General features: G+C 32.8%; 12 protein-coding genes, 1 long non-coding RNA gene and 1 other non-coding gene across 29 annotated transcripts in view; 10 read left to right on the forward strand and 4 right to left on the reverse strand.

The window, feature by feature from the left end:
* LOC8266472 (glutamate--cysteine ligase, chloroplastic) overlaps positions 1–1,455 on the forward strand; it is a 6,167-nt gene extending 4,712 nt beyond the window's left edge. For 3 of the 4 annotated variants that reach the window (XM_002509754.4, XM_048373893.1, XM_048373892.1), the window contains exons 13-16: positions 167–259; positions 442–522; positions 614–683; positions 1,110–1,455. In XM_002509754.4, the coding sequence (XP_002509800.1) occupies positions 167–259; positions 442–522; positions 614–683; positions 1,110–1,198 (333 nt within the window). In that variant the 3' untranslated portion in view covers positions 1,199–1,455. Of the gene's footprint in view, positions 1–166; positions 260–438; positions 523–613; positions 684–1,109 lie in introns of those variants that run through there. The other variant, XR_007215795.1, reaches the window with a different exon arrangement.
* Positions 1,456–3,556: 2,101 nt separating this feature from the next.
* LOC8266473 (tubulin beta chain) lies at positions 3,557–5,646 on the forward strand. The gene is made up of 4 exons (XM_025156136.2): positions 3,557–4,244; positions 4,335–4,604; positions 4,725–5,443; positions 5,478–5,646. The coding sequence occupies exons 1-3, from the start codon at positions 3,851–3,853 to the stop codon at positions 5,396–5,398; spliced, it is 1,338 nt and encodes a 445-aa protein (XP_025011904.1). The 5' UTR covers positions 3,557–3,850; the 3' UTR covers positions 5,399–5,443; positions 5,478–5,646.
* Positions 5,647–6,322: 676 nt separating this feature from the next.
* Positions 6,323–6,394, forward strand: TRNAC-GCA. The gene has a single exon. It is a non-coding gene; the product is annotated as a tRNA-Cys (tRNA).
* Positions 6,395–6,896: 502 nt separating this feature from the next.
* Positions 6,897–13,058, reverse strand: LOC8266475 (serine/threonine-protein kinase BSK7). 3 transcript variants are annotated; one of them, XM_048374196.1, is made up of 12 exons: positions 12,989–13,058; positions 12,458–12,528; positions 11,892–12,178; positions 11,583–11,803; positions 11,275–11,410; positions 10,793–10,926; positions 10,599–10,704; positions 10,263–10,348; positions 8,559–8,747; positions 8,243–8,395; positions 7,893–8,006; positions 6,897–7,667 (listed from the first exon to the last, which is right to left on the reverse strand). In XM_048374196.1, the coding sequence occupies exons 3-12, from the start codon at positions 11,971–11,973 to the stop codon at positions 7,422–7,424; spliced, it is 1,467 nt and encodes a 488-aa protein (XP_048230153.1). In that variant the 5' UTR covers positions 11,974–12,178; positions 12,458–12,528; positions 12,989–13,058; the 3' UTR covers positions 6,897–7,421. The 3 variants fall into 3 exon arrangements, with proteins under 3 accessions (XP_048230153.1, XP_048230152.1, XP_048230151.1); XM_048374195.1 differs by lacking the exon at positions 12,989–13,058 and adding an exon at positions 12,623–12,961; XM_048374194.1 differs by lacking the exon at positions 12,989–13,058 and having other exon boundaries at positions 12,458–12,961.
* Positions 13,059–20,782: 7,724 nt separating this feature from the next.
* Positions 20,783–38,552, forward strand: LOC8266476 (lysine-specific demethylase 5B). 7 transcript variants are annotated; one of them, XM_048374467.1, is made up of 34 exons: positions 20,783–20,888; positions 20,990–22,388; positions 23,600–23,657; positions 23,859–23,981; positions 24,333–24,390; positions 24,487–24,626; positions 25,205–25,366; positions 25,453–25,539; positions 25,719–25,901; positions 26,531–26,683; positions 26,785–26,976; positions 27,063–27,128; positions 27,271–27,378; positions 27,806–27,892; positions 27,980–28,096; positions 28,180–28,393; positions 28,509–28,573; positions 28,799–28,857; positions 28,966–29,097; positions 30,684–30,843; positions 30,929–31,264; positions 31,762–31,944; positions 32,020–32,081; positions 33,273–33,351; positions 33,801–33,950; positions 34,049–34,182; positions 34,567–34,687; positions 34,787–34,860; positions 35,836–35,980; positions 36,176–36,325; positions 37,203–37,298; positions 37,383–37,478; positions 37,579–37,775; positions 38,202–38,552. In XM_048374467.1, exons 2-34 carry the CDS (start codon positions 21,043–21,045, stop codon positions 38,446–38,448), a joined length of 5,580 nt encoding a protein of 1,859 aa, XP_048230424.1. In that variant the 5' UTR covers positions 20,783–20,888; positions 20,990–21,042; the 3' UTR covers positions 38,449–38,552. The 7 variants fall into 7 exon arrangements, with proteins under 7 accessions (XP_048230424.1, XP_048230426.1, XP_048230425.1 ...); XM_048374469.1 differs by having other exon boundaries at positions 20,783–22,388; positions 27,283–27,378; XM_048374468.1 differs by having other exon boundaries at positions 20,783–22,388; positions 25,208–25,366.
* Positions 38,553–40,040: 1,488 nt separating this feature from the next.
* Positions 40,041–45,232, forward strand: LOC8287380. Its single transcript, XM_015715989.2, has 3 exons — positions 40,041–40,964; positions 41,820–43,722; positions 44,336–45,232. The coding sequence occupies exons 2-3, from the start codon at positions 41,836–41,838 to the stop codon at positions 44,669–44,671; spliced, it is 2,223 nt and encodes a 740-aa protein (XP_015571475.1). The 5' UTR covers positions 40,041–40,964; positions 41,820–41,835; the 3' UTR covers positions 44,672–45,232.
* Positions 45,233–46,396: 1,164 nt separating this feature from the next.
* On the reverse strand, positions 46,397–51,395 carry LOC8287381. The gene is made up of 9 exons (XM_002509760.4): positions 50,947–51,395; positions 49,323–50,634; positions 49,101–49,219; positions 48,797–48,921; positions 48,447–48,546; positions 48,188–48,265; positions 47,929–48,012; positions 47,395–47,480; positions 46,397–47,131 (listed from the first exon to the last, which is right to left on the reverse strand). The coding sequence occupies exons 2-9, from the start codon at positions 50,563–50,565 to the stop codon at positions 46,975–46,977; spliced, it is 1,992 nt and encodes a 663-aa protein (XP_002509806.1). The 5' UTR covers positions 50,566–50,634; positions 50,947–51,395; the 3' UTR covers positions 46,397–46,974.
* A 2,824-nt stretch (positions 51,396–54,219) lies between these two features.
* Positions 54,220–63,436, forward strand: LOC8287382 (kinesin-like protein KIN-14J). Its single transcript, XM_015716026.3, has 22 exons — positions 54,220–54,584; positions 55,294–55,455; positions 55,557–55,711; positions 55,818–55,916; positions 56,182–56,506; positions 57,478–57,602; positions 57,752–57,835; positions 57,988–58,062; positions 58,209–58,301; positions 58,393–58,422; positions 59,055–59,396; positions 59,481–59,562; positions 59,663–59,758; positions 59,846–60,025; positions 60,177–60,283; positions 60,383–60,561; positions 60,770–60,934; positions 61,019–61,272; positions 61,398–61,561; positions 62,109–62,740; positions 62,836–62,939; positions 63,126–63,436. Exons 2-22 carry the CDS (start codon positions 55,344–55,346, stop codon positions 63,185–63,187), a joined length of 3,465 nt encoding a protein of 1,154 aa, XP_015571512.1. The 5' UTR covers positions 54,220–54,584; positions 55,294–55,343; the 3' UTR covers positions 63,188–63,436.
* Positions 63,437–64,306: 870 nt separating this feature from the next.
* Positions 64,307–67,228, forward strand: LOC8287383. 2 transcript variants are annotated; one of them, XM_015716019.3, is made up of 5 exons: positions 64,307–64,642; positions 64,724–64,790; positions 64,886–64,934; positions 65,736–65,780; positions 66,686–67,228. In XM_015716019.3, the coding sequence occupies exons 1-5, from the start codon at positions 64,442–64,444 to the stop codon at positions 66,687–66,689; spliced, it is 366 nt and encodes a 121-aa protein (XP_015571505.1). In that variant the 5' UTR covers positions 64,307–64,441; the 3' UTR covers positions 66,690–67,228. The 2 variants fall into 2 exon arrangements, with proteins under 2 accessions (XP_015571505.1, XP_002509808.2); XM_002509762.4 differs by lacking the exon at positions 66,686–67,228 and adding an exon at positions 66,103–66,498 and having other exon boundaries at positions 64,310–64,642.
* A 4,269-nt stretch (positions 67,229–71,497) lies between these two features.
* LOC125370164 lies at positions 71,498–73,161 on the forward strand. Its single transcript, XR_007216062.1, has 3 exons — positions 71,498–71,975; positions 72,746–72,834; positions 72,929–73,161. It is a non-coding gene; the product is annotated as an uncharacterized LOC125370164 (long non-coding RNA).
* Positions 73,162–81,575: 8,414 nt separating this feature from the next.
* On the forward strand, positions 81,576–86,146 carry LOC8287384 (transcription factor GLABRA 3-like). Its single transcript, XM_048374927.1, has 9 exons — positions 81,576–82,624; positions 82,707–82,850; positions 83,245–83,499; positions 83,601–83,697; positions 83,816–83,830; positions 83,983–84,039; positions 84,145–84,957; positions 85,037–85,480; positions 85,615–86,146. Exons 2-9 carry the CDS (start codon positions 82,741–82,743, stop codon positions 85,681–85,683), a joined length of 1,860 nt encoding a protein of 619 aa, XP_048230884.1. The 5' UTR covers positions 81,576–82,624; positions 82,707–82,740; the 3' UTR covers positions 85,684–86,146.
* Positions 86,147–88,987: 2,841 nt separating this feature from the next.
* Positions 88,988–93,671, reverse strand: LOC8287385 (gibberellin 20-oxidase-like protein). Of its 2 annotated transcripts, none has more exons than XM_002509764.4 (4): positions 92,643–93,671; positions 92,383–92,551; positions 90,187–91,543; positions 88,988–90,059 (listed from the first exon to the last, which is right to left on the reverse strand). In XM_002509764.4, exons 3-4 carry the CDS (start codon positions 90,531–90,533, stop codon positions 89,444–89,446), a joined length of 963 nt encoding a protein of 320 aa, XP_002509810.1. In that variant the 5' UTR covers positions 90,534–91,543; positions 92,383–92,551; positions 92,643–93,671; the 3' UTR covers positions 88,988–89,443. The 2 variants fall into 2 exon arrangements, with proteins under 2 accessions (XP_002509810.1, XP_015570627.1); XM_015715141.3 differs by having other exon boundaries at positions 91,375–91,543; positions 92,643–93,658.
* A 301-nt stretch (positions 93,672–93,972) lies between these two features.
* LOC8287386 lies at positions 93,973–99,238 on the reverse strand. Of its 2 annotated transcripts, none has more exons than XM_002509765.4 (7): positions 98,557–99,227; positions 97,668–98,017; positions 97,203–97,255; positions 95,439–97,032; positions 95,197–95,342; positions 94,877–95,066; positions 93,973–94,790 (listed from the first exon to the last, which is right to left on the reverse strand). In XM_002509765.4, the coding sequence occupies exons 2-7, from the start codon at positions 97,942–97,944 to the stop codon at positions 94,222–94,224; spliced, it is 2,829 nt and encodes a 942-aa protein (XP_002509811.1). In that variant the 5' UTR covers positions 97,945–98,017; positions 98,557–99,227; the 3' UTR covers positions 93,973–94,221. The 2 variants fall into 2 exon arrangements, with proteins under 2 accessions (XP_002509811.1, XP_015570606.1); XM_015715120.3 differs by having other exon boundaries at positions 94,593–94,790; positions 94,867–95,066; positions 98,557–99,238.
* Positions 99,239–102,249: 3,011 nt separating this feature from the next.
* LOC8287387 (UDP-N-acetylmuramoyl-L-alanyl-D-glutamate--2,6-diaminopimelate ligase MurE homolog, chloroplastic) lies at positions 102,250–106,810 on the forward strand. 2 transcript variants are annotated; one of them, XM_015715129.3, is made up of 6 exons: positions 102,253–104,238; positions 104,856–104,972; positions 105,057–105,232; positions 105,632–105,777; positions 106,197–106,383; positions 106,475–106,810. In XM_015715129.3, the coding sequence occupies exons 1-5, from the start codon at positions 102,363–102,365 to the stop codon at positions 106,213–106,215; spliced, it is 2,334 nt and encodes a 777-aa protein (XP_015570615.1). In that variant the 5' UTR covers positions 102,253–102,362; the 3' UTR covers positions 106,216–106,383; positions 106,475–106,810. The 2 variants fall into 2 exon arrangements, with proteins under 2 accessions (XP_048230530.1, XP_015570615.1); XM_048374573.1 differs by lacking the exons at positions 105,632–105,777; positions 106,197–106,383; positions 106,475–106,810 and having other exon boundaries at positions 102,250–104,282; positions 105,057–105,197.
* Positions 106,811–109,398: the final 2,588 nt, after the last annotated feature.

Here is a 109,398-nt window from a genome sequence, read left to right on the forward strand (position 1 = left end):
ATGAAACTAGATGAGAAATCTTGACTTTTGAGGGCATTAGAAGTTATCTGGTCAAATAGATATCTATCTCTATTATGGGAAATAATAATTTCGTTCTTTCTGAATCGAAGAGTGCATGACGTTACTGCTTTGTTTAAACAACATAAACTCATCTTTCAAATATCAGGTAGGTTTGCTGTATGATGAAATCTCGCTCCAAAATGTTCTGGATATGACGGCTGATTGGACTCCTGAAGAAAGAGAGATGTTGAGGAATAAGGTAATTAAACACATTGCACTGGCTCATCAAGTCTAAATCTTCAATGTGCACGCAGTAGCATTCAAAATTTATAGATTGTAGAAATGACTTAATTCCCCTACTTATGTTAATTTTTACAACAGAAATGAAGTCTTCCTCATCTTTGCAGACAGCAGAATCTCATTTGAAATTTTGTTTAGTAGGTTCCAAAGACTGGTCTAAAGACACCATTTCGGGATGGGTTACTGAAGCATGTTGCCGAAGATGTTCTAAAGTTGGCCAAGGTAACTTGGCTATTTTTATATTTTCAGCTTAGAAATGCTGTTCTTAAAGTATGTGCCTATTCTTGCTTATGACGTATCTACTTTTTTGCAGGATGGCTTGGAAAGGAGAGGCTATAAGGAGATTGGGTTCTTGAATGAGGTTACTGAGGTGGTTAGAACAGGTAACTGACTCTCCTTTGTGCATCTGTTTTTTCCTTCTCGTTGCTTTCCTCTCTGGATGTTCACGGCTGTGGTTTAGATAGAAAGTATAGGCTTCCGGTTATCAGTGGTTATCATGTTAGTATTCTACATTATGCCATATAAGCCAGTCACAAGAAGCATGAATAAGAATAATGAATTACCTGGCGCAATGTGCTTCTGAAGTGTGTGGGGTATTGGTGATTGTAATGACCTACTCACAAATTTCTTCCAACATTGTATCGTTGATGGACTGCAACCACATTAATGAAGTTCAAGCTTGAAATAGTAGGAGTTTTTAGCTTGAACGTTGCTTAAATATTTAAGTGTTGGTTTACTTCCTACCCTGATTGTTCATTTTCTTTTGACTACAAGCTTTAAGATCGTAATAGTTAATATTCATATGGCAGGTGTAACACCAGCTGAGAGGCTTTTGGAGCTGTACAACGGAAAGTGGGGGCAATCTGTAGATCCTGTTTTTGAGGAGCTACTCTACTGATGTGAATTTGATTCACATGGCCCTTTGGCAGTGGCCTTTTACTGTGATGAGGTTTTGGGTGTAAGCCTTGTTGTTTCTGTTATAAACTTCAGTATCCGTGGTTGGTGATAGATGATTTCAGAGAAATAAGTTTTTATGTAAATCCTTGGCATGGGGATTCTTCTGTAACTCGTGAAATATAATCTTTTCAAAACTTTGTCAGTTAGTGATTATTTTTGAAACATCCCAGCGTTAACAAGCTGGCGGCCTATTGATTCGCTGCTGTGTAACTAATTTTTGCTCTTCATACCATTTTTCTAATTAGTTGGACCACTATCGAACACTGGGAATAGATCATTGCAACGGTGAGTTTCATGGAGTATACAAATCAAAAGAACACCGGGTTTTAAGATGTCTTCCCCTGAAAATGGACTCTGTAAGTAAATATAGTCCTTGCAAGGTTTCCTGTTCTCTATTAGCTAAACTAAATGTAGTGATTTGTCACTTTTTCTTTTTCTTTTTTTCTTTTCTCTCGGGTCACCCATCCATCCCTTGGCCATGTGGCTGCCAAGGTGTGCCATGTGCTCAGCATTCCCAGTTTCCCACTACTGATACCCCACCATGTTATTACCATATGATGGGGTAGCTATCCATGCATTTTGGTTTGGTACGCATTTCTGTATTTTTTATGATCTAATCATCAAAAATACAGAAATGAATCTACGAGTATCTTTTATTGTTCCTTGTGTATATTACAAGAAAGGCGGAAAAGAAAAAAGAAAAGATGGGATTATATTGAAGAGAATTTATAGAGGAGATTATTTAAAATATCAATATGCATCTGGGTGGAGTAATAGGTATGTGATCCCTGTGGAGGGAACATCTTAACATCATATTAATTATTTGGATTAGTAGGTCTTGAATGACCTGAAAGCAATGTTCCAACTGCAAATTTGTGGAAGCATCTCTATCTTATTCTCTCTCTGTACATCTCATGTCATCTTTTTGTCTGTTAGGGAAGCAAAAAGAAAAAGAAATATCATCACTGTAGAAAACTTTTCAAGTCAAATAATAGTAGGCTATTGCTTTCGTTTTTAGTGATTGGCTTGATTTGAAGGTGAAATATCTCTTAAAAGTAAATATATAATGGTTGATGCATGCACATCTTTGTGTTCATATTTAACATGCATTTCAAGATTGATGGATTGCATTAGAACCAAAACCTGGGAGAACTCTTTACTTATCTAATCATATTAGATTGGCTTTCTTTTCTTTTTCTCTTTATATGTAATTTTAAATATGATTTCTATGTATTTTCTTTCTTTTTTCCAACAGCAGAGAAATGGCACAGTTTAGTATTTCTATATAAAAGAATCTTGGGGAGGGGTTCAACATAGGATTCTAGCATCAAGTGGCCATGAAGTCCTTGTGGAGAGGGCTAGAAAGAGGGACCAAAAGTAATACTTAATTAAAAAGAGACAGACTGAAGCAATAATTGAAAGTTTCCATCCTCCATTCTCTGTTTCAATCTTAGGCTTTATATCGCTAATTGGGTACCTAATTTGATCTTTTATATCATAAATCCAAAATATATATTGATTTATATATTAGAACCACCTTAATGCTTAAACATGACCAAATTACCCTCCTTTACATGTCCATCATATCTGTTCCTTGATACATAATCTCAAATTATAAACAATTATCTTATTAAATTGCATTTTGTTCTTAGTGGCAAAGTAGCTAGGACCTTACGGTCTAATCCCCCTTCGAAGAGTGATGGTTATTAGTTTATCATGTCAAAATGAGATACCCAATATCATGAAAGAAAATGCATGTTGCCTGAGAAAAGAATATATAGTTTGCTGAACATTGAGTTAAGTTGTAAGTTATCTTCTGAGTTTTCTCTGAAAAGCAGAGTAGTGTAGAATATTTAAGATCTGACCAAAACCTTACAATGTAATTATCCTGATGCCACATTTAGACATTGCTATTTCCTGTATGGAGATAGCTTAATCAAGAGGAGGCATGAAAAGGGCAAATAATTAGTGAAGTTTTGGTATCACTCAAAAGCCTGGTTTCATACATTAGGTATATATCTTGGTTTGTAGATAAAGAAATGGAAGGAATGTTCTGCCCTACAAGAGAAATACATGATCATTGTTATTATTATATATGACTTGTTAAACATGTAATTAAAGGAAGGTTAAGCCGTTCATTTTGGAAAATTGTATAATGACAAGAATTAATTCATAGTAAGAAAGAAATCCAACAAAAGAAAATAGGGCATTTATGGAATCTTAATTGACAGATGGGAAAATCATCCTAGAGGTTTGGTTGGTAATTTTGGATTGAATAAAGCCAGAGAAGCTAGAATGCAACTTGTTGTCTCCTTTCATATCCAGCTCACTAACTCTTGTTGGAGATTGACATTGCCTCCTACTAACAAGGACACATGATATTATTCATTAGAATTATCACTTCTCCACATAAGAAAAAATATAATATCAATGTCACAATCTTTAATTCATATCTCTCGTATTTCACCTACAAAAAGGCCTTGCACCATCCCATTCTTTCTCATCCCTCCCTCTCTAGTGCTTTGATTCATTTTGTAAGGCCAAGAAAAACCCATTAGCCATATTAAAAAAACTATAATCTTGTATAGAGAAAATGAGAGAAATTCTCCATATCCAAGCTGGTCAATGTGGTAACCAAATTGGAGGCAAGTTTTGGGAAGTTGTATGTGATGAACATGGTATTGATCCTACAGGAAATTATGTTGGCAACTCCCATGTTCAACTTGAGAGAGTTAATGTTTACTACAACGAAGCTAGTGGTGGCAGGTACGTGCCTAGAGCTGTGTTAATGGATCTTGAACCAGGTACCATGGACAGCTTAAGGACTGGTCCTTATGGTAAAATCTTTAGGCCTGACAATTTTGTTTTTGGCCAAAATGGAGCTGGTAATAACTGGGCTAAAGGGCATTATACCGAAGGAGCAGAATTGATCGACTCTGTTCTTGATGTAGTTCGTAAAGAAGCTGAGAATTGTGATTGCTTACAAGGTATTTTGACTGTTATCATTTTCTTTTCCTATTCTTTCCATTTTCAAATATGAAGCGATTGATGATGGATGATTGCTGATATGTGATTAGGCTTCCAAATCTGCCATTCTTTGGGAGGTGGAACTGGGTCAGGAATGGGAACTCTACTCATATCAAAGATCAGGGAAGAGTACCCAGATAGGATGATGTTAACTTTCTCTGTTTTTCCTTCTCCTAAGGTTTCTGATACAGTGGTTGAGCCCTACAATGCAACCTTGTCTGTGCACCAGTTAGTTGAAAATGCTGATGAGTGTATGGTACTTGACAATGAAGCACTCTATGATATCTGCTTCCGAACTCTCAAGCTCACCAATCCTAGCTGTAAGTTGTTGTCTCAGTATACTATCCTTGGAACTCTTTGCTACAATGTTGAGTTCTAATGTTAGTTCTTTGACATAATATTGTGTTTACTAACATAGTATATGCTTAAACATGTTACAGTTGGTGATCTGAACCATTTGATCTCTACAACCATGAGTGGAGTAACATGTTGTCTTCGCTTCCCGGGTCAGCTAAACTCTGATCTTCGAAAACTAGCTGTAAATTTAATCCCCTTCCCGCGTCTCCACTTCTTTATGGTAGGATTTGCACCCCTGACCTCTCGTGGCTCGCAACAGTACCGAGCCCTAACAATCCCTGAGCTCACACAGCAAATGTGGGATGCTAAGAACATGATGTGTGCAGCTGACCCGCGGCACGGGAGATACCTGACAGCCTCAGCCATGTTCCGTGGCAAGATGAGCACTAAAGAAGTTGATGAACAAATGATAAACGTACAAAATAAGAACTCATCTTACTTTGTTGAGTGGATTCCAAACAATGTCAAATCAAGTGTATGTGACATTCCACCAACAGGGTTATCCATGTCATCAACATTTATGGGAAATTCAACGTCTATTCAAGAAATGTTCAGGCGTGTATCAGAACAATTTACGGTCATGTTTAGGAGGAAGGCTTTTCTGCATTGGTACACTGGGGAAGGAATGGATGAAATGGAGTTTACTGAGGCAGAAAGCAATATGAATGATTTGGTATCAGAATATCAACAGTATCAAGATGCAGGGGCGGAGCATGATGAGGATGAGGATGAGGATGGAGAGGTTGAGGAGAACTGAAAATGGAGATTCTTGGTTTCGAATTGGCTATAAGACAAAAATGTATGTGTTATTCTTTTTGGGTTGGGTCGAGGGTGGGTGTGTTTTATGTTTGTTGTTTGATGATGGTAAATAAGGAGGTCATGTTTACAGTGTCCAGGGCTCCTGTAACCCTTTCTGTAAAAAGGAATTTTTTTTATGGCTTTGTGATTATTTATATGTAATTTGATTACATGTCTTATATATATTATATTAATTTTGGCTCGTCACTCACATTTTATGTGGTTTTCTATTATAAAATCCCTAATATAAATAATTTTAGTAGCTTGCTATAATTTTATTAAATACATTTTGAGCCCTTATTATTTTGATTTACTGAGATTTTAAATTTTTATTTTTGTTTTGATCAAGATTACAATAGTTCTTAATTAAAGTATAAATAAAAATAAAAATTTTACTTTGATTAAGGATTAATTAGATATAAAAATATAAATACCCAATAAAATAAAATAAAAATCTTTTAAAAAATCTTTAAATGTAATATAAAAATTTAATTATTTGACTTAATAGGATAAAATTAGAAACGTAATAAAATAAAACTGAAAATAATAATTGTCAGTATAGAAATTTTTTTCGTAGTTATATATATCTATATTCTTTCTGCCTCGTATCATTTTTCAAAAGGAAAAAAATATGCTTCATATAATTTATTTATATAAACATCATTTACATTAAAAAAAACTTGTATGAAGGTCGAAAGAATATTGAAAACGAGGCAATTATATTGGAGAAAATTGCATTATACCATTACTGAAATGATTGTTTTTATAGTAAAATTTTAAAAATAATTTTGATTTAAATGAGTACATTTAGAAATAAATGGACTAAAAGAAAAGTAGAGGAAATATTGTATAAATAAAAGAACAAGAAATGTTACAGCAATTCGGGTCCATAGCTCAGTGGTAGAGCATTTGACTGCAGATCAAGAGGTCACCGGTTCGAACCCGGTTGGGCCCTGTTGTTGTAATAATTTTTTTCCAGCGTTTGTCACAAGCACTTATATAATTCTTTTTACCCCATTATTTTATCTTTTCTATTTGTTTTTGGGTACTTTTTCGCTGGATTCCCACCTCCTAAATAATTGGAAATGCAAATCTCAGATTCACTAAGCAGTAGTGAGAAAACACAATGTGCTTAGAACCTGCATTTATACTCAACATGGGCGGTGACATTGTTACAACACTAATGAAATGAAACGGCATTACTTAGCTAAAGTTTTGAAGAGCTGAGACTGAAAGAAAAGGGATAAGAGAAGCACAATAAAGATAAATGCTATATGGCCTAAACATTTGCCTGTGGTTAGGGTATCAATCCAAGGCTTAGAAGAGATACCACCATAGAATTGAAGAAGACAGTGCTTCCCTCGCAGTAAAAATTCCATCAGAGATGGAAAAATTTAAGTGAACTCCATTAGAAAGCAATAATATCAGATTCAAAGAGTTTAGTGAAAGCATACAAAGAGAAAAAAGAAATACGATTGCACCTCAGCTTCAGCAACCACAACAAATAGCACTGTACATAAATTACAAGAATTTGCAAAGACATGTTTGTTCTATTCACCCTCAAGTGCAACTTTTAAACAACAGCTGAATCCCTCTACAAACATGTAATCTATTCCACGAGTGTCTTAATTATTTTCCCTAGATTGGTGTATTTGGAAAAGGTCAGCAAACAGAAACAGGGGTAGATTGTTCTTATGTGCATGTGAGTGTTCCAGTGCGGAAAATACCCAGAAAAATTTGACAAAAACCAACCCATCCAATAATGTTTCTGAAAGAATTCTTCAAGATGACAACCAATCACACATGCAGAAGAAGGGAACCATTTACATCCCATTCAAGTCCATGGTTTGTTGTGGGGCTTAAAACACTTCACCATCCTGCCTGACAAAGTAAGCTTGTATAATTGTAGTTGCCCTCGGTGGTCATCTCAGGGGGGAAGAGCAATGCAAGAAGAGCTTTATTCTGAGCATCATTTGCTATGATCAAGCATTTGTAGGCCTTTTATTTTCGAGGGTTGATCCCTCTTTGAGAGCTGCTTGTGCCTCGCTCTCCCTTCCCAGTGCAAATAGAGCTGCTGCTTGTAAGTAAGATGCAATATGCCAAACAGGGGATATTGCTTGGGCTTGCAATGCATCATTTAGCGCCTCTTGTGGCATATCATTCATAAGATAAGACAGGCTACGGCGTGCGTAAACAGTTGGAGAAACCATGGTTCCAACATCAATGAACTGCAAATTTAATAATTTGTCAGCTCAATTTTGAAACAGATTGATCTCATGAAGTATGTAAACATCTAAATATTTGGAAAGAAAAATTAATAACCAATTCCCCCCTCCTTTCTCTCTCTAAAAATAACTTCTCTTCCCCAGATAAATGCCAATGTTCCTTCGTTTCTTGACGTCATCCAATCCCCAAAAGAACAGATTCTAGAAACAAATGGCAAGTAACCTAACCTGAGAATAGCATTCAATGGAAGCTCTAAAATCTTTATGTCGGAAAGCAACATCACCCTTTTTCTTTGAATTTAATGTTTCCTGCATCTGATCAGTCCACATCTGGAAGGACAACTGTAAAGCAGAAAAGAGTAAGCAATATACATCATCCTGCTCAAACAGTGTAGCATCATAGCCAAAATCACTAATTCAATGAAGGAAGGGTATGAGTTACAAAGTCCAAGGCACTATAGCAGCCTGTTACGGAAATGAAAAGGGGATATCGGATAGTGAAACAAACAAGTAAAGCCTAGATGACAATTCAACTGCAATCAGTTACAATTTTCATTTGGTATATATCAGAAACAGACCTCAGTAGCTGCACCCTCATCATCTTTATATCCAAGCTTTTCTAAGATCTCATGTATGGCAGTCAAATCCATTCTTAAGGAAGCCTCACCAAATGGTGACAGAGGTAAAGCTGCAGCACCATCTTGTATACCCATCAATTCATGAGAAGGAACCTGCAAAACATATTACTTGATCTCATTTGCACAAACGATTACAGATACATATTCCTTAGATGTTTTAAATAGGCACCTATAAGTGGTAAGATTAGTTTGAGAAGTGCGAGAGCTTAAACGGAATAAATACATCCAATTACTTGTGAATAAATAGGTAACAAACCTCAGTATCCTTCTGAAGAGGAATCAAAGCAGCAACTAATGACTTAGGATTTGGCCGCTCACGGGGCTCATACTGTAAACATCGCGAAGCTAACCGCACCAACTCAGTCCCATCATCATTTGTAAATTGGCCTTCCAAGCACGAATCTGTCAGCATCTGAATATTCTTGTCCTTGATTAAGTCCATTGCCTAAATTAAATAGTAGAACTCAATATCAGACAACTGATGAAACCATAGACATTCAGATCAGACATAGCCGAGCAGAAAATAGCTCATCAACTGCCAAATATACGGGATCAGGCTCACATCCAAAATAACTGCCAATGCATGTATTTAAATTAGGTCATTAAATCAAAGAAAAAAAATAGTAGGAAAATTAGTTCTCATCATACAACCATCACCATCTAATCTAGGCAAGGATCCAGATAAATATGTACATATACAGGTTACTCCCTTTCTACAGTCAATGCCAGATATCATCCTCCTTTAGACATACTGGATGAGGTTACCTGTTCTTGTCTTTATATTGTTTTAATGACATTTCACCCTTTTTTCCATCTCATCACTATAGCACACCGAAAAGAAAGAGCTAAAGATATTCATAATCTAGAGTTTCTTTATAAATTAGAAAAACCCACTAGACCATCTATTATGCTATTCTTGTTATTCTACAAGATAAGAATTATACATCCAAATACCCAGAGGTGATTACGCACGAGGAAAATTTAATATGGCAACTCTCAGAATTAATTCCATCATGAACTATAATCTGTATCAAACTAAAAGCCAACAGTATAAAGCAACAAGCTGGCAGACAATAGTAATATGCCCACCAAACTTCATAAACATCAGCAACTAATAATCAGTACCGTAAAGCCAGATGCAATTAGGCATTATTTTTTTCTTATTAATTCATTTTCCTGGTAGACTTTCTTTGATCCTTTTGTTTGAATGTGATCCTTCTTCTACAACTCAATAAAACAGGCAGGAGCTTGAGGAAAGAGAAGAAAAATATCAAAGATATTGGCAGTGATTCATAGAGTTTAAAAAGTCCTAACTTATTTATAATTCCTCTTACAATAATGGATTTTTTCCTCCAATCACGAATTAAGATTGCATCATAACAACACAATGACCACCCCACCACCATGCATGACAGAACTACATTGAGGACAAACTCCTACACTATGTTTAATTTAACACGATACTACTACTCAAAGATGTTTTCGTGACCATTGGGTATTCCATTATTTTTTCACTTGCTTTTTTCTTTTGGTTTCTTCACCTATTTCCAAGAGGAGTTGGAAAGACTATTTTATTTTAGTGCAGAAAGAAAGACATAGTAGGTCACTCCTTCTCATACTTCAATTACAGAGTGCCTCATTATAGATGCCAAAGACCAGGCTCCAATGGCACACCTTACGTACTATCTAATATACCAAGTAGGAGAAAGAGTCAAATAAGAAAAGAGAGAGCTGGGTTAACATTTCTGCTTGGTATTTACAAATTAAAAATGACATTATGCTTAAATTTAATATTCACTCTTGTTGAAGTGTCAGGGTTTTGAAACAAAAAAAGGCTTTCCAAGTGCACAGTAGCTGCCTTTTGACAGCTACTAAAGAAATCTACAGCAAAACCAGCTCATAGATGCTTCAAAATTGTTTGTGTCAAACTGTGCCTATCAAGTATCAAGCAGATACTTACATGGCTGGGAGGAATATGTTTTCCACTGAGAAGGTCAAGTAAAAGGGTGCCAAAGCTATACATTACACTTTCTGGGGTTACCCTCCCTGCAGAATGAATTAAAATGGAACATTTAATTAAACTTTAAAAAATCACTAAGTAATAATAATGATGTGTAATCAATTCATGATTCAAAAAGCATAAATCATATTAGAAACTTGAATGGCAGCTATCATGCACTATAAACACTGAAACCAATTATTCAACTTCTTCCACAGTGATCCCATGCACCCAAAAGATAAAAGTGAACCACAACAGCCGTGAAGTCGGCATATGCAGAGATGTTGTTCTTGTTACCTGTCCTCAGATACTCAGGAGGAGTAAATGCCAGGTTTGTACTGTAACTTTTTCCATCTCTACTGTTCTTCATCAGACCAAAGCAAGAAAGTCGAGGGTTCCCCTCCTAAGAAACAAAAACGTCTTGATGGTGCTAAATAAATCCTAAATGTAAAAAATAAAGGATAATGAATTAATTGAAAATGCATACTTACATCATCAAAAATAACTCTATAAGCATTCAAATCATGATATAGAGCTCGTCCTTTGCCAGTACAATATTCTAGAGCTTGTGCAAGATATAAAGCCACCCTAAGTCGCATAGCCCACTTCATTGGTTGTGTTTCCCCTACAAAAGGCAAGACAAAAACATTTGCAAGAGAAAGTTAGAGAAAGAAAATACAAGATAGATGTACCAAAAGAATCTCGGTGCAAATAAAGTAATTGCCATGTACCAAACCCAACAATTTAAAGAATTGTGCAGCAAACGGAATTACAAAACACTTGTCTTTGATAGGGTACAAATTAGATGAAAGGGAAGCAAGTAATTACATATCAAATAGGAAGTAAAAAAACCACATGCCATCTGCAAATGCCAGAATTTCAGTTACTGCCCATTTATGATGAGTAATTGCTGAAGACAAATAGCATCCAACAAATGATAAAGCTAAGGAAAAGGCACTAAAAACAAACTTACAATGAAACAAGTGCTTTGCTAATGTATCATTGGGCATAAATTCTGCAACAAGTAGCCTCTCATCCCCTTCACAGCAACAGCCGAGTAAATTTGCAAGCCTATGGTTCCGCAGCAGACCAACAGCTCTTGCTTCTTCCTGAAGTTATAAAATGGAATGTCAAAGTCAAGGACCTAGCAAATTTTACAAAGCAATAACTTGAAGATTACCAAGTAGCATTCATATGCATACTTCACACAGTGCATTGATGAAAATAAAGTTTACAAAGCCATGGAGTTTGAGAGAAGAGGAAATTATATGCTTCACTTACCAAAAACTGCCTGGCATCGGGCCATGCAGATCTATTAAATCGTTTTACAGCAATCCTCCTCTGATTCTCAAGCTTACCCTTATACACCACATTGGGGGCCTTTTCCCCATGTTCAGAAACTATGTTCTCCACAGCAAACCCAGATGTTGCCATCTTAAGTGTCTCAATGGTGAATTCACGAAATGCGGGCAAATCATCAACTTCGTTCTTCTCCTCATTTCCTACCAAGAACAACCAAGTCAAAGATCAAAAACATGCCCTCAAAATAAATAAATAAATAAATAAAGGAAACCTACAAATCCCACTCACCCTCATTTTGGTCCTCGGGAACTGATCCATCAAACTCAGAACTCCAACAACAGGCAGAGAGCTTTGAACACTCACAGCCCATCCCAACACCAAATATTGAAATTAAACACCAATGGATCCTAAAGCCTCAAAATTTTTGTCAAGCTCAATCGCTTCCTCCAGGTTCACAAACTAGTCCGTCCCAATTATATGATAAACCTTTCAAATTTTCAGTTCTTGCAGGGATCAGTGCATAAAAATTGTGAAAACTTTGTCCTAATATGCTCTTTGAAACCCACCCAATTGACCTGTGAAAATAAAATAATTAAAAAAAAAAAAAACAAAAAATACAATTCGAATCAAACTTTCCGTATAGAACAACAAAAAAGCTACGAACCAAGCAACTGAAGCAATAAGAACCTAATAAGTCACATCACATCACTGCCCTCTTAATAAAAATAAATCCCCAAATCAGCTACAACTTAACACAGCTACCTCACTTGTTACTTATAAATCAATTATAGAAATTCCCATTTCCCCTGTGAATCTGAAGATCGAAACTTTACAAGAACCAAGAACGATTATACCTCCTTTTCAGCAGTTCCTCCTAGTCAACTCATAGCACCAGGCAAGTCAATCAAACTTCAGCTCTCCACAGCTTCAAGTGATAAACTTCAGATCAAATCGGAGCACCAAAAGCAATAAATAAAACAACATAAAGAAAGGGAAGGAGAGATAAAGAGTTAAGGAACCTGAATAGAAAGCAAAGTTAGCAGATTGATTCAGTGAAAAAAAAAAAAAAAAGGAAATGGGAAGCAAAAGAGGTAATTAATTAATTAAATTAAAGCTTGTTTATGTCAATTGAGTTTTTGTTTATGTTGGGTTTTGGAAGTAATGAAAGTGTGTTTCATTGAAAAGTTGGGGCTTTTTTTTTTCTGAACGTATGAATCTGAGATCAGTTTCTGAAAGAACCCAAAATGAGAAAGAGAGCTTTTTTATTTTTGATGAGATTTGGATTAGAATATGGATATTAAGAACTAAAGATAAAAAAAACAGAGGGACATGTAAAATATAAAAATAAATCCACATAAAAGAATTTAAATTTTGAGAGAGAGTACAAAGTTATGGCTTATGGGTGCAGCATACATCTTCTGCTATACAGATTGAAGCAAATGAGCATGTGTTTTGGTCTTTTTCTCTTAAAATCTTTTTCTTTTCCTTTCTTTGTAAATTTCCACCGACATGACCTTTCTTTTTAATTTTTCTTTTTTCTTTTTTTCTGTTTCTTTTCTTTTTACCATTTTCTACAGCTTGGCTAAGCCCTTCCCATAATCAATTGCCCACCAATTGTCTCCTTTTAAATTAATCAGTTCTGATCATTTTTATATTGTATCATTGAAAGTAGGTTTTAGAAAACAAATTAGTTATTGACTTAATAATAATAATATTTAATTCCACTTATTTGATAAGTGAATTTATTCTAATATTATTGAGTTGTATATATTTATTATAATTAAACTGTGAAACTAATTACAATCTTTTACGAAAAAAAAGATAGAAAAAGAAAAAAGAAATTCTTAATAACTTTCTTTCTTAGCAAAAAAAATGTATGAGTTAATTGTAATAAGAGTATGTATAAGTGAATATTCCATTCAAAATCCTCCGATTTAAAGGGAAAGAAAATCATCAATATGATTGCTCAACTTAGGTTAAAACAATTGGTATGCATGAGTTGTTGGAAGGGAAGAGGGTGATTCTTGCATTGTAGAACTAAATTTATTTGTAAGATTTTGCCTTTAATTATATTGGCAAAAGCTGCAGAAATAGAAAGATGGTACAAAATGGATGCCATTATTGAAGCAACATGAAATCTTTTCATTTTGGATTTACCCATTGATTGCTATTCCAAACAATATACACTTCCTATCTCATCATCTACATGAAAAGAAAAATAAATAAATAATAAGAGTACCACTTTTCATCGATGGTTTTGTCAATAATTATCACAAGAAACTAAATCAATGGTATATGTGTCACCATATGAACCTCTAAAGAAATTATTGGCCAAATGGCTGACAATAGAAATGAGAAGATATATAGAGGTACCACTTTGATATAATTGCCCATAAATAGAAGCAACAAGAATCTTTTTCCACACAGGAGTTTCGATTCACAATTTGATGGTTGTACCCATATAAAATTTGTATGATTTAAGTAGCATGTGGGTCTATGAATGGAACATTCTAAAGGAGCTAACCAAAATTAACCCTTTCGAAAGTCTATTAATGAGTGCCGTTCATCTTCTTTAAATCAAGCTTTACCCATCAATACATCAACTTAAAGATACGAGAATGAAGGAAGATCATTTACTTCCCACTCCCCCCTCCTTTATCTCTCCTTATATAATAAGAGTGGCACTTAAAAAAAAATCGGTAAAATAAAAACATAAAAATAAGACTCTGAAATTAAAAAATATAAGTTTAATATATGGAGCCGATATATTTAACACGTCTCTCAAGAATAAAAAAAATTAAAAATTAAAATAGTATAAAATTTATTAAAAATATGCGGGTTAATTTATTGTTTGACTATCCTTCTTAAAATAATGTTGATTTTTTTTATAATTAACACATACTTGGTACATATAAATAAAAATTATAAGCTGTTTCTATATAAATTTAACTGTTATTGATCTTGAAACAGAAAAGTTTTTTTCTTTTTCAGATTGCAGGAAATAAAAATTTGAAAAATGATTATTGCAAAAGTATAGATAAAAATAATGGGAAAATGAATATAAAAAGAATATTAGTAAAAATGGACAAGTGGCAAGGAATCAATAGTTACAGCCATAATAATAAATTCTAAAGTAGTTTTGATGTGGACATTAGTGGATTTTCAGTAGCTAAAGAAATCTCAAAAATTATTATTACACAAATAGTTTCGAATTTGCGAAAGAATTCAATGGTTATTGGGATTGAATAGGCCTTCTGTATTCTATAGTTGATAGATTCATAGGTTAGTACACTTGAAAATAATAAGATTAGATCAATTTTGGGTCCTAAAGAAAAAGAAAAGATTGGCATATTACTATTGTTTTTTCTTTTTTTTAGTTAACATAAATAACAATGGAAAAGAGCTGCCTTGCCCCCGTTGCAAATTGCAATCGCCTGTCACTTTCTAACTTTTATTTTTATTTATTTCAACTGTAATTATGCCTAACAAAGCATAATTATCAAACTAGGTTAGGCCATTGCCAACCAATAACCACACACTCTCTTTTCTTTTTAACAGCCCACACAGAATTTCAGTGCCTATTTTTCTTGTTAGTGCCATAGGTATTAAAATAAGGAGGATTAAGAAGAAAAAAAATCACACTTTTTAAGTAGAATCTTAGAAATAAAAGAATTTTTATTTCAAAAAATGTGTGGTGGCTGATGAAATTAGAAAAGCACATAAATTTTACTCTATTAATTTCATATTGATTTTTATATAAATACACAAATTTCTTAAAACGCATAGATTAAAGACAGCGATTGAGTTTATAAATTCTAAAAAAGTAAGAATTACTAAATTCTATTCTTCAATGTGACGAATTCTATCGTGAAATAAGAAAAAAATAAGAAATAACCGGTGAATTTTTTTAAAATCATTTTTTTAAAGCTTTTATCATTCATATTTTAATATAACAGACATTGTTAAAGTGTGAATTGAATAAACTTCAATTAGTTTATAAAATTCACATAATGGGCCATAGCTTGGTAGTAGGGCGAAGCAAAGGAGAGAAAAAGAAAACATTAATAAAGAAAGAAAAAGAAAAGGTGACTTGTGAAATGGCCTCCAAAGTTGAAAAATTGGGATTTAAAATATAAAATTGTCTTTTATTGTAACTCAAATTCCGCAAATTTCTGCAACAATTGGAATTGAAAAAAGGAAATGTCATGCGATGCGATTGCCAGGCAACGGTAATGCCAAAAGATATTGTTGTTGGCTCTATTATTCACTAAACGATTCTCACGTGAATAATATAAACCGATTTGCCCATCCATCCTCTTTTCTATTTATTTATTTTATTTTTCTATTATGAGAAATCCTACTTTTCAATTTTTTTTTTTATATATATATCATATTTTACACGTAAATTTTTATTTTAACGTATGTATTGTCTTTAACATATAAAATTCAAATTTATATATAATTTTATAAATTTTTTTATTAATTAACATAAAAGCAATATAATAATTAAACAGTATACTTTTTTCTTTTAATATGAATCAGTTAGACGCGCAACATAGAGAGAAAGAGATTATCTTCAAATCAATCTCTAATTCCTTAAAAATCTCTAATTCATCAAATTCCCTCTCGCCAAATGTCACTGGCTTATTCTTCTTTATTCTACACTTCCTATTAAGTCGTCTATTGCCATGATTCAAAGGACCGGAATGTGAATATGATGGAGAAGGGAAGACCCATCCTTAAAGAGCTCTAACACAGGTGTCATGGACAAATAATATAGCAGTCCTAAAAGAGGTTTTTAACAAGCCAGAAGATTAAGGTAAGTGATATATTTCTTGAAATTCGATTGTTTTTCCATCTTTTTTGGCTGATGTTTGTAGTGAGTTTCCTCATTGTTGTTTATTGAATTGGGCTTTTACAAAGATGCAAGTATTTTAAGTGGAAATATGTTGGGTCCACTCTCCTTCTGTTGAAATATTTAATGGTTTAGAGGGAGAAAATTAAAAAGTTGAAGTATGAGATTGATGTGTTTACGGGGGCATGGATGTAAAATATGCAAAGATCACTCTGGAGTACAAAATTAACAACCTTAAAAATGATTTTTATATGAAGTTATAAAGAACAGGGGGACAATTTGAGTATTGAAGACATTTGTGGGACTGTCTTGGATCGGCATAGGATTCTTGGCGGCTTGTTATAATTGTCTATAAAAATTTTTATTAGCGGGTTTTTTAGTATGTTAAATAATAATTAAAAATATTATTTATTTTTAATTATATTTTATTGTATTATATTATATTCAATGACACAAATTAATAAAATAATTTATAATAATTAAAAAATATTATAATTAATTTTTTTAGTTTAAAAGTTATTTTAACCGTAGGAATTTAAATTTAAATTCTACTAATAAATATTTCAAATTTTAAATACCATAATTATAAATATTATAATATTTAACTATTAAAGATCATTTCAAAATAATAATTAATAATTATATAATATCAAGTTAAAATAAATTATTATTATTATTAAGTTTTAATGAGAATAATAGTGTATAAATAAATAAAAATATCAAATCAGTTATCGGCTAATAAAAAAGAAAACTCTAAAATAAAAGTGATTCAATCAATAGCTTGTTGAGACTAAATCAACTATTATATGTTATTTTTTAAATTTTTATCAAATATTTTAATATAATTATTTAATAAGAAACATCTACTACCCGTATTCAAAACTATATTATTTTAATATTTAATAGTGCAATCTAATGTTGGAAATGCCTAATTAGCTTTTGGGCAACATATTTGGTATAAACACTAAATCTAATAACTAGAAATTCTCTCTGTTTTTTTTTTTTAAATTTCCGGTAAAATGTTAAATGAATTAGAGTAAATAGTATTACACATAAGGGCATCTATTTGATAAACATGTAAGAGAAGGGGTATAGAGATAAACAATATCTATGCCACAGTATAAAAAGTTTCTAATAAGTAATTTTCTTCCGGTAATCATTGCATTGTATTATTTAATTTTTATGGTAAAAGCAACTTTGGATATCATTGTAAAAATGAAATGGTGAGTGAAGGATACCAAAATACAAAGGCTTGTTATATGTGTTTTTGTTTGAAAATGCATGTAGTATATTGTAAGGTTAAATATGACAATACATGAAGCATATTTTATTTCCCATAAAATATTTTTCAATTAAAAACAAGATAAAAGGAAAAGAGTTTTCGGTCAACACACTATTTCTAAAAATGACTTCATAAGGTGGGTTTTGAGTTATGCTGAAGATAACTTTCTCTTTTATTCTTTTAATTTTTTTTTTTTAATATGATTTAAGTAGATTTTTAATCTTCGTAATAATATGATTTAAGTAAAATTTTTAATTTTTATAATAATATGATAAACTTTTAATTTTTATAATAATATTATTTAAGTAGATTTTTAATTTTCATAATTATCAGATAGATCTGTTTTTCTTAAAAAGAATTTTATCAAAATTGATAGGTTAATTATGAAATTTCTTTATGAGTATATCATTGAATGATTTCTTTTAAGTGTTGGGAATGTTTTGATGGCTAAAAGCATAGTGAAGGATGAAAAGAGAAGCTGGTGATAAAGTTTTTGAAAAATATTTGTTGGATTAATAACAAGCTTAGAAAAAAAAGTAAAAATAAAAATATGATGGGTAATTAAATCAGTTAACGAAGCTGTGTTGGATTACAAATTCTAATGTAGTTATATTAAGTGTTGAAAAAACAACGTGAAATGACAAAAATAGGTGAAATGTTTATTATTTTTATTTCGATTACATTATTAACAATGATTTTATGATATCAGAGAATTTAAATAAATTAATTGTTTATTTATACATTGCACGATGGTTATTACTATTTTGATTATAAATAAAATTGATATATATAATTTAATACATTTAATATTTAATATTAATTTATAATATTTTAAAAAATAATAGTACATTAACTATTTTTAATTTTTTTATTTTTAAAAGTTTAATTTTATTAGTGTAATAATATAGAAATTATTTTAAAAATATTTATTAATTATTTTTAATATTATATAAATTAATACTTTTAATATAATTAATATTATTATTTTAAAATTTAAAATTATTATATAATAAAAAAATAATAAATTAAAATATAATTTAAGATTTTATTTTTTAAAATTAGAATAATTATTTAATTAGAAAATTAATTTATTAGTTAATATAATATTAAATTATAATTAATATTCTATTTCTTAAGATAAAATTGATATTATTATCTGATTAGAAAATTATTTATTAGTTATTATAATATTAAAATATAAATAATATATTATCATTTTAGAATTAGAGTTAGTATTTAATTAGAAATATAATTCACTAATTGATAAATTAATAAAAAATTTGTTTGAATCATCTTTTATTAAATGACTTTTTATAATAAAAAATTAATTTATATAAAAATCTTTTATAAGTACTTATATATATATAAATTTCTTTTTGATTTGACATAAGGAAAAGTAAAAACTAAAATTAAATAGACTTACGAGCATATAACAAGCATAAGAAACTAATTTCCAATTAAATTTTCAGGTATTGCATTGGATAATTGTATAACGTGCTTAGTAGTAGTAGTAGTAGAGCAGCACGTCGTGCTTTGACCCTAAGCCAGAGTAAACTTAACCAACAAGCAAAGGAAAATTGATGACCGGACGAGTCAAGGGGTCCCTTTTATTACTACATTAAAACTTCTCTTTTTCTCTATAAATAAATTGAGATTCCTTTTTATAATCCAAAAAAATGTACAATATCATTTTTATTGTAACTATAATTAAGTTATATAAATCCAATCATAGCTATCTAATGTTTGGAATAATAAAATTTTATTTTATTTTATTTAGTAATATTTATTCAATAAATAAATTAAACCTAAATTATATAAATTTATAATTGATTCGTATTTTTTATTTTTTAGATATTTTTTAATATAAGAGCAGTACAGACAAAATTCTTATGGAAAACACTTTTTTAAAATTTATTTAAAATTTTAATTAAGTTAGAAGAGATAATTACTATCTTATTTAAACGCTGATATATATTTTTAAAAAATTGTTAATATCCAACTTGGATTGAAATTAATTTTTTTAGATTATTTTTTTTCGATTATCATCTCTATGTATAAGGTTAATTGTGAATAAATTTATTTTTACCGGGTTCAATTTTTATGAAAGCTCTAAGTGAAGAGAAGTTTGTTTAGGCCTAATTACTAATCAAATCTTTAATTTTATATTCTTTAATAATTTTATTTAATAATTTTAAAATTTTAAGATAAATATCTAAATTATTAATTTATTTCTAAAAATACTTTTTAGTAATAATTTTTAAAATATTACAAAAAAATAAAATATGGCAAGTCAATTTTACTTATTAACATAAAAAATAATGGGTTAATAAAAAATATTGCATTTAGATATGAAATGTGTAAAAAAATATAAATACATAAATTTTTTTAATAATTATATACTTAACTATAGAATAAACTATTTTTTTATTTATAATAATTATTTTTAAATAAAATAATCAACTTTCTATATTATTTTTTATTATAAAATATTAGAAATAATCATCAAAGAATATATCCTAAAATAAATTAAAAATATATATTTATTCAAAATTTTAAATAATTAAATAAAATTACTAAAAAAATATAAAATATAAAATTTAATTTATAATTATCCCGTCTATTCAATGCCTTTGTCTTGTAATAATGGTCAAACCCATGATCAGGCTTTTCAGATGATCTAATCAAAATCATCCTAGTCGTTCATCTAAATCGTACAATTCTATTTTTAATGCACTGGATCTTTTCCGATACATTTACACTAAATACATCCACACTCGCAACTGACGTTTTCTCACAACAATAATGATTCACAGCCATTTGATCTTAATCGAAGCAGAGCGCGTGATATTTAAATACATATCGCGAGTACAAACATCTCCGCATTCCTCTCCCCAAAACACACGGGAAGGAAGACTTGGAAGATATTATACACAGAAGTATTACCATTTTCGTAAATATTTTCATTATTAGACCTTAAAATCTAATACTCTCTAATCCTTTATTTTGTTTGTAATGTTTTAATATTTTTTAATGTTTTTTTAGAACGCCATAACCAAAAATCTGCACGAAACTCACTCTCGCCATCACATTCAAGACCCTCGAAAACAAGCTAAAAGACTTTATCTTTCTTTCCTTTTTCTCTACCAAGGTACAATCTCGAAACCCTAGAATATATTTTCATTTAATTGCATTTTCATTGCTTAAAGAGTTTTTCTTTCTGAACTTTGATGGACTGGTAATTTTTGTCAGTTACGTGTTTGATTTTATGGATTTAGTATTATGTGACTAGTGGGGTTGTTGAAATGGGAAAAGGTAAGCCAAGAGCCGTAGAGAAAGGGGTTATAGGGCAAAACTTGAGTGTATCATCATCTGGGTCATTGCATGTACCTCCAGCACCTGTTTATTATCCTAGTGAAGAAGAATTTAAAGACCCTCTAGAGTATATTTGCAAGATTAGAGTAGAAGCTGAGAAATATGGGATTTGTAAGATTGTACCACCAAAGAGTTGGTCGCCACCATTTGCATTAAATTTGGATACTTTTACTTTTCCTACAAAAACACAAGCTATTCATCAGTTGCAAGCTAGGCCTGCTTCGTGTGATTCAAAGACTTTTGAGTTGGAGTATAGGAGGTTTTTGGAGGAACATTGTGGTAAGAAATTGAAGAAAAGGCTTATTTTTGAAGGGGATGAATTGGATTTGTGTAAATTGTTTAATGCTGTTAAGAGGTTTGGTGGATATGATAAGGTTGTGAAGGAGAAGAAATGGGGTGAGGTTTCTAAGTTTGTTAGGTTAGGGAAGAAGATTTCGGAGTGTGCGAAGCATGTCTTGTGTCAATTGTATTTTGAGCATTTGTATGATTATGAGAAGTATTATATTCAGTTGAACAAGGAACTAAATAAGAGCTCCAAAAGGGGAATGCGACATGACAAGAAATGTGATGATGGGGGCCATAGGGCCGAGGTTTCGTGCTCAAAGAGAAGGCGGAGGAATGTCGAGGGTGAGAAAGTTGAGGTTTGTAATAAGGTTGAGAAGGTGGAAGAGCTTGATCAAATATGTGAGCAATGTAGGAGTGGTTTGCATGGGGAAGTGATGCTTTTGTGTGATAGATGTAATAAGGGATGGCATATTTATTGCCTATCACCGCCTTTGAAGCAAATTCCACCTGGGAATTGGTATTGCTTTGAGTGCTTGAACTCAGATAAGGATAGCTTTGGGTTTGTGCCTGGAAAATGCTTTACAATTGAAGCTTTTAGGCGTGTAGCTGATCGGGCCAAGAGAAAATGGTTTGGACCAGGATCTGCTTCACGAGTGCAAATGGAGAAAAAGTTTTGGGAAATTGTGGAGGGATCTGCTGGTGAAGTTGAAGTTATGTATGGCAGTGATTTGGATACTTCAATTTATGGGAGTGGATTTCCTCGTCTAAATGATCAGAGACCAGAATCTGTTGAAGCTAAGGTGTGGGATGAATACTGTGGTAGCCTATGGAATCTCAATAACTTGCCAAAGTTGAAAGGCTCAATGCTTCAAGCTGTTCACAATAATATAACTGGTGTTATGGTGCCCTGGCTGTATGTTGGCATGTTATTTTCTTCTTTTTGCTGGCATTTCGAAGATCACTGTTTTTACTCTATGAACTATCTGCACTGGTATGTGTGATCATTATTTCTCTACTCTTGCTCTTCACTTTTTGTTTAAAAATTTGTGAACAGTGTCTCTCTTCAGCATGAAATAAGAAATTATAAAATGAAGGCTTTGTTAGTTATGCTTGCTTTTGGTTTGTCCATTTCCCCCCAATAAGTATATTATACATTTGTGAGAACATGAACTTGGAAGCAAAAATGAAGTTAGAAGGAATGTAACTGACGATGCAAGAGAAGAATGCTGATTATATGAACTTGCAAATCAATGTCAGTGAGGGCAGTTCTTAGTTCTTTATTCAGATGAAAGATGTAGGAATGTTGGCAAATTGCGAATGTTAAGAATGTCCTGTTGATGTTGTATGGTCATGATTGATTGGAAGCACATGCTTTATAAAAATAAATGAAATATTTTATTAGTATTCGGGCTGACAAAAAAAAGTGAGGAAGCAAAATAAGGAAGATGCCATGTCTTTTACTGTTGTTGGGATGGAAAGTTTCTTTATATTTGTGGCCCATAGATCACATCCTGTCGTCTAGGTGAGTTATGCTGAGGGGAAACAATTAATCTCAAGAAGAAAATTTTGAACAATCAAGGAATTCCTAAAATTACATGCCATTTAAAAAGAAATTAAAAGAAGTTAGTATTTGAAACATAAAAATGTTTAAATCCGAGCTTCATTTTCACTTATTTCAAGTCAAAAAGCAATACTGTTTCATATTTTATGTATCCACAAAGAAATTCAGTGGGATCAATTTATTAGAATCCCTACAAGAATTATAAAGAGTTCCAATATTTCCCTAAGTTGAGTGTTTCAATTCAACTCAAGACAGCACTACGCTGGCCAGTAAATCCAAGAATTTGGCAACTTAACTTAGTGGGGATCAAGAAGAAACAGTTTTTGTTCAGGATATGGGGGGCTTGAAATTAGTGTTTGTTAAACCTTCTAATTGGATAATTCTTTCTGATATGTATTGTTTAGGCTAAGTTTGTTTCTTATTCAAACTGCCATTAAGATGTCAGCTCTGGCTACGGATAAGCTTGCTCATCTTTGATCAATAATAATTAATGAGCAATATGTAGAAAAAATATTTCTCAATTTTCTATTGTTATGTGGTTTAAATTGATGAGTTTCTCTTTGAAGATTTGTGGTGTATATATTGGATAAGTAACCATTGGTTGTGAGAGAGTTCATGCATAATTTGTCTTGTGTTTTCAGGGGAGAGCCAAAATGTTGGTATAGTGTCCCTGGTAATGAAGTCAAAGCTTTTGAGAAGGTAGTTATTTTGCATTTATGTGCTTGGTTTCTTTTCAGCCTTCTACTGCAGTATCTCCATTAGATGGTTTATTGCCAAAAGTTTTTGTTACACGAGAATATTGAATGATTTTGTTTTTTTGAATTACTTATGGGAAATTTCACTTGTTTAATCTGATGTTCATGATGATAATTTTAATTTTTTCTTTCCTTTTCTCTGTAGGTGATGCGAAGTAGTCTTCCTGATCTGTTTGATGCACAACCAGATTTACTCTTTCAGCTTGTGACCATGTTGAACCCATCCGTCTTGCAAGAAAATCATGTTCCAGTCTATAGTGTCCTGCAGGTTTGATACTCAAAGACGTGAATTTTATATTGCTTTCTTTAGTTGATATACAAGATTGCTTAAATAGAAAAGAAAGTGATGTGTTCTCTGAGTATATATGTGTATGGAAAAAGAAACTCAAACCTTATCTCAACTTGGGTTTTTATTTGCAGCAATGAGGTTATGTGGATAAAACTGAGTGGCTGGTGTATTTTGTAATTTTAAATTTAGTTGTTTTCACCTTTTCTATCATCTATAGTCCAGCTGTGAAATGCCTTTTTGGCAGCCTTTTCTTATAGTGGTTGTTAAAGCTTTGCTCTAAATTCCACTGGATACGTTCGTTAAATATTGTCTCTACTTGATCTTTGCTAGGAACCTGGAAATTTTGTCATCACCTTCCCCAGATCTTATCATGCAGGATTCAATTTTGGTATGCCATAGTAACTTTGGATTAATCAAAGTTAAGGAATGGTTTTATACAGTATATCCTAACCAGTGACCTATTTTTGTTGTTCTGTCCTTCTAGGTTTGAACTGTGCAGAAGCTGTTAATTTTGCTCCTGCTGATTGGCTACCTCATGGTGGGTTTGGAGCGGATTTGTATCAGATGTATCATAAAACTGCTGTGTTATCCCATGAGGAGCTTCTTTGTGTTGTAACTAAGTTTGTAAGTGATCTTACCAGCTGTACATTCTTTTTGTTTGTGACAAAATATGATGCAATTCAAGTTCTTGTGGTTTAACGGGTTTGGCCCACTATATCTAAGAATAGATTGATCTCTGTACAGTGGTCAAAGATCCCAATGGTTATTTCTGATAAACCAGCAGTATGAGTAATGATAAGTATTTGGGTCATTGCTCCTGCTATTACCTAATGGCTACTGCATGCAGAATATTTGGATTAGCAATTCATGCTAACAAGACAGCAATATTTCCAATCAAAATGATTGAATGTAAATATGTTTTGCTAAAGCTTGGCTCTGATTGCCATAAAAATGATTGAATGTAAATATGTTTCGCTAAAGTTTGGCACAGATGGAGCCATAAAAACCGTAACTTTAAATACTCCTAAACTGCCTAACTTGGTCCTCCCAAGCAACATTCAAATTGTGGATCTCACTATTAACCATTTTCCTTGAGTCAATATCCACATTTTTATTTATGGTGCACTTTGTCAGAGTGAATTCTTTCATTTATTTTGGATTTCAAGTGGAACTTCTCTCTAATGGTTGATTTTCTTTTCTAGCAGGGCAACTTTAGTACCAAAGTATCACCTTATTTGAAGAAAGAATTGCAGAGGATATATAATAAAGAGAAAAACAAGAGAGAGAGACTTTGGAGAAGCGGCATTATCAAATCTTCTCCCATGTGCCCTCGAAAATGTCCTGAATATGTTGGTACTGAAGAGGTGATGCATTAACTATTGCTCTCAATTTCTGGCTTCACTTTCTTCATTGCCAACATGCTTATCATGATTGATACTGGCTGTTTCAGGATCCAACATGTATTATATGCAAGCAGTACCTTTATCTCTCTGCTGTTGTTTGCCGTTGTAGGCCATCTGCATTTGTATGCCTGGAGGTATGAAAACTTGGTAATCACTTATTTTGGAAATTTTTATCTGATTGTCTAATATGGGAGATTATAATTCATTCTGCATCTGTCAAGTTTTTTCATCTTGCGTGTTGCAACTTCAGATGTTTCGTGTTTTTTTAATACTTTTTCTTTATAATGGCAAACTGTATTTGATCCTTATGCAGCACTGGGAGCACATTTGTGAATGCAAATCGAGTAGACTTCGCCTTCTTTATCGTTATACCCTGGCGGAATTGTATGATTTAGTGCTTATAGTAGATAAGTGTGATTCTGATGAGAGATTGCAGGGTAATAACTTACTAAGGCACAATTCCTGTTCGAATGAGATGAATGCTTTGGTGAAGAAGGTTTGCTCATGTCTCTTACTCTGAAATTCTTGGACTGTAAATCACTAGATTTTTCCAACCATTGCATTCATGCAACAAATGTTTCCTCCTATAGGTTATTTTTGTCTCAACGAAGGTGAGATTTTGGTTATCCACATTTGTAGGCATGAGTAATTTGCTGACAATTGTCCTCCTTTTGTTCAAATGAGAAAAGTATCAGCTATTAAACGGCAATGATTGCTTGTAATCTAGGTTGTAAATCAAGGGTTAAAAGTCATAGATTAACCTATTTGAAGATAGAAGCAAACTATATAATTTTAGTCTTCGTGCTATTTCACATATGGTTATTGCTTGTGGTGGTCAAACTGAAGATAGTGGTTGAACTGTTAAATAATCAAATTTCTAGGGTGGCTAGGTTCTGGTGCTGTTCGAGTTAAATGGTGTTCCTATGGTAATGGTAATGTTGTGTCTCATTAATAGTAGATATTTGCTCTTCTGAATGCATGATTCTTTGGCATCTAATGTAATATGCTTAGGCAATATATGTTGTTATTCACTTGTTTGGCTAGTGTAACATGTCATATGCTACTATATGCTTCAGTTGGCAGGAGTTAGTAATACAATTTATTTTGAGCACCATGATTGTGTAGGTCAAAGGTGGCCATGTCAGTTTGGTTCAACTTGCAGAACAATGGCTTTTGCGCTGTCATAAGATTTTTCAGTCTCCATACTCTGGTGATGCATTTTCTACCTTATTGAAGGAGGCTGAACAATTTCTTTGGGCTGGTTCTGAGATGGATCCCGTGAGTTTTGAGACATCAACTCTTTTCTGTTTGTTGCCCTCAGGTGTTTAGACTATGAAATTAATATTTCACAACATATACCATTTCAATTTGGATTTCAGGTGCGGAAAATGGCGAAGAATCTGATTACAGCTCAGAAGTGGGCAGAAGGGATAAGAGAGTGCCTTTCCAACGTTGAAAACTGGTCTTGTAACTGCAGTTGTGATTTCAAGAGAGTGCAAATGGAGTGTATCAATGAGTTGCTAAAGTTTGATCCTGTGCCCTGTAATGAGCCTGGGTATCTTAAATTGCAGGTTATTATGGTTTTGTGAGTAGTTTCTGCTTTTGCTTTTTTGTTTATCTGCAGATTGAAAAACACTTGTTTGATTATATTTTACAGGAGCATGCAGGAGAAGCCAGGCTGTTGAGTCAGGAAATTGTCTCTGCTTTGTCATCATGCTCAAAAGTATCTCTCGTACATGTTACTGTCCATAAATTTTTTATTCAACTTTTGTGAATACCTTGGAAATAAATTCTATGTTTAATAGTTCTAGTACGTTTTATTATTTAGTTCTCTCTGTTTTAGTAAGATCATTAATTCTTTACAGTTGTCACGACAGATCTCTGAGTTGGAGTTGCTGAACTCAAAAGCTTGTGGTTTTCCAATTTATATAAAAGACGGCGAGAAATTGTTGCAGAAAATCTCATCAGCAAAGGTAACTCTATTGACACGTTTAGATTTTGATCATTTTGTTATGGACTTGTTCCAACTTGCGATGACATTCTGATTCCTTCATTGTTTAGTTTCTCATGGAGGACTTGTAGCTAGGAACTTACCTTGAATGGTGGATCTAAGAATGTGGGTTAATGACAGTGAAAGACAATTCATTTAAGCATCTTTAGATCTATCATCATGTAATTCAATTCCATTATGCTGTGTGGTTGTTTCTGATAATTCCTTCTTTCCCAGTCTCACATTTTTTACTTTCATTGCCACTTATTGACGGCAATTAGAGTGTTCTTGTAGTTATACTGTTCTTGGCCAAGTCTTTTCGCCATGTGAGCAACTTGGAAATTTATTGCTACAGTAGTTGGTTACTGTCTTGTATATTTATTGTTTATCTGATTATGCTTGCCCTTTAGGCATGGATAGAATGTGCAAGGAAATGCATCTCAGAAAAACGTCCTGCTACAGTTGATATGAATATTCTCTACAAGTTGAAGTCAGAGGTGAAATGAATTTCTTTATTCTGTTAATGACATATGTTCTTGTCCATTTGCGGTCTTGTTTAACGTCTTCATTGTTTTGTGGAATAGATATCAGAGCTTCAAGTTGAGCTTCCAGAAGAAGAAATGCTTTTGGATCTAGTAAGACATGCTGAATTATGTCAGTCTCGTTGCAATGAAGTTTTGAGAGCTCCTGTTAGTCTAAAGGTAAGCATATAACACATGTTTGCCTTTGTCTTCCAATTCCAAGTTTCAAAGAGTTTGGAAGTATAAGTTTGGGGTTTTTGCAGATGCAGACTGTTGAGCTGCTACTCAGTGAGTGGGAGAAACTTACTGTTAATGTACCAGAGTTCATACTTCTAAAACAATACCACCTTGATGCTGTTTCCTGGATTACCCGCTGTAATGATATATTGGTGAATGTGCATGAACGGGAAGATCAAGATAATGTAGTTAATGAGTTACAAGCCCTTCTAAAAGATGGATCAACTTTGAGAATTCAAGGTTTTAAATGTTAAAATTCTTGGTTGTTATTTTCTATAATAATTGTGAATGTCGGTTGTCACCATTATGCTATTATTTTGCTCTGTTCTGACATTTGGTTTGTTTTCTCAAACAGTCGATAAATTGTCTATTGTTGAGGTTGAGTTGAAGAAGGCTTGTTGCAGGCAAAAAGCTCTGAAGGTAATGGTTTTTTTTAAAAGAAATTTTAATTTGGTGGTTAGTATGTGACTATACATGTCTTCTCTTCTGTTCTAAGTGCCCAATTTATTAATTCATTTGGATGGCTTTCATCTGCCACTGGATGATAATTGCTACGGTTGGATTCACAATGGATGTGCTCATGAAAGAAAATAAGTGTATTATTATGCATCCATTATTAATTTATTTTGGGCACTTCTCATGCAGGCACATCATTCCAAAATGCCCTTTAGCTTCATTCAGCAACTTATGAAGGACGCTTCTGTGTATGCTTCTTGCCTGGATAGCTGCTGGAAAACTGACAATTAATGATTTACTGTCTGTATCCTGCACTTAGATTTTCACTGTCTACATGACATTTTTGTTTTTCCCAGGCTGCAGATCGAGAGTGAGGAGTTATTTATTGATATGTCTGGAGTGCTTTCAGCTGCCTTGTCTTGGGAGGAAAGAGCAATGAAAGTTCTTGAGGATGAAGCTCCAATGTCTGACTTTGAGGATATCTTAAGGTTTTGGGCATGCTTTACTGCTCTTTGTGACTCTAGCATTATGCCATCCATTGCATGTGTATATGATTAAGTTTCTTAAATAAATAATATAAAAAATAAAGATAAGTCATTATATTTGTGTTTATTTAATAAAAGAATTTAAAAGAAATTCGTTAAATAGTTTTATGAATAATATAGATCCCAAAATTATATTAGAAACTAATTATATGTGAAAAAAAATATATATTAGTGACTATTGCAAATGTCGCTTAATTGTAAAGACTTTAATTAATTCCATATTTTATCACATTTTTTAGTATAAAGCTGAAAAGCAAAAAATAACAACAACAACAACAATAATAATAATAATAATAATAATTGGAATATTCGAAGTGAAATAATCATGCATACTTTTTAGGGAAAACTTTATTAAACTACTTGGTGGTTTAACATATTTTCAGTTTAAAGTCTGTAATTTGTTTTTTGTCACTTAAGTACTATGTGAATAAGACCATTAGCAAATAGCAATCAAATTGCACAACACCGTTAAAAGATTCTGACACGGCATAGAATAACCACTTCTCTTTCAACTGCCACGTCAGTATTTGTTAATAGTGTTGTGTAATTTGGTCGTTATTTGCTAACGCTCATATTTACAAGATACCAAAGTGACAAAAAGAAAACCACAGACCCTAAAGTGAAAGTATGTTAAACCATAGAATAGTTTACTGAAATTTTCCCTTTTTTTTATAATCCATTTAATTCTGAAAGTGTAAATCCTTTAAGCAGATAACTAAAATCTCTTCAATATTGTATGCAATAATAGTATGTATTGTCTCTTTTTTAAGGATAAAAATCTTAATAGTAAACATGTATAGAATTAAAATCTTAATGAAATAAAAAGCTATTTTAAAAGATGTGAGCTGTGAATATGTAGATTACATTATGTGTAGTTAAGAATAATTATTTTGGTGAAGTTAAAAAATTGTATTTCAAATAGTAGTTTGTATCAAATGAATTTGCATTAATTATCATTTATGTAGGTGAATTAACTAAAAAGACTACATGGTACATATATGCTACATGTGTCTATCTGGTGTTTTTAAATTTATGTTTAATTTTTTTTTTTGTTTAGCTTTCATATTCATTAATAATTTTGAAATTTAATAGTTATTAATTAAATAATCAAATAAAAAAAAGCATATTGTCATTTGGCAAATTAGTAACAGTATATAGTTGCTAATTTAATTTGGGTAGCCAATTTTTTTTATTATATTTAGCTATCATTTTATTTTAATAAGCACTCAGTATTTATCATTTTATTTTATTAGCATTTAATATCATAATGTGTTTAGTATAATCCTTTCATTTGATTAGTATTTAATATCATGATAAAATTCTTATATATTTCACATTAAAGCCACATGTTTTTTTTTTGGTGGAAGTCTATATGAAGTGGCTTTATATATTGTTGCCAAGTGGAGCCTTATAGGAAAACTTGGCCTAATATATATATATATATATATATACATACAGATATATTTTATAGATTATTGTTTTATCTTGCCTATTGTTTCGTTTTAAATCTTCAAGCTTTAATCTTGCAGAAGTGCAGCAAACATATCTGTGATTCTACCTACTTTAGATGATGTGAGAGATGCTGTAGCAACAGCCCAGTGCTGGTTAAAGAATTCTAAGGCATTTTTAGGATCTCCATCATCCCTGGAATCCGGCTCCTGTTCTCTGCTTCAACTTCAGGCTTTGGAGGTTTGCCATCTCCAAGATATACTATGTTTGCTAAAGATTAGATTGAATCTACTATTATCATTTAAAAGTTTGTAATCTTATGCAGGAGTTAGTTTTGCAGTCAAAGTCACTTAAAATAACTTTCGAAGAAAGAAGAATGCTTGAAATGGTTTTGAAGAATTGTGGGGAGTGGAAGCTGGTTGCCTGCTCTGCATTGCAGGACACAGGGTGCATACTGGATTCAAGTTATATTGGCAACGGGCAGAACAATGATCTTAGTGTGAGGATTGAACATCTAGTTACTAGAATAGAGTCCATTACAAAAACTGGTTTATCTCTTGGTTTCGACTTTCTTGAGATTCCAAAACTTCAAGATGCTTGTTTTGTGCTTCAATGGTGCAGTAGGGCCCTTTCTTTGTGTTATGCTGCTCCGTCTTTTGAGGTCAGGAATTTCACATTTTTTTATAACCTTTTATTATAACCTTGGTTTTCCTTTTACATTTTATGATCTGATTTGTACGATACATGTCCTTTTATTTCTATGGAACCAATTCTTTTTCAATGCAAGGTTATAAAATTTGGCAAGTTGCAATTAATTTGGTTTATTTATGATTTATTGCTGTTGCATGGAGCAATTTTGAATTTATTGCTTGTTGGCAAGGAAAATTTGTAGATTCTAACACATTAAATTGTGTATTATTGTTGATCTATGCCATGCCCATCTTGGTCCCTCACAAGATGCCTTGCTTTTGGTTTCTCTTACTCTGGTCCTTTTCTTATTTTACTTTTTTAACCCTGGAATTAATTGAGCTAACCATTTTTAGATTTATTTAAAGAAAAATTGCAATTCTTAACTTATTTTTTTCATCATGTTCTTAGGCACTTAGTTTCTTCCTGGTTGGCTCATGTGCTTTAGGTTTCTATCTCCTGTTACTGTAGGATGTTGAGAAGTTGATGGATGCTTCAGACAATCTTTCTGTTACACATGTATCTTATCCTCTGTGGAGCTCTTTGATGGATGGGGTCAAATGGCTCAGGAAAGCCTTGGGGGCAATTTCTGTGCAAAGTAATTTTGAAAGGTGGAAGTTGAGCGAGGCTGAGGAGCTTCTTGAGAAAGCTCAGGTACTTTTGTTTTAGCCCTTTGTTTCACCTTGTCGTGTCCTTTATAGCTTTTACTTATGTTCATTCTTATGCCAGGTTATAAATATCTCCTTTCCAGTAGTGGTGGACCAACTAGTAAATAGTATACATAAACACAAGTGAGTCTTCTCATACTTTAATTTTAGAGTGCTTTCTTCCGTGAAATGGAATGTGAATTCTGAGAATTTGTTATATAGAAAACACGTTCACGTCTTTTAGATGTGTTGAATTTCTACAAATGTAATTCAAGACACTGATGTGTCTTTAATACATCTGCTATGAATCACAAGGCTGCGAACAACTTGAATGGCAGCTACAATGGAATTTTTATACATGAGACTTTGCTTATAAATGAAGCGCCTTCTCATCTGAATGAAGGTGCTCTATAAAATCATGCTTATAGAGATCATTGTGGGTTTTCTACTCTTGGTTACATTTACGTTTGACGATAGATAAGCTATGTCTATATTCGTCTCATCCAGGCTTATTAGCCGTGGTCCTCTGCAAGAATCTGTCTTCCTTTAGTCATATCAGTTTTGGCAATGTGGCATCTTTTCTTAGTTTCAATGAGAAGCATCATGCATGTATGCTTCATTGTTGGTTGGGAAGTATACGTGCTTTCATTATGGTTCATAATTATATATTTGAAGCAGTCATGTACGTGTTGCAGAATAAAAAACGCATAAACATAGATATAGAAGGAGAGCCATTGTAATACTTCTTTTTATTTGGTTTTTATAGGAGGCATTGTGGTACATTTTTCTTTTTGGGTTACATGGGAGGCATTCTGCTTCTTTTAAATTGTATGAGTATTCTCTCTCCCCCTCTCCGTTTGTACCAAAAGTGACCAAACTCTAATACATTTTAATTTTTCCTTATTATTTCTCTTCCTTTTATTTCTATTTTGTATGGTTTTTATTATTGAATTGGAAATAAGTTAATTTTATGTGAATTTGCTTCATTCTGGTCTGTGGTTTAGAATTTCTAAAATCAGGGCGAATGGCATTGGATGGTATGTGGATTTGTAATACCTGCCAAACATGCTTCAGGTCTCTGTATGCAATGTGTTGCTTTTTCTCACCCATTGCCTTGATTAAAAACCTGGCAGCAGTAACCTTACCTATCAAAAGAAATAGACAAATTTAATGCTTATCTGCCATAGTTGAGGCAGCACAGTACTTATTAGTCTGCTGGTTCAAGTTTGCTTGGTAGTTGAATGTTTTCTATTTGCTCTATTCTTGCGTTTGTTTTGGTTGATTTGATGTGCTGATTCTGCTTAATTGTCTCACACATTATGGCTGTATATATAGGTTGTGGCAAGGACAAGTGGATCAATATTTTAGTCTCAAGTTTGAAGAGCGTTCTTGGTCTCAAATACTAGAACTTAAGGTATGGTCAATTTCCTTGCACTTGTATTTTTCACAACTTCAATAGAATTGTTTTTTTCAGTCAATTTCCTAATCTTATAGCTCCAACATCACTAATGTTGAGGCTTTCTTTAAACTGTGTTTAAAAGCTGCTTTACTTCTTGTTACATACAGATCTATGAGAATTTTAATTGGGATACTGCATTTTTTAAAATATATATCGACTGACACTTAGGCAACACAATATGTTAATATAGCACAGACTTGGCATTGAACTCAGCATTGTGTCTGTCATTGCTCTGCTTGAGATTCTCTTGTCAGATAAGCAGCCCAACATACTAGGTTTTTAACTTCTCTGTTTGTTTTGCATTGAGCTTTTAAAAATTATCTTGTTCTTGTTCTCTTCCTTCTTCCTTTCAGTTACCTAATATGTTATCTTCATGAAGCTAAAGTGATTTTTATCACTTTCAGGAACTTGGGAAGGATGTTGCATTTAGTTGTTCACAACTAGATATGGTTTTATATGAAGTTGAAAAAGTTGAAAAGTGGAAGCAACAAGGTGTTAAGGTTGCACAGATCTTTGTGGGTGATGGGAATCTTTTGCTGGATGCTTTAGAAAAGGTTTCAAACAAGTTTTCATGTTGATTTTTGTTGTTGATGTAGGATTATCGGGCCTATAATTAATGGGGATAATTTAAATCTCTTACCATTTTGTTCAGATTAAACATTCTCTCGATATATCTTTATACATTTATGGCAAGTCCCAGAGCTTCAGAGCAAGAACTATATTCATGTGCTGCACTGATTATAACAAAGATCAGGAGGTTTTGACTTGTTCAGTATGCAAAGACTGGTAAGGTATTTTTGGCTATGTTGAAGAGCTTTTGCCATTTCTTTCATATATTTTGAAGATCCAGATAATTCATATATATTCCCAGTTGTTTGGTTCACAGTTAATATTCCAAATCAACCTATGGCCTTGATTCAATATGGCTGGTTTGGAATAGTCTAAAGCAATAAAAAAAATTAAAAAAATCAGTATTTCTCTTAACATGCAACAGGCTTTTGATAATGCTTCTGTTGGGCTTTTCTCCTTGCATGGGGAATAATTGAAATTTCATTTTATTTGTATTGCATATAATTTGGTTACCTGCTTGTTATTTGCTTATTATCATGTTGCATGTCTGCGTTTACTTGTATATCTCCTCTCTAGTTACATGTGTTATCACCTGGGCAGCTACCATTTGCGGTGTCTAATGCCAGCATTACTACATGGTAAAAACGTGGAACTCTATGTTTGCGCTTACTGCCAGTTTCTGGAGGATCTATCAATAATTAACAATCAAGTTTCTCCTCTGGTATGCATTCAATTATTTATTTGTCCTTTTATTCTTGGGAGTGCCCTTACAAGAAGCTTTAATATGCATCAACATCTCAACTGTTTCTTCTTTTCTCAGAGATTTAGAGAGAAGCAATGCGAGTTAAGCATGCTGATCAAACTTCTATCTGATGCAGAAAATTTCTCTCTACGGTAGTAAGCTGAGATTCTATGCTTTTTTATTTGAATTTTTCTTGATGAGTAATATCTTCTGTCTCCATCTTCCTGCAAGTGAAAACTCTCTTGTGATTGAAACCATAATTCGGGAAGAGGAAGGAAGGGGAAGGATAGATACCATTTCTATATCTGCTTGAGCTGGAATTACTAAGCTGCTAATATATTGCAAAGTGGTTGCCGTAAAAAGTTTTTGGTCAACTTATAATTGTTCTTGTTACTTGTTAGTCCTGTCACCTGCTCGGTTACTGTTCTGAAACAAACAGTTCCAGTTCTGGAACTGGATAATCCCAGTTCGGGGTCAGTTTACTTTTAAGAAATTGTAAGATTTCTACAAGTAAATTTTTTGAAAATTGGGTTTAGGAAATTAATCTGAATCATGTAGGTGATTAAGTTAAGTGGTTAGTTTTAACAAATAAAACTTTATGGAAATATGTGTTAACAACTAAATATTTTAAATTATTAAAATGTTAACGATACTATGTATAGAAATACATTAAAGGGCTTTAAGGTGTAAAAAGAACTAAAGAAAATAAAGGGCTTGAACTACAAATATTACGCAGAAATTCAAGTTCTTAACAACTACAAATTCAAGTGATTATATTAATTTTAAGAATACTATGTATGGAATGGATTCAAAAAATTGTAAGGTGTAAAAAGAAATTAACTTAATAAAGGTCATTATTATTGTATGTATTTCTTAGTTTTTTTGGTTGCAACTAGAGCCAGATTGGCAGAAAGGGGGAATTGGGACTGGCCGGTTTTTCTACAGTTTGGAACCGGAATTGGATTTCCAGTTCCACACCAGTTTTTGACTGGGCCGGGTCATGGTCAAGCTACTTGTATTTCTTATGCTTCTAAAGATGTTATTTGTTCTTAACTGAAGATTTTGGTATATCCTGACTATTGTATTGTATTTAAATTAATGTATTTAAGTGCTGCTGGTTTTCACAGGATAGAAGAAAGAGAGATATTGCAACAAGTTGTGGATCAAGCTCTGGAATGCAAAACATGCTTGAGAGAAATATTGGATTTTGAATTATCTTATTTGGATAAAGATCTTAGCATGATCTCTAAGAAGTTAATAATTGCTTTGAAGGTTCTTATTTTCTAGTTCATCTTTTTCTTTTATTATTTCCTGAGGATGCATTTAATCGGTTGTTTTTCCCTCAATTGTTTCTACAAAGCATGCAACCCATAAATTAATCTCCTAGATATGTTGTTAGCAAGTTGAAAATGCAATAAGTCTACCTATTAGTAGTATCTTGCCAATTAAAAGTACTTTCTCGTGCAGGCAGTGCAAGTGGCTGGTACGTATGATCGTCAAGGTAACTTTGACCTTGAATTGGCGTTAGCAAAAAATTCATGGAGAGTGAAGGCTAAGAGACTAATAGATGGGGTGCAGAAACCCACGATGCAACAGATTCAGGGGCATATGAAGGAGGTACCTGTTGGCACTTTTAATCAAGTTCTAGGGTGGATTTCTTGTTTAAGATTATGATGCTAGTGGAATTCTCAAGCATTGTCTAAGGAGAAATTTTTGAATATTGGTGGTTTTTCTAAATGTTGACACATCTGCCCAAAACTGTCTACCATTTGCCTTTGGGGATTAAGACCTCCAAATATAGAGATTCACAGAGACTACAGAACTTTGATAGTATTTATATTCTCTATTCAAGGTAGAAGAATCATGAATAAAGTATCTTTTGGAGACTCTAGTACAGATCTTGATTTCTCTACCTCCTTTAAAGCTCTAGCCCTTCTGCTGGCTAGCACTCCATATTATGTAATGGAAGAGAACTCCAACTGTTTCTACTAATTTTTCCTTCTCCCTATGCTTCACCTAGTCATACTGTTTAGGTACAAGCATAAGCGAATGATACATATGATCAAACCTGCAAGCAATTAGTAATCTAGTTGCAACTGTACTGTCTCCTCATCACTCTTGCAAGTGAAACTTAGGTTACAAAATATTCCTGGGTCCTGCTTCTGACACTATTCCCAAGTAATAAAGAAAAACTGTGCGCACCTTCTCAATTTTGCAGATAGGAGTCAATATCAGATACGTCCTATCCGCTTTCCAACATATTCTATCCTTGCCTCCTTGCTAAAAGAAGTCATTCTTTTGCTTCTTGTTTTGCTTTTTGCTATCCAATCAATCTATGGGAGAGAACCTTTATGGTTTAGTAAAGAGTGTTTGTAGATGTAAAATATGAATTTTATTCATTACTTCTCTCCTCTTTTCTCTCTCTCTGCTACAGTTTGATAAAATATACTTTTTGATATCAGTGTTGACAAGAGTGTTTTGTAATTCTTCACAGGGGCTGGCTAAAAGCATACCGCTTGAAGATTACTTCTGGAGGAATCTCACAGAACTGAAGCAAATAGGCTTGCAGTGGGCTGATCGTGCCAAGAAGGTTGAATGTGCTTTGCTAATTATTTCTGCCACAAGTAGTTTTTACATCATTTTAATTAGATATGCCATTATTTGCTATGTGCAGGTTGTATTGGATTCTGGGGCTCTTGGTTTAGATAAAGTTTTTGAACTTCTTTCAGAAGGTGAAAATTTGCCGGTTTACTTGGACAAGGAACTAAAGGTAATAAATTCTGACTTCATATAATGAAATAATGGTATTCTTTGGAGTTTGAATATGCCAACACCATATTTATGTACTGTTTGCTGCTGGGGCTATGCAGTTATTAGGAGCTCGAAGTATGCTGTACTGCATTTGTAGAAAGCCTTATGATGATAGAGCAAAAGTTACCTGTGATAGGTGCAATGAGTGGTACCATATTGATTGTGTCAAGTTACATTGCCCTCCAAAGGTGTATGTATGTACTGCATGTGACCCTTTAAAAGAGTTGTCTACATCACCACAGATGGATAATGAGAGGTCAGTTTATTGTGTATAATATCCCCAGAAATTGCATTTTTCTTTCTTGTGACAGTTAATATGTGGAGAACCTGCAATGATAATAGTTTCAGACGATGCATTTGAACTTGATCTCTCTTCCCTTCATTTCCTGTAGTGAGGGATTGTGTTCACAGATAAACCAGGGGTGTATTTGAAAACCAGTTTCTGCAACAGTTTAAAACTGCTAATCTGAATCACAGAAATCTGTTTGGCTGATAGTTCCGACAACATTGTCCTTATTTTGAGAACATTAGACTTCCATGCTTCTACGATAACTAATGCAGATATCCAATTTTAGTACCCATATAGAAATACACATATAAGGGTATGCTATTTACCATAGCATATAAATATCTCATGTCTTGTATCTTTAGTTAACTTGCATCTTCCTGAATGCTTTGACAGATGGACAAGTGCCAAAAGTGTAGAACCAAAGACGCCCTCACCTCCGCACTGGCACACAACGGCAAGAAAGAAGGCCGAGCTTAGTGTGGAACAAAAGAAGCTTCCAAGTATTGATAGCAATAGCATATTAATGCGATCAAGTGGAATTGATAGGTTGTGGTGGCGAAACAGAAAGCCTTTTAGAAGGGAGGCAAAGAAACGAGCTGAGCTTGAAAGTCTTTCTCCATTTATTCATATAAAACAATAGACAAGAAATTAGATAGTGATTTAATCATTTAATTGATTCAATTGATTCCTAGGATTGTACCTGCAATTCTCTGGTTCAATTCCAATAAAATCAATTCATTAGCAGAGGGTTCTTGGTTCTTTCCTGATGCGCCCTCCTTTCTATCAATGTTTCTCATCTGTTTTCCAGAGCTCCAAAACCAGGAGTGCTTCCTTTGCCTTTTGAATCTTCACTCAGTATAAGAAACTGGTTTTTTCTCGTCTTGAGCTATGCTGCCATTCTTTTAGATAACTTCATCATAAATATGATAATAGTTTTTATTTCTTCAATTTTCACTTAAAGATCATTTTAATTGGCATGAAATTGATTATAAATTTAATGGTTTCTTAATGTGTTATGTATTGTATGACTTAATGCAGTATAATATGACATTTGAGTTTTAGTTTAAGTGACAAGAGCGGGATTTTTCATCTCTTCTCATTTTTACGACTGAGTGTATTTATTAGACTTGTCTTGAATAAAAAGATGCAATGTGACCGTTCCATATGAACCAAGTAGCATTGTTTTTCTTTTTCTTTTTCTTTTTTAAAATAGATTTAAGAAATCATTAGAAAACATATGGGGTGCTATTATATGATTGCCTGGTGAAACCTACTGTTTAATATATGAATGATTACTCTGCAAGTGCATGTTAATGTTAATGTAGGCTGGTTTTATTATTATAATGCTTGAATATGCATTAAGCAACATTTGACATTGACAACCCCTTTCTCATTTTACTAAATCAATTTTATAATTGCCTCTTTTTTTATGTACTTTTTTCTTATATAACAAAATTTTCTGATATAAATATATTAACATACTAGTTTGCTTAAATTTTTATTTGAAATTCAAAATACTCTATAATGTTTTAATTTTATTCAAAGCAAGAGTTCAATTTGTTTTTTCTTTTTTTGTTTTGTTTAAACAGGAATGCATCCCTCCTACCCAAAAGGATCCAATTTTTTTTTATATTTTTTTCCCATTAAGAAAATCTCTTCCCAGATCATCCATTAATTGGATTAGAAAATTGATTAAGAAGGAGATTCCGTGGGTTAGATGTGCGACAGACTGCCTCAGTCCTGCTTCCCTTGCCCAAACCAATCACATGCATCTTCAATTACCATTTTCTCCTTTGACCAGCAACTCGAAAATTTGTCATTTTCACCCCCTTCCATTTGACAAATTTACCCTCAGAGAACAAAAAAAAAAAGAATTGAAAGGAAAAAAAGAAAAGCGAAGAGGAAAGTGAATCTATGGCCATAATGGGCAGGGCACATTTTTCATTTGAAGACACAAAACCACAAATCTTCACCCACCTCAAATTGTTGGTACCCACCTTATTTCTTATTTCTTCTAAAATAATCCCTTATCTTTTAATAAATTAGTCTTTTTTTTTAATTGATAAAAGACGAAAGACACAGATTACATAATAAAAATAATCATTTTTTACGTTTATTTTAATTATATTTTCTTCGATCTGTATTATATTTATAATAATAATTTTAATATATTTAAATATTATGTTCCGAGTACAGTCTCTGCCGTTCGTAGATTGTAATTAGCAATTGAAAAGGGCATTTGTGTGAACTAACACATTCAGATCTTCCAAGAGTGAGGAGAGTATAGTAAAATTAGCAGAGGGTGAGATCAGAAGATTTACTAATTTAATACATGAGTAATAATTTAATTATTGGGAAGTGTAAAATTAAATGCAGGCATCATATGTCTTTAAAAAATAAAAAATAAAAACAATTCCCAAAATCGTAATGATAATAATTTATATGCCAGTGATTCAGACACCGACCTTATTCAATCGTAAGAATCTGCCCTCTTAATTTAAAGAGAGATCGTCAGAATGCCAGAATAACCCACATCTTCAGTATAGTAGACACTGTTAAACATGGGCATATTAGTACTTTCATATATAAAGGTGTGGCCCTACTATATAATCACTGTCCAAAAGGAGTGATTAGGCAAATGCTAATTACTAAACAAAGCATTAATAATCATGGCTTAAGAAAATATTGCTTTTTTATTTTATTTAGACAAGAATAGTGGCTTTGCAGTTTTATGTCTCTCAGTGCAACTCTTTCTGATGCGAGAGAGAGAGAGAGAGTTCACTCTTTACTCACAGAGCTACTTGCCCACTTCTTCTTCTTCTTTTTTTTTTTTTTATTTACTTTGTCTTTATAACTAAGGCATGCATTTTCCCTCTTACATGACTCACTTTTTGTGTTTATAATTATGCTTTACTGCTATAGGTCCACTTCTTGTTTTTATTTTTGCTTTACCTTGTACTTCTCTTGATTCTTGGATGGTCCAAGTACTCTTTGGCTCATTGCTGACTGCTCTTCTTTAAAACGGGTTGTTGGTTTTCTCTCTTTCTTTTATAGATTCATAGCTTAACAACAGACTTGCAGCTCAAGAGATTTGATGGCTTATAGTTACAGCTTGTTGGGTTTATCTTTGAGTTCACTTCTTTGAGATCTAGTGGGGTATGGCCATTTTTTTCTAGCATTGCTTTTTCCTAATCCTTTTCCCAATTATGTTTTTCCTTTTTTCTTTTTTCTTTTTTTCTTTTGTTGTCTTAGAATGTAAGTGAAGATAAAGTTATTGGTAATCATTTTATATAGCCTTTGCAGATTTATTTTACCTTTTCTCTTCCCTTTTCTGGGAAGTTATAGAGATCTTTGGATTCTTTGCTGGTTAAGGGTTCCAGTTTTAGAATCAAAATTTATTTTTCTGAGGTTTTTGTTATCGCAAAATATATCATCAATTTAGGGTCGATGCTTTTGGAAGAATGTTTATTTATAAAGTTAAGGTCTTTGCACTCTCCAAGATAGAATATCAGTGACAGCTCTTTTATATGATTACTGCTTTAGCCTATTTGTGGTTTCTTAAAATGAGAATGCATCGGTTTGATATGTTATTATAGGTAGCTACTTCTTATACTAATCTGCGATTTTTGTTCTTCCAATAATGTTTTAGAGCTAATGGCCGTAGAAATGAATTAGATCTTTTAAAGGCAAGCATCTTTTTCTGTTCAATTGCTTGTTTTTATCCTCTTGTCACATTAGGTTATAAATTAACTTTGCCTCTTTTGTTGTCATGGTGTCTCTCTCTAGTGACAGAGTTGCCAGTAGATATTAACTGAAGTTCCATATAATCAATTTGCAGTTAATAGCTTTTATTTTAGTATCTTCTTATTAACTCTGGCTTATCTGGGTTTCACATCTTCAGGATTCTTGGGTTTGAGTAGATGCTGATTTCATTTATTGCTTATGGTTGGGCTTTTGTCTTTCTGATTCATTAAGACCCATTTATTTTAAAAGAATCTTAGCTGGTTGCAGAGTTGCGGATCTATCGATGGGGCTAGATATGGAGCTGGATTTTGAGAAGAAATGCACCTCAGATCAGAGTCCTAACACTGTTCTTCCTTGTCGAAAGTTTTCCAATGTTGAAAAGAGAAGAACAAACAATAAACCTCCACGTAAAGATAATTTATTGACAGCAAAGGAAGCTTTCATGGAGATAAGCTTTGGTCGATATCGTAGTTCCTCTTGCAAGACTACATCTAGACATGTTGGTCTAGAAGGTAACACGGAGCTGAAGCGAGGTTCCATTTATCAAAATTCTAGAGAGGTAAGGAAAATGAAGAAAATGGGCATTGACGAGGAAAGGAAGAAAATTGAATTGTCACAGGATAGTGACACTACCTTCTCCTTTAACATTGTTGACTCTTTGTGTAGTTCAAATGAAGAGAACTCACAAAAGAGATCTTCTGCACTGTGTTTGAACTCAAATTTGAATCCAGAATCCACTAGGAAGCCTTGCACAGAATCAAGCTTGTCAGATGACTTCTTTGAAATTTGTCCCAATTTGGATAAGAGGGAGAAACAATTGGCTGGAACTGTAAGAAGAGATTCTATTGAGAATCCAACCTTAAGGAGCGAGCAGGTTGTTGGTCCTACAAATGATGCTAATGATCTTCTTGATAAAGATATTGCTTTGACATTTCATAGATCACATTCTGTTAAGGTAGAAATGCCCTATTCACCATCTCCTTCAGAAAGTGATTGCTCCTCCAAAGCCAGCTCAAAGTCTCGGTTTAGCCCCATCAAAAAGATGTTTGATCCATTTATGAAATCCAAGTCCCTACGGAGTCCTTTGGGGTTTAAAGCAGAGCCTCGGGATGTCAAGATAACTGAGATGTCAAACATTAGAAAGAATCAGATATTGAGGAAATCTGTGTTGAATGACTTCTCACATACAACTGGGAAATCAGACATCGATTCTCTGCTTGTAAGGAAAGATCACCATAATTTGGCTGCAGCATGTTCACCAGTTCACCTACATGGTTGTCTCAAATTGGACAATAAACATGGCATTCCACATTTTGAGTTCTCGTTGGAGTGCCCAGAAGAAGTTCTTGTTGCAAAGACATGGAAAGCAAATAATGCTTTTAATTGGGTTTACACATTTCACTCTATTAGCAGTAGAAAGAAGAGTAATGCCAGTGGCTGGGGGCTGATTGATGGCAACAAGGATTCGTTGGTAGTGGGACAGATGGAAGTTTCATGCTATTTATGCTCAGAATTAAAAGATGTTGGGGAGTTTGACAACTCTATGGTGACAGAATTTGTGTTGTATGATATTGCACATGCAAGACAAAGTGTTTCTACACAAGATCCGGCTGATATCATTGAGCCTCCCAGTGATTTTAAACCAGGCTCATTTTGTGAAACTCAGAAGTTAAACAATGGCTCTGAACCAATAAAACTCAAACATCATTCAAAACGTGCTTTTGACACTGGCAATATTGATTCTTCAAATCCTTACCCATGGCCATCTGCAGTTTTACATGCAGACCTTGAGATTGCAGCCATTGTTGTTCAACTTCCATTTGCAAAGAGAGAGAGCCTGAAATACAAAAGAGGGGATAAGTCCAGTGATAAAGCGCATCGAAATCTACTTAACAATTCTATGAATGAGCACGGAAGAAAAGGAGGCTTCACAAGTAGAGAAAGTCCAGAAAAGTTGAAGGTGGTAATACCAACTGGGAATCACAGTTTGCCAATTGATGAAAATCAGGGCCCTTCTTCATTACTAAATAGATGGAGATCCGGTGGAGGCTGTGATTGTGGCGGATGGGATATGGCCTGTCCACTTACTGTGTTTGGAAGTCCTAGCATCAACTGTGCTGAAGATGTACTCCTCATAGATAATCAACAGCCTTTGGAGCTTTTCGTTCAGGTGAGCTTCTTGATTGGTGCCTTGTTATTATGATAATATTTTGGATAACTAGTTGAAACTTAATAGCTTAGCTGGAAGCCAATAGTCTCACTGGTAAATGATATATGAAATCAGTGAACAGATTCCTCTCTGTATGGCATATGAGTTGCCAACGGAAATTACAATGTTGATGTCTCTGGACAGACAAAGATATGTACTAATAACAGGTTCAACAAATTTCTTGTACTTTGTTTCTGTTATTCTTGTCGTCAGCCAGTTTTGGTTTGTGGAAGTCAGCCAGATATATCTCTTTTGTATAAGCAATTCTCATGCAAAATTGAAGTCAACCAATATACACCGCCAGTAACTCTTATGGTATTGGAGAAATTCTATTCACACTTCAATTTTCTCAATTCTTGAAATTCTTATAAAGGCCAGATAGTCCTGGAATGGCACTTTATGGAATGTTGCAATTATAAGTGGCATATGATCTGTAGCTGGCAATCAAAAGCTTTTGTATTTGCCACTATAACTTTTACTTGCACTGTTCTTACATGGTGCATAAACCTCTACGCTTTCTTGTTTAAATGACTCATCTCTCATTGGCTCTAATCATATTTTGATTTCTGTGCAGGGAACAAAACAGAAAATCCCAGCATTGACCATGAGAATTGTTGAAGAGGGAAAATATGCAGTTGATTTCCATGCACAGCTGTCCACGTTACAAGCATTTTCCATCTGTGTTGCCATATTGCATGGTGCAGAAGCCTCCAGTTCCACTGGGGAGGAAAAAAGCAAGCAGTTGCCACATTGCAATTCACTGAAAGTGCTTATTGAGGAGGAAGTGCAATTTCTAATTGAAGCAGTCACTAAGGAGGAGGAGAAGAAAAAGAAAGTCTCCAAAAAGATGGAAGATATCAAGAAATCCTATGTGCTTAATCCTCCCTTTTCTCCAATTGCTCGTGTATAGACTCAACCAGATTGCTTGATAATGCAATGGCCCTTTCCAAGAAACCCATATTTCCTGGGGTGATATTCATCTAAAAGAGCTTAGGACTACAGTACTGCAGTTTCTTGCCTAGGGTGGCTAGATCAGGAGGAGTCTAAATTCCAATGCAGCCTTCAGTAGCTTAAATGGTTGCGCTGAATATTTGACATTAGCCATTTCTTCTGCTGCTATAGGGTTACTGCATACGAAGGTGACAAATTAAGTCCTTAGATGTACAAGTTGATTTGTTCTTCCATTCTACGATTAGAATAGAATAGAATAGAATAGAAACTCATACTGTTCATATTGTAACTTGATAGCGAGAGAAAAAGTACCAATTCAATTGTTTAAGAGATAGGGGTCTTCATACATTTTTGTAACATATATGGGTATAAGGGTGGCTATGGGGAAGTAGATCCTGGATTTGGTGGTCAGATCAGAAGCTCGCATTACTATTATATTTTGAGCTAGGAATCAGAAATTTTGTCGAAAACTTGTGTTTCTCCAAAAATAATAATACAGTGGTTTATCTCTTGTCATGCACTACTATTACTAGATCAATAATGTTGTCGAGTTCTCCTGTCCAGCCAACAGCAATTATAGACACCTTGTCAGATGTTTCTGTCCTTTAAGGACAGAACCATACAGTTACCTTTTTGGAGGACAGGTTCTTGCTTACATATAATATATCTGGCATGGCACATTTTTGTCACATAGAGCATGCTCCATGATTTTTAGCACACTAATTCTTGCAACCTTTCTATTGTTTCCCTCCCTCAATTTGCATTCCAAATCTTTTATGGTTTCATGTTTCTTCATTATCTGCATGAAGGCAAACCTTTATTACAGCAAGTATATATCAAAAGCTTGTTTTTGTTTAATTGATACAAAAAAAAAAAAAAAAATCCACCCACCAAAATCACTTTGCGGTGGATCTGTCTGGTCCAAATAATTTGCCCTTTAAAAAGTTCTCTTCGTTCTTCCTTATCCACTCACTTTATCTTTTTCAAGAAGTGTCAAAGTCTGCTGACCACTAGGGCCATGGAATGACTGCTTGCCTTGGGAAACAAAAAAGGAGAAAGCACAGTAGAAATGGAAAAGTGAGGTTTTAGTTATAAAAGAAAAATCTTGAAAACAAATAATAATAATACTGAGATTTGAGAGTATTAATGGAGAAGTGAGGTTCTTTAGTTAGAAAGAAAAATTATAAATATGATTTTGAGCACGAATCTCTCCGACACCCATTTAGGAGAATATGCATCTTCCATGGTTAGTGATCCATGAAGACGCATACAAGAGTCCTATGAAATTACAGTTTGAGATCATTGTAAGGCAACCTTTGTTTCAAGATTTTTTATCAAAGATTTTGTCAGTTCACCATTCTTAGATTTTATGAACTTCTCTTCCTCAAGATTATAATAATATGAAATCTGAGAATTTACATCACTTTCCTGTCTCAGAAAGATTATTTTTTCTGCACGTTTTAAGAAATTATTTTTTTCTGATTATTAAATTAATAAATAATTTAAATATCATTTATTAATTAACAAAATACTATCAATTGCAATTATTTTTTATATTTATATTTTAAATTGTAACTATTATAAAAAGTATAATAACAATATTTTAGAGAGTGATAAAAATTAATGTCGAAAGATAAAATAATTTAAATTTCTTAATTCACGTATAAAAAAATAAAAAGTAAAATATTGGAGATTGTTTCCACTATTTCTTTATTAGAAATCTATAAAATCAAAATTACATAAAAAGTTAAAGCTTTTGTAATCTATTGAATTGGATAAAATCTAAGGACTTTAAAACCTCATTTCAAAGGAGGCCTGAGATTATAAGTAACAGATTTACAATGAATGACAAAAAGAATTAGCTTCAATCCCACATTTTGGGAATTCATCTGTGTATCAGTTTTAGACAACAACGTATCAATCAATTATACAACAGATTCGGTACTCCCGTCATCATCGCTATTCGCTACTAATAGAATCCTTTTCCAATGCTTGCTAACTTCGCCAATCTCGTTTCAGCGCCAAAAGAAAATGGCAAACCCTAAAAATTAGGGAATTCCCTGTTAGGTAAGGCACCCATTAAAGTTTTCTCTATACGCATGGAGTGCAGACCCATATGAGCTGATTGCTGAAGGGTATCTTGTTTCTTTATCTTTAATATCTGAAAGAGGATCTCTGAACACCATTCTCATATAATGGTGGATGCTAGGACAGTAATGAGGAACAGGATCTCTGTGATGCTGACAATGATGGCAATTGCAATTATTGATTTGAATCACCTCCCGCACATTCTTTGTTCAGATTTCTTTGAGCGCCAAATTGTGGAACTTCCAAAGAAAAAAATCCTTTGAAGGATTCATATGATGCAAAGAAGAGTGCTCCTTGAGACACATACATAACCAGTCTTGGAATTAATCCCCTGATCATGGAAACAAATTAGCTGTCTTTCATACTCGATATAGTTTTCCATTTCAGACTTGGAATTAATCAGTGTGCTCTAAATGGTAAAATTCATGATCTTTTTAGAACAAACAACTTTAGTGTTTTAATTTGCTTGTGGAGCTCACAGCAAGATGGTTATTGTTTTACAAAGTAAGGCTCCTCAACTAAGATCACTTAAGAACATCTAGACTTCACTGGTTTCTTTATTTAAACAGTGTATAAATCAAAACTAACCCATACCTGTAGAGGCCCTTCAGACCTTCATTCTTGCCTATTTCTTTTAGGGCATGAAACACGCTGTCATATTTGCTCATGGAACCAGGAATCTGCCAAAATCAACATATTGAGAAGATATACGATAATTACGGCCTAGCAGCCAAGGCAATATTTAAGGAATAAATAGCTAATTCAAAATTCAAAGCTCTGACCTAAGAGTCTAGGCACTCTACTACGTGAGCTTGCTCGCACGTACACACCTTAACATGAGTTACAATTACTAGAGAAACCTCTCATCCGTTGAAAAACTATTGTATTGTCATAAATACCTCCTTTTTGTTTTTTTTTTTCCTTTTTTTCCTCATAACAAAAGTCTTCAGGTATATAGCCCTTCCAGAAACTTGAGTATAGTTTAAAGCTTACCTTATGATTAGATAAAGGCATAAAATATGTGCGAACGGACACACTCGTTACCAAGACAAATAATGTACTTCTATCATTTAACTGGGTAATTAAGATATAAAGGTTCCACAATTTTAAATCAAATAGTTTCTAAACCTGTATCTGGAGTCTTGTCTTCACCACATCAAAAGGAGTTGTGAACAAAGCTGCAGTGGATCCAGCTAGTCCTCCACAAACTAGCTGCAGCAAGCAATTAAAGGTTTGTGAGTTTATCCTGTGTGATCAAGTCAATAATACTGGAAACAACTCACTGGCAACCAGCACCAATAAGCCAGACCGCCATGAAAGCTGATTGATAACACTAAAATAGGTAGAAAAATACACAACGGGGTGCTGGAAAAAGAGAGGAACAAACTGTTTGTAATGTGATGGGTTGGGCAGTGGAATTGTGTGATGGCCACATAAACTGCTTCAAGCTTTCATATGTGTAGAACTGCACAATGGTAAATAAATCCTAAAATCAGATGCTGCATCAGAAAGCAGAGAGCAGATAATAGCAAATACAACTCCAGGGATCAAATTGTGTAAAAATTTTAGAAGTTGTCGAACTGCTCAGCAACCTAAAATGGACATCTGAGGGAGGGGTCAAACATCTAATATGTAGAAGGATTAACCTTTATAATTGAGTGAGGAACATTCCGACAGAGTACAGCTCCCCAACCAGTATATAACGAAGGTAGACCGCCATTGCGAATTATTCCAACCAGTGCTTTCCTGCAAGGACATGAGAGTGACATGGAAATAGCAGACTATAAACAAGAAGCTGGAAGCACCATTGGCAGCTATGAAGAGTCAAGGATGTCAGAAAAGCATATAACATCCTTTAAGTGCAAGAAGCTAAGCTAACAAATGATTCCAATGATTGAGTAAATGTATATTGTGTGCCCTCCCCAATTGAATTCCAGTACAAAGTAAGCAGCATTGAACTTGATATACTAAGAATAAAAGGATATTAAAGGTATACCAGCAGTTATGATAGTGTGAACCGATTTGCATCTGCTGCTTTATACGCTCACTAGGAGTAAAAACAAAGGAAGTGGCAACGCTTGCAGATCCGCCTGCAATGCAATGGGCTAGAGAGTGATATTCCTGCAAAGGGAGAAGTGTACGGCCTCAAAATGCAGATAGGTATCACATCAGATAATATGGGTATCCATGCAGCAAAAAGTGCATTTCAATATGTTTATTTTCGCTTTTAATGAACGCACAAGGTAAAAGTAATAAAATGAATAATATACAAGAGAGCCGTAGAGAAAAATTAGTGTCACCTTAGAAAAAAGAGGAAGCAAAGATCCTTTAACTGATTCATATGTGAAAGTGTAAATGGCAGAAATTGGAGCTGAAGATGCAATATTGCTTGCAATTCCACGATAAAGTCCAGTTACCCCTGAAACTCTATCTTGTCAATCTACAAAAGGTTTCACAGGTGTATGCAGGGAAGCCAAGAAGACACCAAATGCAAGAAATTCAGTTTGACATACTGCTTTTACCTCTTTCAGAAACAATTGACCTTCCAATATCACAGATAGATTTCTGCTCCGTGCGATAAGATTGGGTAACTGTCTTTATTGTATCAACAGGATGTAGACAAAGGCTAACAAAGACCCCAGCAAAGGCGCCTGCATAAGCATGCTCTTGCTTAGCTAGGCCATAATGAGGTCTTTCACATGGTAACGCTCGAATATCCATTGAATCTTTGACCTCAGCAACAAACTTGGGAGGCTTCTTTCTTGTGTTTTCATCCATTGTATTATCACCAGCGATATGTTGGAATGTTCCATATGCACTTCTGTGTGGAACTAACACGTTGATATGATAATCAACATAAAGACTAGAACTCGGTCCCCTTGAAACACTACCAATTGTGTTACTATCATGGAGCGCCCCAAGGATACAATTGGAGCAGAGGGAATTGAATGTTCCTGTTTTCATTGCCACTTTCATATTATCATCCAATGATGCATCTTTTAATTTGAACAAATCACAATAGAAGTCAGCACTTTTTGAAGCAAAGTTATTTCCAGCATGAGTTGCATCCGTAGGAATGCAGCCTTCTGCATGGCTGATTGTACTTGTTAAAATGCAGATTCTATCGATTTTCTTGTCCTCAATGATTTTAGTGGTGCTGACAGGATACCAAGATTCAGCAGGAATTATATCCATCATCCAACCATATATCCTTTCCATGCCACATGTGATTGCTAAACTTGGAAGCCCCTTTCCATTCCAAGATTTATTCAAGTACTTTGTCCTTCCATTAAAAAACAGTGAGAATAATGGACGAGTACATCTTTTACTGCAAGGTTCAAATGTTGACATCTTCTGGGTTACACTAAGAAACTCCAACTTTGTCTGCACTGAAGTTGTGATATTACTATCATTCCAGACATCAACACTGAAGCAACTACCACCATCATCATCTTTGAACGCTCCTAAGTCAACGTCCACAGCGATTAGATCACCCAAGATTACATTTTTCTGAGAGCCACTAGTATTATGATCTGGTTTTTCCTTTACACGATCCCATATATGCTCCACTGCTGAGATGAGCTCTGTTGTGCTCAATAATTCAGGGTTCTTGGGTTCAGCACTTTGGTTTTTCTTCTGAGAATGTTTGGAGGCATGTTCTTCAATATTAAAATCAGCAACTCCAGAAGAACCCTTCTCAACTTTGTTCCACTTATATGTAATTGAAGGTCTATCGATTGGAGGAGGCTTCTTGCTTCCACACATTTTCTTATATTTATTATCATTCAACCAATTTCTTGCGCATTGCAGTATATTGTTACCATAGAAAAGCAACTGCAAACACAGATTGACAAACTGTATGAATTAAAATTTTTAAAAAGTTAACATAATTTGTCAATCTCAAATAACATTAATTATCAAACAAAGAAAGAAGAATTCAACAATCACATTCGCTAGAAGAATCTACATAGAATAGAACAAAATGAATAGCAAAACAGAAATTAAACTTCTTTATTTATATCTTCATACTTGTATTAAAAAAAAAAAAAAAGACATGACTGGACTAAAAGTTAATTCTCTTGTGATATTTTCTCGGCATCCAAACACAAAGTAAAGAAAAGTTGAAAAGCAAAGAGAAGCAGAGACCTGGATGAATTAACTTGTACCCGGCAAGTAAATAGCTATCGTAGAGTTTTCTTATTCATTTTCTCGGGAACTTTTTATGCAATGGAAATAAGTATAACTAATAACTAAAAAAATAAAAATTAAAATTAAAAAAAAAAAGGGTTTTAAGGGTTTTATTAATTAATCAAGAAATTCAAAAAGCTTGAAGATGGCTGCTGTCTGACGCGTGCGCCGTATGAAGATTGGAGATGCTGATGGAAATTTTCCAGTGTGGTAGTGTGTACGGTGTCGAAATAGTCTTTTCTTCTCTTTCTTTTTTTTTATTTATGGGAAAGTATTTTTTTTTCTCTTTTGGTCGCGCATAATGAATTTTGTTTTCTATTATTGGGCAGATTTTGTATTAAAATGATTCAATATGTTTTCATAATAAAAAGAAAAGAATTTAATAAGAAAGTCTTCATAAAAACCTACTTACGATTATTTACTTATTTAAAAAATAAAAATAAAAATAAAATTCAGCCTTCCAAATTAATTTATATATATTTCATTTAAAATCTAATCGTCATATATTAGATACTAATTTTAGATTATTTATCTATATATTATAGATATATATATATGAACATTTAAAAATTATTTACTTTAAAGTTGATTATTAGAGTGGTTATCCGTTTTGACAATTTATCCTCTTAATTATTATTATCATTAAACTTTTCTTCCAAACCCACCAATTGCAAAAGTTTTGATATCCAATTAATTGGTTTTAAGTCTCAACCATGGGGGAGATTGAACAGTGTGGACAACAGTAACACCAACAATCACCTGTTTCCAGAAGTTTCAATCACACGCTTGAATTATATAAAGATCAGTAGATGTAATGTAGAAGAGACTTTGATAACCGTTGATCTCGGTAACTTATGTAGTGTCTTAATGCCAACAAGCTTGCCCAGGATGCACATTCCGCCATATTCATTGACGTTGTAGTGATGGTTCGGATGATCTCTCAATAGTTTGGTCAACAAATGTCCCAAACATAATAGATTATATTTCTATTTATACAATAATTTTTTTGATTCTATAAAATAATATTATAAATCTTTTTATATTGTATTAATTAATAAATTATCTTTTTAAATTGTATAATAATTTATAATCTTAAAAAATACTTTATTAATTATATATGTAAATAATAAGTTAATTAATAAATATTTTTAATGTATTATTTCCACATTCGTTCTATTAATAGAATCTTAATATAATGTTAGTTTTCTAATAAAACAACCAGCCTATTGTTTTGTTGGTTAAAATAAATTTGTCTTGGATTAGGATGAAACTTTTATTTTTAGGATTCAACTTGGATTCATTCTTTCTTTATAAACTAATGTCACCTCATAGGCAAAGAAAAATAATGTTTAATCATGAATTTCTGGTGGTTGGATAAATATACTCTTATGTCTAGATTTTAGGATAAAAAATTAAATTATTGTGTATGACAGACTGATGTGTCTAAGTTGGTACTCGCAAGTGCACGAACTGTTCTTGTAGTAAAGTAAATTCACCACGAGATCGGTCTTTCAAGGAACTGTGATGCCAATTATTATAAAAATTAATTATCAACACAAAACAATAAAAATAAATTTAAACACTTTAAACCAGTATTTCGAGAATAATATTCATAAAGTAAAATAATAAAACAATAAATAAAAATACAATGGAAATGCAAATGCTTATGATTTAAAACTATATGTTAAAAATAATATTTAATATAACAATTTACTTAGTAATCTCCTCGTTTTACTTTAAACATAGATATAATGAATGAGATAGTGATGTATCTTTTCCTTTAGTCACTCAAACTAATGATGCAACTAAAATTTCTTATATCTACATAGATTGAAGTAAAATTAGTGTCTCTAATACATTCAACCTAAATATGTTCATAACAATTACTATTGCTAAATTAATATGATACTTAACTAACAATAATAACTGAAACTAATAAAGATATGAAGGTAAAGAAATCATTCATTAAATAAATAAATAACAAGATTCATACATGAGTAAAAAGGGCAAACTTAACACTTGCGAAAACTAGGCTAATATGTTTAACCCAATAATCATGGTATTAAATAAAAAGACATAAAACAATAAAGTAAAAGTTTCCTTTAGATCTATAATTTCTTCAAGTAGGAAGATAATCGATCATCACTCTCCACTTATTGAAAAGCTTATAAGATCTTAAAAAAAGTAATGAAAACTAAATTAAAGTGTTTATGGAATAACTGTAGATAAAATAATGGTGGACATATGTAGAAAACAGATAGGAAAAAGTTCTTATCCTCCTTCTAAAACTATATTTGCAGATATATATATCGAGAAGAGTTAATATCTAATATAAATCTATCTAATAAATAAGATTTTAAATATATTTATTTCCACAAAATAATATCTCATAAATAACTCTTAATATAAATTCTAATAATTGTACAAAGTGATTAAAATGTCCTTTAGCCTTGTAATCTTTGGCTAGACTTTGCAAATAGCCGTTTATGTGTCTTAATCTTTGATCTTAACACAAACACCTTCAATTAAATTTCTTTTTGAGTATTTAATTTCATATTTTTTTTCTTTTGGCTAATATTATCTGAAATAGACGCTTAAACTTAAGTGAGATAAAAACACATATTTTCACTATATTATATATAGAAATATATTATTAAAACTCTAAAATACTGTTAAGTATTTATATATAATACGAACATATCACACATGTACATATGGAACAACCATATCTGGATTTCAAGCTTGTAAACTGGTCAAATCTGAAGAAAACAATGATCATCATATTCCATTGCTAATGAAATTAGTTAGTTATTTTAGTTATGTTAGTTACTTAACACCAAAACAGAAAGATATGGTAAATCGAAATCCCAAACAAACTTTTTTTCCTTTTCTCTTTTCCAAATTTCCAAAGGAAAGGCTGCTTACATCACCAACAAGCAAACAATAATTAGATGATGCAATCATGAATCATCACATCATGAGTTAATTTTATAATACATTTGAAAAAATCCATCGTTTTTGGTTGGTTAATTCAAATCCAGAAGAGGACCTAAGCAAGCAATGTCAAAACGACAAAAGCTACAGAGCGGGAATTTCACTCCAAATTTAGTGGGGAGTGGGTCCCACTTCTCCTGTTTGCCGGGACCACTTTCCTTAAAAAAAAAGGAAATTTTGAAACAAAAATCCATTTATTTTTAAAAATATTTATTTAAGGAAAACAAAAATATTTCATAACAGAGAGACAGCGCAGTTTCACTTGTTTTCCAAAATCACCAGAAAAGGATTTTCTAATAGTTTTCTTTTCTTTTCTTTTCTGACGCAAAAGAAAAGGAAAGAAAAGAAAGCGAAGGAAAATAAAAAAAATCAACTACAAAAAAAAAATAAAAATTTCTCCTTTTTATCTCTCGCATCTTGAAACAAATTTTTCAAAAAAAGATAAAGAAAGGAGACATCTAGGGATCTTATTGTACTTGTTTTGCTTATGGATCTTAATCTGCATTGTATCATTTTTGAATAATCTCAGTTTCTTCGACTCGATCTCGATTTCTACGTAAAGTCTGCTCCTTCACGGTCTTAGGCATATTATGATTCTTCAGGTAGCCTACATTTTGCCCTTAAACCTCAACTTCGCGTGAAATTTAGGGCTTTTATTTTCTTGATTAGATCTGGTGGGTTTCCCGCTGCATAGTGCATTTCGGATTTTGTCCAGCATTTTCTATGTTGGGGTAATTATGAGCTTTTCTTTAATTGAGAAGATTTTCATTTAACAATGTTAGAAAATTTAAGCTCATTTAAGAAAAACAATTTTGTAGTTTTATTTTTATCCTTATTATTTATTTTGTTTCAAAGTGATATTTTTTTCTGTTTTAGGAAGGAGTATAGAGAAAGAAAAGAATCTATAGCTATATATTTCTTTTTGGTTTGTTTTTAATGTTAACTTCTTTTTCTACCCCTTTAAGCGAATTCTAGCGTAAAACTGAAAAACATTATCTTGCAATATAGTACAATGTTGTTATAGCTAAGATTCCCAGTGAAGAAGTTTTTTTCTATGCTTTATTAGGAAGTATTTGGAATTTTATCAGCGCCTGTCTACTTTAATTACTAGGGTGGTTGTGCAGTGCAGTAGAGATAATTGTGCTTTATTTTTTGATCAATTATGAATTTTATTTTTGGAGAATATAAAGTTCGGTTATCTTTTTTGTGTTGAGTTTACTGGAATGGTCTTCTAGTGATTGATTAATTTTAGGTTGGCACTTTCTTTTTGAAAGGAGAAGTTGTTTAATGTGGTGAACTTTTTAATTGTAGCTCTGTCTGGTAATTGATTTGCTGAAGGAAGAATTCTGAGTCATCTTGCCATGAACATTCAGCAAGAAATAAAATTTGGTAGAAAGGGAGTGTATGATACCCTAAATGGAAGTAATGGATTGGAAGTTCACGGAAAAGAAATGCCTGAAGGCATCCTTGATGGTAAGAAGAGTTGCTCTTTCTAAACAAACACAAAGAATACCTATTCCTGATTCTGATTAATCTCCTCTCTGTCTTATTTGGGAACTTTAATTTGGTTTTAGGTAACTTACAATCATTGGTCGAGTGGTTGAACCATATGATTCCTCATCTAAATTTGCCTTTGGAAGCTTCAGAGGAAGAATTAAGGGCATGCCTGATTGATGGCACTGTTTTATGTAGTATTTTGAACAAGCTGAGTCCTGGTTTAATTGAAATGGTTTGTTTACTTTCCCATTGAATAATTTACATCATGGTTCTGCCTCCCTTGCGCTTTAGTTTTTATATATTGGAGATGTTTTTCATTTTTTTTCCTTTATTTTCAGAGAGGCAACATTGAGCCTGGACCTGAGAAAATAAAAATGTTTCTGGCAGCAATGGATGAAATGGGATTGCCTAGGTTTGTAATTGCTGACATACAGCAGGTATGAAAATTTTGAATTAAAGCAGCCCAAATACTAGCCTTTAGACATGCATTTCACCATCCACATATGACTGCAGTGGCCCTGTTACCTCTATCTCAGTGTAACCCCTACCCTCCCCCTTGATTTAGAAGACCTTGTTTTTGGGTTTTGTTATGCTTTTTCCATATTAAATTTTCTTTTCTCTTGGTGTGGACTGGAAAAATTAAAAAACTTACCACTAAAATTGTTTCAGTTTGACTCGTACATAATATGAGATACTTTGCAGGGCTATATGTTACCGGTTTTGCAGTGCCTTGGCACACTCAAAGCACATTTTGATCATAATGGTGGGAAAGAGAGTACACGCAGTCATTCAAGAAGGTTGTGGAATCTATTGTTGGCAAATACTAAAGGGGTGCATCAACATGCGAATGCATTGACACATGGAGAAGAGAAACATCAGTGGGAAGTAGAGTCTTCAGAAGGAATTGATCGTTCCCAGGGGCAAGCATCGACACGTGGAGAAAATTCTGCCATATATAGAGAAGGGAGGCAAAGAAATTCTGTTGATGACAAATACCAACGTGGTGTACATCGCCCTGTTATCTCAGGTGTCTTTTTTTCTAAAGAGAAGTTAAACTTGGATGGATGAGATTTGCTAATCCCTACTTGCATTATAAGAGCCGATTTAGTATATGCAACTGCATTAGCCTTGTCTTGAGACATTTATTATTTTCTGAATAAGCATTATTTGCCAACTCTCTTGCTAGCTCTTTTTAGATACTGTGTTTAATGCATTTTCTGTTGGATTTGGATTGATATCATCCTTTCATGTGCTAAAAAATGGCATATATTTGGGAAGTTTATGTTTCAAACTTCAAATGCTATAATTTGAGAAGCAAATATGTAGAATAAAGATGCTATAGGTTGAAAATATTGTTGAGAGTCAAGAACATATTGTCAAACGTTTTTATGACTATTTGTCGGAACATGTTCTCCTTTGTTCTTTTCATAAGGCATGTCAACTGAGCTAAAAATTTCCTGCAAGAGGCTGGTTCATTTATCTTTCGATAAGATCAATTATGAGGAAAATGAAACTGTTTGGTCAATGATACAATCTCTTTAGTCTATAAGTGGAACATATGTTGTTCTACTGCCTTGTTTCACAAGCTTATTGTGCTTTGGCATGATGAAAACCAAGCTTAAAGTTGAAATCCAATTTGGAGAAAAAATTGCTCAAGGACTGAGAACAATCTGAAGAATTGCTTGTCTCTTCTAGTCATACATTGGCGAATTTTTAGTTAGGAAATGGTAATCTGTTTTCCTTGCCTAGGACTTGATCTGTCCACTGTTATCGGTTTGGGTTATTGTTATTAGGCAAGGACCAGGTAGAGGAATTGTAAAAACTGGCCTTGTTGCATGTTGGGCTGTCTATTCTGTGTCCTCCCTTTACATTGTAGGCCTCAAGTAATTGACTATCCCATTCTTCTTTACCATTCTTGGATTGACTTCTCTATGTACATGGTTATATTTAAGCTTATTTGCTCTTACCTTTTGCCCTTGTCGGTGATGTCTTTTCTAGAGCCGTCTGCTTTGCTGCATGATTCTGGACACAAGTTTTCTGATGAGTTGCCACTAAAGCAAGGGCTTTATGGTGATCTTTCGGATTCTAATATTTTGGAATTGATGAAATCAAATGGTTTGGATGTAAGCTCCTCAACCCAAGTATGCTGATTTCAGAAATTTTAGCCACAATATGCACCATATAAATCAACTTGAACTTTGATGTTGATCTGATTACTATTTTTTATTACTATTACTATTATGATTTTTTTCCTGTGCAATTGCTTTTCCAGAGTGCCTCAACTCGAACATTGTTCAGTCTAGCAAATAGGATATTGGATGATAGCACTGAAAGGAAGAATGGCCAGCTTCAGCATGTATGTCAGTGAGAGGATTTTTAAATGTTAAATTGATGACTTTCATAGATTAACACAGTACTAAATTAATTATATCCATAATTTTGCAGTATGCGGTTTCTTTTGTATATCTAAGTAATTTGTTTGTAATTTTTAATACTTTGTCATGGCAGATGACACGGATATTGAAGAAAATAGTGCAAGTTATTGAACAACGATTTTCAACTCAAGCAAACAACTTGAAAGATGTAATATCTTGAAATTCTCTCCTATACTGTATCTCTTTCTTAGTGCAAATAATATGTGCACACACACATATATACCCATTAAGTGATGTTTGTGTACTCCATTGCATGATTTCACTCATGATGCTTGTCTTCCTGCATGGTTTCAGCAAAACAATCTTTACAATGTTCGCACAGAGAAGTACCAATCTAGAATAAGAGTACTCGAAACCCTTGCATCTGGGACCACTGATGAAATTGAGGTACTTTGCCTGCAAGTTTGAAGTTCTTGCTTTAGCTTTTATGATTCATCAACTTGCATGATTGATTTCTGTCCATTTGTGAACTTCATAGGTACTATTGTCACATCTACAACAGATAAAGGTGAGCTTCATTATCTTATCTGTAATTTTTATATGTAGCTAAAGAAGCATATAGTAGTTGTTATTTCTTTGTTGTTTTTAATGCCTGTTTGGGGTTGTTGATTCTTACAAAAGCAGATTTAGAATGTTTTTGATATAATATATAAACTGATTTTTTTCTTTGTGAACTACTTCTGTCAAACCCGCTTTTGAAAAAAAAAATCAATTTACCTGTTTCTCTAAAAACAGTTTTTATTGCTGGACATGGTTATCAGAGTCTCTGGTGAAGATATGCGGCTCTGCCATGAACTCATTTATATGTATTGTTTAAGTTGTAAGATAGTAAAGCTTAATTGAAAATATTTATTTGAGTTGTCTTTTTCATTTTTCTTGTTAAATTGGTTTTATATACATCAAGCATAACATACCTGTATTTGACAAACTTTATGAGGAAATTTTTCTAGGTGCTAAATGAACTGCAAGTTATCATCCAAGATTTCTTTTTCCCTATGTTAAATTTTTAAAAGTTCACAGGTTTGTAGCAAATAGATTGTCATCTTTCTCACTTGATAAGAAGAGGACTCGCTAAGACTTAATTTGTCTATGCTGTTGTTATTTCTTATCCTGTCGATTAATCTCTTTTCTGTTTTGCAGATTGAGAAAATCAAAATAGAGCAGAAGGAAAAACTTGAAGAGCAGGATCTTCGCAGGTTAAAAGAAGAGAAAAATCATAGTGATATCGAGAAATTAACGCTGAAACAGGAACTAGAATTAGCCAAGAAGACACATGAAGAGCATTATTTACTGTTAGAAGACCATGCTAAGGAAACAAAGGTTGAATTGGAGAAGAAACTTAAGGAACTTGAGAGCCTTCTAGCAGAGTCAAGGAACAAGGTGGAAGAACTTGAGTCATTTTCTGAATCCAAGTCTAAAAGGTGGAGAAAGAAAGAGGGCAAGTACCGAAGCTTTATGGATCATCAATTTAAAGCTTTAGAGGTTTGTTTTTATCTTCATGTTTTTAATCTACTTTGCATTGATACAATGGTATGATGTACTAAATTATGAGACTGCTACTGTTAGGAATTAAGGGCTTCGTCTGAATCTATAAAGCATGAAGTCTTGAAGACAAAAAGGAGTTACTTTGAGGAGTTCCAATGCTTGGGTAGAATTGATTTTTCGCTGTTCACTTGGTTTTCCATTGTCCGTTGCTTTTCAAATGATTCAGATTTCTTCATGATGCATATAACCTTTATCTTGAGCAGGATATAAGCTGAAAGGACTAGCTGAAGCTGCGGAGAATTATCATTCTGTGCTTGCAGAAAATCGAAGACTATATAATGAAGTTCAAGATTTGAAAGGTGCGTTACTTGGTATAATTTCTTTTACTTGTCCAGATCTCCAGTCTGCTTACTTGTTGCTTATGTTTGTCTTGTCACTCTTTATAGGAAATATTAGAGTGTATTGTCGGGTACGGCCTTTCCTTCCAGGACAATGCAAGAAGCAAACAACCATAGAATACATTGGTGAAAATGGTGAATTGGTTGTTTCAAATCCCTGTAAACAAGGAAAAGACAGCCATAGACTCTTCAAATTTAACAAGGTTTTTGGTCCAGCAACTAGTCAAGGTGAGAATTTTTGGAAAATATAATTGTTGAATTTGCTGTACTCTCTCTCTCGCCTCTTTTATTTTGTTGTGAAGTGTTTATCAATTGTAACACTTCTATTGAGATAACTTATGCAATGCATATTTCTTTGGATAATTGTCATTGGTTTCAGAGGAGGTGTTTTTGGACACACGACCATTAATTCGATCTGTTCTTGATGGATATAACGTCTGTATTTTTGCTTATGGACAAACTGGCTCAGGGAAGACTTATACCATGGTACCAAGCTGATCCATAGCCTTTCATCTCAATTAATTTGGTTTGTTTGAAATTTGAACTTCAATTTTTTATGTTGTTTTTGGGTGTATCCATTTCCAGAGTGGACCCAATTTATTATCAGAAGAAGATTGGGGGGTCAACTATCGTGCCTTGCATGATCTTTTCCAAATCTCTCAGACGAGGAGAAGCTCAATGAGATATGAAGTTGGTGTACAAATGGTTGAAATATACAATGAACAAGTTCGTGATCTACTCTCAAGTGATGGCCCTCACAGAAGATATCCTTGACTTTATTCTTAAACATTTGTTATTTTTGTGCGTATTATTCCGTGGATGGGATTTCTACCCTCATGGAATGATATCATGTTCTTTTTGGTGTATAACCATTTTCTTTCCAATTAATTGTCTTATCAAATTAAGGATAGTTTTGCTCCAATTTATCTTGATTTGATGTTAAAACATTTGCATTTTTCTTAACTTGCACACACTTGGGATTTGGAGTACAACCCAACCAAATGGCTTAGCTGTCCCTGATGCTAGCATGCGTTCTGTTAAATCAACTTCTGATGTTTTGGAGTTGATGAACATTGGGTTGATGAACCGAGCTATTGGTTCTACAGCTCTCAATGAAAGAAGCAGTAGATCCCACAGGTTGTCTTTCTAATATTGATCATGCAGCAATGGTTTGACACAATTAAATGTATTTGAAGATTTTGATTCAATACTACTTTGCAGTGTTCTCACTGTCCATGTCCGTGGCATGGATTTGAAGACTAGTACTGTTTTGCGTGGCAATCTACACTTAATAGATCTTGCTGGCAGTGAAAGGGTGGAGCGATCTGAGGCAACTGGAGACAGGCTTAAAGAGGCACAACATATAAATAAATCACTTTCCGCCCTTGGAGATGTGATATTTGCCTTGGCTCAAAAGAGCGCGCATGTGCCATACAGAAATAGCAAACTCACTCAAGTGCTGCAAAGTTCTTTAGGTAGTAGTTTCGTCTTGAAAATATGACTTGGTTTTATAGTGTACAACAATGTGAATTTAGTTATGTTCTTTTGTTTTTCTTTCTATAGCAATTAATCCTGTATATTGTACCTTTTCACATTCTAGGTGGTCAAGCAAAGACACTCATGTTTGTCCAGCTCAATCCAGATGTGGATTCCTATTCTGAAACTATTAGTACCTTGAAGTTTGCAGAAAGGGTTTCCGGTGTTGAGTTAGGCGCTGCAAGGAGCAACAAAGAGGGAAGGGATATTAGAGAACTTATGCAACAGGTTGTAGGGTTATTATTTTTATCACTTCATATCACCATTGATGCTGCTGGCATCTGACATATTTCCTTAAATCCTCTCCAGGCTAGGGATAACTAAAGACAATTACTTTTAAATGTAATTCTGCATGTAACAATGAGATAAGGAACCTCTCAACCACTTCCCAGGCTTGCTTAGACTTGGTCAGCACTGAATTTTGTCTAAACTGATGAATTAGTCGCCTGTTTTAAAACATTTATTTCTCATAGCTTGGCGATCCTTCAGTGCTGCATATATTTATAGCACTTGTCCCTATAGCATCTTTTTTCTTTTTTTCCTGCACTTCCATGAAGCACTAGTTGCTTTTACGTGATTAAAACTTCCATGAATAGCAGCATTATAGACATGACCTGTTTTCATACCTATGCCATGGTCTGCCCATTCTGTCATGTTTAGAGGATAAATATGCAACCAGAAGTTTTCCAGACTGCTTACACTCAAGTACCCATTTAATACTGTATTTATTCTCTGATTTCTTTTATGATTTGCTAATTTAAAGTGAAAATTGCAGGTGACATCCCTGAAGGACACCATCACAAAGAAAGATGAAGAGATTGAGCGGTTGCAGCTGCTTAAGCCTAATATCGATGGCATGAAGCATGGTATGAACCTACATAGGAGTGCTTCTTCCTCTCCAAGAAGACATTCAACTGAGAGTCCAAGTCATAGCCCTAAGGCAACTGGAGGGAAAGGGTCAGGAATTGAGAAAGGGGCTTCAGACGCTGATAATAGTTCAGAGTACAGTGAGAAACGTTCTGAAACTGGTTCTCTGCAGTCAGTGGATGACTGCAGACGTCAAAAGGGATTTTTGCAACAGTCAAAATCAATGGATGACTTACGACTTCAAAAGGATCTTCTTCCTCAGTCAAAGCCCAGAAAAGATGCTGGTCAGAATTCTAAAGAAGATATTGATCTTTTGGGGTTTGGAGATGGAGATTCTGATGAAAGATTAAGTGATATATCTGACGGTGGTCTTTCAATGGGCACTGAAACAGATTCTGTAGAATTTACTCTTTTCCCTGAACCTGCAAAATCATTCGACTCCGCAAGACCATTTGAAGCTCCCGAACCAGCAAAATCACCTGAAATTGCAAGACCAGTTCAAGTGGCAAAGCCAACTGAGAGAGCAGAGAACACAGAAAAGTGAGTATTTCACGTCTATGGTTCTATGAACCTTTGGTCTTTTACTTTGCTGGTGAATTAAATGCCTTGACTGTTATAATTCTGTCCCTTACCAGACAACAATTTACATCTAAGCTGCCGAGGCCCCCACAAAAATTGGCACAGACAAGATTGTCACGCATGTCATTGACTAAGAGCGCCACTCCAAAGGCTTCATCAGGTAAATATTCATAACTACTCTTCCTTTTTCTACCTCTTTTTTTATAAAAAAAAAAAAAAAAAAATTTAATCTGTTATCAAATGTTTTTGTACACTCGAGCTTTTGAACTGTTTTATTATCTTAAATAGTCTGAAAACTACATTCATGTTGATTGATTTATATTAGCAATTGCCATATCTGTGACAGCTCCTAGGAAAATAGCACTTGGTAGCTCCTCCGCAACAAGGCCTCCAAAGCGTTGGCAGTAAATCTAGAGGATTAACGATGGTAAAAGAATTGACAGTTACTGTAGCTTGTAAATTCTAACTTTTAACATATTGCTTCTCTCTAGTTTAATTCTTGCTTCCATTTATCCCATTCCACAGAAATGTTTTTACTTGGAAAGGGATGACTGGAAACTTCTTATGGTGTAAAATGTATATACTCACGGATCATAGTGTTAAGCTCGTCGCGTTTCCCCACATTTAATTAATCTTATTTATGTTGAATTGCAGTCATGTTTGATGGTCTGTAAAAAAGTATATTGTGCTATCTCTAACTAACTAACTGCAATGCGACTCACTGTTTTACATCATCCATATAGTACAACTGCAAACAGTCAACTGTGTGCTAAATACATGCATTTAAAACTTGTTAATCCTAAATTAAGAAGCAAAGTTTTGCTTCATAATCATAATAACTTCTAACTTTTCTTTTTGGCCGAAATGATAATATAACAATAACAGTCATAGGCAATTGTGATTAAGGAAAATAATTAGTTTATCTATTTATCTATCCATCTATATATTAAGCTTGAAGCATAGAATTTTTTATTCATCTATTCTTTTTCTCCTTTTTTTTTTTTCTTTCTCATGATTGGCCTAAACAAAATTTAATATACTTTTAAATGATTTTTAATTTAAAGTAATAAATATTATTAAATTTAAAAATAATAACTGTTGATAAAAGATTATAAATGAGTGCAAAACTATATTCCCTGAATAGTCAATTAGTAGTAAAAACTTAATTAAGTTTGGAAATTGAGTTCAACAAGTAATGTAATCTTTTCAAGGTAGTATTTATATAGTTAATAACAATAATAGTTTATTAAAATTACAATACAAGAAAATACTCTTTTAACTTTTATATTGTAGGTGAAAAATAGAAGTTTAGCCCATTTTTATTTAACTTAAATATAAAAAATTTAAATTTATTTTTTAAATTTTAGTTTATCTAAATTACTTCACCGAGAAAACAAGTTATCTCATATACTTATGAGACATTATTTAAATTATATAAAATATCTAAAATAGAAAAAGAAAATTTGCAGGATAAACTTTTTGAGGTCAACTTCTTGCTGATGAAGAGAGTCAAAAAGGGCAAAGAAAAAAACACTGACCGGTTTTGCATGTTTATGGGCCGATCCCATAATGAACGCCGTCGTTTTCAATTTAGAATCGCGTATTCACATCTACAATAATGAAAAATCATTAATTACTCGAATTATTACATAGTTCGCTGAAATGGAAGCTGGAGTAGAGGAAATTGAGGTGGAAAGCGGTGAGGTGATCAATGCAGCAGCGAAAACCGACCGTAAGGAATCAAATTCCGGTTTGAATCAGAAGGAGATATTCAGAGCGGTGGAGGTCGTCGAGAGAGACTCTGTAGCCATCGCCGAGAGCTTCACTGCTCTCTTCGCTTCTCTTCGATTGGCTTTGTCTGAGGTCAATATTTTCAGTTAATTAATATTCTTTTCCCATTTTCTTGTTCACCGCATCAAAAACTAATTTAATTTTAAACTGCAGGTTACCAACACGTCGCTTGATCATATGCAGTGCTTTGGTGATGCTGCTGGCCGTCTTCAGGAATCAGGTCAACTATATATATAAAGTCTTAATTTTCCTTTTCTTTCTTTTTTTTTGTATTTGTTGGTTTATTTTTATTTTTATTTTTATTGTCAATTGTAGTGCTTGATGCAGCAACAAAAGGAAATCGCTATATAAATTCGTGTCTTAGGTAATTCTTTCTCTCATGATTAATAGTTGAGGATGTTTAAATCAATTTAATGAAAGATTTGATTATTAACAGTTAAAAAATTTATTAGGCTGATTAGTTACAAGAACTATTTCATTGCTGTATTTTGAATTCAAACAAGTTAGTTTTTTCAAGTTGAATGTCTCTATAAAAGACAACCTTGTAGGACTTCATGGTCATAGCTGCCTACGGGGCATTAGGAGACTTAAAATCAACTGTCTCGCAGCCATGGGTAATGATTGGGAATTCAATTTTAGATCTAGTGAGTCAAGAAAGCCACGTCCTAAGGATATTGTTTGATTCGACTTCCTGGAGAGGTTTTTTCTTTTAATACTTGGTTCAATATGAAAGTCCCTGATCACAATTGAGTTCTTTGGCTGCTTTGCTGATTGGATGATATCAGATCTTCATTCTAAAACCAACTCAGCATTTCTCTCAAGCAGCTCAGGTTTTGTCAATGTTAGCCTAATGGCTCTCAACCTTGTCCATGTTGTTAGAATATTCCTTTTTTCTGTATGGTGATAAAAAATTTCTGAAGTTGTGCAGATTTGTCAATTGTCATCTGTAAAAGTTAAATTTGTATCATATACCTAAGGGCCTGAGGCATAACTTGAAGCATCTAAAATTCCCGTGGAATTTTAATTTGACTGTAACTATTTGGTGTCCTAGATTCCAGAATGTCATTCAAAAACTGGTTATGCATAAATCACTCTACATCATTTGGGGAGCTACACCTATACTTTGCAATTGGCAGTTGCCTTTTATAACTTTTTTATTTTACAGATTGAATGAGGAAATGAAGGGAATTGACACCTTAGCTGCACAATTGTATCCTTTTCCTTTGTTTTGTTAGTATGCTTGTTAGCTGATTGACTCTTGCTACCTATTTATTCTCCCTATAAAAAATAAAAGAATGTCAAGTAGACCCATCATAATCCCACCTTTGCAGTTATTCAGCAACTAAGTTCCCAACTTGGTTCTTACTCTTTTTGCGATTTGCAAGGCATGCCTATGAAACCCTGCATTCAGGACAATGATATTGCCAAATTTTGCTGCTGTTAGTAATTCACTTCATAGTTATTTGCAACTCTGCAATTTTGCTTTGCTTTTCATTATTGTGGCTATCTTTGGTTTCTTAACACTTGGAAAGAAAAATCCTGAGGAGAAATGTAGATACTCTGGACACAACTGTGAATAAGCTTCTCCGTTTTCCATGACATAGAGTTGCTTAGCCAATCAGTTGTCACTAAGGAGGTTCTTTTATACAATTAACCTTGAGTCCACTGCTTGTTTGCTTGGGATATTTTCAATTGTTTGGTGTTTGTGTACTTGTTTGAGAATCAGTGCACCTTCCTATTTCTGGACATGTTTACTTTGATGATTCTTGCAGTATTCTCAGTTTGGGGCAGGAACTGCTATTTTGCATTTTGTGACGTATTCGATGTAGCACTTCTCTTTCCCAATAGCTAGATGTCATTTACATTAAACTCAAAGTCATTGAAACTAATTCTGCTGGTGATAATAAATTAGTGACAAGTTATCTGTACCTTTTCCTGTCCATGTCTTTGTAAAAAAAGCATAAATAACATCTCCCTTTGTAAGCCAAAAGCAGCTCGCTCTAACTTGGTTTTTTCCCCAGTTCTCTAGGCTGCGTGGCATTTTTCCCGACCAAACTGTGTTTTTCTTGCTCTATTTTCAAGATTTACTTTTGATTTTCCCTTAAGATTGACTAGTTAAATCGGCTATTAGGCCTCCAAGAAACAGTCTCGGAAAGGATAATCTCTTTGATATGGTGACCGAGGTGCAAGAAGCCATCCTTAATGAAACCTTTCATTCCTTTTTTTTTTTTTTTTTTTTGACAGATTGCTCAAGTAGCAGCAGTGAGATTTTCTGGTTTGCAAATGAATAGTAAACCAAAAAATATTTTGAGGCCATTTTGACAATTCGACGAGTAGCTTAGTGACGAGTATTTCTTACACAGAATAGGAGTTTAAGAGTTCAAATCTTGCATTTTATTTATTTGTTTATTTGTTAAATTATTGAAGCACTAAATTGAAGATTACCAACCATTTCATTGGCCACATTGCTGAATTTTACACATGGGTTCGCTTGCCATGAAAAGGTGGCGAATTGGCCTCCAACGAGCATGACATCCAAATTGCAGGAGAACGAGAAACTGGTTGCTAAAATAATTTATTCCTCTTTCTGATGTCTCAATAATAATGATAATGATAGTTTATTCTCATCAAGTTTTGGGTTGCCTTTCTTCTTATCAACTTTTCTTTCTTTAATTTGCCAGCAGATATAAATTATATGTATTTGCAAAATGATATTCTCTTAGCCAGCCAGCACGGCTGAGAGAAAGAATTGGTACAGAAGCTAATACCCAGGGCTTGTCGAGTGATCCAATTCCACTGGGCTGCCCAATTTATTCCTCCTAACTGAAAAAAAAAAAAACAAAAACAAAAACAAAATTGCAAGAGGAGAATGCATTTGCAAATGGCAATCACCTTCAGGCTTCACCACAGCCACAGGGGAAACCTCTAATTGCCATTCACTTGAATAGTAATCATCTCAATAATCATACTGCTTAGCATTTCTTTTAAACAAAATTTCTCTTCTTCAGACAGAAAAATAAATAAAAGAGAAAGACAAAGTTGGGTACCTACGATTTGCATGCGCCCATATGGACTAACTAAACTGTCGTGATCCCATTAAAAGGGCATTACCTAATCAATGAATAATTAAATTCAAATAAAGTTGGTGCCTCGGTTAATGGACATATAATTATAGCCTAAATAATCGCTATACGTGGTCCACCCCCAATAGGTCAGTTTGCCCATAATTTTTACAAAATTGATTAAATATCCTCTAAAGGAACTGATCCAAAAAGTTACGTTATCTATAATGCATTCTTTAATCTATTGTTTGTTTCTTTCTGAAATTAAGAAAGATCCCTTTGCTAATTCTGTGAGTTGTTAATTGTTAGAGCTGTGCTTCCTTATTAGACCAATCATGTTTATCCCTTCACTGCCTAAAACATGTCTTATGATCCCAAGCATCCATCAAAATTAGCTCCATAATTAGGGACTTAATTACCAATCTAGATTCATTAGGGGGGGGGGGGGGACTCAAATGACAACTTATGGTGAAATTTTTAAATGTTTGTTTTTTAGAAAGATAGATTATTCTCTCTATATAAACTGAATAGAAAAAAATTAGTTAATTTAAATGACAGCTAGGTTTAGATTAAAAAACATTATCCCTTCAAATATAAAAGCAAATAGAAAGTGATACACCAGCCACGCATGCAGTAGTTCTTCTGTAAGTCGACATGAATTTAATTGCTTATGAATAGGAAAAAAACCATAGTGCCCATATATTTTCTTTTTAGATAAACCATCATTTAGCTACATTTTATCAAATAAAAAAAGAAACTTATATTATTGTTATAATCTTGTTAAAAGATTTATAGGACATGATGATAGAATGACAGCTTATTAAACTATACACACTCCACCAATTAATAATTCATAACTTGTCAACTTTAACCTGACTACTTTGCAAAAATCAAATTCATGAATTGGGTTATTACCAAAACCCTAGAACAGTCCAAATTGTTTCTTCTTTTGAAGCTAGGTTAATGCTTTTATAAACATCACCTGCAAACTCCATTTGTTGTTAGAGAGAATAAACTTGTGCATGGAACTAGCATGTGGCATACAAGCATTTCGCAAACTACTAGGTGCTTCAATAACAATAGTCCTGATCTAAGGTCTTTTTTTTACTAAATGAAACACGTTAATACAGCAAAGGAAAAAAGAAAAAAAAAGAAAGACTGCCTAATACCGGTACTTAGTGGAGGCAAAATAAATGGAAAGAGCAAGAAGAAGAAAAAACAATATTGAAAAGAAAAAGGGAAACGGGATTTTGACAGAGGGTTTTAACAGTCAAATTTTATTTTCTTTCTGGTTTAGTAAGTTTTGAAAGTTGGCTCGTTCGTATTGGGCTACCACATTAGACAACAAAATCGCCTTTATTCATTGTTCGGGTTCTAGTTATCACAATAAAGGCCCTAATTTTTATAAGAATATATTTGGAATCCTTGTTGATAAAAAGAATAACTACCAATTTAGTGTTTTAAATTTTTTTATTTTTTTTATTTTAGTGTTTAAATTTTTTTTTTGTTTAATAAAATATCATCTGATAATTTATATATATTATGATATATTTTATAAATCAAAATAATAATTTAATTCATTTTAGATATAAAATTACCGAACAAATTTTAGAATTTTTTCTTTCATCCTTTAGTTTTTTCATTTTTTATTAAATCTTCTTTTGGCACTATTTTTTCAATTATTTGTTTATTTTTCTTTAAAAAATTTAATATCTTCTTCTATTTTCTATTATAGTTTAAAAGTGAAATAATATTTTTTTTTATTTTTTTGAGATAAATGCAAGAAAAATAAGAAACTAATTTTTAATAATTTTATTTTAAAATTTTTTATTTGAATAAATGAAAGAAATAAGAATTTAATTTTTAATTTTTTGAGAACAAATAAGATTTTAAAAAATTATATTGAAAATTGATAGGAAGAAAATGATATTATTTTTAAAAAAAGTATTTAAGTTAATTTACTGTTCAAAATAAGCCTCGTGAGCATTTTAACCAGTAAAATCAGTTAGAAATTCTATATTGAATATTTTTAATAGGTCCAAACCCTTAATCGAATAAAAAATATTTAAAAAATCTGCTAGAGATATTATATTAAATATTTTTAATAGATCCAAACACATAATCGAACAAAAAATATCCAAAATCTAAAACAAGAAAAATTAAAAACTCAAAACAGCAAATTTATAATTTTTTTATTAAAAAAGCAAATATAAACTTTTCAAACTAAGTTATTGATATTTTTTAAAAAATAAGATATTAATTTGTCTTTTATTTTTTCAAAAGGTAATTTACAGAAAAATCTTTTTTTAAGAAAAGAAAAAGCTGAAAAGCCAGGATGCCTTAACCTAACGGGGGCCAAAGAGAATGATTAAAGTGCAAGGAGATGACAGGAATTTGAAATATACGGTGGCTCTGGTCCATACCAAAGATAAGATTTCCTCTAATACATGTCTCTTTTTTTCGTCTTGCTATATTACTGGGATTTGCTTCTGACAATATCTATTTTCAAGTTCTTCAATTTTTTTGGTATTGACCCTTTGAAATTGGTTTTTGTTTTAAAAGGTCCTGAATTAGTTTTTATTTATTTATTTGTTTTTAAAATCAAAATACTTTTGAGGTAATTCAATTATTATTCTTCCACAAACTTATCAAGGAAAACTCTCGGATACTTTTTCTAGACATCCTCTTTAAATTTTGTCCAACTCACTTGTTACTTTCATTAGGAAATCTGAATCTATAGTGTAATAATAGGTACTAATAATTGTAATCTATTTTAATTTTCTTCCTTTTATGTTCTAATTTAAAGTTTATTATTTATATAATAAAAAACATCTTTAATTATTTAAATACAGAGAATAAAACTAACTGTTTAATTTATTTTTAAAAAATTAAAGAGTTTATTAGAGTTTTATTTTATAACATGATGGTGTTAGTAATTATATCATAAACAATTTTTTATGAGAAGTGGCAAGTGAGATTGACAAAGAAGAAAAGAGTATCCAAAATAGAATGTTGCTACACATTCTTCAAATTAATTAAGCTTTCTTGTCCATTTCAAACGGGGTTCTATTTAAGGTTATCCTTTATGTCTAAGGAATTGAATGCCATGCAGGAGCAATGATCTGATTTTAATTTCTTGAAATTTATAGCTTTAGTTTTTCCTCCACATGGTTAAAAGACTATTCCTCATTTATGGAATCCAGCAAAATAAAAATGAATTTAATGCTTTTGGTAGCTGCAGTTGGAACCCAAAACCTAGATTAATAATAAATTCACAATCTCATACTAAAAGGCTTTCACGAGGCTACTCCCTCTTTAATTAATATTTATTTCAGTTATATTTTAAATATAATACGAGACCCAAACCACAAAAAGGAAATATAAAAAGCTATTTGGTTTTTAAATATTTTATTTATACAAATTAAAAAATTTAAATTTAAACTCAGTTAAATCTTAATAAAAAAAGAGATATTTTCTTGTCGCTATAAGTGTTTTAGCCTACATTGATAATATTTTATTATAATGCTAGCAATATAAACTTTTATTTCTTGACTGTTAAATCAAAAAATAAATTTACAAAACAAACTAAATTTTAAATTAATAGCAAAAAAAAATTACAAAAAAGAAATTCTTTTTCTTGGGAATACAAATTCTCAAGAGTTCAATTTAAATTTTTTGTTAAAATAAATTAATGATTCAATTAAAATTAGGAAAAAAGTCTACATAATAATTCAATCTTTTACTTTAACAAAGAAAAATCATTGTAGGTTAAAAAAGTAGAAAGTGGATGTAATTGGACTATTTTAAAATTTAAGGGTTCAATTACAGTTTAATAGAAAGTTGGAAGGCGTATATTATAGGGGCGTTTTGCCTTTAAAGTAAAGATGCAATTCTTAGGCAGTGATTGTAGACATGTCAGCTTTATTAGAGACAGCAGTATTACAAACTCGTGTTATTATTTCATCTTCAATTCACTTTTGTGTTTGGTTTATGCTTTTCAGAGCTTAAACTTTTGGTTAGATATGGAAGATTGGCCTAAGCTGTCGGTGTTTGTGATAGGGACCTAACCTGAGCATCCTAAGTTATTGTTTTGAGAGTTTACAAAAGAAACCAATGGCTACAATTACTGGTTTTGTCTGTTTGTTTCTCACCTGTGAAATTGTCTTTTAGAAGTGGGATCCACTATTCATTAAACAAAAAACAATTGCTAAGGCTTCCTTCTCTACTTTCTTGCTAAGCTGGTGCTTGCTTCTTCAAATTAGGAATCAATCCGAAGGAACACCTTTCTCTGTTCTTCGCCGCTGGCAATTTTCATAGCCTCTTCAATGGCTTTGTGCACATAGGTAAGCCGCTAACAATTGCGGTTCAGTTTCTTCTTCGTTCCGTGATTCTAGGGGTGGCGGAGGGTTACTGTTAATGGGTTAAGATTGTTGCGACGTGAAATAAAGTTGCCATTTTCATTAGATTTTATTAGAGAAGTCGAGGAGTTTTGGGTTTATTGAGAAAAGAGAGGGAAAGTTAGTGAGAGAATAAAATGAGGTGGGAAATTAGAGTGGGGAGAAAGATTGTAAGAATATGCTATTGCAGTGGTGATGGTTGGAAAGAGAGTGGAACGAGTAATTAGAAATTGGGATAGTAACTGGTATATAGATAATAGAAGATGGTTTCATGGAGAAGAAGGATAAGAATTATGAACTGAGAAAAAGAGGCAAACTCGTTCTCATTATTTGTTTTTCGATTATTTGGATTCAGCAACAGAATTTATAGAAAAAAATATAAAAGTTGATATATATATAATTCTCACTTCTAAAAGAAGAAGTAAAAACAACTTTAATTAAGAGAGTCAGTTTCTCAGTCAAATGAAATGCTTGAATTATAAGTCTTAAAAGGTCCCAGTGGTTATTTGCAATAGAAAAATAGCTTAGGGGCAAATATACTCGTAGGGGTAATAAAGCACCTTTTTTTCCCATATTAGATGTTCAAAGCCAACCATTCCTGGACTCTTTCATGTTATCTGCTGCACTCAACCACTCTTCAATGGCAAATTGGAATCTTCTTTTTTTGGGATTATGCTGTCCCTCTCAATTTATTTGTTTCTTTTCACTTTTTACAGCTTTTTAAACTGTAAAAACAATATGGACGGTGCTTCTCGATATGAAAGGAACATCTACAAATATAATTCTCGGATTGCATTTTGTTCCGGTGAGTTAATTAAATTTTACGAATTCCTACAGAATTTATTCTTATTCAATCAAGTAATCTCGTTATAAGATCGTGTGTTTTGCTTTTTTTGAAGCACTTCTCCGTACCAAGTCGAATCAAGTTTTTGCTGGTGAAGCATAGACGATGGTTCTAAAGGAAGCCCTTTCGTGGGTCATTCAGATGTTGTCTTGTCAACAGAACAGTGACAAATAATATTGCTACTTTTGAGCAGTTTAGTGCTCTGATTAGCGAAAGTATTGATAAAACTTGTTACTTGCTAAAAATTGGTTTTAGTGCTAAGAAAAGACAGAAAATGGGAAATAAAATGTCCACATATATATATATATATCCCTATCGTGAGAGGAAAAAAGAATTGGCTAAAATTGTCGAAAACGACTCTTTAATGAAAACAACAAATTTGCTGTTTCCCACAACCTTCGAGAATCGACCTATGCCTTGGATTGAAACCGTTTTAACTATCAAATATTCCCTACGATCTATTTTAATACATCTTTTTCATGTATATTTTTAATTTAATAATTAATTATTAAAAATATAATTCATGAATTGACATTATTTCTTATTATTATTAAATGTGCACCTTTTGATTTAAAAATTACAGTTTTATCAAAAGTCTGACAATAATATTGTTTATATATATTACCAATATCATAATCTTCTCTTGTTTACACTGCAAGAGCACTCCCATAATTTCTCCAACTAATTTTTTTTCTATTTCTCACTGATGCATTATTTTCTTTGTATGTGAATAATTCAATAATTTTAATATTAGCTTTAAAATAAACTCTGTTTTTTATTTTATATGATTTACCTCATACACCATAGGTTAAAGCAAAGCCTTGAAACATAATTAAATTGAGTAGTTGGGGGAATACCCCCCCAAGATGGTCATGCATTAACTGCATGATATATATGCATTCATGGCAGGCATATTTATAAGGACAGCATATACTAATATAATAATATTACATAAATTACATTAATAAATGAGTTCATATTTTTCTGTGATAGTGTCAAATAAACCTCAAGGGCCAATATTAATATGCATTGATGTTAGTGTGTTTGCATTTAAATATTGGCACACCAACCCTTCTTCCCATGTGACAATTTCCAGTCTGTTTTCCATGCAATTTCAACCCGGGTCCTGTAACATTGATAATTGAGACAACTAAGGTTTCACTCAAATATTGTAAGCAATTCCTCTTCAAGTAGGGATTTTTTAAATTCAAATTTTATCCTCCTGTTAAATGACATCTATAATAAATATTGGAAAATGGTTAGTTATTTCTATTGTGTAAGGGCATCATTAGTAGGTTATTAAATCATGTGTTTCTCTATTATAAAAAAAAAATATATTCAGTAATTTATTGATATATTTAAAATATTTTAAAAATTATATTTTATCTTTAAATTGAAAAATATTTTATTTTTTTTTCTTTAAAAGTCACATTCTTTCTCTTTTATTATTATTAAAAAATTATTATTGAAATATAAATATATTTAGAGATAACTTAAAGATCGGGTATTGAATCCCTCCAAAGATTAATCTTTAATTGAAACTTATTATTAAATTTTGAATTTTTCATTAAAAAAAAAAAAAAACTGAGCAGATTATAATACTCCTACATCTCGAAGTGTAAATTAATATTTAAATATTATTTAGCTGAAGTAAAATTATGACTGTAATATTTGAACAAAAAAAAATACACAGCAGATAATTAGCAACAAATGTGTTTATTGCTGAATTTAGCGATGGACACGAATCTCTGATATTAAATTTATATATATGGAAATCATAAGTAGAACAAGTCAGTGGCTATGATCTTCAGAAGTTGATTGTAATGGACTTTCTGTTTCATATTTTATTTATTTATATATTATATATATATTCAATTAATTTATTTTTGATTGTGGATTTCATTCTATATCGAAAGCCTTTAATAAACAAGCTTACCAATAAAAGAAAAAAGAGTGCCATTGCAATCCTTTTCTGGGTCACATCTCAGTGGGACTTTCAGTTTTTCATCAAATAAATTTATTTTCTCCTAATTTCATGATTTTTGTCTTTTCCTATGGTTTTAATTTCTGAAACCTAAATGCTATTTGGTCGCAGACACCCTACTCGGTTGAAAATGACCCCATGCAGGAACCAGCTCAAATACTATGGTCACGCCTAATTTAATTACATTGACTTTCCTATTCGTTATTAATATTTTTGCTTTATTCGATTTGACCATTTATTTCTTTTGAAAAGAAAATGTTTTGGTAACATCTTATCAAATTAATTAGAGAGGCAATTTGTGGCCCGATCCGGGTCTGAATTTTATCGAATAAATTAGGTTACACCTGACTTATAATTAGATAATAAATACAAGTGAAAACCTATTACTAAAATAAATAATTTAGAGAATATATTGTACTTAGAGACTTGGAAAAAAAATTCATTTTTTCAATTATTCTGATGGTTTTTTATTTTAATTTTTTTTAAATAACATATTTAATATGTATTACTAAACGAGTATATATACTAGTTATTATATATTATTTCTACTTAAATGCAATCATAAATTAATAATTATATAATTGGCGTTTTAATTTTATATTAATCTTAAAAATATTTTAATAATTATTTAAAAATGAAAACCATTCATCTTAAATAATTAATGATCGTAGCTACTCTTGGTTAGACCAGGAGATTCCAGCTCTAGTACTGTACGTTTCCCGTATATTTACATAAATAACCACATTGAGTAATGTCAACATCTGCCTAACTCGTGGGGATATTTTAACTTTTTTTATGATTCCCAAGTGTGCCACATAATTAATTGATTAAATTGGATATTAATGTATTGTATTATTGGTGACATTTGGTGAAAATGACAGCAAACCAAATCCACATTTTTTTTATAAATATAATTCGTACCCATATCAATTAATATTATTAATGATGAAGATGTCTAACAATTTGATATGTATGTATAAATTAAAAGTGTATAAATAAAATAGGAAAAGTCTATTTTAATTTGATTAAAATTTTGAATATGTAGGTGCAATAAATTTTTTAAAATAGTATTATCTAAAATTCTAACTAATATTACTTTAGATTAATTTTAAATATATATACATTAAAAAAATACGCATGTGTGGAATATAATCTTGTCAAAGATAAAAAAAAAAAAAAAAAAAGTAACATCGTTGTTCAAAATTTAAAAAGAAATCATAGGCCAGTGAAACTGAAGCTAGGAGAAGACAAATAGTGAGATTTTGATGAACATACAAAGCAAACATTTAATTAACCAAGGACCAAGAAGTTAATCTACTTGTTATTGCAAATCTATAGGACATGCTTGGGAATAATGTTATATATAATGAAGAATATAGCTTAGATTTTGTCCAAAATTATATGTTCTCTTTGCTAAGATTGTCAAGTGTTATTTTCTCTTAGGTGTTGATATATAATCCATAAAGATACACAGAGATATACAAAAAAGAGTGTGCATGTTACATTAAATATTAAATAGACAACAAAGGTGAAAATCATATGCTATAAAATTTATTAATTTATCTGTTAAAAGATATGCAAAATATTCACATCGGATATTTAAAAAAATTTATAATATGAAAAATCAAACTTATTAATTTAATTTAAATTATATTAACTATTAAATTTATATTAAGATTAATTATTTTTAATTCATAAATTTCTACATGAAATTCAAGCTTAGCCCAGGTGATACTTAAATTTAAGAATACACTTATCTTGGAACCTATTTAATTTATATCTTAGTCTAGGACTACGAGCTTGTACTAACCTTTAAATTAATCCAATACACATAATATCATTAAGTGCAAATTGGATTTAAGGAGCAGTGTGGAAGCACGTGTGAATTATCCCATAAAAGAACGGACTGTGTCGAAAATAGGGTTAGGGTTCAGGCCACGGACATTGCATTCGTTTTTGGTGTTTCTTTTGTATTTTGAGAAGCTCTACTTCTTCTCCTCCGATTTTTGAAATTAGTTTTCAGTCATTGGGAAAATAAAAATAATAAAAAAAGTAATTTTCTGCAGTCAAATGTCAGAGCCACCAGGCAGTAGCCTGGTGGGAAGAAACCTTATAGCTGTAGGGTGGTCTCAAGTTATAGACCCACCTCCCCAAGAAAGTTGTAATTATTTTTTTAGAAAATTAAATATATTTGTGATTCCATGTTTCTTTTTCAGAGAATATTGCCAGCTTTTTCGTACTCCACCGCAAACCTATCCCTCTATCTTTTCTTTTTTAATTTATATGGATATAACTTTTGAAATTTAATATATACATTCAGATCTATCTATAATTATATAGTTTTTTTAATTTAAAAATTTCTGTATTAATTATATTAATTAATAATTTAATTTTTAATTAAATAACGATTTTAATTTTATTATAGAAATAATATATTAATTATATATATTAATATTGTATTATTTTATAAATTCATTTTCAATTAGGTTATAATTTTTAATTTTTAGAAATAAATATATGATAATACTAAAATAACTAATAAATATTTTCAAATCAATTTTATATAAAAAATTAAAAAATATTTAATTTACTGTTATTTTTATATGATATTATAATTAAATACTTAGTATTAAAAAAATTATTGATTTCTTTTAAAAATTAATTTTATAATTAAAATAATAAAATATTTATCATACAATATAAAAATAGACAACTAAAAATTTATATATAAATTTAACTAATTGAAACAAAAAAATTTGCATAGTTACATTTATATATCACTTGCTCACAATAGACTTTAGATGCATTAATTTGATCATTTTACCAATTATTGATCTATGTACTAGATGAGATATACTCTCTTTCATTTAAAGAAAATAATTGTCGTCTTAAGTTATTTTACTTTTAAATAATTAGCTTAATATAAATAAATACTATAAATATATTTTTTATCAACTACTAAAAGTATTATCACATACCATTAATTTTAAATCTTTAACTTTACATTTATATTTTTATAAGAAAATTCAATAAAAATATTTTAGAGAAATAATGATAAAAATTAAATATTAACTAAGAAATTTATATTTCTTGATCCATGTAAATTGACAGTAGGTTTTTTCTTGTGGACTATAAAATATATTTTCAAAGTAGTAAGGAAAAAGGAAGCAAAATAATAGTTAGGATTTCTTTTAAGTAGTTGGCATAATGAATTGAATAAGGTCTAATTTGGTCTAAAAATTAAAGTATTTTCAATATCAAACTCTTTATTTTAAAGTGTCATATTATAAGATGATATTTTAATATATTTTTTATTTTTTAAATATAAAATACATAGTTAATTTGGCTTTATATATATATATATATATATATAAAGAGTTTAATAAATGTACTATAAATTTCTATACGGTATTGCATTTATTAAATATAGAATAGATAATAAAGTTTAATTTTTCATATGTAGATAGTCAATTTGACTATTTATTTTATATTTAAAGAATAAAAAATGTATTGAAGTGTTATCTTATGATATGACTCTTTAAAATAAAAAATTTGACATATATAAAAAGTACATTGAAAATATTATAATGAACTCAAATAAAATATTTTACTCTTTATATATAAATATTTATTAAAATGCTCTTTATTATAAAAATTATATTCTTTAAAATAAAGAGCATCACTAGAGATACTCTAAGGTCCAATTTGAATCTTTTTAATTTTTGCTCTTATTCTAGTTTAAATATGAGTAATTTGCAGTTATATATATATATTAATCTTATAATAATAATAATAATAATAATAACAGTAGTTTAATAAATAAATAAATAAATAACTTCTTAGCTATAAATTAAAAAATTCAAGTTAACTGAAATAAATCCTACTTGTAATTAGTTATTAGGGAGGCTGCTCCTTTTCGTTTAATTAGATCAGCCTGCCTCTCGTTCATTGCTACCCTGACAATACAATTCTGTTTGATACAATTTTTATAATTAAAAAATAAAACCACAATAAAATTAATTGAATTGCCAAGAGAAATATATAACAATGACAAAAGAAAAAGAAAATGACAGCAGCATCCCATCCCACCATGTGTGCCTGACATCTCCTGTTGGGAATTTCTTTGATAATCACGTCATTAGCTACATTTACATACTTAATTGTATTTTTAATATATTATTTTATATAAATTAGATTTTTCTATTTTAAAAATAATAATTAAAATTCTTTAATTTACAATCCATAAGATTTCTTTCTATTTGCTCAAGGTTAATTATTTTAATTGTAGATATTAGATAAAAAAGTACTTTAACAAAATAAATTTTTAATATTCTTAAATACAAAATAAAAAATTATTTAAAATTTTACCATTTGGAAAATCAAACTAAAGAAACTTTATTCTTTATTTGAAATTTAATAAATATTATTATAAATTGTACAGTATTTTATTAATTGAATATTTTTATTTATATTGGAAAATATTTTTTAGAAAAAGCATTAAAATTATTAGTGTTTAGAACGGAAATAAAAGTAAAGTAACAATTAAAATATAAAATATTCACTTTCTAGGTTTTTTTTTTAGAATATTTCTTATTATAAAAAGCAATATTCTTTAAAGCATCATTGACGTTGCTTTAGTAACTCCTAACTGAGGGTTTGCCCTTTTACACCAGACTCTATACTTTGTCCATTACTTTAACATTCTCAGCCTGGCAACTCTTGCAATAGTGCCTCTCTTATTTTATTTTATTTTTATTAATCATCTTATTTTAAGATAAAAAAAATTCATTCACTATATATACAATTTAATCGAAATTAAGTATGATTAAATTTTGAAAAATAATTTATTGTAATTTAACTGTAGTGTCTAAAAAATATAATAATGACCTAATACCCTTTTAATGAAAATAGTAATTTTTATTTGACTTATTGTATAATCAATGATAATATTCCACAAATTTTGATGCTAAAATGAATATATATTCATTTTATTTCACATCGGAATTAAGTTTTAAATCAATATCTATTAATTTCTAAAAAGAGAATAAACTTTTCAAAATATACACTGTGGGAAATTCATTACAAGTGATAATATTTATGTTAACTAATAAAAAGTATATATTTTTTTTATAATTACTTCTAAACTAACAATTATAATTTGTGACTTACCAAAAATGAGAAGAGGATAATATTTTTCGGGATGGAAAAAGAGATAAATTTTTGTGTACATATATTATATTATATATTGAAAATATCTTAAACATCACCAAAATATAAAAATTAAAGGAATTTTGGAGTCAACTTGTATGTCACTCGAGATAATAAGTTTTTGGACGCACTATTCCCATATATCATATTGTATTTTAAAATTAAATTTCGAAGCACACCATGTGAATCAATCCTCAAGTTGACAAACAAAGCTCCACAAACGAATTGCACCAATTGAAAAATGGAGAAAGTTCCAAAAAAAGAAAAAAGAAAACTTAGAATGACCAATCGTATGATATTGGAATCCTTAAATATGCTCAACATACATGGTGGCATGGAATTATTGGATCACTTTTGGCCCTCGATCTGTTTTCACAAGTTTTTATTTATTTATTTATTCTGCAATATTATGTTCATGATATCATAATATTAGGGTTGTCGCTTTATAAATTTAATTAGACTCACAAAATTTTTAAATTGAAGATAAAAAAAATCCAAACTGGACTCAAGGATTTTATTAAGCTTGGTTTTATTTCTAAAAATCTATTTTTATGTTTAAATCAACTCCAATTATTTCACAGACTTGATTTAGCTCATCTGTACTCTTATTTCTGCAACTGTTTTTATAATATTTTAATCATACTCCACAAAAATTTAGGAGTGGGCAAATCGGGAATTTAAAAGTTTGTGCGCCAGAACATCAGTTGTGATTCATAATGCTAACAAATAAATGAAACCCACCCGCCAGTCAAGTCAACCTTTTGGAGTGAAGACCCTTATTTCCACTCCGGTTCTTGCTAACTGCACTCCATTCAGCAATGTATCTTACTATAAATTTCACTAAATTATCATCTAAGTTTATCTTATTTTTATTTTAGAATTTGTGATTTATTTTATTTTGATATTCTAATAGATACTGACATGATAATTGAAAAAATAACAATTATTACGTGTAACATTGAATCTCTTAATAGCATTATATAATTTGACCATTATTTTTTCTAACAGTTATGATGCTAAAATGATAAAATAAAAATATGTTAAAACAAGTAACAATTTATTAAATTCTTTTTCTATATTTTACTGGAACAAACCTTTATTTTCAATGGACCCTTTTACTGTAATTTTAGCACTTGTTTTTCTGTACATGTGCAATTGATTTCATCACATCTAATCATTTGCTGCAATTCTTTTTATTTTCAATTCTCTTAATGTTGTATTTCGCAATGTGAAGGCAATAAAATGTTGCTCATAATTAGTTCATTACTAAATAAAATTAAAATTTTTTCATTGATGGATGTTACGGATAAATTCTTGATACTTTAATAAAAAATAAAAAAAATGCAGGAAGCAGAAAAGAAGAGTGGAGAGAGAAAATGTAATTTAGCAAAGATAATGTCAAAGTTCAAGAAACGTGTAATAATTATTTTTGGTTTTTTGTTCCTTATTGTTTGTTTCTCACCAAATCCACCTTAACCATCGGTAGCTTTTAACACCTCATATACTGTTTGCATAATACGTTCCTTCTTCTTCCGCTTCTTCTACTTCTTTTCTCTCTCTGACACTCCTTTTTCACTTCTTTTCTATAATGAACTTTGAATGATAAAACATCGCTTAGATAAGAGAATTATCATCCTTCAATCCACTTCATTTCATTTTTTGTTTTGCTTTTTTCGTTTTCCTTTTGAAGCACAAACACCCATCAAGAAATGAATGCAGAGCCCTTCTTATTTTCTCTCAGCGGTTAACTGTACTGTTTCTTCTATGTTTTCTGTTCATAACAGATTGGGTTTTTGAGCTGGTTCTCGGTCGGGTCCTTATAATCTTATACTTTTCTGGCGTGGAAGGAAGAAATAAACGCCAACTTCAAAGAAAAGCAGTTGTTGTGTTATCTACTACACTGGTGTAGGGTCCTACTCCTAGTGTCTCCGTTTTGTTGGCCAGTAGTAAAAACCCAGATCTTTTAACCACTCCTTTTTGTGTATTAAGAGCTCTAAGGCAGGAAATAAAAATATATTAAATTTTTTATGTCTGTATGTTTCCTAATGCTCCTTTACTACCATTCAAAAAGAGACCTTATTTTTTTATCTTTTCTGGACTGATTTTTTTTATAATTTTATGAGGTCATAAAGCTTTTTCTGAGAAAGATTTTCTTATTTTTCTTTAATAAATTTTGTTTTGATAAGGCTCTGAAGCTTTTTCAGTGATAAATTAAGTCACATTTATAATATGTACAGAAGTGGAAACCGAGAAAGCTCTACTGTTTATTGGGTCCATATTCCTTCTCCTTTTCTCCAATCAAAGTTATGTTTTTGGAATTTGTATTCATAACAGGTTAATAATTGTTACTGGTCTAGTGGTGGATTCTTTGCTCTTTGCATCTTCATTGTAACCCAAAAGAACCAACCATCTTTTTGTTCTACTTTGGTTTGATTTTTATAGTCTTTTATAGAAGGATTCTGTTTATTTTCGTGACGTTTAGTTTCCGGTATATAAAGAGTTTTACCATATAGTTTATTATTCATATGCCGTACAAGAATCGAGATTCTGTGCTAACAAGTAAGTTACTGCTATAAGGTACCGTAAAATATTCTACTGCCAAAAGGTTTATGGTTTTGAAAAATGGATCTGATTTAATTAGGTAGGAAGTTTGTTACTGTTTTTGAGCTTAAGATATGGCTCAAGAAATAGTGCCAGAGAACCTCAAGGAGCAGCTTGCTCTTGCTGTGAGGAGCATTCAGTGGAGTTACGCAATTTTCTGGTCCACTTCATCTAGACAACCAGGGTGGGTACTGGCCTTCTTGTATCTTCTCTGTTTTTGTTGTTTTTTGTTGCTTTCTATATTCTTTAGTATTCTAAAAGTTATGTTCTTTTATGCTTCAAATAAGTGTTCAGTAATTGACAAAGAAACTTTTGGTTTCTGTTTTCTCTGTGATTTTTCTTTCTCTGCTAGTGGGTGAAGTGAAGTTTCAGTTTTTAGTACTAGTTAGTCACGTGTTGTGGTTGAGAGCAGAAAAAGTTTACTAATTTTATGGAACTCTAATTGAATTTATGGTCTTAGAAAGAATCATGGGTTCTATTCGAAGGGAACTGATTGGACATATTATTTGTTCTTTTGCTCCTAATTCTAATAAATGACCTGCTCATGTTTGTATTGGTGGAAAATGTGGATTCTTCAGGGTGTTGGAGTGGGGCGATGGGTACTATAATGGAGATATAAAGACGAGGAAAACAGTTCAATCAGTAGAGCTTAATGCAGACCAACTGGGTTTACAAAGAAGCGAGCAATTGAGAGAACTTTACAAGTCTCTTTCGACAGGCGAAGCTGGTCCCCAAGCTAGGAGACCTACTGTTGCATTATCTCCAGAAGATCTTACTGATACGGAATGGTACTACTTGGTTTGCATGTCTTTCGTATTCAACATTGGCCAAGGGTAACTATAAAAGTTCAATTCAACTGATATTTCTTCCCCCTTTGTTTATATACGTTTTAAATTCTCAGCTATGGTTATATCTTCCTTTGATTTGGTCATAGCTTGCCAGGAAGAACCTTGGCAAATGGTCACGCTATTTGGCTGCAAAATGCTCAGTATGCTGATAGCAAAACATTCACTCGCTCTCTCCTAGCTAAGGTCGGGCTGCTCTTTCTTCCTTGAAATCCAATTTTATTTACGATTTGCTCCATGCAATGTAAGAAACTAAATATTTCTTTATCCTTTTGATTCATGTATTGGATTGCTCCACACACAGAGTGCATCTATTCAGGTACCATTCCTATCTTTTAATTGGTAAATCATTGGTTTATTAGTATAAACACCAGAGCACTGTTTTTCTTATAAATTGAGGATTGTAGGATTAGTGAACTTGGAATTTATGGAAAGAATACTAATGGTAGCATAACATTTCTGGTTTTTCAGACTGTAGTATGCTTTCCATTCTCGAGAGGTGTGATTGAGCTGGGCGTGACCGACCTGGTATGTCTCTCCTGCAATAGGTTATAATTTACTGTAGATCTATTATCAGCGCAAATTTGGATGCTGATTTCAGTCATGCTGTTACATGGTACTGATTTATCCAAGGTTTTGGAGGACCCAAATCTCATTCAACATGTTAAAACTTCATTCTTGGAGATACCATTTCCCATTGTTGCTACAAATACTAGCACAAGAAGCGACAAAGATCACGAGATTCTTGAAGCCAAATTAGTTCCAGTTGTAGGACGTGAAGAACTAGATGCAGTTTCCCCAAATGACAGCTCTGATGATCAGCCTGCTGAAGATTCATTTATGGTGGAAGGGATAAATGGAGGAGCTTCTCAGGTACAAAGCTGGCAATTAATGGATGATGACTTCAGTAATTGTGTTCATCATTCCCTGAATTCCAGCGACTGTATATCTCAAACTATTATAGATCCTATAAAGGTTGTCCCCGTTTCGAACAATGAAACAGCACACAAGCATTGTTTGAAAGATGTTCAAGAGTGCAATGACACTGAACGGACTGCATTAGACCTTCGAAAAGACGACTTGCACTACCAAGGTGTTCTCTCGTCTCTTTTAAAGACTTGTCATCCATTAATTCTAGGACCATGTTTCCAGAACTGCAACAAGAGGTCCAGCTTCGTCGGTTGGAAGAAACCACGACTTATGCATCTTCCCAAGTTAAAAAGTGGAACCTCGCAAAGCCTATTGAAGAAGATTCTGTTTCAAGTTCCTCGGATGCACGTCGCCAGCTTGCTCGAGCGTCAAGAAGACAAGGGCAATAAAGTTGGAGTTCTGAGACCAGAGGCAGATGATATTGGTGCAGGCCACGAAACATTAGATAGGAAACGAAAAGGACAGATAAGCGAAAGATTGATGATTCTCAAATCTATTGTCCCTTCGATGAGTAAGGTAATTGAAATGAAACACTCTGTTGCTGAAGACTCATTTGACCATTAATTAGAAAGTGATATTTTTTTTCTTCCTGCAGACTGATGAAGTATCTATCCTAGATGACACGATAGAATACCTGCAAAAGCTCGGAAAAAGGGTTGAAGAATTGGAGTCATGTAGAGAGTTCACAGAATGTGAGGCGAGAACAAGAAGGAAACCTCAAGATGCTATAGAGAGGACATCTGATAACTATGGTAGTAGTATTATTGGTAGCAAACAAAAATCACTGATAAACAAGAGAAAGGCCTATGACATTGATGAAGCAGAGGCAGAGATAGAGAATATCATGTCGAAAGAAGGTTCAGCTGAGAACATTAGTGTCAATATAAATGACAAGGATGTAGTAATTGAGATAAAGTGTCCCTGGAGGGAAGGATTATTGCTTGAGATCATCGATGCAGCAAGCCATCTGAAATTAGATTCTCTCTCGGTTCAATCATCCACAGCTGATGGGATGCTTTCTTTGACTATCAAATCTAAGGTACGAACTCACAGATGAATGTGATTCTATCTATCTTACATGAACAGCACTGCTTCAAACCACGATTGTTTATATCTACATTTATACATAACCATGAAATTTAAGGCGATGTGGATCTGTTTTAATTGCAACAGAAGGGATATGCTGCATTGTCACCTGGAACAATCAAACAGGCCATCCAAAGAGTTGCTGGGAAATGTTGATATCTCAGTCCTGCATCGATGAGAATGTGCATACGATTATGGCAACAGGAATTAGCTGCTGCATCAGGCTGCACGTAGAGTTGCTGGGGAATTTGAAGCTTGATAACAATCAATGTCCCTGATCATTTTTTGCTTTTTTGGTTTTCTTCTGTTAGAACTTCATTACTGAAGTTGTAAAATTCTAAGTAGAAGGTCGTTTTGTAGATCATGGTCATAAAAATGGAGACCTCTTGCTCCGCTAGAGTAGGCTAATAAGCAGTGGTCACAAACTTGTCCCAAACGTTGTAATTTTCTCTCTTTTTTCTTTTCTTCCACTGTGGTGTAGTATGGACTTCTGATTTTTCCCCAACAAAAATGTACTTGCAGATGCAACTAGGATAGGATCTAAATCAAGCCACAGAAATGAGATATCCAGAGTTAATAAATCGACTTCTGTGTGCATGTACATGTGCTTTCTCCCTCAGTTGTTTCTCGTCTCTCTAGTTTGCAGGATTTTGCATTTCTTTCAAGGATCATAAACAACTTTAGTTTTGAAAGTGAAGAAAAGGGTTAATGTTTTCCTTCCCTTACATGTATCCATAGAATAACAATGATAACTAGTATGTAAACTTCATTGGCAAGGAACAAATTCATCAGGTGATGTTAGCAGCAAAAGGAAAGGAAAAGTTTAGAATAATCAAATTTTTGATAAAAATTTAAGTCTTTGAAAACTGATGTTACGAGTTGAACCTAAATCAAAAGCCTTAATAAAGTGTTTCTTAAAAAAGATCTTTGTTTATACAAACTTGCATGAAAAAGATTGAGAGCCGTTGCAAAACTTGTTTAGAGATGGCAGTCAATGCCGAAAATCTGCTGTGTATGGATAATTAAGTAATTTGCAACTTGTATTAGCCTTTTAACTTGTTGCTAATAATGATAATTAGTTAAAATATATATATACAGAGACTCGTGAGAGATAGGTTGGTACTTAGTCAGGCTCCCCTCCTCCGTTGTACTGATTAAGAAGATAATTAATTAAATATGAATCCACGTGAAACAAAATTTAAATAATAGCAAAAGAAAAAGGAGGCAGAGCAATGAAATGTCAAAAAGGGAATGAATTGAAAATGATACAGTTTTTCTTTGTTCTCGAAAAGGATACATTTTCAAAGCATAAAAAGAAGAATCAATCAATCAATCAATAATGTATGGAGGAAGCATGGCTTGTTGGTTTTTGTGTTTAAATAGTGAAAAAGCTAAAAATATATTTATATTTTTAAATTTGTATTCATTAGTCAGTTTAATATTTTAATTTTTAAAATTTAATTTAAATTTTTTTTAATATCTAAATATCTTTAATTTTTAATTTAACTTAATATGCACTTGGATTTTATATTATGATAATATTTAGACAATTTTATGTAATTTATGTGGATGTATTGAATGAAAACACAAGTTACAAAATATTAAAATATTATTAAGAAATATTTAAATATTTATTAGTTAAATAAAAAATCAGACCAAATGATCAAAATTTAGAGACATTAATATGTATCTAGTCTAAGAAAAACAAGAGTTTATATTTAGTACCATGACTTTTACATATTTAACAAACACACCCTAAGTTTAAATGCAATGAAGTTAGTTGAATATTTGATAGGTCTAGCTAGAATCGGACCTAATGCAAATTCAAGATGAATATTTTATATATATCTTGTCTTGTATGTCATAAATATACAAATCACAATCTTACTTGAATATATTCCACAATCTTTTTCTTGGACAAGTCTTGTAAATGTGAAGAAAAATGTGCTACGTATCATCATTTTATTCACAGTTGAATATATCATCACAAAGCAATATGTATTTTTAAAATATCTTTTTAATATTTGGAGTTGAATGATTGTATAAGCATTTTTTTAATAAAGATATTTTAAAATTTTAAGTTAAAATATCAATCTATCAAATGACAACAATTTAAAAATATATTTTTTAAATATCTAATATCAATTTTAAATAAAATATAAATATAATCTTGAGTACAGATGTATATTTCTGAAATTACAGAAATTTATTTATCAAATGAAATTTAATATGGCATCCACGAAATTTATTGGAATGTAAAGTTAGAATTTGAAATGGTAAAGAGAAACTAACAGTCCAATAATTTGGAAGGCTGTCTTTGTAGTGAACGTAGGCGAATTGTATGTGTGGTGCTTTTCCTTGAAAGAAAGAGTGGGATAGAAGCATCGGCAGGAGAATAATGGCCAACATCCAAGCTCCAAAAAGTCAACAAAATCTGCCCCAGAAACATTGAGACTTTTGATAGGCAGACTCTGCACATTTCTTCATCTGGTTCACCTTTACTCTGTAGACATAGGGGATGATGGGGTGTGACATTTTTCCTTCAGTAGTAATACCTACTACACTTGCTGGAATGAATCCATCCTTTTCTTTAAAATAAAAATTCATCTCTTATAGCAAAGTTCAAGGTTGATAGGATTGAGTTTAGGGAGGGCATATTTATATATGGAGTCACTTAACTATAATTTAATTTCTTTTAAATGTATGCACTCACACTTCCAGTGTTTGGAAATTGCATATCCTCATTCGAGCACAATTACACAGAGACTGCCAGGTTATGGATTTCCATACTCTTTTATGCATACAACTGTATAGTAAAATCTTAGCAGACCATCTCTTATATACAGGGATGCAAATGAATCCAGTCGTCCTCAACTTTAACTAAGCTAGACTCATGAAATTATCAGCCAAGCTCAGCTAAATTTATCAAATGTTTTAATATTATAGAGACTAACGAAATTAATACAAACCTAAATAAAATTAATAAATATAAGTTAAAAATTGGACATTGATCTATATTAAAAAAAAAAAAAACATTAAATGTTTATGTAAGGATTAATATTTAATTAATTTATAATTTTATTCTAATAAATATATTTAAATAGATATTTTTATATTTAATATAAACAGAAATATATAAATTAGTACATTATTTATGAATTGTCTTGAACTCGACTGGTTTATTAAACCAGCTTCCATATATGAATTTTAGCAAATTTAAATTAAGCCAAACTTCAAATAGCTCATAAATAATTCAACTCATTCTCAATCCAGATTTATCATTTATGTTCATTTCCTTTATAAAAAGAAAAAGAAAGAAAGAAAGCAAACAATTACTGACAAGGAAACAAGAAAAATTGGCCAGGAAATCTAACTTATGCGAATATGCATGCCCCACGGCTCAAAATTTCGAAGTTCAATAGTATTTAAGATTTTCCTTCATAACTCAGGCACACAGAAATTGAAGAATCCAACATACTATTTGCTATTATTATTTATTTTCATGATCAAGAAAATTCATGCCCAAACAATCACATCTCTTAACCGACCAAATTCCCATCTCAAATTTGATTGGCAACAAGATGATTCATGCCCGGCCTATCACATCTAAGCATTGCTGTCTTTATTCCCTCGAATACAGTCTGCACTTAAGATGCAAGGAGCTCAGATGCTTTACAAAATTACTAAACCAGCATCTGTTATAGGGCAAATATCCACATGATACAAATCTAAAAGAGAGAAGGAGAATATTGACATCTTTTTCTTTGAAGGAAAGCAGCCCTGTTGCCAAATCTAACCATTTTACCTGTTCAACTTTCAACCACATAGGGCAGAATACCCTGAAAGGATCATAGTTAACAGTGTAGAGAAATGAAATGTATCACCTAGAGCAGCTTACAGTGTTTGGAATTCTCATCTAATAGCTCTGCATTTGAAGTTTCAGACCTGCAAAATCATTCACAGTGTAACCAATTTTATCGAACTTACCTTCCTCATTGTTCTCTCTAAACTTCAAATAATCCAAGCATACAAATGGCTTGTACATCCTCAAGTTTCCATCTCCTACAATGTCATCCGGTGCTGAGATCACCTTCTCATCCTCAAAGCAGCAAAAGAAAGCAAGAGATAGGCGATTTACAAATCGCTTTAAAATAACCCTGTGCTCAGATGACCTTAACCGCCCATTGCTCCAAGCCTGCATCAAATCTCCAATATTAATTACAAGAGCATTCTCACATGGGCATATATCAATCCATTCGCCTTGCTTCGATCTCATTTGTAGCCCCCCAGTCTCATCCTGATAAAGTATCGTTATGCAACTCATATCAGTGTGCATTCCAAGTCCTTCAACCTCCTTTTCTTCCACATTCTCTGGTGGCGAATAATTTACGATCCTTAAATAACCATGACACTTGCCAAATTCTGGTTCATAGAACTTCCTGTCATAACCATCTCCCAAACTCAGTAATACAACCTTTGTAATCCTCTTTGATAACTCCATCATCTTGTTTCCGTACTCCTTTAATGTCTCACTACGCAATGGAAGCAAGAAATGACAATGATACATGCAAGGCACGTAAACAAATATCAAAACTGCAGTAAAACAAATAAGAATAAGAACTATAAATAAAAGCCATAGGTTATCGAAGGAAATTTCACCTAAATTCAGAATTTTGTTGACTAAAGAGTTCATCAGCAGAACTCTTAGCAGAAGCAAAGAAATCTGGTCCAGACACGCGCAGGCTCTCAAAATAAGGAGAGGCTACAAAATGAGGAGTGTAGGTTTTCGAGCATGATGATGGACCAAGCTTGAGTTTGGAATCGACAGGCAGATTAAAGATTTGCTTCGAGAGAGAATGAACTTCATCAAACAAGTTCTTTGAGATACCGTGGTTGGTTACATAAAAGAAGCCCCACTCTTGACAGGCTTGATAAAGGGAAGGGATATTAACAGGTCCAAATAAATCTAACACTGGAATCTCATAACTTATCTGCAGTCGAGACATTATTATAGAGGGAAAAATAAAAACCGTTTTGTTCTGTTGATTGAAGCGCTAGGCTAGGGGGCAGGCTACATATAGATAGGGGCTAGAGCGGAAGATCTGTACAAAATCTCTTAATTTCAATTTTCAAAGCAACATTTTGTTTATTTCCACCCTATTAAAAAATGATAAAGGTAGTTAATGGCCTCTAATTATTTTGCCACCACTAAGTATTAGAATAATGTGCATTTTAGGAAGGATGAAGATCCAAATACCAGATTAATGACTTCCATTGGTCAGGAATAAAGATGCTGGTAAAGATAGTGTTGTGGCTATCCAAATCAAAACTTTTTCAGACAAATTATACCACATCAACAAAGATGGTGGAGACCACAGACCATTAGTACCACATAATCATCTTTGCTGGAATGCTACTGTTACTACAGCAGCAGCAAATTATAATTAATAAATATAACAAATATTTAATAATTGAAACAACGCATAATACCATTAATATACTGGTAATTGTTAAGAAACATTTGAGCAGATTCCAGAAACAACAAACGAATGTGGCACATTAGACACAATGCAATGCTGATGTTCGAGGTACATGCGAGAAATATCTGGGACACAGACACAAGCAAATATTGTACAAAAGTTTTAGCATCTTTAAGTTCTTATAAGCTGTTCACATAATAGTGCAAAAATATTACTCTTCTAGAACTATGCATGATCGATTCAAGCACAGATATCAAGCGTCAAAAAATCACATCATAGACCAGCTCAACTCCTCCTTTCTGCTGAGCTCACTAGATATAGGATAGAGAGCAAATAACGACTAGATGTATACATAACTTTGACCTACACAATCATCGGAGTTCCATTTGGTCTCTATTGAGCCTTGAGCATTCAATCATGCCAACATTCCCATTCAACGATCGATGGAGGCTTTGATAGGTTTACACCCCACACACTATAGCAGATTGTTTGGGCCGCATCATCAAAGAACTTATGCTTAATCTTCAAAGTAGTACCTGGAATTTCAAAATTACAATTGCATGGGTGGAGAACAAAAATGAGGATAAAGCCACAGTAGTTGTTGGCAGAACAGCAACAATATAGTAATGCACAAATCATAATTGATATTAGTTATCCAACAAAGCTAGGTACTATCATATGATTTTTCCTACATCTTTCTAGCCTTACTTCCAGCATAAAACGACATTAAGCTAGAGTTTTGTAGCAAAACAGCCATTCATATGAATACCACTGTCTGATGGTTTTGCTGTGGCTCCAAAGCAATCTAAGGGGGGTATGAAGATTAAAAAATACAGGCACCTATAGAATAATATCTTCTAACAAAATACAACTATAGATACCTTTATTCCATAGATTAGACGCACGTAAATAAGTATGTAGAAAATTATATAAGATTAACTAAAATTGACACCGTAGCTCTTATGCTAAATCATGAAGTATTAAATCCCAACTCAAGCCCTGGATACAGTTATAAAGGCGCAAGATTTGAATAACTGTCAGTACATAATATGACATAAATTAGGAAAATCCCACAGCTCTCTATCAAACATGAGAAAAAACCTCCTTGTATCAGGAGTTCAAGGGACATTGAGTTAAAGAAAATGCCAAAAATTAATGAACACTCACTATATGCTTCCTGAGAGCAATTTCTTGATGTCTGATAGCATGGAACTAAATCACATGCCTCAAGAATATGAATAGTGCAACTATCCTAAAATCTAATGCTATATGTCCTCCATGAAAAATTAACACCTTTTTGTGTCACACTGACATTTATAAAAGGAAAGACAGTTGGACGGTAATCAAGTTAAATGTAGAATAAAAGAAGGCTCACCAATCTGCAGTCCCTCCATCTTGACTTGTAACAGCTCTTAAAGTAACAATATGAGAGTTTGTTCTTTGATCACCTTGAACGATCTTGCAGGCAAAAACATTGCAAAAGCTTGCCAGACTGTACCATAAAGCCCGACGTGCTTGATGGAGTGGATGAAAATTTCATCTACCTGCAAAGGAGGCAATGAAAAGAAATGAGTTCTTAAAGGTTTAAGAAAAAGAAAAGACAGGTTTTCAGCTGCATAGCGAACTATCACATACTTGGCAGAGGATATTTAAAGCATTGTCTTCAGTTACATCACCCAATAGTCGTACTGCAAGGCCAGGCCCAGGGAACGGTTGGCGCTTCAAAGATCCCTCAGGAGAATTCAAGATTCAACCTAGTTGCTCGAATCTTTGAAAATGAAAAGAAAAAAGCATAAGCCAGAATAACTATTAAGATATTTTTTAATGTGTACGCTTGTATTCTATGTTTATGGGTGAGGGAGAGAGAGATCCAATACGTCATCCTTAAGTAGAAGTTTAAGTGGTTCAGTCATCAATGAGCTTCATTTTCATACACTATGCAACTGAATAGACTGGTTGATTGGGCCAATTCAACAAACTTAGATGAAAAGAAAAAGTAGGTGAATTAGCTGAATTATCTGATTGGCGTCTCCAGAGAAATTGCAACTTTTGGATTGAGTGAAATAATAGCATTAAAGGAGAAGTGCCCGAGTATGCACATAGAGAATATGTTTAGAGAGCGGATTCTGCGAGTCATTAGAAGTGTGTACTGAGAAAAAAGCAAGAAGTAGGTCTGATTCACTGCTTCTGGATCCAAGGTGGTTGATATTTGTGGAAAAAGTTGAAGAATTGCTGGTCCGACGGTAAGGGTATTTAGAAAATTAGGGTTTCAGAGGGAAAAGGGAATTTTATAGGTTTCAGGGTAATCAGGGATTTGGCGGGAAGCGGTAGGGTTATGTTAGGCTATGTTTGCTGGAGCGTGATGGAACTGTTAGGCTTCTGTTCTGGAACCCACCAGTAATATGTGTATTTGGCCAAACTGAAGGATGCTTGTAATATGTGTATCAAATGATGGAATGGAAGCATGCCGGTTAGTCCATTTGTTTTTCCTGGCATTAATTTTATACCTATTGTGTTAGTTTCAATTTGCTTATTAGAAACCTGACTCCTTTTAGGGTCATATAGATGAGAAGATTGTAGTGACTGATTCATTATAGTAATGTAAAGAATAAATAAAATCAACAGAAAAGTTGTAAATGATGGGCATTAGTAAAGAGAGAAAAATATAAATAAGTTGAGGATAAATATTGTAAGCGACTGAAAGACTTAGTATGGTAGTTTTGTTTAAGTTTGTATACAATAAATATATTGAAGATATCATCATTCAGAATAATGTTTGATTTTGGGTCCTTGACAGTGCTTTTACTTGCTAGTCATCCTTAAGCTGATAGAAAATCTGCGTATTTATGGCCTGTCAGGGCCGGCAATCAAAGATTATTGCAGGTTATAATATGAGATGAAATCTAAATCAACCTAACAGGAATTTTACCTGCATACAGAAATAGAAAGAGATATAATTCAGGGCTCTTGCAATGTTTATAGAACCTATAATATAAAGGGAAATTTTAATCGTGTGAACTAACAGTCTGTTTGTTAACCTGCACTATAAATCTCTAATGGCACTACCCTAAAATCTCCAAACCATCAGCAAATATATACTCACATCGGTATAAGATATAAGATGTCAAATACATAATATTACCTCTGCTCCAGCTGATTCCCACCACTTATTAAGAGGGAGTACAAATGTGAAACAGATTATATTTCTGATTGGTTACTCTATTGCAATTTCTATTGTCAATTCTTCAACAAGACTATCTACCATCTCCCTAACAATATCTTCAGCATCAATTCGGATATCCATCCATGTTCCGTCCTTTTCAATAGTTTTCTCTAATGTCTGCAAAGGTGGTGCTGAGAGGAGGTTCCAATCAACATTTTTCATCACTTCATGAAGCACGCTTCCTGTAATTATTTTTGATAGAATTCTTGGCTTGATAAATGACAACCAAGGGGAACATCTTAGATAGCATTGGCATACATCTACAATGACTTCATTAATATAGTCAAACAGGAGTCTACTGTCACCACGAGATTGGTTAGGCCACACGTCCAAGTCATCCAATAAGGATTGATTGAGGAGTTGGTCTGAGAAATGGAATTTGCGCATGAGCTCATCCCATTCCAAGCAACAAGCTTGCAATACTGCAGTTACATACTTGATAACGGATCCATAGTCCTCAGTTGAAGAACTTGAATTGATCTTCACATCCAATGGGAACCGAATACCAGCTAAGCAGCCTTCCTCAATACCAATATGCAGCAGCCGAACTGATGGTAGAACTGCATAATTTCAGTTGTTTAAAACTCGATGACATATTGAAAAAGACAAATATCAGTAAATTTAGTGGCTTGATACCTGTGCTTACCAGGTTGGAAGTCAACATTTAAAGGACTGTTCATATCTTCTGTGTAAAACTGGTCAAGCACTGATACTGGACTTGGCTGCTCCACATTGTCTTTAATCCTGTCAAATTCTCCAACACTCCAACTGTTTAAAGGGCTTGATGAATAATCATCTACTGGAATTGTTGATGTCTGATTCTCCACAGGTGAATCCTGTAAAGAGAAAATCTCACGTTAACATACAATACAAACAGGCAAATAAAAGAAGAGCAGTTGAAAATAAAATGATAAAGACAAGTAACCAAAGAAGCACTCTAAGCAACTTGATATACAATGAAATTACCATTCTTGAAAAGACCAAAGGTATATTTCTTTCACATGCATCCAATGCCTCTGTGCTTTGATTGACATCATCATTACATGAGCCATCCGGTTTGGAGACCACAACTGAAGAACTAATTTCTTTGGAATTTTCAATGTACTTCGTTTCTGTAATAGTCATAGAGAACTTGTTTAAGAATTATCAACCACTTGCACAAAATACAAATAATCACAATCAAGATTAGATTGAAAAGAAGAAATCACCTATTTCAGTCAAATCATTATTCGAAGAAGAAATGTCTATGTGCTCTTGCACATCATAAAGAATGTTGTCTGAGATTTTCTCATACGTCTGCAATTGCTTCTTGTTAACAGCCCATGGTGGAGCCTCTTGATTCTGCCTCGGTGGACTTAAGCAACTCTTTTTATATTCTTTCTGATTCATCCGATTGCTATCATCTCCCGTTGGGTGACTGCTATGGGCAGAAAATCTCATCTGTGGGGAGACAGAGTCATGTTCCCTTGTCCCTCTAGAACTGACAGTAGGAAAGAAGTCATATTCACGAACTGAGCTTATTGCATCCCCGGATTTCGCTCTCTGCTTTTTCAAAAAGTTTTTATTTCCATTTCTTAACTCGGAGATATTTATCCTAGACTTAACATTCTCATCATGTTTGTTTCTCTCTGGATGCCTTAAGGTTGACAAACATGTCTTTTCATGACCACTTTCATTGGCAGAAGCAGCTTCTTCGCTAATACCTGGATCAAATTCATTAACCTTGTTCATCCGGTCTTTTCTCTTGATAGTCGTGGATGATGTAGTGATTCCTCCAAAATCATATGAGGCCTTATAAGGTGAGTTTGTTGTAAAAATCTTGACGCCTGTTCTTTTGCCACATCCGTCAAAGCCCGAATCATGGGTAGACTTGTGATGCACTGCTCCATCAGTCAGCATCAATTGCTTTTCTTTTCTGCGGATCCCAATAGTTTGCATCAACTTTCTTTTTATTTGTTCAAAGGGAAAAAATGCTGGTTTAACACTCTGCTGTACATTCCTTAAGCTACAATGAATCTGTGAGTCATGACTGATTCTATTAGGCCTCAAAACAACTATATTCTCGAATGGCTGGTGAACACTGATTTCCTTGGTCTTGGACAAATTACTTTCTCTTGCATTAATTGTCTGATGTTCTGGTACAGCTTTGGCGAAAGGCTCGCTCTGCTGATCTTTCACCTGACAGTCTCTCAAGTCTTCAATGTGTTTCACCAACAAAGAATTGGGGTCTTGTAGGAGTTTTATAAATAAGTCCTTGTTAGAATTTAGTATCTCTAATGCATCCAAGAAGTGTTTAGACTGGTGTGACACCCCACCTCCACAAAGATGTTTTCCATCAATCAACTTCTGGTTTATAAATGCCTCAGTTGCCTTGCTCATGTTGACTTGAAGATTTATCTCATTAAATTGGTCACACTGCACAGTATTGGTACTTCTACAAATGCCATCGCCTTCATTTTTAGCACTCACTTGGTTGGGGAGCACTTCGGCTGTCACGGCAGAGTCTAATGATTTCGAAGATCTATCAGCCAAACTTTGATCAGTAGAATTTATATTCCCTACAGTTGATACATCATAACAACCATAAATAGGTAAGCGACGAGCCTTCCGAGCAGTCTTGGTTGCTTTTCTTTGGTTCCTTGATAGGTCATGAACAAGTTCAGAAGTAGATTGTACATATTCCACTTTAGCTGTTGTAATCTTCTTCTTCATCTGCTGCTTAATGGACACATCTTCTCCTTTGATTTTGTTTTTCTTTAAATTACCAGAATCAACTGCTAAACTCTTCTCCTCTACTTCATCCTGAATGAGCAAGAAAATCAGCAAACTGAGACCCTTGAAAAAGAAAATTATACCACGAAAACGGATGGACTATTGCGCATCCTTCAAGTTGGACGTACACATTTAAAGTGGGACTGAAAAAAATAGCTTAGACTTCATGACAAGAGTAAGACTAGGTTGCCTAGACTTACATCAATGCATTGATCTGAATGTAAATTGAGCCCACTCTTTACGCATCCATCACCTGCACAAGAGAATAAAAATAGAAACATTAAATTTCATACTAAAATCATAGTTAAATGGCCAAAAATTGTGTGTCTCCCTTTGGCTCATGAAACATAAGATTCATAGGACCCTTAAACCCTGGATTACCTCTGGCTGAAGATTGAATAGCCTTTTAAAAGTCATGATACTAGTTCAAATAACTTAATTGCAACAATTATGCCATCATAAGAACACTTAACATATTTTTTTCCCTTTTCTATACAACTAAAATTTCTGAAACTCGTGCATGTTATTCCTAACATAAATGATAACAAGAATTAGCAGCATCATATGAAAACGAAAATTATGATAACCATTATATTAGGAATAATACTGGATAGCCTTTAACCATATATTCATCCTAATAATAATAGAAACCAAATAATCCTTACCAAGAGCATGTCTACTTATTCTTCTCCTATCAGCATCAGCAATCAATTTCTTTGAACGTCGACGCAGAAAATTAAAGAAACCATACGCACATCTTGACTTGTATTTTTCATAGATTGGACTCTTTTGCATAGGACTATTTGGCATAGGGCTCTTTTGCATGGGACTCTTTGGCATAGAGCTTTTAGAGATGGAGGTCTTTACCACAGGACTCTTTGGCAAAGGGCTCTTAGACATAGAGGTCTGTGTCATATCGCTCTTAGGCGATTTCTTTGCCATGGCAGATCGATGACAATTTATATGGCCCAAAAATGCATCAAATTACAATCTCTGCAATGTGACACCATCTATTCTGAGAGGAATACAAACACACGTGTTAAGAATTTGAGATAAGGAAACCAAAGTTTAATACTTCTTATCAGCACTTTGCCATTATTGATACAGAATTGTCCTCAAATTCATTTTGAAGCCTCCATACAAAATTTCCATAAATTTCAGAAATGAAGAATATGAATTCAAAGAAAGAACCCTTTCTCTCCTTTTTTTTTTTTTCTTTTTTACTTTGGCCATCGAAGAATTAGCCTTTCTGTTTGTGTCAAACATTGCACAATAAACTATAAACCCAAGAGACAATGATACGATTTAAAGCAAAAACATAACTTTGTAAAAAGCATCACCATCTGGCCAATGCTCAAAGCCACTTGACTATTCCTTTAGTGTCTTTTTTCACAAGAATTATAACCAACATTAGAATCCTAATTCATAACATATTTCTTAATTCATCGCTATAGTAAAATGTTTAATGAAAACATAAGCAGCTAAAATACTGGATATAAACTGCACAAATAGCAACAGAAAAAAGAGAAGGTGAAAAGAAAAGAAAAGAAGTACCTGAACCCAGTTATTGAAATCGAAGTACAAGTGAAAGACCTTCAAAAAGACAAATAATACAAACAGTAACCTGGTCTCTCAGTTAGTGTGTCCTAATGATAGAAATAAACAATGATATGTCCCTTGAGCTACTAGTAATATGTGTTTCTATTTTGGTTAATTAAATGGGCACTTTCTGTGCTTTAAATTCTTGAAATTAAAGAAAGTAAAGTAGGAGAAAGACTGAAAGAGAAATAAGCCAAAGAAAGAATGGAAAAGAAATGGAAGAGTCTTTCACAAAAGAAAGAAAGAAAGAAATGAGTAGTTATTAAATGATATGTATGTATTGACCGGTAAATAGAGATACGTAACAACAAGGGAAAGCTTTCAAATGAAGCAAAATTTTGTCTTTGCTTTCTCATTTCCCTCCTTAACTACTCTCTCTCTCCTGCCATTCAAGATTCAATTTTTCTTAACAGTCATCATCCATTTTTCCTAAAGATTCAACATTTTCTCTCTCTTTTGTTAATGGTTTTTGTTCTTTAATGGGACTGTTTTAATTGTTTTTGTAGAAGAGAAGCTGCTGAGAGGGTGTTTTATTATGGGATTGTTCATAGGAAAGAGTGTTTGTTGGGATTTTGTAGAGAGGTTGTTGTCTTACTTTGGTCACTTTGTAATGTTGTCAGTCTTAAGTCAGGGATTAAAATCCGCAGGCTGTTTTGTGTCGTTTTTGGGTTTACAGGTAAAATTTTTAAATCTGGAAATGGATGGGATTGGGATTGGGATTATCTGTCCTTGTTCTTCTTCTTCTCCACCTTTCAATTTTTTGAATTTTTTACTATGATTGTGATAGCCCTAGTTGACCTATAGTGCAGTAGTAATTCTTTTGAATTTGGGTTACAAGGATTACCTACTCAACTAGTAAAAATAAAGCAAAAGAATATGCAGTCCTATACAAATTTTGCTTACTTTTCATTTCAACAATGATGTTTTTTTAATTAAATTTAATTGCCTTGGATTCAGAAGACTAATAAAATTCTATTATCTATATTGACAACTTAGATTTTTCCATTTCAAGATTGATAATTTCTTTATCTTTTACTCTGTTTATGAGCATATTCATGGTCTAAAAGTTGCTTTGGTCTTTGGTTTGATGATTTTGAATTTCATGCTTTATTCCTCAAGTATGAACTTTGAGTTGATGATTACTAAACTTTGCTTTGTTTCTTACATTCTTGGCAATTCAAAAAGGGCGCAAAAAGAAAAATTGAAAAGGGTCCTGCTTGGTACCTCAAAAGAATTGATAATCCTGATGTAAATCAATTAAGCGAGCTTGTGTATAGCAAGGGCAACTCTCATTTTTCATATTTCCAAGTTCCGACCCAACAAAGAAAAACAATGAGGGATTTCAATTTCATATTACTGTGTATTTTAATTGCTTTTGTCAATTGGTATCCAAAACAATAAATTATTGCATGTGGTAGCTGTACATGATCCTGAAAATTAGTCTATGGTCAATATCTGTGACCCACAAACAACCTCTCCATATTCCCTCTCCAAAATTGCACATTTAAATGACTATTTATTTATTTATTATTACTTTGATAATCCAAATATATATATATATAGATATTGCACCTAAAGGTATCTTGGTCAATTATAGTGTCTTTGGTTGTCCTCTATTCCATCCAAAATTGTCCCAGAAACGCTTGCCCAGCTCCAAAATAGGACACAATCTAGCAAAATAACGCAATTAATTAAAAGAAATTTACAACTAAAATATGGGTCAAACACCCTTCATTAAACCTTTCCAAATGGAACATAATTGCCAAACCCTTGTGCGTCCACATCTAGTGCAGTTGGCCTTGGGATGCTTCGGTTGGACTGAACCAATTAACAAAACTTCCATGGACCACAATGGAACCCCTTAACAACTTTTCTTTCCCATAATATTTAGTGGGTATTATTGTTTAGCCAAGCAATGTTTCAAGAAATAAGAGGCTGCTTCTTTAGCCAACATGTCCTAAAATCGAAGTAAATACAAAAACAAAGTTCATATGATCATGTCAACGTTGGCAGTAATGATAATGATAATAGACCAACCAACTAGTCGAAACAAAATTTGTAAAACTACTATCTTCATTTTGTGTTTCAAGTGTGGCCATTTTTTCTTTGTACGCGAAGGCATAGTTGGCGGGTGTTCTTTTGCTTACACTATGCATGACAATTAGGAGAGAGGATGGAAAGTATTTTAATGGGAAGGAAAGGAATTGAGAAGAGGTGAACTCTTTTCTGTAATAAATTATTATTGAAGGGAAGAAAATTAATTAGGTTTTGATTTTTTTATTAAAATTCTATAATAGAAATAACTAAATTTTAAAGATGTTTTATGAGTCCAAATTAAAATGTAATTAATTTCAATTTTTACAAGAACAATCAAAAGAATCATTTCCTTTCCATTTTCCTTTCTTTCTGAGAAATCTTAGTAGCCAAACATGATTAGAATTAAAATTCCTTTTATTTCCTTCCTTTTTCCTTCTCTTTCGATTACTCTTTATCTATGCAGTAAAGCTTCAAGAATAAGTGGTTGCATGGGGACACAAATAATGTTAAGGTTTATATGCTAATGTCAATGATGATGATCTAATGATAATGACAAATAATAATAATAAATCAACCCACTAGCCGAGAAATCTGTAGATTGATTTCGACCCTTTTGAAATAAATGCTCCTAATTTGATTGTGGTTTGTGTCCGATGACAATTTATACACGAAGACTTGGTTAAGCCTACGAAATTATGAATGATTTATGTTGAAAACAGTGGGCACATGCCAGCATTACAATAAGCAACAATGGGCCGTCTCTGCTGTCTTCTTGTTTCTCTTCCTTTTTGGTGCACGGGTCTTCCTCCTCCGGCCATTCTACAGCCCCTCACTTCCTCACCCCTGCTTCTTGCGATCTTTGCTACCTTTCATATACTCAATTTTCTTAAGACACATACCTTTTTTCCCAACTACTTTTGTGTAGGGTAGTTTACCAAATTAAATTTTCCCACATAAATTACAAATGCTTATTTGATTAGTCAAACATTATTTTAAAATTAGAATAGTGGAACTACCAAGTCTCTCCTTCATCTTCATAAATGAATTTCTTATTTTCATTAAAATCATTTATAAAATACTATTATTAATGTCAGCCATAAATAGAATTTGATTCTCATTTCTAATTCTGATAAAAAAATGCTTAAAAGGACCTCTGCTCATAACTTTTTTATTTTATTATTTTGATAAATAAACGGACCTATAATTAGTGTCATGTTAATTTTGATCTAATGATCTTCCATCCTTCATCTAGCATACATGAATATATATCTCCTGGTTTGAGCTACCTCGAAATATTAACATGGAAATTGAAAGTATATTTTTTTTGGATAGAAGGAATATAATAATATGTAAGTGGATTATCTTTATACTATTATGTGTTTATGCTAATAAAATATTGTTGTTAAGAAATAATTTTATTTAAAAATAAAATTTAAACAATAGCATTGTTTAGTATTATTTTAAAAAAAATTCCCAGTTCTGATTGAAAAGGAAATATCTTATCTCCTATAATTAGAAAAATGAAAAATCCTTTGAAATCTTCTTTTGGAAACAATTAACCATAAAACCAGAATGTTACCACCAAAATAATAAAATTTCGTTTTTAACCTTTTGAACGACATCGTTTGGGTATTGAAGCCAAAACCCCTATCCCCTTCGTCATCTCCAACACGAACGCTAAACCCCCCATCTCCGCACTCTATTCTCTGCAACTTTCTCCATTAATGGCTTTCACTTTCACTTCACAACTACACACTCTCTCTTCCCACCTCAATTTTATCTCTCTAAAAAGGCAGTTTACTATAAAACCTGTTCATTCTCTTTCCCGCCCTCCATTTCCATCACTCCGTCACCAACAAAACCCACTTCTTGCTGTGGGTCAAGACGGGAACTTTTACCCGAACCCATCTGCAGATGACCCGCCCGAAGCCCCGGAGGATTCAGCTCATGGATTTTCAAAGTTTGACCAAATACATATCCAGGCTGCACGTGCTCGGAAAATTCAGGAAGAGGACTTTAAAAAGCATCAATCAACTTATCTTAATGCCATTGCTGGGAGTGAAATTGAAGACCCATCTGTAAGTTCTTCTTCTACTTCTGGGGATGATTTGTTTGGTGAAATTGATAAAGCTATTGCTTTAAAAAGAGAAGAGTTTATAAAGCAAGGACTTTTAAAACCAACTGTTAGAAATAAAGGAAATGAAGATGTTGTTAGTGAGGGAATTGAGGAGTTAGAGCCTGAAGAAGTTGTTGATTTAGATGAGATAAATGAGTTACAAGGGCTTAGAGTTGTAGACGCTGAGTCTGATTCTTCTGATGATAATTCTAGTGGGTTTGATGTGGATTTTAGTAAAAAAGGTGATCTTGGGTTGTCACGGGATCCGTCTTTTGATTTGGATTTTGATAGTTATGGCAAAGGGAAGACTGTTATTGTGGAACCCAAGTTTAGAATGAGTTTGGCTGAGCTTTTGGATGAGAGTAAAGTGGTGCCAGTTTCAGTTGCTGGAGATTTGGAGGTGGAGATTACTGGGATACAGCATGATTCGAGAATGGTGAATGCTGGTGATTTGTTTGTCTGTTGTGTTGGGAGGAGAACAGATGGACATTTGTATTTGAGTGAGGCTGATAAGAGAGGAGCTGTTGCAGTTGTAGCTAGTAAGGAGATTGATATAGAAGAGACGTTGGGGTGCAAAGCTTTGGTTATTGTGGAGGATACTAATGCTGTTTTGCCTGCATTATCTGCAGCTTTTTATAAGTATCCTTCGAAAAACATGGCTGTGATTGGTATAAGTGGGACGAATGGCAAAACCACCACAGCATATTTGATTAAGGGAATGTATGAGGCAATGGGATTGAGGACTGGTATGTTCAGTACAGTTGCATACTATGTACATGGAGATAATAAGTTGGAATCACCTAACACTACACCAGATGCTGTCTTGGTTCAGAATTTGATGGCTAAGATGCTACATAATGGGACTGAAGCTGTTGTGATGGAGGCATCTTCTCATGGATTGGCTTCAGGGAGGTGTGATGAGGTTGATTTTGATATTGCAGTATTTACCAATTTAACAGGTGATCACTTAGATTCTTTCCATGGGACTGAGGAGGAGTATAGGGATGCGAAAGCTAAGTTGTTTGCTAGGATGGTGGATCCAGAAAGGCATAGGAAAATTGTCAACATTGATGATTCCAATGCATCTTTCTTCATTGCACAAGGCAATCCAGATGTGCCTGTTGTGACCTTTGCTATAGAGAATAAAAGTGCAGATGTTCATCCCTTGAAGTTTGAGCTCTCATTGTTTGAGACACAGGTTTTGGTTAATACACCACATGGTATCTTAGAGATTTCATCTGGATTGCTTGGGAGGCATAATATCTATAATATTCTAGCTGCTGTAGCTGTTGGAATTGCAGTTGGGGCACCATTAGAGGACATTGTCAGAGGGATTGAAGAAGTTGATGCAGTACCTGGTAGGTGTGAATTAATAGATGAGGAGCAGGCATTTGGGGTGATAGTGGATTATGCTCATACTCCTGATGGCCTATCTATACTACTTGATTCAGTAAGAGAGCTCAAGCCTAAGAGGATTATCACTGGTATGCGTAGTTCTTCCTCATACCTTCTACAACTTCATACTCGCGTAAGATGCTACAATTCCTCTGAGCTTATGAAAAAAATGACTTGTAGAATTTCTTTTTTTTCTTTTACAATCTTGGACTATTGCTGACGGGAAGTAATAATCTTTCGATTGATTATTATATAGAAAACTTCGTCATATAGAAAGATGCTGAATTTTGTTGCAATAGTCGGTATCAGCTTTTGCAGTCTGTACTGTTAGCATACATGAGATAAGTTCTTTTAACATCATACTGCTCTTTGTTAGAACTTATAAATATTGAAATTTTCACCAAAGGACTACAGTTATGAGTATAATCAAAAGTTTTGATGGGTCCTAAAAGCTACAAATGTTATTGATGATCAAAAGATTCTACTATGCATATTACTCCTTTAACTGGACATCCTTCAGGTTTATTTATTTATTTATTCTTTTTGAGTTAATAAGTAGGCATTATGTTCTCATTCCCTTTTTTTTTGAGAATATTGCCATTCATCTTTATAATTGTACCAGTGTTAAGTGCTGTGCCATGGATAAGTTTTTTGAGGGAATGCAATCATAAATATTTTTCTAACCAGCGTCATTCCTTCTATAAAGTTATTGGTTGTGCTGGTGAGGGTGATAGAGGCAAGAGACCAATGATGACAAAAGTTGCAACAGATAAAAGTGAGGTGACAATGCTGACATCTGACAATCCAAAGAATGAAGATCCATGTATGTCTTTTGGACCATATTGCATAATTAAAATGTCATTGTTGTCGAGCCTGGTTCTAATTTTTCTTTTTTTATCTTGGTCAGTGGACATCTTGGATGACATGCTGGCCGGTGTGGGTTGGTCGATGCAGGATTATTTGAAATATGGGGAGAATGATTATTATCCACCTCTTCCTAATGGTCATCGACTTTTTCTGCATGATATTAGACGAGTGGCTGTACGCTGTGCTGTTGCCATGGGAGAAGAAGGTGATATGGTTGTAAGTATTTAAGTCCATTTGGCTACCCTTTTTATAACAGCTATGCTCCAATTTGAGAACTCAGATCTACTCCGGAGTTGTAATCTGGTACAGCAATCATTCCTCATCACCTGTCTACCTCAAACAGACTGGCTGAGAATATAGCATGTAAACATATAAGTTATGCTACATACCCTGCATGCTACTAATATACCACCACAGTGTTACATTATTTTTGGTGCAACATAAACACTTTGTGCTAAACATTCATGGGTGGCTATGGATTATTATGACTAGAATAATGCCAAGTTAGGTGAGATAAATAAAGTTCTACACAATTTTGGTTAACTACCTTAATAATTAATAGCATAAATGTCACCATGCTCGCTTGTTCTCTTTGAATTTATTCTTGCATTGCAGGTCATTGCTGGTAAAGGCCATGAGACATACCAAATTGAAGGTGACAAAAAAGAGTTCTTTGATGACCGGGAGGAGTGCAGGGAAGCTCTGCAATATGTTGATGAGCTTCACCAAGCTGGGATAGACACAAGTGAATTTCCATGGCGGTATGTTAACTCATTTTTCTTCAACATATAAAATCAGACTCTGTATTGGCATCAATTTTGGAATTTTCTCAAGGACTGTTTGAGAAATCTTGATTTGCACTAGTAACTTGTGTAAAATATGCTAATACTTTGGACTCACTAGGAAGAGGGAAATTGAAGTAGCATGGTAATAATATTAACACACAGAATTTGAGATTTATGGATTTGTATGTCTAGTTTCAGTGATGCTTCTCTGACGGCTTTGTTTGGGAGCCTGGTTCTGACTTAAAAAAACTTTTTCAACCTTTACTTGCCTAAATGCAAAAGCTTCAAAAAAAGTGAAGAAAAAAACAAAATGGAAAAATAGAGCGACTCTCTTAATATTTATTCATCTGATTGTGATTCAGAGTTTATTCTTTGTCTTGCCTCTGCTGCTCCAGGTTACCAGAAAGTCATTGATTTAGTTAAGAACTCAATAGTCTAAGATATGGGGAGATTATACAATCTGGCCGCCACTGAGCACTGCTGGATTCTGCTGCTTGTATGCGAGCGGAATCTGTTTAGTTTCTGGGCTTTGTGGCTCTGGTGAAGGCAATTCATGAAGAGTCCTTCTATATTAGGTGGATGGTAAGACATCCACAATCCATTAAGTTTTAAATTTCTGAACACTTAATTTTTTTTCATTTTTATTAGTATTTTAAATCTTTTCTTGCTGCAGGTTCTTGGATCTTTCGGCCTTTAAAATTATGGTGTCCTCTACAAATGAAGCTCCACGATATGATCTCCCAGGGGAATCCACCATCCAATTTTGTAAGCAGATGTAATATGGAACCTAGTGAATGTGCATATAGCTGGTTGTATCTCCTCCCAGTCCCACCAATGTACAACCTCTTCAGCGTTTAATTACATTGAGCAAATCAAGTTGTATAGAGTGTTTTCTGAGTTCCTATGCATCAATATGATGCATTTGGTCTGTATTCTCACCTTCTTGTAGCTGACACTGACAGAACAAATTCAGTGTTCTAATATGTGATTGTTCAGCTTAGCATAAGCAGTCTTGTGTCGATGAGTTTTTTAATATTTTTTAACCCTTTTTGATGTTATGATAAAAATAATCCAACTGTCAAGATTTATACACACATACACACTCTCTCTCTAGAAGGATGAAGTCATGTCATGTGCCCCATAAAGATTCTAATTCGAGTGAATTACCCTTGAAATTATCGTCAGAAAGAGATTTCTTTATTTGCAAAATATTTTTCCAATTTTTGCTCCAAAACATCATCATAAAGAGAATTAAATATTCTATTTTTAACACGACTGTCTTATTGATGCTGTATTCCAGACTTGAGAATATTGAAAATTCCCTATATTATATTAAAGAAATTTTCCTAGTCATCATTGTGCAAGGATGCTGGGCATGGCAGTGAACGAAAGGTTTTGGACCCTCCAATGCCAATAAACTAAAAGATGGATGTTTGTATTTTCTTTTATTCAATGCATTAACTATGTCTATCAGCTGATAGAGTATGCCTAATTTGGCTAATGAAGTCTGGTGAATGTTGTATCAAAGGCAAAGGTTTGCCCATAAGTAACTTGAAAAGCCAACTTAATAATGATTTCAAATCTGTAAATTTCAGCATGCTATAACCAAATTCTAGTAGAACTGAGAAAAGGGTTTCTTACCGAATGGAGAGTGCTGTGACACTTTGTTAGTACGCACAACTGCGCTTCTTTATCCATTAGTCTTATTGTCTACCTTAATTCTTCGAAGATTAATTCCAAATTAACTCAAGATTTGGTTTTGTAAGAATTATGCCTGTTGGAGTTTCAAAGGAAAAGAAAGATTAAGAAGAAAGAAATTGCTGTGTGAAGTATATTTATTTTATTAGACTGTGAAGACTTTAAATACAGCTTAAAATGAAATTAAAAAATGTCAAAATAGGAACTATTCATGGAGTACGTTTCTATGATTAACAACTCCCTAAATAATAGAAACTACTGTTTACTAAGTTATTTGAAATAGTCAAATAAAGAAATTACATTTATTTAAAACAAGAAAAATAAGCAATTTAAGAAACTCCGAGAATCGCTAGCAACTAAAGTACAACTTCAACACTCCTCCTTACTTTGGTTGCTGCAAACTCCAAGTTTTTCTCAAAGAAACTCAAACTTGCTTCTTGGTAAAGGCTTGGTAAATATATCAGCTAGTTGTAATTCAGATTTGCAATAAGTTAATCTAACTGTACTTACCTTCTGCACTTCTCGGAGAAAAAATAATTTGATGTCGAAATTCTTGGTTTTTCCATGAAAAACAGGATTGTTTGAAATAGAAATAGCAGCTTGATTATCTACAAATACATATGTACATCCTTCTTGCTTCATATTCAAATCTGCTAATACCTTTCTTAACCATAAAGCTTGATTTATAGCAGCATTAGCTGCAATGAATTCAACCTGCGATGTACCAGTATCTTGCTTTTTGTAGCACCATGAGAATACACTTGAACCAAAAAAGAAAAAGTATCCTGAAGTGCTCTTCAAATCATCAAGAGAGCCTCCCCAGTCACTGTCGGAATATCCTTGCAAAATACAATCTTGACTTGTACAAAATTTAATTCCAAAATTCAAAGTCCCTTTCACATATCTCAGGACTCTTTTAGCAGCAGTAAGATGAGTTTCTGTTGCACAATTTGTAAATCTAGATAGTAGACTTACCGAATGTAAGATGTTAGGCCTAGTAGCTGTTAAGTACATTAAACAACCAACTAAACTTTGGTAAAAAGTTTCATCAACTAGTTCAGCTTCATCTTCTTTGCTCAGCTTCTCCTTTTGGCACATTGGAGTGTCTACTCTCTTGCATTCATCCATTTTGAATTTTTTCAAAATTTCCTTCGCATACTTCTGTTGACAGATGAACACTTCTCCAGGTTTCTACTTTATTTCCATTCCCAGAAAGTAAACCATTCTCTCCAAATCTGTCATCTCGAAAGTTTGCTTCATATCTTCCTTGAACTTTCTCACAAGCTCTTCATTGCTTCCAGTAACCAGCAGATCATCCACATACAATGAAACAACAACAAAATTGATTTCATCACCTTTGATGTAGAGGGTAGCTTCATTAAGACTTCTGTTGAAACCTAATTGCATCAAGTACTCATCAATTCTGATGTACTCTTGGGGCCTGTTTCAGACCATACAAGACCTTCTTGAGCAAGTACACATCATCTTCTTGCCCTTTCACAACAAAGCCTTCAGGTTGCTCGACATAAATCTCCTCCTCCAAGAAACCATTTAAGAATGCTGACTTGACATCAAGTTGATAAACTTTCCAATTCTTTTTTGCAGTTATCGCAAGCAACAACCTGATTGTATCTAATCTAGCAACAGGAGCAAACGTCTCAGAATCCTTTTTTCAGAAGAAAACAAAGATTGGGACAAAATCAATCAACACCAAAAATTTGAGCATACCCTTTTACAACAAGCCTAGCTTTATGCTTGTTGACTGAACCATCATGATTCAACTTGGTTCTAAATACCCACTTCACTCTAATCACTTTTCTATTTTTGGGTCTTCTCACCAGCTTCCATGTTTGATTTTTTTTCAATCAGTAACAGCTCTTCTTTCATTACTGTAGGAAT

The sequence above is a fragment of the Ricinus communis genome, chromosome 5, assembly GCF_019578655.1.
Source record: "Ricinus communis isolate WT05 ecotype wild-type chromosome 5, ASM1957865v1, whole genome shotgun sequence".
Taxonomy (NCBI): domain Eukaryota; kingdom Viridiplantae; phylum Streptophyta; class Magnoliopsida; order Malpighiales; family Euphorbiaceae; genus Ricinus; species Ricinus communis.

Coding starts and splice junctions, on each gene's coding strand:
- LOC8287380 (XM_015715989.2), top strand. CDS start 41,836: ATGGGGCTAGATATGGAGCTGGATTTTGAGAAGAAATGCACCTCAGAT. Junction 43,723..44,335: donor CTTTGGAGCTTTTCGTTCAG/GTGAGCTTCTTG, acceptor ATTTCTGTGCAG/GGAACAAAACAGAAAATCCC.
- LOC8287383 (XM_002509762.4), top strand. CDS start 64,442: ATGGAAGCTGGAGTAGAGGAAATTGAGGTGGAAAGCGGTGAGGTGATC. Junction 64,935..65,735: donor TATATAAATTCGTGTCTTAG/GTAATTCTTTCT, acceptor TTTATTTTACAG/ATTGAATGAGGAAATGAAGG. Junction 65,781..66,102: donor GACACCTTAGCTGCACAATT/GTATCCTTTTCC, acceptor ACACTTGGAAAG/AAAAATCCTGAGGAGAAATG.
- LOC8266476 (XM_048374467.1), top strand. CDS start 21,043: ATGGGAAAAGGTAAGCCAAGAGCCGTAGAGAAAGGGGTTATAGGGCAA. Junction 22,389..23,599: donor TCTATGAACTATCTGCACTG/GTATGTGTGATC, acceptor TTGTGTTTTCAG/GGGAGAGCCAAAATGTTGGT. Junction 23,982..24,332: donor CAGTCTATAGTGTCCTGCAG/GTTTGATACTCA, acceptor GATCTTTGCTAG/GAACCTGGAAATTTTGTCAT.
- LOC8287387 (XM_015715129.3), top strand. CDS start 102,363: ATGGCTTTCACTTTCACTTCACAACTACACACTCTCTCTTCCCACCTC. Junction 104,973..105,056: donor TCCAAAGAATGAAGATCCAT/GTATGTCTTTTG, acceptor TATCTTGGTCAG/TGGACATCTTGGATGACATG. Junction 105,233..105,631: donor GAGAAGAAGGTGATATGGTT/GTAAGTATTTAA, acceptor CTTGCATTGCAG/GTCATTGCTGGTAAAGGCCA.
- LOC8266475 (XM_048374196.1), bottom strand. CDS start 11,973: ATGGGCTGTGAGTGTTCAAAGCTCTCTGCCTGTTGTTGGAGTTCTGAG. Junction 10,927..11,274: donor AGCAAAGCACTTGTTTCATT/GTAAGTTTGTTT, acceptor TGCCTTTTGTAG/GGGAAACACAACCAATGAAG. Junction 10,705..10,792: donor ATAGAGTTATTTTTGATGAT/GTAAGTATGCAT, acceptor TTTGTTTCTTAG/GAGGGGAACCCTCGACTTTC.
- LOC8287386 (XM_002509765.4), bottom strand. CDS start 97,944: ATGGCAAAGAAATCGCCTAAGAGCGATATGACACAGACCTCTATGTCT. Junction 97,256..97,667: donor AATAAGTAGACATGCTCTTG/GTAAGGATTATT, acceptor TCTCTTGTGCAG/GTGATGGATGCGTAAAGAGT. Junction 97,033..97,202: donor ATTCAGATCAATGCATTGAT/GTAAGTCTAGGC, acceptor TTGCTCATTCAG/GATGAAGTAGAGGAGAAGAG.
- LOC8287384 (XM_048374927.1), top strand. CDS start 82,741: ATGGCTCAAGAAATAGTGCCAGAGAACCTCAAGGAGCAGCTTGCTCTT. Junction 82,851..83,244: donor ACTTCATCTAGACAACCAGG/GTGGGTACTGGC, acceptor TGGATTCTTCAG/GGTGTTGGAGTGGGGCGATG. Junction 84,040..84,144: donor AGCTGGGCGTGACCGACCTG/GTATGTCTCTCC, acceptor GATTTATCCAAG/GTTTTGGAGGACCCAAATCT.
- LOC8287382 (XM_015716026.3), top strand. CDS start 55,344: ATGAACATTCAGCAAGAAATAAAATTTGGTAGAAAGGGAGTGTATGAT. Junction 58,063..58,208: donor AAGCAAACAACTTGAAAGAT/GTAATATCTTGA, acceptor GCATGGTTTCAG/CAAAACAATCTTTACAATGT. Junction 59,759..59,845: donor TGAAGTTCAAGATTTGAAAG/GTGCGTTACTTG, acceptor CACTCTTTATAG/GAAATATTAGAGTGTATTGT.
- LOC8287385 (XM_002509764.4), bottom strand. CDS start 90,533: ATGTCTCGACTGCAGATAAGTTATGAGATTCCAGTGTTAGATTTATTT. Junction 90,060..90,186: donor CAACAAAATTCTGAATTTAG/GTGAAATTTCCT, acceptor TCCATTGCGTAG/TGAGACATTAAAGGAGTACG.
- LOC8287381 (XM_002509760.4), bottom strand. CDS start 50,565: ATGTGTGGAAGCAAGAAGCCTCCTCCAATCGATAGACCTTCAATTACA. Junction 49,220..49,322: donor GTCAATTGTTTCTGAAAGAG/GTAAAAGCAGTA, acceptor ATAGAGTTTCAG/GGGTAACTGGACTTTATCGT. Junction 48,013..48,187: donor AACCCATCACATTACAAACA/GTTTGTTCCTCT, acceptor TGCTTGCTGCAG/CTAGTTTGTGGAGGACTAGC.
- LOC8266473 (XM_025156136.2), top strand. CDS start 3,851: ATGAGAGAAATTCTCCATATCCAAGCTGGTCAATGTGGTAACCAAATT. Junction 4,245..4,334: donor GAATTGTGATTGCTTACAAG/GTATTTTGACTG, acceptor ATATGTGATTAG/GCTTCCAAATCTGCCATTCT. Junction 4,605..4,724: donor CAAGCTCACCAATCCTAGCT/GTAAGTTGTTGT, acceptor AACATGTTACAG/TTGGTGATCTGAACCATTTG.